Source organism: Bos mutus, chromosome 10, assembly GCF_027580195.1.
Source record: "Bos mutus isolate GX-2022 chromosome 10, NWIPB_WYAK_1.1, whole genome shotgun sequence".
In the NCBI taxonomy this organism is placed as follows: domain Eukaryota; kingdom Metazoa; phylum Chordata; class Mammalia; order Artiodactyla; family Bovidae; genus Bos; species Bos mutus.
The window spans coordinates 72,224,633-72,328,921 of NC_091626.1; the positions used below are offsets into that span (position 1 = coordinate 72,224,633).

The window sequence follows — 104,289 nt, forward strand, 5'->3', positions numbered from 1 at the left end:
CCTAACTTTGACACTGGCTTTTGCAGTTCAGGCATTTCCTTTTTTCTTCTGTTTACATCAGCCACAATCTCACAAACTCATTCCCCAGAAACAGACTCCTTTGTGGAGTTGGCTTCATGCCTCCCCAAGTTTTACCACCCGAAGGAGTAGCATGTCTGTATTTTCATATAATCAAGGTATGGGTAACTGGGGATCCCTGGAAGTGGAGGATCCCCAGCTATCTAAAAAGGTCCAAGTTTGGAAGGTTTGACCACCAATCAGTTCCAGCCCCAAATCCTAGCCTCAAGGACAGGAATAAAAGGAAAAGATGGCACTGGCCCCAGAAAAGAATAAGGGAAATGCCCCAAATCCCAATATGGCCATATCTTCTTAATTGGGGGATTAAGATAACTCCCGGGTAGGGAGTTCAAGGGAATAGGAGAAACGAAAGGCACCGCTTCACTTCTGCCTCTTGAGTCATTTATCAGTGTCCACAGACCCTACAAGCATCTTGTCCTGAGCGAGGGCTATCAGGGCTTATGCGGAAGAGCAGACACACGGTGACCACAGCCCCACAGGAGGTGGGGGGAGAATGGGAGGCTGGGGAAGGCAGTGAGAGAAGCTGCAGAAAGCACAGTCCGAGGCTGCTTTCTCTCAACGAGTCTGCCGGCCTGCGTCATGGCCTCTCATTAAACATCCACTTGACGCCAGCAAAGTGAAATAGCACAGACCTGGCACCAGAAGGAACAAATGTGGCACCCACTGCTCCTTTTAAGGACTGGCTCGAGGAGCAGCAGGCCCCAAGGCAGGAGGTCAGGCAAACACATCAGTATCTTTGTGGGACAGGGAGAGAGGACTCTTTCAGGCCTGCCTCCTTCTTAACAAGCTTTCCAGGGCAAGTTCTCCTGCAACCTTCAAAAAGAACCAACAATGAAGGCTTTTTCCCTTTTAAAACTCTAGGGACACAGTGCTTCCTCTTCCCCCAGCAGGGCAGCTGGCTTCAACCAAGAAGGAAGGTCAAAAGTCACCTTTGATAACCATCTGTCCAAACAGTAATACCCTAACCCCAACTTACTGAATCAGAGGGAGAGTGGGCTGGTGCTTCTCACATGTTAGTGTGCATCCGAATCACCTGGAAGCCTAGTTAACGCCCTGCCCAGCTCCATCTCCTGACTTTCTCATTCAGTAGTTGTGGGATGGGAGCTAAGCCATGGCATTTCTTATAAGTTCCCAGGTGATGCTGATGTTGATGATCTGGGCTCTGGTGTAATGTTTACTCCTTGCTCCTTCACATTTCTTTCTATGCAGCATTTTTGCCCAAAGGGACAGACACTCCCTTAAAAATATATTAATTACCCCATGTGGATATACTGTACTTTTATTCCCAAGATCTCCAAGCCCTGTCATATCTATTAGCTCCATCTGCCCTCATGAATTCCCATTTGGTGAGAAGGAAAGAGAGGGGTCAAGGGTGATAACTAATGCAATGTTGAGTCTGTAGGTTGTGTCTCTTCCAGTTCAGGGGTCCCTCCCCAGAGCCCGCTGCCGGGTCAGCCTGGGTCCTGGTGATATTGTGAGTTGCCTACAGCTCAGAGACTGGCTGTGACTCAACACTGCCCAGACACCCAGACTACTAGCAGGGAGCTTAAGGGGACAGGTGGCCTCCAGGACGAAGTGAGAGGAGGCCTCAATTCATCCTCTGAACACTGAGCTAGCAGAGAGGGATGGCTAAAAGGAAATCCTTGGTGACCAACAACCAATTTTTTGAACAAGTTGGTTTGGGGACTTCTGAGGCTCGCTTGGCACACTATAAGCGATAAATAAAGAGTTCTTGAAATAATGGTAGCAGTTTATGGAAAATGTTCTAAGAAAAATTAGCATCTTATTGCTGGCACTTTCTTGGTGGTCCAATGCATAAAACTCCATACTCCCAAGGCAGGGGGCCCAGGTTTGATCTCTGGTCAGGGAACTAGGTCCCACATGCCACAGTTAAAGATCCCTTATGCTGCAATGAAGACCAAAGATCCGGCAAGCTGCAACTAAAGACCCAGTGAAGCCAAATCAATATTTTTTTAAAAAAGAATCTTGTCATTGATTAACGGATAGGCTATTGCAAAAACAGATAAGTTAAGAAAACAGAGAAGTAACAAGACTAGATTCTTGTTGGAATGACTATACATCCCTTGTGGGCAAACACTGTATGGTAATTTTCTGGTCCCATAGTAGTCTATCAACTGTTTACAGAATGGCACTGGCACGGGAAGCTGGTTTGGTTCTGGTGGTTCACATGCTCGGTGTGCTGCTGGGAGCCATGGCTGTTTCTGCACTCAGGATAGAGGGCCTGGTAGAGTCAGGGTGTGTGGTTGAAAAAAAGAATTTTGTCTTTGTCTTTTAAAATTAGCTACTGGAGGGAAAAAAGAGCATAACACCGGTTTTCTGGTAGTAGAAACCCACAGGCTATGTCCTATGGGACATAATGTGACCAAAAAACTGTCTGTAGAGCAGATATTTTTATAACTCACGATTAGGCCACGGAGCCAGAACAAAGGGGACAATGGAGGGGTTACATAGTTCATGCTGCTCTGTTAACAGCACCACATGGAACCCAACTGTGGACTTCCTGCACCTGGCGAGAAGAGGCAGCCAAGCCCAAGCCCCTCAACTTGGCAGTGAAGAAACTCTGACCAGAGCGGCCAGTGAGGCTGTCATCTAGCAATTCACCCCTGAACCCAGGTTATCGACTGTGGATGCAGGTACACAAGCGGATCACGATGGTGACACCACAATGACACTAGGGCCGGCTCTAGCCAACACACATCAAGCAGATGATCGACAACCCTGAGTGCCTGTTCCTGTGTGCAGGCCCTGTGCTGGTCTTTGAAACGAACAAGGCCACTGTGGTCCCTCCCTCCGCCGAGGGAGACCAACAAAGAGTACCGTGGTGGCCCTTCTGTAAGTGCACTGCAATTCCAGAAATCCCTCCATTCTCTGCACACAGGAAGGGGGGGACAGTTACTACCTCTTTTAAATAGCTGTGGTAGCCCTAAAGCTTGGGACCTGACCTTTCAGTTCCCCTTAAAGAAACATGTAGAAACAAGTTGATGCTCTCCACTCAGCATTTCAAAACAGGATATAAATACTCAATGCAAGAACACACTATCTTAGGACTCCCTAGTGAAAAGCAAAAAACAAGGTAGACAGAAAAAATTCCAAAGCTGTGGTCTCATATGTGTGGAAATCTAGAGCTGTTAGGAAGAAAAATGTTTCTTATACTGGAAACTTCAGAGAAACCCTTCCTCAGCACAATGGGGGACAGAAATGATACCCACACAAGCCCAGTCTAAACGGCTCGGCAAACCCCTCAGCCCTCATTCTCCAAAATACACTTTCTTAAGAGGTGGTTATTTCATCAAATTCAGGCTGTCAGGAAATAAATCATACAGTCACTTGTAATATAAGCAAATACCTAGAAATGGTCCAGGTAGTCCTGGTTCAAAGCAGTTAAAAGTAAAGTAATCTTGCCCAGACTTCTTCCTGGCTCAAAACCTGATGGGCAATTTTGCAGCTAATTTCTTACCCTTGAAAATAAACCGATTCTGACCGCTGCTCTCACCACCAGGCCCTGCTCTGGTGGAGCAGTGCCCTTCACTTTGGTCAGCAGGTTCCCGCTGCACACACTGCTATATGTGCCCAATGTGTGAAGCCGTGTTCAACGGCAGAAGCCACATGTTCCTGGCTCCAGAAAGGAGGGGCTGGCTAAACCTTGGAAACTCTTTCACTCCCCTTCTGCTCTGCCTTACCAAGCCCTCTCACAGAAAGCCATTGTGTAGGTTCAAGAAAGAAAGAAAAGAAGGGCGGACTTTTCCTGGCTCCCCTGCGGACTACAAGGTGATATAAAAGCACAGCAGCCACCCCCAACAGCTCTGGAGAAGTGCAGGCCTCAGGGGGCTCCACCGACACTGGCTTCTCACTCTGGTTTGCGCAGGGCAGCATTGTCTAATAATGAGCTGAGCTCAATTGCTTGCTGTGTATTTTGCAGCACAACTAATCCCTCATATTTGTGCTTTTCACCCACAAGTCTTTTATTGTTTGCTCTAGGGAAGAAAAAGCCTCACCTTTGAAGCAACCCACACCTTCTCTCTGCCCTGTGGCTCTCTCGCCTCCTCCTCCTCCGTTGTAGACAACGCTCTGACCAACCACTGCAGATGCATCCATTTGTCTCCCCCAATATTAGCGCTTCTTGAGCTTTCTAGGGGCCAATGGTCTAAAGGTGAGAACAGCGATTCTATCAGGCAGCTGATCTTCTAGGTCTCAGCCAGCTCAGTGTTTATAATAATTCTTAAATGCACGCTTACTGGTCCCTTAGCTTCCTCAGTTAGGCATCTGCTCAGAGTCCTTTAAAAGAACTTTTTCCAACCAGTGTGAGGTTAGCCAAAGGTAGCTGAACTAGATATCACTGTTCTTCCCACCCCGAGATTGCTTCCGGACTAAGAGGATTCCTGCCACCCTTCACTGATCAATTTGGTCAAACCATCAGGCACAGAGAACATTAGAGCAATTTCTTTTCCCTCCTACACTTATTTATCATCACCCATCCACCACACCTTAGACCACTGCCTCTTTCAACCTCTAACTCCTTCCCCAAGAAGTATGAAAAGAGAAACGATCAACTTACACGGGCTGACGTAGAGTTCTTAGAATGTATTTTTGTTCACCTGAAAAATAAAACTTTTAAAAAATATACAGGACTTTTTGAGTACAGGTATATCTTAAATGGCTGAATTATAAATAATGTCTCTGGTCACGCTCACAGCTGGGGCTGGAGCTGATGTCCCAATTCCAGTGAAGGTGTTAAGAGTCTGGAGGCCAACAGCTGAACCCACAAGTGGTCTCTCTAGACGCCGATCCATCCCAAAGTGGATTCAACAGTCCAGAATGCAGGGGTCAGAATGGGGACAGGGGACTGGACTCCCAGATGTTCTCCTGCCAGTTCAAAGGATTCTTGGAATAAGAGATCGATTTACAAATTATTAAAATATAGGACTAAAAATTCACACAATAAATACAAATTACAGGTTATTATTGAAGTTATAAAGTGGCATTCTATGTTTCTTCCTCCAGGCCCTCACCAAAAATTTAAAAAGGTCTCAAAGGCTTCCTGATGACCAAAGTCAAGTGCTCGGAAATCTCCTTCAGCCAAGACACCTTGGGGGTGCTACCAGCCTGCCCCTAGGCAATGACAGCTCAGCTGCTTTTATCTTGCCCACAGCAGGACATGGCTGAAATCGAGGCTGTGGTCCTGTAAACCTGGATCAGAGCTAACTGGAGTATAGGCCAGAAAACTGGAGAGACAAATTGTTTCAGGACTCAGGTGGATAAGTTGTTGTCGTTGTTTTAAAGTGCCTCATTTCCCAAAAAGGAAACATGAAGGGGTTTGATATCTTGTCACTACCCACACTCAATTGCCTAAAAGCAAGTGGCTGAAGGAAATGGAATCCAAATTGAGGATGTAGAATTCTTGTGGCCCCAGAGCTAGCTTTACAAATCTGTCATTTCACCTACTGCTTCTCATCTCAATGAAAGTATAGGCTGTGTGTAAGTAGGGCTTATCAGGAGAGGTAAAGACTAGCCAGTTTAACTTTCCATGGGTGGTCTATTATCTGGCTATCAAAACACAATCCTGAGCTTGAAGCCCATCTTTCAGCCCTTCGAGTTCCATAGTACAACTCAAAACCAGAGGATGTGCTCAAAGCTCTGGATTTACAACAGATTTCATTCTAATCACAGGGCTACACTGTCACCACAGGCTCAGGGCAAGAGGGAAGGTGAAGGTGATTACAGAACAAGACCTAACCTTGAAGAACAGGGAAAAAAAAAAAAAGATAAAACATTTGTGATCCATTCTACTTACAAAAGCTTGCTCTTCCTAACCTCTGTGAGAAGGCCAAGGGTTGAAGCACAGAGACATTGCTCTTTCCCTTCCTTTCTTCCCTGGCGGGTATCCAGATACTTAGGGCTGGAATAGAAAGCCTCTTAGGTGGGGGCACTAGGGTGGGAAGAGGAGGGGACGGGTACATTCCTCACCCTCCCCAAACTGCTTCTACTTCTTCAAAGGTTTTCCATTGTCCTTTCAACAGGTTTGAGAACGATTATACTCTTTTGTGTCATAAACCTCTTTCTGAAATAGGAGGGGGAAAAGGTAAAAAAGTGGGTAATGAAAAAGTGTTTATGCCCTTCTGGCTAGCTGCACTTTGGGGGCCAGCAAATAGCCCTTGCTTAACCCCATCAGTCAGTAGCTACCCAGGGTGTGGGAGGATACATGTAGTTCTATGTAATTATAGCTTCTAGTGCATATGTCAACAACTATATACAGGGATCTATAAATTAAATGCATCTGTGGCCACTGCAACTAGGTTGACGTACCTGAGCTCCACTACTTTCCGTGCCTGCCTCCTTGCAAGAGCTTCGGCTTATTAAAGAAGAGCCCCTACAGCTCCCTCCTTTCTTTAAGTCTTGGGGGAAAGCCCAAGTCACCCCTCCACGTAGGATACATAAGAGCTAGCGGCGCAGAAGGGTTCAGTGCTGGGATCTCCCCACCCCTCCCCCACCCCCCTTATGGCTCAGGGCCCTGGCGCAGCACCGTCCGTAGGAAGACCAAACCCGGAGCCCCCGGGGAATAGTGGTCCCTTGGCTGAAGATGAGCTGCAGGGCCCTCACCCCTGGGGCGAGCCGGCGATCATCGGAGGAAGAGAGGCGTTCACTCCCGTGGGGGTCACTTCCGCGGGCTCCCCGCCCGGTCCTGCTGCAAAGTCCTGCCTCCGGGCTTGGGGAGGATGGTTTCCGGCCGCCCCTGCCACCGAGGGGTTCAACGACTCCCCGGCGCTGCCGCCGCTTCCTCCTCGTCCTCCTCGGCCCCCCGCGGCTGCTCCAGCGGCCCGGCCTGGGGGCTGTCGGCAGAGGGCTCCGGAGACACGGGCCGCGCCGCCTGCAGCGGGGGCGCGTCGCGCGGCGCCTCGCGGCGGGACAATCCCGTGCTGTTGGGCCCCGCCGCCGCCCCCGAAGTCCCGGACGGGCCGGTGGCGTTGGAGCCGCCGGGGGGCGGGCCGGCGGCTCCCCCCGAGGTCCCGGCGCCCACCGGCTGCCAGATGAGGCTGTAGTAGACGGCGAGCACGATGGCGGCCAGCGACACGGAGAGCACGTAGGCGAACACAGTGGCGAGCCGGACCCACTTCTTGTTGGTCTTGGCCGCCATCTTCGCCTTCTTGTCCCCGGTGTAGGTGGCCGGCTTGCCCCGCTCGGCCGGGGTCGCGTCGCGCTCCTTCATGGGGGGGCCCCGGCCTTTGCCCCGGTGCTCCACGGCCCCGGTTGGAGGGGGCCTGGCGGCCTGCAAGGACTGGGCAAGGGGCGGCCCGGCGCCCTCGGTTCCCGGCCGCTCGGCTCTCCGCAGCCGCTCCTCACGCCGCCAGCCCGCAGCCCGCCACTGCGTCGCTGCAGCCGCCGCCGGGGCCTGGACCAGTCACCGTCGCCAGCGCCGCCGCCGCCGCCGGCCCGTCAGTTGCTTCCTCGCTGCTGCCACAGCCACAGCCGCCACAGTCGCCCGACTCCAAGTCCCCATCCGCCGCCGCCGCCGCCTGCCCGGCCGCCGGCCGCCCGGTCTCCAGTGGCCGCGCGGACAGCGCTCTCCACTCCAGCCGGGCTCCCCCGCCTCGCGCGCCGGCAACAAGGGGCGGGGGAAAGCGCTGCTGGGGGCTGCCTCTTAAAAGGGCAACGGCGGGGGTCCGGAAGTGCCGCGCGGGGAGGAGGCTGGCTGCTGGCGGGCGCCGGGAGCCCCCCCCCCGCCGGGACGCCCTGTTAAGAGAGGGTTAACAGAGGCTGTCTCTTAAAAGGGCAACGTCGCCGCAGCCCCGCACGGGCTGACGCGGCGAGGGTGGGAGCCTCCGGCGCTTCTTTAAAAGGGGAACAGCGTCTTTTAGGGCGGAGTGGTGAACTGGGAGCCCGGCGGGGAGGGGCGGTCGGAGCGCGGAGCTGTCAACTCTGGCGCCTCCCCTCTGTGTTCAGACTGCCCGAAGTGACAGGTTATTTAGCAGCAGCGGCTTCCGCTCCCAGGCCTCAGTTTACCTCCAGAGGCGGGGGGTGATTTCACGTTGGTGCTCTCGACTCGCGCCCCGTCCCACGTACCCTCCGGGAGGGTCTTTCAGACCCCTTTACTCCTAGGCAGCCTGGCCCACGTCTGGCGTAGGCAGCCCAGGAACCTGGAGAATGCACTGAGGTTGCAGCTGGTCGGTTCCTTTCCTAGCCCTCACTCCCACTTGCAGCCGCATCCCGCCTGGGCTTCAGGCGCTCTCCCGATTCTCTGTCCTCTTAGATTCCGGAGTCGGGAGAGTACACGTGCTGAGCTGGTTCTCCAGACTCTCCTCCCACCTTAGTCCTGAAGTTTGCAACAGGTCCCAGATCCCGCTTTAGGGGGATTCTGGCTCCCGGGTTTAGGCTTGATCCATGGACTCAAGAGGTTCCACTGAACCGGTGGAGCGGCTTACAGGGCTTTCCCCTCCTCTGACCCAATTCAGGTCTCAGCCTGGGCGGTGTTCCCTTGCCACCCTTCCCATGTGGGGCTTGTCATCCCTCCTTTAGGTGCTGAGGACCCCTCTCTAAGCTCGGACTCTCGGTAGCCACTTCTCTTTTGTCTTCTCTCCGCCCCCGCCTGCATTGCCTGTTTGTGAGATTTTCTAAAATTTCTGGTTCTCTCCTCCTTGAGTTCTGCTTCCTTAGTTCCCAGAGCTGTGTCTATGGACCGCCTGGATATCTCAATGGGTATGGGGGAACTGCCTTGGAGTGGCGGGGGTCGGGTGGGGAGAAGACAGTTCTCATGCGGTTCTGTGGGTGAATCTTTCCTCCTGGCTTCTGGCTTCAGATTCTGTGGAGCTGAACCATCTTTATCTTTTCCATTTCTCCAGCTTCTTAGTTTCAAGACACCATGCCCCCTTACGAAGAAGTCCCACCTCAACGCTGCTTCCCTGCCTCCTCAGCAGCACAGAAGTCAAGTGGCTGCCAGAGTTGAGTGTGCTGTTGAGTGTCTGGAACTGCAGCACCATAGCCAGGTGATTCCTGAAGCTCAGGTGCGAGTCTGCCACTAGCAATGGCCAGCCGGACTTATTTTCTGAGAAATTTTAAGGACATTGAACATGTGGAGTGCTTATTGCCTTCTGCAGGCTGATGGGGAAAAGACAACCACTCCTTCCCCATTCTGCTCCCACGGTGGCCAGAGCCCATCATGCAGGATGACCTGTTAAGTCGAAACCCCTGGATTGTCTCTGGATGTTGAACTCTCTTCTCTCCCTTACTCTCTGACCTTCCTGGTAGGACTGTTCCTATCAGCTATACCAAGGTGAATTATTAGTAAAGATTCCACGTGAGTCCATCCAACCCAAAGCCTCCTTCCAACTGCTTCCTTGAATGCACTCAGTTTCTTCTGTTGCAAATTAAACTTCTTTCTTCTTGCTTGGCTCCCAGTGGAGTAGGAAAACAGCCTGTCACTTTTTTCCATACCGAAGAATAAATATACTTGCAGCCCCTATTCAAATCCTCTCACCCTATTCTTCTCCAAACTAAACAGTGCCAGCTTCTTTAACCTGTCATCAATAAGCTCTATTTATTATCTGGATTTACACAGTGTCTTTTACCCTAGGAACTCAAAATGCTTTCAGATATAATTGAGCCTGATCTCCGCGGTGCCTGAGCCATTAAGAAACCATTAGTGTATTCCTATTGCAGGCAACTAAATGGCCCCCTAGTGGCCTGAAAGTGAATATGCTTCTTTAAGAGCCTCTCTTGGACTAAGGGTAGGCAGAGTCAGAGCAGAGAATCAAAGCAGCTTGGGGACAGAATAGGCCCCAAAGGTCCTCTTTTGTAAATACCCTAGAACCTTGCCCACAGCATTCTATGGAGCACCCTCCAGCATCAACTAAAAGACCCTCCATGTTGGTGTACCTTATTGTCTGCTCCCTAAGGCAGCCCTTTTAGGGTTTGGAAAGTTCTGACCAATTGTAGCAGCAGCGACATGCACATCTTTATTATATGCTCAGCATTATGCTAGGGCTTCCCAGGTGGCTCAGTGGTAAAGAACCCACCTGCCAATGTAAGAGCTTCAGGAGACTAGGGTTCTATCCCTGGGTCAGGAAGATCCCTTGGAGGGGGAAATGGCAACCCACTCCAGTATTTTTGCCTGGAAAATCCTGTGGACAGAGGAGTCTGGTGGGCTACAGTCCATGGGGTCGCAAAGAGTTGGACACAACTGACATGCATGTAGCTGGCACTATGCTAAGCACTCACATTCCTTGTCTCATTTGTCTCACAATAATCTATCAGGTAGTTATTATTTATCTTCATTTTAGAGATGAATAAATTGCCTCCAAAAAAGTTCAACAACTTACCCAAAGTCTCATAACTAGAGAGAATTCAAACCTGAGTCTTTCTGACTCTAGGACCTTAGATCCTGATCTCTGCTCTCTGCCTCATAGGTAGAGCTGAAAGTTGTCTCTGTAATGGACATTGGGAGTACCACCCACATGACCCTCAGGATCAAGGCACTCATTCCTCCAGCTGCTAGGGATGTTGACCTCTGATGGCTCACAGCTGCCACTGTCTCTGGGCATTGCCCGTAGGCACTGAAGGAAGCTGCATCTTCATCTTGGCTCACAAGACCAACAAACAGAGCCAAGTTGCAACAAACCTGGGAAGAGAAGGAGGAGGGCTCCATCTCCAAAATGCTGCAGAAGTAGCCAGTATGTATTGACAGGAGCCAGGAGAGAATGTATAGGCTGAATCAAGGGGGAGCTGAATACTATTAATAAGTTGAATGAGGGGGAGTTTATTGATTTAGGAGCACTCTCCCGTGAAACAGATTTCATATCCTGACAAGGATCCTGGGAGACAGGCCACCAACTGAAATGGAAATGTCAGAAGTATCATGGCAGAAGGTGGAAGGAGGGGTCAAAAAACCCAGAGAAGTGGTCATGCTTTAGTAGATATTCTGTGTAAGGCCAGAAATCCACTTCAGTTCTGCAGGAGGGCCCAGAGGATACTCTTGTTATCAGAGCAGAGGAGTGCACTTACTGAGAAGCTGAGTTTTGGCTGTCCTCTGCAGGTCAGGGCCAACAGCAAGAGACCAAAACAGAACTGGCTCCCTAATAACAGTGGGGATGACAGGACCACAAAATGATGGAAACCGGAGATTGGCACACCATTGTAAGGAGCAGCAAGTTGGACTGGCAATGGGGGGGGGGTGGTCCTGATGGTAGAGCCATGCAGATGGTTAATAGGATGTAACATTACTGGGGCAAATTAGTGCAAAGAGTTCCCTTTTAACAATTTTGCAAGTCTCTTAAATGTGGTTTTATAGGCAACAGCTGGATTCTCATATCAGCTGTGGTTGGCTATATGTTATTTTGGTTAAAATATGTGAAGAAAATCTGGCCTCACAAAGATATGTAGTTGGAAAAGGAGCATTTTAATAGTCTTTTCAACTAATTGTGGGTATTTTTCTTTGATACTACACCAAAACTCAACAAGTGGTATTTTCTTAAATGGTAGTTATAATGTAGAATATGAAACTCTTTCAATGAACTTTTGTACTCAATCGCATTAAAGTATTGATCTATCTTGTATTCTTTTATTTTTTTTTTCAGCATTCACCAGCTTTATTTTTATTTTAGAAGGTAATATATACTCTTGGTAAAAAAATTATCTTGTATTCTGAATGACTTTTCTACCTGTGCAAGATTTTGTTACATCCTTTGGTCATTTGGAAAATATTAGGTCATTGAATTATACAGATCTTTCATGTATTGATACAATTCATTATATAATACTAAAAATCAAATTTGTTATTATCATCAGAAGTATTGGGAATCTGTCAACTTGATGATAGTGCATACAAGTTTCCTAAAATTCTAATTTTCATTTGAAAGCTCAAATTGTATCATTGACAACAGATATTATCAGTTGTTTTCCTCAGAGTTACAGGCTTACTTGGCTTGAATTTGAGAAAATATCTGCCAAATAAGCAAGTCCAATGACCACAGTTTATCTGTCAGTTATTTTTTCAAGTGAAAGTGATGTTTCATGAAAAAAAATGGCTAGTTTAGGTTATTCTTAATTGTGCAAGTACTTTTTTTGAGAGAACCATTCTATTTCTGTGTGCAATACTGTACTTCCTATTTAATTACAGAGAAAATTAAAAAGACATGTATTTAAAGGTTATGATTTAATAAAATTTAACAAATTTCATTGCTTCATTAAGGACATTCTTAACTAAAACTGACTGTTTCCTTCTCTTCCTTGCTTCCCTTTCCTCCCTTCCTGGCCACGACCAGATCAGTTTAGTTCCACTGCCTTGGTTTGATAAGGTGCCAGACATTTTATGCAACATTGCTTTTGTACAATCAGTGCAAATGTCAACACAGTTAAAAAGATAAATAATGTCTTATATGCAAATATTTTGACCTTGTGAAATACCTGAAATGGTTTCAGGAACTCCCAGGGATCTACAGACCACACACAGAATTGCTGAGTTGTACAATGAAAAGAAATCAAGAATGAAAGACCAGGAGACTGGTGATAGTTGCTCTAATAAAAAGTCACAATACCAGGTTTCCCTGGTCGCTCAGTGGTAAAGAATCCACCAGCCAAAGCAGGAGACACAGGTTGAATCCCTGATCCTGGAGGATCCCACATGCTGTGGAGCAACTAAACCCATGAACCGCAACTACTGAGCCTGTGCTCTAGAGCCTGGGAAACTGTGACTACTGAGCCCATGGGCCTCAACTACAGAAGCCCATGCCTGAGAGCCTGTGCTCCACACCAAGGGAAGTGCTGCAAAGAGAAGCCCACACATCACAATGAGAGAGTAGCCACTGCTCTACACAACTAGAGAAAAGCCTGCACAGCAACCAAGAGCCAGCACAGCCAAAATAAATAAATGCAACTTAAATAAATAAATCAAGAAAAGAATTAGAAATATCAACTTAAAAAAAAAAAAAAGGCACAATACCCTGTCTGGTTTCCAGACCTGACTCCATTTTCAGATCCAAAACCCTTTGACTGAAGGAGCGATTGGGTCCCAGGAGGAAGGCTTCTGTAATACTATGGCAATACAGTAATGATTATTCTACTCCTTCCCCAGAGGGACCTGTGGCCATTTACAGGGGGAAAGTGGAATAGCCAAACTTTTTAAGGTCAGTGTCTGAGTTGACACTGATATCTGGAGACCTGAATTATCTTCATGGCTGCCTGGTAGAGTAGCCCTACATAAAAATATGTGCAGGCCCACGGGCTGTAGCAAATGGCTTGATGAGTTGGTTAGAGGCCTAGAAAGAGAAACAATGGAAAACTGGGAAGGAGAAGAGGCACGTGGATGTATCTACAGGAGTGGACACAAGTGTGAAGACCCACACATTGTATGTTAATGGCCACCAGAGGGGACCCACCATGGAGGAGAGGCTAAATAGTCAAGTAGATATAATGGTTTGGCTAGTTGACATTAGTCAGTCTCTGTCACTGACCACTTGTGCTGATCCAATGGGTGCACGGATAAAGTGGCCATGTTGGCATAGGTGGAAGCTACACATATTGTATGGTGGCAGGGATAGGCCTAACAGAATGGGCTCTCATTCACCAAGGCTGACTTTTTATTGTTCCTGCCAAATCTCCAACCTGCCAACATTTGACGGCCAACCAGCTACTTGGTGATGAATTGACTACATTGTACCGGTTTTAATGTAGAAGCGTTGGTGATTTAACCCGACTTGAATCGGCATGTATTCTGGATCGTTTTCTCTTTCTTGCTAAAGGCCTCAAGTAGCACTGCTCTCTGAGAGCTTAAAGAGTGTTTGATTCATAGACATGGGATTTCACACAACATTACATCAGACCAAGAGTCCTACTTCACAGCAAAACAATGGGCACATAGTCACAGAATCTTCTGGTCTTATCACATTCTTTGCTACCTATCTACTGGTGAAAAGAGCTGACAGAGTGAAGGAACAGTCTTTCAAAGGTGCAGCTGAAGCACCATTTTAGAGATGGTGGGACATCATGCTCCAGGATGAAGTATGCACCCTGTTTACTAATTATAATATGGCCCAGCAGTAGGATACAGAAGCCTAATAAACATGGGGTTGAAGTTGGAGCAGCCCCACTCACCATCACTCCCAATGATACTTTGGGAGAATTTATGGTTCCTATTCCTACAGCTGGCACCCCACTCCAGCACTCTTGCCTGGAAAATCCCACGGACAGAGGAGCCTGGTGGGCCGCAGTCCATGGGGTCGCTAAGAGTCAGACACGACTGAGCAACTTCACTTTCACTTTTCACTTTCATGCATTGGAGAAGGAAATGGCAACCCACTCCAGTGTTCTTGCCTGGAGAATCCCAGGGACCGGGGAGCCTGGTGGGCTGCCGTCTATGGGGTCGCACAGAGTCGGACACGACTGAAGCGACTTAGCAGCAGCAGCATTCCTACAGTTCTAGGATCTCTGGGTTCAGAGAACCTAGTTCCTAGAGGTGGAACATTTCCATGAGGGCACAGGAGAAAAAACTCATGAACTTTAAGTGTGGCTGCTTCCTGCCTCTTAGTTTCCTTGTGTCAAGAGACCGGCAGGCAAGAAAAAGGTGTCACTTCCTGCTGGGGGTATTTGACCCTGATCCTTGGGAAGACAATGGCTGCTGCTCTATCATGGGGCCAGGGAAGGATATGTTTGGCACCCAGGCGATCCTCTAGGGTGTCTCTTGATACTCTTTTGCCCAATTTTGATAGGTTTGGCAGCATGGCTTGAAAAGGGCACGGTGATTAGGAGCTCAGACTCCTGAGCCAGGTGGGCCACTTAGATCATGAGAGATACCAACTGAAGGGAAAGAGAATCTAGATGGGGTAATGGAGGGATGCTGAATATCAGCCTGACACCAAGACAAGCTTCAGTAGTGAGGACTATAGTTCATCCTACTTGCCTCCCTGTAAGTTCCCCAGAGGAAACAATCACCAGAATTCTGGAGTGCCTCTTCCCAGGCAGAGGGTGCTTAACATATGATGCAAATATTTCTGAGCTGTGCAAAGGGGAATACTGTCCTAGTTGTTAGGGTGCACCACCCAGATCTTGCCTCTGGGACCAAGAAGCTTATCCCCAAGTTGGTAGGAGTGTTGCTGCTGATGGCTCACAGCTGAGTCTCTCCCTAGGCATTTCCTTCATCTGCAAAAATGAGCTGTCTTTCCTGACTTCATGAAGGATCATCTACCAGGTCAGTGTTGCAGGAGGGTGTTCAACCTCAGTCGGGAGCAACTCTGAAAGGTCCTCCCCACCTTCAAGCTCCCTGTGGAGGAGTCTTTGATTGTGACTGCATCCTTGATCATTTTCTTCCTCTGCTCAATCTTGATTCCTTCACTCCCTCAGATATGTTGTTTCTGAGAGCACTAAATAACTAAATAACTCCCAATAAACTTCCTACAAGCAAATCTTCATTTCATAATATTTCATGAGAAACCTGATCTAAGACACTCACCTAAACCACCTAAAATTCCAATCTTTGGGATCCAAAGGTGAACAGGTCTCATCCGTTTGAAGGTGGACCTCACCATCATTTTCTGTGCTATGGCTCCCTCCACCAGCCCTCACAGCGTCGGGTGCATCCTACATCCTGGCCACCTTCCACCAAATGTCCTCCAGCTTGCTTTCCCCCATGATAAAGCCACAGAGACTGAAGTTCTGGAGTACAGTCAATGTGGTCTGACATGCCAAGAATGAGGATGGGATTGAGTTTTCCTTGGTTCTAGAGCCCTGGCTACACTTTGGAACCAAGGCTGAAGCTCTTTAGAAATCCAAACTTCTCACTACCCCTTCCCCACCCACACATCCCAGGTCCTGATTCAGAAGGCCTGGGTACAGCAAGGAGGAATAGGCAGTGTTTCCAGAGCTTTCCAGGCAATTCTGATTGATATCAAAATGGAGAGTCACTGGGCTCAGTATTCCACTTTAATTCAGCAGCCTAAGAGTCTGTCCGCTTTTTTGGCAGCCTTTTCATTTGACTCATATGGAACTGGCTGTCAGCGAAAACCCTCAGTTTTATTCACACATGCTTCTGCTAAGCCGCTACTCCCCCGCCCCCCACCACTCCTTGTACAGTCGGTGCCTTGGAGCCAAGCCCAGATCTCTCAGTTAAGCCCTGTTCATTTTACCTTGTGAGGTTCAGGCTATTGCTCCAGCAGGTTAGGATGTTTGGGGATCCTGAGTGTGTATCTCAACACCTTCCCTGTCCTCACTGGCTTCCTGCTACTTGCAAAGTTGAAGGGCTGGTTCACTGTGGCTTTGCCCAGGTCCTGATAAAAAGATGGATCAGGACAGGAGTAAGGATGGAAGCAATCAATCAGTTCTGAGGGCATTCCTTATGCACAAGTCACTATGCCTGCCTGGAGAAGAATGTGTCTAACTTATCTCCATCACACTTAAGAAAACAGGTCCATTTCACAGACAGATAAACTGTGGCAGAGAAAACGAGAAATGTGTCCAAGAACAGCCTATAGGAGGAAGAGGCAATCCTTCTCCTGCTGTCTTCAGCTCTCATCTCTAGGTTTGTCATCTGTCAAAGAAAAGTGACAAGGTTGGCCCTTCTGAATGGAAAGATTTTTGGAGCTGGAATGAATCTTGGAAATGATCAAAAGCTTAAAGATCAGAGAGCTCAGGTAGCTTGCCACGATCTCATAGCAAACCTTTTCTCCAGTTGAGATTGAAATCAACGTTTCTTGAGGATGGATCCAGGCTTCCCCCAGCTATACCTCCATGTAAGTCTGATCCAAAATGACACTTCAAAGGGAAACACACATGAGACTGCTTCTTTTCCACTGTGAAGTCCCAGGTTTCTTCTGTGATTCCAGGAGGGATTGGCATGGGAGGACAGGCAATATCTTCCTCCTGGGTTTCTGCAGAGAACTCTCGATCACCTGCTTTCTTCCCTAAGGGATGAGAAGCTCAGCACCTGCTACCCAGCCTTGTCCCTGCCTCCATTCATACTCAGCTCTCAGCATGCCTTTGGTGGCTGGGTCTGGAGCCACAGCTGGATGTACAGCCAGACTAATGGACAGCCCCTGGTCCTTACTCTCATGCCTGCCTCATCAACTGTGGGTGCTGTGATGATGCTAAGGTGGTGGGAGGTTGCTGCTTGTCCATGATGTGAGCCCTTGTGCTTATGACGTCAGGAGCACAGGCTGCTTGGGGGACAGTCTGCTTCAGGTCTACAACCAGGAGCACCCCTAACTTAATCTGCCCTGGGAAGGGTAGGGTCATACCTTGGAATCAGCCCCTAATCCACACAAACTGCCGAAAAAGAATCCAAAGAGCAAGTCAGTGAAGATGCTTGTGGAAAGGATAGCAATATATACTGAGGAGAGACTAATGAGAAACTGATTTTCTCCTGTCTGTGTCTGCTAACAAGTCATAATATTAACAACAACAATGATAATACTATTGTGCTCATGTGCAGGCCCTGTATGAAGTACTTTACATCCACTATATAATTTAATTCTTATAGAGTCCTGTGAGGCATAGCGATCCCCATTTTACAGGTGAGACAGCTGAGGCACAGGAATAAAGATATCACAAGGCAAACCAGCTAGTAGGTGGCTGGGTTCATAGAGCAGCGATCCCAGCCTGGCTCCCCGTGCCTGACTAGGAAACCGATCTTCAAGGATGCAACATCTGAGCCATTTTCATTTCAAAAGTAAGCTGGCCACTGGCCCAAGACTCACCACAGGCCTCCGGGCTCCTGAACCCCACTGCTTCATCAGGTAAGTCATGGCAGCAGGTGAGAAATCCACCTAATCTGACTCATTTGTCTGGTAAGGGGGCCACCCAAAGATCTAAGTTCAACTTCCACCACTAAACTTCTCTGTTGAACAGGTTGAAAACCCAAAAAGCATGGGGTACTCACGCATAGCTGCCAGGTGAGCAAGTGACCTCAGGACCTGCCTATGGGGCTCCAGGCCACCTGGATCTCCCTGGGAGATAGCACTCTGTTGCAGCTAACTTCTCACAGCCTTCTACCACCCAAAGCCCGGCCATGCCAAACTCTCCAGCATACCCATCGCCACAACTGATATAGACCCTCCGGAGACTTCCCTGAGGATCTGCCCTGCTCAGATTCCCAGCCTTTCCCCAGGAGGCCCGTGCTTCCTAGTGCGCCCAGCAGGGGGCATCCTCACCCTTCCTACTTCTGCCCTGGGGGTGAGATTGGGAGCCGGGGTGAGGCACTCTCTACTCAGCTCAGCCCAGGAGTCAGTTTCCCAAACTGGGTATTCATGTGACCTCTCTGATTTTCTCTATATCCACTCTACCATTGTTTACACAATATTTTTTGTCATTCATATTTTAAAATACCTAAATGTATTTTTGAAGGAAAATAAGCCCTCTTTGGGCTTCCCTGGTGATGCAGACAATAAAGAATCTGCCTGCAATGCAGGATACCCAGGTTCAGTCCCTGGGTCAGGAAGATCCCCTGGAGAAGGAAATGGCAACTTGCTGCAATATTCTTGCCTGGAAAATTCCATGGACAGAAGGGCCTGGCGGGCTACAGTCCATGGGGTTGCAAAGAGTCAAATATGACTGAGCATCTAACACTTTCACTTTCAAACCCTCTATGATGAATGTCTTCCCCCCTCCCTTCGCTGCATGGGTCTCCTGCATTCTGGGGGCTTCCTATGCAGGATGTGGGCAGGAGAGGACAGTTGAAGCTATAGCTGGGGGTCTCAAGAACTGGGTATGTGTGGGGGAGGGAGGGTCAGGAGGGAGGGGAAATATATAATTATAACTGATTCAAGTTGATGTACAGCAGAGACCACCACAACATGGTAAAGCAATTATCCTACAATTAAAAAAAAAAGAACTGGGTCCAGGTAGTGAATGTCATCAATGGGTAAAGATGAGTGAAACTTTATTCTGTGGATTCAGAGCTTCAACATTCAGAGGCTGAGATAGAAAGGGTAAGAGAGTAAAGAGCCCTGAAATCCTTGCCCCAGTCCCATGAAATGAGGGGGTCTGTACAGGGTGGGGATTGTCGTCTTTCCAAATCCGGAGAGAAGGCTTCAGGGTGGACAGGAGGGAGGGACTTGGGTGCAAGAATGGGGTGGCTGCAGGTGACAGGTGCAGGGGCTTTGGGAAGGGACAAGGATTTCCCTTGCAAAATGCATTCAAACAGACAGAGAGGGAACCTGATCCCAGGGAGGGACTCATCGGAAGAACAGGAGACACCAGAGGGGCCCACAGATGGACCCGGGCTGGAGGCATGGGGGAGGAGAGGTGAGAGACAGCAGGACTTAGAGAGAGGGGAGCCTGACTGAGTGCTTCGGCAGAGGGCAGGTCAGCATGGAGGATTCCCAAGCCGATTCCATAGGCTGTCAGGCCTTACTCCACCCCAGTGGTCTTAGAATTGTTCTTCTGGGAGTTATTTTTGTGCTAGGAATCCCCTCAGCTCCAGCCCCCAAAGGGCCCCTCTCCTCCTGCCCTGGGCCAGACTGGCCATCGGAGGCAGTTTTAGGGCCTGGGCAAGGGTCCCGTGGTGGCCAGGGGGTGGCACCAGGGTCCATGATGGGACCTGGGGCAGAAAGTGGGGCCCTGAGAGGGGAAGGAAGTCCTGGTCAGAGCTCTGGCTCCCCCAGCTGGGTTAAGAAGGGTGATAAGAGCAGGTTGGGCAAGAGGAAGTGGGCTGGACTGCCCTGGGCTATGACTGAGCTCGAGGGGCCTGGGCCCTGGGCTGGAGCAGAGTTAGGGTCATGTGCCCTGAGCTGACCGAGCAGAGGCCTCTCTCTGAACAGCCCCCCTGCCCTAAGCGTTCTCCCCGACAGGCCCCAGCGCAGGGCAGAGGAGGGAGCCTGCAGGAGATCACAGTGGAGGGTGATGGCTGAGCTCAGGGCAGTTGTGTGCCGAGTGGCAGCTAGTCAGTGAGGGTCCAGGCCTCGGCCACTCTGGAGGGCTGAGAGGAGGGAGTCATGTGACAGATGAGGGGTGCAGTTGCCTCCCTTGCATCTCATTTTCATGGGGAGGAAGGGTTGAGAAAGAGGAGCTGGGTGTTCAGCAAACTTTGCTTATTCAAAGCACTCAATCCCAGCTGGACCCTGTCCCACCCTCAACTCCCATCTTCAGGGTGGTCCCAGCCTCCCCCTCAGCCTCTGAGAGAGACAGACTCTGGTGCTCAGGACCCCCCGTCTGTGGGGGCCCTTTCCCCCTCAGTGTCCACCAGGGGAACAGTACCCCTAGCTCATGCCCCTGCCGCATCTGACCTGGGACTGAGAGGCCCCTGCTCTGAGGCTACCAGACCTCATGACCTGCCTCTCTGTGCTGAGCAGCACAGAGAAGGAAGCCCTGAACAGGAAGTGCTGAGGCACTGGGTGAGGGCGGGGGCTTTGGGGAGGGAGCCCGGCCTCCATGGGCAGGAGCAGTGACCACAGCCCCCCACTGCAGGCTGGCGGGAGGAGGCTGATTTAAAAGGCAGATGGGCCTCTGGCCGAAGCACTCCGTCCTGCACCCTGTGGGCTGTAAGAGCACCCAGACTTCCGGACTAGCTGGGGCGGGTGCCATGTGAGCCCGGCTAGGCTCTCCTCCTGCCCGCCCTCTTTCCTCCCCTCCTCCCATGCGCTCTGCCTGCCCAGCCTCTCCAAAGAGGGACGCTTGGCACCATGTCTCTTCTCAACCCTGTCCTGCTGCCCCCCATGGTGAAGGCCTATCTGAGCCAAGGGGAGCGCTTCATCAAATGGGATGATGTGAGTGGGGCTGGAGAGGGCTGATGCGGTGATGGGGTGGCGGATGGGCTGCTGTGGGCTTTGCCAGGGGGACTGGGTTGGTTTATGTCTGCCAGGATTCAGGCACCCGTGTGGCTTGGCCAGGCGGCTGATACAGCTGCCCAGATAAACAAACCTGGGGGTGAGGGTGTGTGCCCAAGCCTGTGTCCCTTGGCAGCCAGGGGCTAAGGTTCTGTGTGTAGATGTGAGAGGAGGATGGCTGCTCAGGTGGTCGCAGGAGGAAGCCTCTTTGGGTCTGGGTCTTCCTTTCCCCCTAACTCGCAAGAAGAGCAGGGTGTGTTTCTCCTGGTTTCTCCTGAGGGAGAGAAGAAAGGTGCCCCAGAGCCAAGGCCGGAGCAGAAGCAGAGGTGAGCCAGGCCTCTGCTCCCAGCATAAGCACCTGCTCCTCCGCACCCACCCAGGCCTGTCCCAGGGATGTCCCGCTCCCTGCCAGCGGCTATGGGATGACCCTGAGCCTGAGCGAGTGAGACCTGGAGGCTCTGTTCCCCGGGGCCTGGGAGGGAACTTATAGACTTCTGCTTTTGCCGGCTGCTCTCTGCCTGGCTCCCTGACGCCTGCCTGTCTGCAGGGAATGGGGAAACCACGCTTTGTCCTGCACCTCTGTCTCCAGTGTGTCTGCTCCTTCTCAAACTGGGCCTGCTTCCTAGCTTCTGGTTCTCCTGGACCCTGAAAATGTGTGTGTTGCCACAGGCCAGGGGTTCTCTGGGGGGTGGGGAAGGGGAAGGATTTGGGGTCCTCCTCAGGGAGGGGAGGCTTCTGGGCTGGCCTGGTGTGAGAGTCAGAGCTGGCTGCTCCCAGGGAGGGAACCTGAAGGCTGGGTGGTGGGGCAGGAGGGGTGGGCCCTTAGGGCTGGTTCCTCCTCCTCACAGGCGGGATGAGGGGGCTCAGGGGCCACGAGTTACGGCTCTCAGACCTTTGGGACTGGGCTCGGCTGAGTAATCTGGTTGCCATGACTGTGGGGAGTGGCCTGTGGAAAGGGGCCTTCTGCTTTGACAGGAGTTGTATGGCCACCACGGCATGGTGGAGGTATGTCCCAGAGTCTGCAGGATGAGGGAAGTGGCTCAGAATGAGAAGTGAAGTGGCCTCTCTCAGTTCCTCTGGGAAATGTGTGTAACCTTAGCATCATTATGGATGGGGATGTGCCAGGTGCCCTGCTCTGCAAGCCAGCCTCCGGGTACCCAGCGGGCCCGCTGCCCTCCCTGAGGCAGGGCACTGCAGGTCCTGGAGCTTGCCTCCCACGAGCAGGAAGCACCGGGTCTCAGGGCACATCCCCCTTCCAGATGAGGCTCTGCTCGCAGACTGCCTTTGGTCCAGTTGGCAGATGACCTGGGTACTGGATAAGCACCGTGCATGGGATGTCATGAGCTCCCAACTTAATTTTGTGTCCCAGAGCTCCTTTACAATGTATTCTGTGGGAGAAGCTCCCCTATAACTCCCGGAAGTACACTCAGCCAGTCATGAGACATTCCATTTGCTCTTGGGGAATAGAGTCCATACAAGCCTATGGACTCTTTTCCTCACAAAGCCCAGTCTAACTTCAGAGACTGCTGCTGCTGCTGCTGCTGCTAAGTCGCTTCAGCCATATCCGACTCTGTGGGACCCCATAGACGGCAGCCCACCAGGCCTCCCCGTCCCTGGGATTCTCCAGGAAAGAACAATGGAGTGGGTTGCCATTTCCTTCTCCAATGTATGAAAGTAAAAAGTGAAAGTGAAGTCGCTCAGTTGTGTCCGACTCTTAGCGACCCCATGGACTGCAGCCTACCAGGCTCCTCCGTTCATGGAATTTTCCAGGCAAGAGTACTGGAGTGGGGTGCCACTGCCTTCTCCCTATGACCAACCTAGACAGCATATTAACTTCAGAGACTAGTTATCTCAAAACTCCAACCTGACTTAGAATGACATCTTCTACCTCACCTCCAAGAATAATTTCAGGTGAGCTACAGACGCTCTGCGAAGGCCTGTTGGGGGATCCCCTGCTCCTCCTCTCTGCCTACTAGGAGTGGGGTGCACGGAGGGATTGGTCAAAGAGGTACTGATGCTCTTAACTGAGCAGCTGCTATCATGGACTGGGCCTGGCAAAAGGGTAACTCTTCTTTTTTTTCTCATGCATATTTTTGAGGATTCTTAGGAGACCCACCAACCACCTTCTCTGAACTGGGAAATCTCTTTTTTTCTTTAATTAAAAAAAATTTTTTTGGCCCACACCACACAGCATGTGGGGGTCTTAATTCCTTGAGCAAGGATGGAACCTCTGCACCCCGACCTTGCAATGAAAGTGCAGAATATTAATCACCAGACCTTCCAGGGAAGCCCCTGGGGATCTCTTACTTAGGGTCCTCCTGGGTTTATGCTAAGTACTTCAGTCGTGAATGACTCTTTGCGACCCCATGGACTGTAGCCTACCAGGCTTCTTTGTCCATGGGATTCTCCAGGCAAGAATTCTGAAATGGGTTACCATACCCTCCTGTAGGGGATCTTCCCTACCCAGGAATTGAACCCATGTCTCCTGCAGCTCCTGCATTGCAGATGGATTCTTTACCCTTGAGCCACCAGGGAAGCCCAGGGTCCTCCTATCATTTCTATTTCAGGAGGTCACTTGAAATTACTTCTTCAGCCCCTCAGAATCCAGTTACCACTTTCGGTTTCTTGCAACTTTGGCTTTGCCCTCTCTCCCACAGGCCCATTTTGGACCCAGAAAATACTCACGGATTCATTGCCCTACAGACTCTGGGGGTTTGGGCTCACTGTCACACCACTATGACTCTCTCTCTCGAATAGTCAGCCCATCTGTCACCCATTCGTTTTCCCAGGCAGGTGTCAGACCCCACAACCTCAGGGGTGACAAAAGCTTTCCAAGTGCAGGAGGTTTAAGGTGAGGGGTCAGGCACCCCAACCCTCCCTTGGGGAGGCAAGGGAACGGAGTTCACAACACAGCTTTTTTCAGAATTAGCAGTGTTCTTTTCCCTCTCATATCCTAACCACCCTGGATTTGAGAACATTTTTCTGGACCATTTCCTTTGTAAGTTTTGCATTGGTTCTGGTTTGGTGTGTAGCAACCACCATGCCTTGTTGGAAACTTCAACTTTAGTATCTTGTTATTTGTGCATACAAAGACCGTTAAGATAAAAGGTAGCCTGTGTGCTCTGTGAGTGGAACAGGAGTTCAGAAGTGAGTTCATTCTTCATTCACTCGCTCCTTCAGCAAACATGGTGCACAGAGCTCACGGTCTAGTAGAGGCTTGTTTCCTGGGAGTCTGTGAGCCCCTGGGGATGTCTTAGATAGGCTTCTAGGTCTGAGAACCGGCTCTTACCCTGTTGTTGCAGCGTGTCTCAGGAAATGCTTTCTAGAAGCTAGTCTTTGGTGATATTTTAGGCAAGAAAGTTTGGGTGCTTATGCTGGGAGGTGGGAAGGCCTGTGGGACAGTTAAGTGGTTGGGATCCACGGATGGGAGGACTGGGCAGGCAGGAAGCTAGGCTGCTTTGCAGGGATTGGGTTCTCGGCTCTCACTGTGTTTAGTTCTCCTGGAGGTAGCATGGAGTCTTGGTGAGGAACATTCTACCCCCTTGGTTGAGTTGTGGGCCTTGAAAACAGGGTAAGGTGGGGGCCAAGACCCTTGCTTGGAGTCTAGAGGGAGAACTTCTATTTGGGATTTAGAGGGGAAACCCTCTTCTCTTCCAGAAATGTCATTTTCAACCCTCTACCCCTTCCCACCCCTGGTTCAGAGCTTTTAAGGCTTATACCCTGCCCTTAGCTCTGGAGAACAAAGAGAAATACCCACAAACCCCTGGGACAGCCACCTCCTAGGCAGACGGTGAGCTCTGAAAGCCCTGGCTGGGGCCAGGAGTGCTCAGCCTGAAGTTTCAGAGCAGGGGGCTGACTCCTTCTCTCTGCAGGAAACGACGATAGCCTCTCCGGTTATCCTCCGTGTGGATCCCAAGGGCTACTACTTGTACTGGACATATCAGAGTAAGGTGAGGCAGCCTCTGTCTACCACGGCCCCGAACTCCTGCCGATCCATCGAATGCAAGCAGCCTCTTGATGACACAGGGGTGAAGGTGTGGATGCCAGCAGTGTAGAGTGACCTGAAAGGGTAGCTCCACGGGACCTCCTGTTGGCAGGGTCTGGCTGCTTTGGGAGGGAGGACCCCAGTGAGGACCATGACTGCCTTGGGCCCCAATGCTCCACCCTTAGCATCCCTTGGAGAGAGAGAATGGAATTAGAATTGCTGCCAAAGGCAGATTCCCTGTCTATGGTTCTGGGTAACCTTGAGGGTCCAGAGAGATCAGAGAAGTCTCAGCACCTGGGCAGAAAGAAGGGTGGAGGAGTATGCAGAGAGTATATCTGGGATGGAGGTGGGGAGATGAGGTCACAGCTCCCCAGTAATTTGAGTGGCCAGGAGAGGCGTGGCTACAGAGGAAGGGAGGAGGGTCGCATGAGGAAGGCGAGCCACTTGCTGAGAAGGGAAGTTTGCAGTCTGGGAGACCCCACAGTCTTGGCATCTAGAAAAGGTAGTTGGCCAAGATGTGAAGGGGTGTAAAGCTTCCTGCCCTTCATCCTCGATCTGATGTCTTGGTCCACATCCCGTCTTTGCTGCTACCAGGAGATGGAGCTCCTGGATATCACCAGCATCCGGGACACCCGCTTTGGGAAGTTTGCCAAGATGCCCAAGGTAAGTGGGCCCAGAGGAGACCAGGCTCAGCACAGACACCAGCTCCATGGGGTAGGGGTCCCTGTGGGGGCGGGGAGCCTGATATCTGGAGCGAGCCGAGGGTCTCTCCCTAAGCCATGATGGGGTGTGGCTGCCCCCTGGCTTGCCGGGGCTTTGGTATCAGGACACAGTGAATGGACACGTTGCATGGTCAGCTCTTGCTCCTAGAGCATGCCAGGCTGGGAGGTATGGCTAGCCCCCTCTCCCCTCCTCTCCAAACACTTGGCCTGTTTTTGCCTAATGCTGGTAAGGAAGTTGGAGGAAGGGATTGGTGGGAAGCAAGATTCCCTGAAACTGGGGACTAAGAATCTGTCTTCAAATGAGAAATGGCAAACAAAATACACAGAACTTGCAAGCCCCACAGCCTTGGTTTGTCTCTTCCTGCGGACCTCTCCTTCCGTGGCTCCCACGATGGGCACAGATGAGATGCCCTCCAGTAGGCTAGACTTCATGTGGCTGAGAAGGAGAGACAGGGGAGCCATGGTGCAGAGGGCCAGGGGCGCACTGCTGATCCCCACCACGTCACCACCTGCTGCAGAGCCAGAAGCTCCGGGAAGTCTTCAACATGAACATCCCCGACAACTTCCTGCTGAAGACGCTCACAGTGGTATCCGGCCCTGACATGGTGGACCTCACCTTCCATAACTTCGTCTCCTATAAGGACAACGTGGGCAAGGTGTGTGGGGGGCACAGGTCTGGGCCCTGGGGACTGCCCAGAAATCCTGAGGGACAGGCCTGGGCTGTGGGGTGTGGTGGCACCTCTGGGGTGAGGGACCTGACCGCTGTGCTCTGGGGTCCTGCAGGACTGGGCTGAAGACGTACTGGCTCTGGCCAAGCACCCGCTGACAGCCAACGCCTCCCGCAGCACCTTCCTGGACAAGATGTAAGTGCCCACCTTCCTGGCCTTAGTGCACGCAGGGTTAAGTGTCTGGGACTGAGCCTTGACAGGCTGCTTTCTGCCCACCAGCCTTGTGAAGCTCAAGATGCAGCTTAACCCTGAGGGGAAGATTCCCGTGAAGAAGTGAGTCTCCCTATTCCCTCCCCACGTGTCCTCCCCTCCCCTCCCCCAAGCTCTTCAAGGCCTTCCTTCTCCAGGCCCGACACCCCTTCTTTGCCTGATGCCTTTCTCAGCTGGTAAAGAATCCGCCTGCAATGCAGGAGACCTGGGTTCGATCCCTGGGTTGGGAAGATCCCCCGGAGAAGGGAAAGGCTACCTACTCCAGTATTCTGGCCTGGAGAATTCCATGGACTATACAGTCCATGGGGTCGCCAAGAGTCGGATACAACTGAGCAACTTTCACTTTCTCTGCTCTCAGTTTCTTCCAGATGTTCCCTGCTGACCGCAAGCGGGTAGAAGCTGCCCTCAGTGCCTGCCACCTCCCCAAAGGCAAGGTGAGTGGTTCTCCTTCCCCAGCCCACTCCCAGCATTCTCATTCTCACCTGAGTTGCCTCTGGCTGGAGGGCAACTTAGGCAGGCCTCATGGGAGTGGGGAGAGCAGAAATGATGGTACAGTCCTGGCCAACAGCCTGAAAAGCCAGGTAACTCCAGAGCCACCGATTCCTGACATCAGGAGCAGTGACAGAACCAGGGCAGGGGGCTGAGATGCCTGAGTTTAGAGTAGGTTGGCCTCAGCTCAACACATGAAAACATCTTTCTTTCTACTGGCGTGCTTGCATGCTCAGTCATGTCTGACTCTTTGCGACCCCATGGACTATAGCCTATCACGTTCCTCTGTCCATGGGATTTTCCAGGCAAGAATACTAGAGTGAGTTGCCATTTCCTTCTCCAGGGGATCTTTCCAACCCAGTGATTGAACCCAGGTCTCTGTGTCTCCTGCATTGCAGGCAGATGCTTTACCACTTGAGCCATCGGGGAAACCCCTTCTTTTTACTTAAGTAATTAATTTTGAATTACAAGTTGTATGTGGGGTGACCTATGAGGTACCTTACGTGACTTACAGAAAGGAGCTGTCTGGGCAGACACAGCCCTGAGCCAGGGTTCCTGCCTGGCGGGGGTGGATCTCAGGCCCCCATCCTCCCTTGGCCAGTGCCTCAATATAGAGTACCACCCAGAATCCATGGAGTCTTTTCTCCTGATAAGAATTTGGAATGTTATAAATAAATAAAACTGAGGCCTCATTGATCACCTGTCTGCATGAATCCCGGGAGGAATCCTTCCCTGTGGTCAGCTCTACAGAGCTGGGGACCCCTTGGTGCCATGAGTCGCAGAGGATGCAAGCTGGGGGTTGGGGAGAAGGTGCGAGTGGGCTCCTGCCAGGGCACCATGGCTGCTGTCAGTAACATCCACGCTTCTGTGCTCCTACCTCCCGAGCTCCCACCTCGGCCATGTTCTCCTTATCGATCAGTTCTCCAGCACCGCAGTAGGAGCCCCTGAGCCATCTGTGCTTGTAATTGATGGGTCCAAGATTTAATCTAGCTCGTCTGCTCGGAGCCTCTGCTCCAAACTGAGACCGATATTGGCTTTTCAGAGTGAACCTAGAAAACAATTGATGGGTTTTTCTGGAGTGAAATGCAAAGGCACAGAATTCTTGAATGCCACCAAAGCTACTTTCCATTTCTGTTTCTGTAGATTTGTCTCTTCTGGACAATTCATGTAAATGGAATCATACAATATGTGATTTTTGATATCAAGCTTCATTCATTTAGCACAATGTTTTCAAGCTTCATCCATGTTGTAATATCTATCAGTACTTCATTCCTTTTTACTGTGGAATAATATTCCATGGTGTAGATATACCACATTTTACCCATCTGCTCAACAGTTGATGGACATTTGGGTCATTTTCACTTTTTGGCAATTCTGAATAATGCTTCTATGAACGATTTGGTTTGGACATATGTTTTCAAGTCACTTGGGTACATACCTAGGGGTGGAATTTTGGGGTCATATAGTAACTCTATACTTAATATTTTGAGGAAATGCCAGACTGTTTTCCAAAATGACCATACCATTTTACAATCCCACTTGCATTGTACAAGTGTCCCAATTTCTCCACGTCTTCACCAACACTTGTTACTCTCTTTTTTTATTTTTTACTTTAGTCATTCTGTGTATATAGTATCTCATTGTGGTTTTATGCTCTTTTTCCATTTGGCTACACCCTCTGGCTTGTGGGATCTTAGTTCCCTGACCAGGGATAGAACCTGTGCTCCCTGCAGTGGAAGGGTGGAGTCTCAACCACTGGACTTCCAGGGAATTCCCCTCACTGTGGTTTTGATTTGCAATTACCTAAGGCTAATGAGAAGGCATTAGCTTGGAGAAGGCAATGGCTACCCACTCCAGTATTCTTACCTGGAAAATCCCATGGACAGAGGAGCCTGGTGGGCTCCAGTCCATGGCGGTCGCAGAGAGTCAGGCATGACTGAATAACTAAGTTTATCCAGATTTTCTTCAGAATGTTTTTTAAAAGTGCAAAACCCTTTAAAATGTTTACTAGTTGTATTGGTTTCCCTGGGTGCTGTAATAAATTACTGCAAACTAGGTGACCTGACATATCAGAAATTTATTCTCTCATGGTTGTTGTGGCCAGATGTCCAAAATCAAGGGCCATGCTCCCTCCAGAGGCTCTAGAGGAAAATATTCCCTTGCCTCTTCCAGCTTTGGCTGGCTATTGGCATTCTTTGGATTATGGCCACATCTCTCTGTCTGCTCTGTCTTCACATTACCTTCTGCTCTGTGTACTTAATCTCCCTATGCCTCTCTCTTATAAGGACACTTTTGTTGTAATTTCACGTCCACTGAGATAATCCAGGATAATTTCATATGAAAAGCCAAAACTTAATTACATCTGTAAGACCCTTTTTCCAAATAAGGAGACATTCAAAGGTTCTGGGGATTAAGATATGGACATATCTTTTTTGGAGGTGACCTTTAGCCCCCTACAGTCTGCCTTCTGGATCCCCAAATTTATGTCTGTCCCCTGTACAAAATATATTCACCCTACCCTAGTATTCCCCAAAGTCTCAAACCTAAAGTTTAAACTCTCGTCCAAACATCATCAGTTCAAAAGTCCTAAATCTCATCTGTGTGTGTCGTTGCTCAGTCCTGTCTGACTCTTTCTGAACCCATGGACTGGAGCCTATGAGGCTCCTCTGTCCATGGGATTTTCCAGGCAAATCTCATCTAGATCATCTAAATCAGCAACAGGTCAAAATCCTGGGGCAAAATTCCATTACATCTGTGAAAGTTACATCGCTCAGGCATGTCTGACTCTCTGCGACCCCGTGGACTGTAGCCCACCAGGCTCCTCCGTCCCTGGGATTCTCCAGGCAAGAATACTGGGTTGCCATTTGCTTCTCCAGGGGATCTTCCTGACCCAGGGATCGAACCCAGGTCTCCCGCATTAAAGGCAGATGCTTTAACCTCTGAGCCACCAGGGAAGCCCTATTATATCTGTGAATCAGTGAAAAAGACAACAGGGCTCCTGCTTCCAAAATGCAGTGGTGTGATAGGCGTATGATAATAGTTATAGGCATTCCTATTCCAGAAGGAAGAAAATGGAACAGACATAGAAAGGAGTTCCTTGTCCTGATGAGTTTCAGAATTTGGCCCAGCAGAATCCCCTTCCCTGGTGGCTCAGATGGCAAATGCAGGAGACCTGAGTTTGATCCCTGGGTGGGGAAGATCCCCGGGAGGAGGAAACCAGCAACCCACTCCAGTGTTCTTGCCTGGAGAATCCCATGGACAGAGGAGCCTGCAGGGCTGCAGTCCATGGGGTCGCAAAGAGTTGGACACGACTGAGCAACTAAGCACAGCACACAAGGCTAATGATGTTGGGCATCTCTTCATATGCTTGTTGGTGACTAGCTGAGGTCAATTCAGGGGCAAAGCAAACCAGCTAAGATGCTCTCTGCTCAGCAACAAGGGCCTTGAAAAGTAGGGGCTCAAGGTGCCCTTGATGCTCTTCTGTCTGCCCTGAGCTGTCCCTCTCCCCAGGTCCCCTTGCACAGGGCTGGGCCTAGTCTGAGGTCCGTGGACCCAGGAGTCATCAGTGACTCTCTATCTCCCAGAACGATGCCATCAATCCTGAGGACTTCCCAGAGTCCGTGTACAAGAGCTTCCTCATGAGCCTCTGTCCTCGGCCAGAAATAGATGAGATCTTCACTTCCTAGTGAGCTTCTTGGGCTGGGCTGGGCTTGGGGAAGGGGTGGTGGCTGAAACTCCCACCTGCCATGCTGATAATTAGGTGATGTTGCTGGAGAAGGGGGTTGTCTGAGGCCCCTCTCACCCTAGCCCAGGGGATCTAGAGGGGGACCTAGATCTTCTCTCTGGCCTGCAGCCACTCCAAGGCCAAACCCTATATGACTAAGGAGCACCTGGCCAAATTCATCAACCAGAAACAGCGCGACTCCAGGCTCAATTCCCTGCTGTTCCCGCCGGCGCGTCCTGACCAGGTGCAGGGCCTCATCGACAAGTACGAGCCCAGCGGCATCAATGTGCAGCGGGGTGAGGACTGAGGGAAACTTGGGCCCTCCGTGGACCTTTCCCGGCCCTGCAGCTAGGCTGCAACCCTGACAACCACCCCGTCCCCCAGGCCAGCTGTCCCCCGAGGGCATGGTGTGGTTTCTCTGCGGGCCGGAGAACAGTGTGCTGGCCCAGGACAAGCTGCTGCTGCACCACGACATGACCCAGCCGCTCAACCATTACTTCATCAACTCCTCCCACAACACCTACCTGACAGGTGGGCCTTGGTGACCTCACAGCCAACCTCTCTTCTTCTGGGCCCTGTTCCTGTCCCCTGAATCCCCTGCAGGGGCTGCGCACAGGACAGTCCCACGATGGAGAGGGGCGGGGCAGAGCAGGACTGCCCTTGAGTGAAGCCCCTGCCCCTCGCCCCTCCTCCGGCTCAGCCGGCCAGTTCTCAGGCCTCTCCTCTGCTGAGATGTACCGCCAAGTGCTGCTGGCAGGCTGCCGCTGCGTGGAGCTGGACTGCTGGAAGGGGAAGCCCCCCGATGAAGAGCCCATCATCACCCACGGTTTCACCATGACCACAGACATCTATTTCAAGGTGAGACTCGGTATGCAGAGGCTGGTGACACTGGCACTATTGAAGGGCCCTGGGCCAAGAGCCTTTGGGGGTTGGGGGTGGTGAAGCAGGAGAGGAGGGATGGCTGGGAGGCCTTGGACCAGTGTGGGGACTAGAGGGGACCAGAAGGGACAGGGGCCAAGAGTTGCCCTCCAGTTCTATGTATGTGTTGAAACTGGAGAGTGGACAATGGTGCCTTTGGGGGAGTGGAAGCCTGTAGCATAGCACTGATCTCCTTCTTCCTCCTGGGGTCCCCTTCTCCTCCAGGAAGCAATCGAAGCCATTGCAGAAAGTGCCTTTAAGACCTCCCCTTATCCGGTCATCCTGTCATTTGAAAACCACGTGGACTCGTGTGTATCCAGGCCACCCAGCCTTGTTCTCTACCCTGGCCCCGTCTCCCACCTGCTGCTACCCTCCCCACAGTCATTCCCAGCCTCTTAGCCATGTCTTCAAGCTCCCTCCCAGGTCTCCTCACAATCTCCTTGGGACTGTGGGCTCTCCTGCCTGTGTCCCTGCCTCCCCAAATTCCTAAGCCTCTGATCTGGGTCATCAGGGGGCACAAAAAGATGGATAAGAGGGTAGAGAGGAGCAGCTGAACACCACCCACGTCTGCTCCCTGCAGACCCCGCCAACAGGCTAAGATGGCCGAGTACTGCCGGACGATGTTTGGGGATATGCTGCTCACAGAACCCCTGGAGAAGTTCCCGGTGAGAAGACTTCACTGTGGGGCATCTGGGGCTGAGGGCTGGGGACCCCGGGCAGGGTGCCAGGATGCTGGGGCTCACCTCGAGGATTGTTGGGCCCTATTGTCTACCACATGTCAGACACCATTCTGGGCTTGAGGGACATGTCAGTGGCAAAGGGGCCAGTCTCAGCGCTCAGACTGCTTACCCTCTAGTTGGGAGGCAGACAAGTAACCATGCCATTACAACCAGTGGCTGCTTTAGGAGTACTTGGGGCTCCAGATCTGGTCCTGGGGATTAGGGAAGGCTTCCTGGAGAAGGAGATTATTAAGCTGTAACCTAAGGGAGATAATGGATTTACCTTGATGACAGTGGGCAAGGGTGTTCCAGGCAGACTGAATAAGGTGAGGAAACATCACTGAGGAGCTGGGATAAGTTGGGTCAGACAGAGGGCTGGTGCACTATGTGGAGTAAGGAGACACGAGGCTGGAGAAGTAGGGAGGGGGCAAATGAAGGGCAGCCTGGCCTGAAGGAGTTTATGCTATACCCTGAAGGTGAGGAGATGGCTGAGGCCTCTCTCTCTTCTCCCACAGCTGAAACCTGGCATCCCCCTGCCCAGCCCTGAGGATCTCCGAGGCAAGATCCTAATCAAGAACAAGAAGAACCAGTTTTCTGGCTCTGCATCCCCCAGCAAAGAGCTGGATGGGGAGGCTGAGGGTAGCAGCCCACCCAATGCCCCTGTGGGTGAAGATACAGGTGAGTTGGCCTGGGAGGAGTTGGGGTGGGCGTGGGCATGGGGGAGTATCTGGAATGGGAGAGAGGGGCTGGGCCTGAAGGGGAGAGCCAGCCTGGTGTGGGGTCTCCCGGTGCCCCCAGTACTGACAGAGCTGTATGTGGCAGTGTGGGCTGGTGAGGAAGGGGCTGAGTTGGAGGAGGAGGAGGTAGAAGAGGAAGAGGAGGAGTCGGGAAACCTGGATGAAGAAGAGATAAAGAAGATGCAGTCAGATGAGGTGTGTGGGGAGTCCTCCGATGGGGCGGGTGTGGGGCCCAGCTCTGTTCTGGCCTCTTCTCTATCCTCCCCCTCCTCCCTAGGGCACAGCGGGCCTGGAGGTGACGGCCTACAAGGAGATGTCCAGCCTGGTCAATTACATCCAGCCCACCAAGTTCATCTCCTTCGAGTTCTCTGCCCGTGAGTTAGCACAGGGTGGTGGGAAGCTGGAAGTCAAGATTCGGTGCAGGAGAAGGCCCTTTGGAAGTGTGTCCTGACACCAGAGCAGTCTGATGGGTGGGGGTGAGAGCCAGGCAGGTCCTCCCTTCCCTTGGGCTGGGAGCCCTGTCTATAAATACCCGGCAGGGGAGCCAGGCAAAGGGCATGTTTAAGTGGCAGTGGCTCCCAGTATGCTGTCCCTGTACTGGGAACTTGGCAGCAAGCAGAATGCTCTGGAATGTGTTGGTGACAGGCAGGTCATTTACAACAGGCCACCTCAGCTGGGCGTCCGGGGGCTCCTGTGGTCTCTGGGGCATGAGAACTCCTGGGAGGGGGTAGATGGCAAAGACACCAGCCAGACACAAGCGAAGCCTGTCCCCTTCGCTTTCTGAGCGCACCCGTGCTGTTTACCTTTATCTTCTCCAGACATGCTCACAGTGAGTTCCTCTCACCCTCTATGCACGTCCCCATCACCAACACCTGTGTCTGTGTCCACTCTGCAATGCTTCTCATCCCTGAACCCCCAGCCTGTGCCCTTTCCTGTGCACCACTCTTGCTGCGGGCCCTTAACCTCTGTGCCCTGTACTTCATGGCATGTTCCTGACCTCTGGGGTCATCTCTGTGTGTTCCCCACACCCCCTGTGCATGCCCAGGGCATGCACCCCGCCTCCAGGACTCTGGCACTCACAGTCCACCCCGTGTGTATCCACTGTACATACCCTTTATCCCAGGACACACTGCTACCCACAGAGATCTGCACATTTCCTACCCCGGGGCTGGCCCCTCAACCCTCAAGCCTCACTGGAAGCCATACCAAAGGGGAGGACAGGTCTGTGGGAGGGGACAGCCTGATGTGGACTCTCTGTCATTCTCCATGCAGAAAAGAATCGAAGTTATGTTATCTCCTCCTTCACGGAGCTCAAGGCTTACGACCTGCTCTCCAAGTCCTCAGTGCAGTTTGTGGAGTATCCTTGAGACCTCTGTAGCCAGGGTCCCTGGTGGGGTGGAGGGGCGGGGGGCCTGGGACGAGGCTCGTAGGTCTGTGGTCCTCCCGGTTCCTATACTCCATGGCAGCTACAACAAGCGCCAGATGAGCCGCATCTACCCCAAGGGTACCCGCATGGACTCCTCCAACTACATGCCTCAGATGTTCTGGAATGCTGGTTGTCAGATGGTTGCCCTCAACTTCCAGACGATGGGTAAGGGCATGATCAGGCCCTTAAGAACCTTCCCCTGCCCCTCTCACCTTTACCCCTTCCCTGGGGAGGGGGAGGTCTTTGAAACAGACTTGGGGGAGCTGATGTTCAGTTAGGTGGGTGCACGTGCGGGTGTAGGAGCATTTAGTGCCTCAGCTCATACCTGTGTGACTGCAGGTACATGAGTGTGTGTGTGGTGATGCCAGAGTGCTGGCAAGGGTTCTGGCGTTCTGGCTGCTCAGCCTGAGTGGGGCTGTGGGAACCCCTGCTCCACTGGTCTCAGCTCCCACTCTGAGTGTGAGGTCCGGTCGTGGCTTTGCTCCTGCTGACTTCGGGTTGGGGGCCCTTCCTGAGAGATGAGACCCTCAGGAACCAATATGGGATATGAGAAACCCTCATCCTCACAGCCCTCCCAACCTCCCTGCTCACGAGACAGGAAAGGCGGGGAAATGTGGAAAGAGAGGCTGTGTGCAGACTCAGAGCTGGGGCTCCCTGCCTGACTGCCCCTGTCCCCCCAGACCTGCCCATGCAGCAGAACATGGCGCTTTTCGAGTTCAACGGGCAGAGTGGCTACCTCCTCAAGCATGAGTTCATGCGTCGGTCGGACAAGCAGTTCAATCCCTTCTCAGTGGACCGCATCGACGTGGTGGTAGCCACCACCCTTTCCATTACGGCAAGGCCCTGAGGTGGACAAGTAGCCGGGAGGGCTGGGGTCTTGAGGAGCCCCACCCCTCCGTTCCCAACCCCCTCCCCTGATATCCTGAAAACTTCAGCCCCAGCCAGTTTCGTGCAGTAGCAAGTTGCCTTGGAAACTGCCTCCTCCTCTGCACTGGAGGCTGCCTCTTGGTCCCCATGGAAACCAAGGGGAAGGGCTGAGGCTGGGTTGGGGGAGGGGAGAAGAGTGGGCAGAGTGGGGCAGCAGGAGCCCCAGGCCCTGGGGGAGGGACCTGTTCCTTCCTCACTGGGGAAGGAGGTGGGGAAGCCCACACCTCTTCCCTGAATGCTGGAAACACCCTGGATGCCAGAGCTTAGCTATAACCTTTGAGCCAGATAGCCTCTACTCTGTGGCCAGAATTGAATGGGGCTCTTCCCAGTACCCAAGAATGGATGTTTCAGCCAGGGCGCTGGAGGACTTAGAGCATGGCCTGAGTAGGAAACTGATACTGATCTCCCGTGCCACTCCCTGCCCCTCCAGGTGATTTCTGGGCAGTTCCTGTCAGAACGCAGCGTGCGCACCTATGTGGAAGTGGAGCTGTTTGGCCTTCCGGGAGATCCCAAGAGGCGCTATCGCACCAAGCTATCACCCAGTACCAACTCCATTAATCCGGTCTGGAAGGAGGAGCCCTTTGTCTTTGAGAAGGTGGGGGCGAGGCCCAGGGTAGGCAGGGGCTGGGACGTGCCCCTCCTCTTCGGTCTCTACTTGTAGAAGAGGAAATACATAAAGGGAGTTCTTTGAACTTCCTCCTCTCCCCACCCCTCACCTGTGCCCTCCTGAGTTTTAAGAGTTCAAAAACCAAGTTTTACAGAAATTTACTTGGTGGGCAGGTTTTGTGTGTGTGTATAGGTGTGTATGCACATGCTTGTTCATGTTAGGATTAGAGGCAGAAATGAACACTCCCAGACCAGGGTGCAGGGGCCCAAGGAATCATGGGGGTCTTTTGCCCCCACTGGATACTTGTTGACAAAGCTGCCAAGGGCTGTCTGCAGCAGGCCCCTGGAGCCCAGGCCACATATCCAGCTCTCTGCCCTGTGTGGACCAGTCATGACAGGAGCTGCTAGGATGGCTATGTACGTGGCTTCGAGTGGGCCTTTTGTTCTCAGCAAACCTGGTAACATGTTCTCACACTGACCCTAGATTTCTGGAGCCAGGAAGGGGAAAGCCTGGCCACCCCCTCCAACTCCAGCCTGTCCTGTCCTGAACTCTCCCCAGATCTTGATGCCTGAGCTGGCTTCCCTGAGAGTCGCTGTGATGGAGGAAGGCAACAAGTTTCTTGGACACCGCATCATTCCCATCAGTGCCCTGAATTCTGGTAAGGACAGGGGTACTTCTTTGCTGTTCCCAGTGGGTCTGAGACCAAGACCAGCATCAGGAACCTGTCCACAGGATGGGGCAGCTTCAGAAAGGTAGCCCTGTCATGTTATCAGCCCAAGAAAGTGGGGCAGGAATAGTACCTCTCCAGGAAACTGACAGAGGTTGAGGCCTCTGCCCACCCAACAGAATGTCTCTAATTTTCCGGAATTACTGGGGCAATTTCCCAAGCAGCTGACACTCACTGGGCACTTAAAATGCTTTAATGGCTTATAACACATTCACACTTTATTTTGAGAACAACTACATGAAGTGGGCTTCCCCAGTGGCTCAGTGGTAAAGAATCTGTTTGCAATGCAGGAGCTGGAGGGCATCCCAATCCACTCCAGTAGTCTTGCCTGGGAGTATCCCATGGACAGAGGAGCCTGATGGACTACTGTCCATAGGGTTGCAAAGTCAGACACGACTGACTCCACCTAGCATGCACACAACCACATGAGGTAGACACTGTTACCCCCATTTCACAGATGGGGAAAGTCTCAGAGATTTAAAGTAATCTACTCAAGATCACACAGCCAGGAACCAGACTAAAGGCAGGAGTGTTGAGTATTGGGCTGCTGGTGAGCAGCGCTGGAAGCAGTGGGCTCTGGCTCACTGGCCACCTGGTCATGTCCCACAGGATACCACCATCTCTGTCTGCACAACGAGAGCAACATGCCGCTCACCATGCCTGCGCTCTTCGTCTTCCTGGAGATGAAGGACTATGTGCCTGACACCTGGGCAGGTAGGAGGCCCATGGAATGCCGGGAGCCCCAGGCTGTCCATCCTCTCTCCTTTTTCCTCAAGCCAGCCTCCAGAGGAAGGCAGAACAGGGTATCCTGGGGCAGGCAAGGACGGGAGAGGCTCCGAGGCATATCTTACCAGGCCCCCTATATCCCTGTGCACCCAGATCTCACGGTGGCCCTCGCCAATCCTATCAAGTTCTTCAGTGCCCATGATAAGAAGGCTGTGAAGCTCAAGGAAGCCATGGGAGGCCAGTCCGAGGTCTGTGTTGCTAGGTCTCCTGCCAGAGCCCCCCACAGGCCTGCCCCATCTGCCGGATGATGAGGGTGGGGGCCGACTCCCGGGCTCAGGGTGAGAGGCACCTTCCCAATCCGCTCTCCCTACAGAGTCCCTTCCCTCTTGGGAATCACCCTGCCAGCCAGGTCAACGGGGCATCGGCTCCAACAAGCAACGGGTCAGCAGGTAGGCGCTGGGTGTCCTCCCACCCATCTGAAGGGTCTTGACCCCTCCGCTGCACGCATAGGCACATCCCAGCCTGGCGGCAGCTTTTCATAAAAAGTAAAAATAAAAAAGCGAAGACTTTCACCGGGGAAGGGAACAGCTGCGTGTGAAGCCTCGGGCTGGGCAGTGCTCAGCAGGCGGCCCACACTGTCAGGGGACTGGGCGGGGAGCAGCCGAACCCAGGGGCCCGCAGGACACCCCAAGAGCCTCGTCTTTGGTTCTTGCAGCAGCCGGGGCCAAGAGGGAGGAGGCCACGAAAGAAACTGCGGGTAAGGTCTGCTGAGTCCGAGGGAGACTTTGGGGTCGAGTTTGGGGAGGGTCGGGGACTCTGTGGCGCGGGGCGGTTCCCGGGGGCGCACGCCTCACCCTGGCCCCCACAGAACCGCAGACCGCCAGCCTGGAGGAGCTGCGGGAGCTGAAGGGCGTCGTGAAGCTGCAGCGGCGCCAGGAGAAGGAGCTTCGGGAACTGGGGCGGCGCGGCGTGCGGCGCTGGGAGGAGCTGCTGCAGAGGGGCGCGGCGCAGCTGGCCGGGCTCGGGCCGCCAGGCTCGGGGGCAGCGGCGGGTGCCGGGGCCGCAAGCTCGGCCCGGGCAAGGGATCTCGCAAAAAGAGGTAAGGGCGATGGCGGTGGCGACGGCGGCGGCATCCTGCCCTCGGCGGCGCGGGCGGCCTGGGACTCGCGGCCTGTTCCCACGTGGCCGTCTCAGGACCCTGCCGGGCGAGGACACCGCCGGGGCGGCGTCGGCCGAAGGCCCCGAGGGCGAGGACGTGCGCCTGCGAGAGCTGAGGGACAGGCTGGAGCTGGAGCTGCTGCAGCTGGGCGAGGAGCAATGCGAGTGTGTCATGAAGCTCAAGGAGCAGCACGCGGCCCAGGTGCCAGAGTCGGGGAGGGGAGAGGAGGGGAGGGCAGGGGAGGGGAGGGGAGGGGAAGGAGAGGAAGCCACGGCCAGACCCCACACCTTCCGTATATTGCACATCGAAGGGCTTCTCATCTGCTTGGCTTAGCCGGTTCTTCCTTTCCCTCAGCAAATGACCAAGATGATGGAGCTGGCTAGGGAGAAACAGGCTGCAGAACGGAAGACCCTCAAGGAGACCTTGGAGATGTAGGCCTGCCTCCCTTCTACTCCTGACTCTTACCTCCCAGGAAGGCCCAGGCAGCAGGAAATGTCTTCCTGATGCCTGTTTTTCTGCAGTGACACCAAAGAGATGAAGAAGAAGCTGGAGGCCAAGAGGCTGGAGCGGATCCAAGCCATGATGAAGGTCACCACAGACAAGATGGCTCAGGAGAGGTGAGCCCTGGAGGGGAGGCACAGGACTTAACTCCAGGCCTGGTGCTGAGCAGGAACCACTCCAGTGGGAAGGGGCCTCCCTGCAAGGGGATCCTGACTTGCTTCCCGGAGTCTGCTGGTTCCTGAAAGGTGATTCCACTTCTGTCACCTCTGAATCAGAGAATGTCCTCCTTAGGCAAAACACAGATGCCACTACTATTTGAGCAGAGAGGAGAATTTAAGGGAAAATTAAACATGCCAAGAGGGAAGCGAAACCTTGGGACATCTGATTTCCACCTACACTTGCCCATGCATGCCTTGAGGAACAGTGCATTTTAGTGAGGAGGCCCCTTCCCTCAGAAGGCCCGCAGGGCTCCCAAAGGCTCCTCAGGTCCTCCATGGGTCCATCTGCTTACCCCTCTGGCTGGTTCCCAGACCAGACATAGATGTGCCAGCCACAGATGATTCTACAATGAAGTTCTCATTTTGCCTACACCCTGTGGAGACTTTGTCCCACCCAGCTCTTCTCAGCGCCCTCTTACCCCATCTGAAACTCTGATCACCCCAACAGGTTGAAGAGAGAGATTAACAACTCCCACATCCAGGAGGTGGTACAGGTGATCAAGCAGGTGTGTGAGAGCTATGTTCTTCCCAAACACTCTCTCTCTGAGGGAAAAGGTGGTCCCAGGCCTTTACTCTGCCCTTAGGAGATGCACTGTCTCAGTTGGCCCAGGCAGCTAGGGATGGGGCAGGAGGCAGTGGGAGAGGGGCTGCCCCTTGGCCATCCGGGGTTCTAGTATTTGTGCAGAGGTTGGGACACCAGCCTAAAGGGGTCTGTATCTGCCACTTACTCCTGCCCAGATGACGGAGAACCTGGAGAGGCACCAGGAGAAGTTGGAGGAAAAGCAGGCAGCCTGCCTGGAACAGATCCAGGAGATGGAAAAACAGGTGGGGGTGGAGGGGCGTGGACCACTACCCAGGCCCACAGCAGAGCTGGCCTGGCTCCAGGGTGTAAAGGGACCGGGCTCGGGGGAGCTGCCAGTCAGGAGGTGGGAGGAGAGGGACTGGCCCCTCTCCTGGGGGTCAGATGCTCTGAGGCATCTCTGCAGATCTCTTCGCTTGGTTGGCAGACCCTCCCCTGAGAAACCCCCTGATGTGCTCCACCTCCCACCCTGATCTCCTGGGCAGTCTGAACAAACCAGGCATCTCTGGTTCAGTTTCACTGTCATGGGGAGGGAGAGGGGGGCAGGTGGCCCATCCTGAGCCAGGGGGTGCTCTTCACTGTCCCCACAGTTCCAGCAGGAGGCGATGGCAGAGTACGAGGCCAAGATGAAGGGCCTGGAGATGGAAGTGAAGGAGTCAGTGAGGACCTGCCTCCGGGCCTGCTTCCCCTCTGAGGAGGAGGACAAGCCTGAGAGACCCTGCGTAGTCTCCAGGGAGCTGTGTGAGCAGGACACACTCACAGAGCAGGCAGAGACCCAGGAGAGCCACCTCTGATGCCCCCATCCCATGGGGACATCCTGCAAGGACATCCACTCTTTTCTGGGACATGGCTCCAACCCCTGGAGGAGAGGGCCCCTTGCGTTCTGAGGTGCAGGAAGCTGGAGCTCCCTCGGACACTGGAGCCCCTCCCTCAGCTGTAGGCTAAGGTGGAGGCTGGAACCATGTGGGGCCTCTCTGGGGCCTTGAGGCCCTCTCCAAGCTAACATCCTGCTCCTCCTCCCCTCCTCTCTGAATAAGTGTCACATATTTGTGGAGGGAAAAAATATGACCTGGGAGGCAGGAAATGGGGTCCTGGCCCCCCACTCTTGCCTTTCCTAGTGAGCCACTCTGGACTCAGTTTCCTCTCCTGGAGGGTTAGACCTGGCTACCTGGAACCTCCACTCCTGCCCCTGCAGTTCAAGCAGGGCCAAACTCCAAAAGCTCCTGCCCTAAGGCGGGAGGCTCAGCCTGGCTCCTAGCCCCCATCTCCGGCTTGCCCTGAGTTGACCTCATTGTCAGTTCCCGGATACAGAGTCTGGCACTTCCTTCCAGTTCTTTGGGGACGGATGGCTGCTCCCAGAATCCCAGACTGAGATGTCTTTCCCGCCTCCTGCCTGTGGGGGATGGGAGGCTGATGTGGAAAAGTTGCCTCAGCTGTATGACCCTCAGGCCACTGAGACGGCTGGGGGAGAGGGGAGAAAGACGGTCTTTTGTGCTGTCTCCCACCCAAAGGCCCATCGCCCCTTTTCTGAGACCTGGGGGCATTTCCCAGCATGTGCCCCCGACTCAGACTGTCTGACAAGGTCAGCACCATTTTCTCTCCCGACTGTATGAAGTTTATTTATTTTTCTCTAACTCCTACTAAAGAACCCTGTCCCAAGATTTTCTGCCTAAGCCTGGCCTCTGTTCTCTGGCTGAGAAATGGGGGGCAGGCAGCAGAGTAGAGTGCCCCTCAACTGAAGTGTGCTGGGGGAAAAGCCCTTAAGAGTTGAACTGGGCGCGAGGTCCCTTCCAGAGCACAGTGGAAAAGCCCTGCCTCTGGGTTTGAAGGGGATTCACTTCCCCTTCTGCCAGCCCTGATGCCATAACCACTGGAAAATGACATCACCCTTCTGCTCCACTCCCCATCCAAATGTGGCCTCCTTGCCTCTGCCCTCAGGGTTGGGGCAAAAGAGCAAAGGTGTCCCCCACCCTCTTGGGGAATCAGAATATTTCAGGCCAACTGGGCCCCTTGAGACAGATTTAGAGTGGTCAGATTTTTATATGCCTGTGGCAGTTAGGGTTGACCCCACCATGTACCGTAGGAGGCTTTGTGCTTGCATCTGCCAAGTTGCTCAGTTGTCTCTGGCTCTTTGCGACCCTATGGACTGTAGCTCGCCAGGCTCCTCTGTCCGTGGGGATTCATGGGGATTCTCCACGCAAGAATACTGGAGTGAGTTGCCATGCCCTTCTCCAGGGGATCTTCCACACCCAGGGATTGAACCTGAGTCTGCGGCTCCTGAGGCTCTTGTATTGCAGGCAGATTCTTTACTGCTGAGCCACTGGGGAAGCCTAACACCTATGGACACAGTCTCAAATCCCACATGAAGACAGGCCCTGGCTTGGGAAAGGAAGGGGGGGTGGTGTAGATTCTGGGAAGAGGTTGTTTTCTTATTAGAGAATTATAGCAAATGCCATTAGCTATGAGCACCTGTGCCTTTGGTAAATAAACAGGAGCCCCCTCCCCCCATCCCTCTGGGGGCCGATCTCTGGGATGCTAGCAGTCTCTCGTGGCGCGATGAGGCTGGGACCCTGCTCATTCACAGAAGTAAGGCCTGTCATTGCTCAACCTGCATACACGCTGGAGGCAGCTAAGCCTGGGACATCTACATCCCAGGCCAGTGTCCCGTCTTCAGCCCTCCAGCTGAGCACTCAGCTGCCCCTTCTCCTCCTCAACCCAGGGGTAGAACTTCACAGGGATGAGCATCCAGGCCTAAAGGAACTCACTGACCTAGCCAGAGCCAGCACTGGGCAGTTCCCAGCTTTGGTCAATGGCCGCTCACTGGAAGTAGACTTCCTGCTCTCTGCCTCTTAGTCATTTCAGGGCAGCGTCCCTAGGCCTCCAGCCTGGGGCTAAGATGCCCAGGAATGGGGGAGAGGATGCAGTCCTGCTTCCTGGAGAGGCTGGGGGCTTCCCAGAAAGATGGGGCAAATATCCACCTTCCTGCTTTCTGTCCTCTGGAAAAACGGCAGGGTGCCCCTGGGAACATGCCACAGTCCTTGGACCCTGGGGGTGCATTAATCTCTGGCCCCCAGGGATGTGCAGAGGAAGAACTGATGCTCTCTCTCAGGGATCTGGGCCAGGGAAGGGCACCTGAGTTCCACTCCTGTTGCAGATCTAGGGGGCTGGGGCCAGATGCCCCAGCAGCAACATGCCTCAGTTTCACCTTTTTCACAAAGAGAAAGGTCCCTACCCCCTTCCCAGTCCCACTGCTGACTCACTGCCAGAGTCCCCTGCTGACTCACCCCGTCCCCTACACCCCCCTCCCCCCAGCTCTTTGGATCTCCCAGCCACGTGCCACCAGGCCCAACCCTGCTGAGCTGGTGCAACGTGACTGGATGAGGGGGCTGGTGACACTTGAGGAAGAAAGAAGGGAGCCTGCGAGGGGGGCAGCTGCAGACAGAGTGACAGACTGCAGACCCCAGCCGCCTCTGGGAGGAAGCCCTTTGCCAGCCTGGGGCCTGCAGTGGGGGAGGCTCAGCAGGTGGGAGGGGAGGGGAGTGTGGCGTGCCTGCCTGCCCCCTGCCTGCCTCAGCTCCATCGCCTGTCAGCCTTCAGCTCCCTAAGCGACAGCTTCTAATTCCGGCTGTTGGTGCCTCTGTGCTCCAAAGCAAAGTCTCGGCTTTTTTTCATCGTTGCTATTTCTTTTCTGCTCAGAACATACTGAGCCCACAGGGAAGTCAGAGCAAAAAGGCTTTAGGGCACGAGATCTGGCATTGCCCTCGCCACGCCATCCCACCCCCCTCCACCCCATCCTACCCCACCTCTACAGCATCCCACCATAGGCCTCGCTGGGCTGGTAGCACTGGCTGGAGCAATGGAACTGCTGCTCCTCCCTTAGTGTACACAGCACAGCACACCCTGACAGGCCAGACAGAGGTCTTGCCTCAACTCCCCTTCTTCCTTCGAACTCTCTTCATCTACCACAGAGAAAAAGGACATAAATGAGGTTGGGTGGCCCAGGGAGGAGGGGCATGGCTTTTTGGGACCAGTGCCCCTTCTGTGTTCTGGCTGCTTCTCTCCTCCACCTGGGGGTGTCAGGGCCTGGCTTGTCAGGCCGGCCTGCCACACAGACTTCTGGGATACCCCCTCCCTTAGTCCTGGAAACAGAGAAAGAAGAGAAGACAGCAATTTCCTTCATGCTGGGGAAAAGGGAAATTGAGTCCTGAAGAGAGGAATGCCTTTCTTCTAAAGCCTGAGAAAACAGGGAGATGATTCCTGCGTTCTTGCTAGGGTTAGAGAGTCTATTCCTACCCCAGGATGCCTCCTCCCCGCCCCGGTCTAGGGGTGGGATTGGACTTTCTGTCCTCTAACTGAGCAGCTCTTTCCTTGACACTCTAGCTTGCTGCTGTTGCTTGCAGCAGGCAGGGCTGGTGTTATTGGCTTTCTTTTGCAGATGAGAGTATTCCGGCCTGGAGCCACACTGCTAGTGAATGCCTTCAAGCTGGTATTTAACTCTACTGTCAAATACTGTGCCCTTTCTGTGACACCTTGAGAGAAAATCGGCAGATCCCAGAGTAGGGGGGATAAAAAATGCAAAAAGTAAAAGGGGAGGCTTCATGGTGTGCACAGGCATACATCACATGCTCCCCCCAGGCAAGAGGGGAGTTGGGAGCCCCTGCTCCATGCTGCCGTCTATGGGGTCGCATAGAGTCGGACACGACTGAAGCAATTTAGCAGCAGCAGCAGCTCCATGACTGGTCCTTATGCCAGGTGGACATCTTGGAAGCCTGGGAGCTGGAGAGAGGTGAGATGCTTAGGGTGCAGGGCCAGGCATCCACTTTGCTTCTCTGCCATCTGAGCCCACTGGCTTTTCCTAGAGACAAATCTCCCTGCCCATACCTTTCCCCAGGCAGATTCTGCTGCAAAGCTTCTGGTCACTGCTTTGCCCAGGCTGAGGACAGTGCAGTCCTCAGCCTGGACTTCATTCTTCCTTTATTTTCCTGTCTTTCATATAAAAGGACCCCGTAAAGCAGCCCTAAACATTGTCCCCTAAAGGTGTTTTTCCTGTCTCCATTCCCTGGCCTCAGCAACCCCATAGGGATGTCTACCTTGCTTCTTAGCAGCCAGATTCCATCTTGGAAGGCCTATCCTGGGAAGATCCTAGGGCCCGCCCTCCGCTCCACAATTCCCTTTTCTCCTTCAGGGACTGTCTCGGTTTTACAGACCTATTCAGCCCCCAGGCCATAAACTCGGCTTTTTATGTCCTGGTCTTGTCTTCCATCTTGAGAAGGGAGGTCTCTTCCATCCTGGACCAAATTTCTGCCTCTGTATTTCCCACACCTGGGAACACACCATGCCTGGCTCACTAAAAGCCTCAGTGAATTCTGTAGTGGATTCCTGACTCACTTCTTACTTCACAAATATTCATTCCACCCTACACACCGCCACCCCCAGCAGCTCTTGGGCGCTCGGACTCCCCTCCGCCAAGGCCTGCACAACCCTCCCTCGCTGCCCAGGGTGGAGCAGCGGGCCAGAAGGAGAGAGGAAGTGCTGTCTTCCTCTCAGAAGAGGTTGGCGAGTGGTAAAGGTCAGAGTCCTGTGGTCTGGGGGTGGATTTGTGCTCAAGAGGGAGAAGGGGACCCTGGGGCGAGGCTTGCATGTCCCTTGCTCTTTCCGGGGTAGCGACGGGTCCTGAAGCAGCGGGGAGGCAGTGCCGAGGAGTTGCTAACGCGGCTGCCGCACTCTCGGATCTTAAGACGCCCGCTCCGGTCGCCGCGTCTCTGCTCCACCAGCGTCTCAGCCGCCGGGAGCTGGCGGGCGGGCGCTTTGTCGGGGTTGAAACGTCTGAGATTGGAGAGCGCACTCCCCCTCCCACCCCCGCGCCGAATGAGCGTGTGCGGGAGGAACGATTGTGTGTGCGCGCGTGATTCGCTACACTTCCAGTGGCCGTTCCCAGCCAGACCGAGCGGCCCCAGCCCCGCGCAGCGCAGGTACCCCCTCCCCGGATTTGGGGAGTGATTTACTCCCAGTCCGCCTTTCGCCGCCACCCCTAGCTCGCTTATGGTCGGGTTCTGCATTCATGGGGTTCCATTTCCTTCCACCCACACCGCTGGGGGTAGCTCTCTTCTTCCCCGACGGGCTCGGGGTCCCGCCAGTTTCTAAGGAGCCCGGGGAACCAACTCCGGTGGGGGCGGAGGGTGGGGATTGGCCGGGTTGGGTGTACAGAGCCCTCGGCGAGCAGCCCCCGCCCCATCCCCGCTGCCGCAGTCCTAGGGAAGCGCGGAGGAGGAGCTGCTCCCGGACATCGTGGCCCACGAAGGGGTGGGCGGCGGTCAGAGGCGGTCTCCCCCGCCGGGTCCGTTTCGGCCCAGACAGCTCAGCCCGCTTCTAGGGCAGCCATTGTCATGGAGACCCCCGAGTCTATAAAACCAGGTATCCAGGCGGGTGGCAGCTCCCGCGCCGCCGAGCCCCCCAAGTAAGGAGCAAGCGCCCTGGCGTGGCCCGGCCCCCGCGAGAGGGGAGGAGGCGGAGGAGCGGCGCCAGCAGATGAGGAGCGGCGCGCCCCGCCAGGGCTAGAGGCAGGCGCGCACGGCGGGCGCCACCGTCTCATCTGGGGAGCGGGGCTGCCCCGGGTGCGGGTGAGTGGCGCGGCTCCCAGCCACAAGGGACTGAGAGGCGCCGGACATCGGGAAAGCAGCGCGAGTCAGGAGGGGCCTGAGTTTCGGTTCCCGTCGTCTCGTGGCGGGCCAGGCGCGGAGCCCCGAGTAGCAAGCAATCTACACCTTCAGGCGGGAAGCTCAAGAAAGGAGCAGAGAGACACCAGGGGTGCAGCCCAGGAGCGGCGGGGCAACTGGGGACCAAGCCGGAACCTCAGGACCCTCGGCTGCAGCCGCCCACGCAAGGAGGGGGCTATACCGGAGCACTCCCGAGCCCGGCGGGGCGCGGGAACAGGGGCGCCCCCGCGCGGAGCTGCCGGGCCGCCTGGGCGCGGCGGCCGAGGCCATGCTTAAGCCCAAGGACCTGTGCCCCCGAGCGGGTACGCGCACCTTCCTGGAGGCCATGCAAGCGGGCAAAGTGCACCTGGCTCGCTTTGTCCTGGATGCGCTGGACCGTAGCATCATCGACTGCCGGGCGGAGCAGGGCCGCACGCCGCTAATGGTGGCCGTGGGCTTACCAGACCCTGCGCTGCGCGCGCGCTTTGTGCGACTACTGCTGGAGCAGGGTGCGGCAGTGAACCTGCGGGACGAGCGCGGCCGCACAGCGCTCAGCTTGGCGTGCGAGCGCGGCCACCTGGACGCCGTGCAACTGCTGGTGCAGTTCAGCGGCGACCCCGAGGCGGCCGACTCAGCAGGCAACAGCCCGGTGATGTGGGCGGCCGCGTGCGGCCACGGGGCGGTGCTCGAGTTCCTGGTGCGCTCTTTCCGCCGCCTCGGCCTACGCCTCGACCGCACTAATCGGGCGGGCCTCACTGCCCTACAGCTGGCGGCCGCCCGCGGCCACGGGACCTGTGTGCAGGCCCTCACAGGGCCGTGGGGCCGCGCAGCCGCCGCCGCCGCGGCCCGGGGCTCCAACTCTGACAGCCCCCCTGGCCGTCCAGTCCCCGCGCCCAGCCCGGAGCGCCGACGACCCAGCCCCCGCCGCCTACCGCGGCCTCTCCTGGCGCGCTTTGCCCGAGCGGCGGGCGGTCATGGTCACGGCGGCGAGGCTGGCTCAGGGGGTAAGGGCTTCGGTCGGCACCGGGCACAGGGCTGCGAGCGGCCGGAGCTGGGCCGGAGCATGAGCCTGGCGCTGGGCGCCGTGACCGAGGAGGAGGCGGCGCGACTGCGAGCGGGAGCCCTGATGGCCCTACCGCATTCGCCCCAGTCCTCGGGGGCTGGGCGGTGGCGGTCGCAGGAGGTGCTGGAGGGAGCACCCCCAACCTTAGTGCAAGCCCCCATTGGTCTTAGCCCCCACCCCGAAGGCGATCCCGGCTCTGGCCGCTTGGGTTTGCGCCGACGCTCCACAGCTCCAGACATCCCCAGCCTGGTCGGGGAGGCATCTGGGCCCGAGAGCGGCCAGGAATTAGAGCCCAATGCTCTGCCACATTCGGTGCCCGGGCCTCAGCCTTGGCAGGGGGGCACGGAGGCCGTGGTGCTGCACGCTCAGCGGTAAATAGCCTCGAGGCTGAGTCCTGCTCTCCCCACCTTCCAATCTCTGCTCTACTGGGATTTCTTTTTCCCAGGCCCCTCACTTTCCTGGCAGTTTCTCACCCCCAGAGCCTAGAACTCGTCCCTACTGCTGAGATGAGACCTCACTCCCTCAGCCCTCTCTCTGAAAGGGACCCCTATCATTTCTTTTTTTGTGCTTGTTGATACTTCCTAAGTCTCACATTCTCTGAAGGCTTGCTGTTCCTGTTGTGAAAGCAAGGAGTAGAAGACTGGATCCATAGGCTACAACCTTCCAGCTGGACTTCCTTCCTTGCTAAGGTGCAGTCCGGCTCCCGCAGGGTTTCCTTCCCCTTGGAGGGTTTTCTCACACCCTCATCAGCCAGGCAGAGATGAGTTGACCTGCAGAACAAAGGCCTAGTCTCCCCCCTCCAACTCCAATGATGCTGACAATAACGCCCCACACCACCTAAATCTCCCTTCCCCTTAAGCGCTGGAGTATTGGAGAAGGGGAGCCCTTCTGGACAGGAGGGAAGGAATCTGGAAGTTTAGTTTTTCTGGGGAGAAACTCCTGCCTCAAGACACTGAAAGCAGCTTTTGGGGGTGGGAGGAATGCCAGTTGTCCCTTGAACCAGGAGCTGAGTAATTCTAGCTCCCTCTGCCTGATCCAAAGATTCAACTTCATTGACAATGTGGGGTCTTCTGCCCCACCCCTCTCCCCTTGCACAGCCCAGTTCTGGGCTCTTGAGTGATTTCCTCTCACTTTTCCTCTCACTTTCGGAGACCTGAAATGAAAAGAACACAGCCCTTCCCCCGTCCCCACTGCCTCCCAGCTCCCCCGTCCCGCACGTGGGTGCTCCCGCAGGGTGGAACGGTTGCGAAGGCTTTGCTTAATTGTATTTCTTCCAATCCTCAAAGAACTCATGTTTTGAGTCTTTGTATGTGAAGCAGAAAGCAGCGGGTCTGATCCGAGGCTTAAGAACCTGACAATGTCTCTTTAAATAGAAGCTCCGCGAGGGGGATAATTGACTGAAGTGTTTGCCACGGTAAACGGCTGCGGCGCGAGGGAGTCTGAAGCCCACACGAGCCTCAGGTCCGGGTTTAAATTATATCAAACTGGCGAGAGCTAGAAGGGGGCTGTTAAACGGTTCCTGCTTCTTGCTGGGCCGTTAATGGAGGGCAGGGCAGATGATGGATGCTAGAGGTCGAGACCAAGGACCCCTGCCTCTGCTCCAACGCGTGGGACGCAGGCTCGGCCCAGCTTCAATACTGGGCAGATTAGTGAGTCAGAGGCAACTGTGGAGAGGTGGTTAAAGGCCCTTTCCTGGCCTAGCCCTTGGTCCCCTCCTTCCTCGCCCCCGCCCTCTTCTTTGTGTCAGCCAAGCGGGAGGGGGCGGGAGGGGTCGGGAGGGTCCGGCGAATCGCGTGCCCTGCGGAAGCGCCAGCACACGCACCCGCGCGCCCAGCGGTCGTGGTAGCGGTGCGTGGGGGAGTTTTTTGTGAACCCCAGAGGTTGAGTTTGCAGCCCCTTCACCCGCTGGCAGTGGGGTCCTTTCAAGACGTCGATCTGTTCATCTTTGCAGAACGGAGGGGTTCTCGCCAGTAACTCTAAGGAAACTGCCCAGCGCGAGAGTAACCTGTGATGAGAAATCGGGCCTGCGGTGAGGGGTGGGTTATCAGAGGCCGGCCTCGTGTAGGTGTCAGACGCTTGCGCAGGCTTCCACCCCTCCAGGGTCTGCGAGGCCGCCAGGGCCCAGACTCTGGACTTGATCTCTGGTGCCCCCTGGTGGCAACACTGCGCTCTAGTTGCCCCTGGCTCGGAGTTCAGACTTCTGGTTTTGCTTGAAATCACCGCTGTGTACTTCTCCGTTCCTGTGCACTTACCCATGGAATCCTCTTCCTCTTGTAGTATGTTAAATCCGGATACTTGAAGTCATTTCACAGCAGTGAAGTGAGGGACAATGAACAAAAAACTCGCATGAGGAGTAGCAGGAGCCCAGACCCTTCACTTAGGACCCCAAGATCTTCCAAGGCTGCATGTGGAGAGCTCCTGCTGACTTCTGAGAGACTGGGAGCTTCCAACCAGTCCTTTGTGATTTCTGAACCGTGGGGCCTACTGATTCTGCACTGTTTTCTTCTGATGAGATTTGCTTTCGTTTCTGGGGTGTTTTGCCCTTTCCCCACTCTTCTCTCCCTAAATATCTGCCTCTCCTCAGTCCCACTGTCTGAGTGGCGGGTGAACTGAAAAGTTCTGAAAAAGCACCTGGAAAGCCAGAGGGAGAGGATCTGGGGTGGGATGCGGGTGGTAATTGGATGTGCCAAGTGCAAACTCCTTTTTTTCCTGATCCTTGCTTGCTCACTTATCCTTTTCCAACTGTGTTTAATTTTTATGACGTTTTTAATGGTGTAAGAATATAAGTATTTTGGCTTCTTCAAAATACCACATTGAAGACATGGGTCTGGGTTGCATGTTGTGTTGAAGGTGCTGTCATGTTTTACGTGTCACTGACATGGGGATTTCTGGTTGAAGGTCACCTTAGGCCCTCTTTATTGGGTAAACAACTTCAAGCGCTCCTCTCTGTGGAGTTGCCAAGGGTTTGATGGTTGAAAGTGCTGTTTCTAAAAAACCACAGCAGATCTTTCCTGTCTGAACTAAATTGTGTATTTTGACTGCCTTGCTGTTCTTGCAGACTTACCTGGCCCAGCTCTGTGCAAAACTTTGACATTTCACCACAATTCGCTCTCCTGAACTTCCTCTCATTGTCAGCCCCAGAACATTGAGGCTGGGGTCTTCTTGAGCTCACTCTGGTCTAGCAGAGACTTTTCGAAACATTTTGCTTTTCCAAATTCTTGTTGCTTTCATTGTTGTGAAGTCACCTGTGCCACTGGAGCTGATGTAAGCTCAGAACTGGTCTGTGTGTGAAGCTAATGACACAATGCACATGCTTTGGGAATGACACTGCAGTGGAAGGACTCTTAGAACTCAAAGGAAACAGTTAATAAATCCAGTGTTCTTCAGTTAAGAGGACTGGTGTCTTTTTGCCTTGCCAACCACTCCTGACTGTGGGCTCCCGTTGGGAGGGGGAAGGTCCTGCCTTCTCTCAGCCTCCTTCTCTGCCCAGCCCACTGCGGCTGCCTCCTGGAGGTAAGAATCAGGTGCTGCTGAGCTGGTGGGACTGGGACCCTCAGACCAGGGCAGCTGTCTAGGTGGGGTTGCGGTAAGGAGCTGTGGGGAGAAAGTCTGTGGGACTTGCTCCTCCTAGGTAAGAGGTTTCAGTGACCCTTACAGAGAGAGGGTAGGATGAGACCTCAGGAAGGAAGTGCTGGAATCAGTGTCAGAGCTAGAAGTTTAAAGACCCAAGTTTCTTGATTTCCAGTTGTGCTCTTCACAGCTCCTCATGGTCTCCTTCCTTTCTAAGAACCAAAACAGAGACCGCTTTCTCACTAGAGGCATTTCCAGGCCACTTCCTGTAGACATCTTGAGGAGAGCCGCAGCTGACTTTCCGGGGGTGGGAGAAGCAAACGGGGAACGGGAGACGCTGCTCCAGAAAGTGGTCACTATCCCTGGTGGCTGCCCCAGAGCCCCCGTGGTGGCAGCAAGCACGGCCCATGGCTCTGGCTTTCTGGGTTGAGTTCTTCTCCCCTGGGAAGGAGCTTTGTCTATTTTTCAGCTCATTCAGTCCCAAGGGCCTTTCACTTCCTGTTTCCCTCCTTCTCGGCCCTCATTGCCACCAGAGAGTTGGATTTTCTGTGACTCAGGATGGCCATTGGGGAACTCACGTCAGGGAGGAAGGGGGACCATCCTGGACACCCACTACAGTGTGTCTAGTTTGAAGACCGCCTGGCTATACTCCCAGAGACAACAGGGAGGCCAGAGGTTTTGAACACTCAGTTTAATTTAAAACAGGCACAAGTGCAAACAATTCACAAACGGGAAGATGCTTTTGTTTTTTAAAACTCTGACCCTTAAAAAAAAGTTCTTGCAATTTTTTTTTTTTTGCCCCAAAGCAGGGCTCTAGGGACAGAGGAATCTAAAAATATTATCTAGATAGGGTCCAGACACCTGGAGTTCTTCCCTGGGATTCCCTGTCTCACAACAGCCCTGAAGGCTGGGAGGACAAGGAGACAGGTGTATGAGGAGGAGTTAGGGGTGGGTGGTCTGCACAGGTGGGGTGCCCACTCCAGTGACATGATGGCCCCTGGGAGTTGGTTCACCTCCCCCAGACCAGGATTTTGAAATGAACCGGTCCCCCGCGCATACACAAAAAGGAGCGGGTCCCTGATGACCTGGTTGTTGAGATGAAGCTCACAAAGTCTGTTCTCTCACCATTCTGGTCCCTGGCTCTCAGACTCCACGGTACAGGAGAAAACTGCCAAGCACCTGGGATATGTTTGACAATAGAGACCTCTTCATGGTCAGGTAGAAACCTGGGAATTAAGTGATAGGAAGCCAGGCAGGTCACCTTCAGAGCAGAACTTAGTGGGAGAAAAGATGGAGAAGCCTCACCGAAGCCAGCCATGGGTGACCTTCCCCCCCGCCCCGCCACACACACACCCTGTAAAGTGAGACCACCTTTACTGCTAGTTGCCTCCTTCCTCTTTCACCCAGAAAATTCCCCTCCCTCACCCATATCCTCCGAGCAGGCTGTTCACACTCGGGTGCTGGCTGTGCTAGGGGCCTGTTGTCATCACAGGTGGGTCAGGAAGCCAGTGTAGGAGGAACTGCAACTTCAGGAAGTCAGACACAAAGGGAGGAAGATGGATTCGGGCAATAAACGCCTTCCCTGTGGCCCTCTCAGACCCCAGGGTTTGGAGCTGGAGCTGAGAACAGCAAGCATCCTAGTGAAGACAGGCAGTCTGCCTCTTGGGTGACCTGGGATGCTCGTTTACAACTACCATTATATATATATAAAAAAGAACCACAGCAGCCTTTTCTGCTGTGTTGGCCGCCGTGGCCAGAAGCGCTGGTCTCCATGTTTCATAGAAATATCCCTGTGCAAATAACAAAGGGTCATCCCGCAGAAGGGGTCTCCATCATCCCAAAGGCAACTGGGGACTCTTGGGAGGGAGACTGACCGAGGGGCAGGTCCGGCCTGGCCCAGTGGGCTAAGGGGCAGGAGGGTAGGTTGGGGGCTTCACATTCAATCTTTGGAGAGAATACTGAGAGAGTGAGGCAGACAGGCAGGCAGGCCTGTTGGCAAGCTGGCGGCCCAGTGTCCCCTGCCTGTGGGCACAGGTGGCAGGCGCACTCTGGGGTTGGGCTCAGCAGGTGGAGGTCTGCTTGCGGTAGAGCTGGATCAAGGGCACCAGGCACTCGGGCAGCCCGGTCTGTAGCAGGAAGGGGTGGTCCAGGAGCTCCTGGGCTGTGGCTCTCTCCTGGGGGTCCCGCACCAGCATCCGGTCCAGGAAGTCTCGCAGCACCGGGGAGACCTGTGGAGGCAGGGCAGTGAGAGGAAGCCATCGCTGGTAGCCACTTCGGGGTGACCCAATCTACCTGGCTCCACCGTCATATGAAAGCCTTATGTTCTCTTGTTTCTTACTTCCTGGTTCCTCCCAGGCTTAGCACTTTTTGGATTATCAGGTAGGTAAGCCTGGCAAGCTACAGTCCATGAGATCACAAAAGAGTGGGACATGACTTAGCGACTAAACAACAACCAAAGAAAATCAGCATCAGTCCAGGAAAAGTGGCCAGTTCACCTGTAGGAGTGCTGTTGAGCAATGGCATTAGGGTACCTGGAGAGCTGGGCTCCCAATACAGCCCACCTACTATGCTGCTTCTCAGGGCTCTCAGTGTTCAGACTGTGGAAAGGTGCCAGTGATCCAGTTCTGGGTCTATCCCTGATCCCTTGACAAGTTGCACTTTTCTCTACAGCTCAGTTTTCTCATCTGTAGAATAGGCTAATGATAATATCTGCTTGCCTTGTCTTTCACATAGAGCTTTAGTGAAGATTAAAAAAAAAAAAAGATCAGGGATGAAGAAGTGTTTTGAAAACTAGAAAAGAACAAAGTGAGACCTGAAAAGAAGATTCCTTTGTTGCTCGATGCTTGGAGTCTAAGTCAAGGTTCATTGACTTAGTTCATTGACAAGTCAAGGAGTCTTGCCTCGGTTCATTCTGAGAAATATTTTAGGATAAGGATGAGTCTTAGGCTGTTACAGAAAGCTGCATCCTCTGGGGAATTAGCCAATTAGAACTATCTGCTAGTCTAGGGGTCAGGAGTGCAGGCTCTAAGGACCATTTGTCTCAAAGTGTTTCCTGTCTGTCCTCTCATCCAGCTGGGCTGCTGCTGCTGCTGCTGCTAAGTCGCTTCAGTCTATTTTGCCATTTAGGCACCCGGCTTCAACCCTCTGGGACATTTCTTACTCTGGCCACCAGATGGCAGTGCCATTTTGCAGCTCTGTGCTGAGCTGGCCACCAGCAGGGGGTACCCACAGGTAAGGACTGGGGGTTTGGGTGGATTTGGCAGGAAAAGGTTCAACACACACACACACACACACACACACACACATTGGCTTTAAGGGGAAACTAGTTTAGATGTGGTTAGGATATACACTGCCGGGGAGGGCAAGCCAGTTCTCTGTGATGGATTGGGAACATGTGCTGTGGTATAGCTCCCCAACACATGGGGTAGAGGAGGGTCCTGCTCAGTTAGTTTCTCTAGATTCTTTTCCAGGACATCAGGGTTTGCCACACCTTGCTTCTGTTCTCTTCGGCTCCTGTCATTGCCTGCAGGTGGAAACTTGTCAGAGTGACCATAAGAGTTTGTGACTAGGCTCCACACCCAGGTGCAGCTGGGCCTGAGAGCCAGGCTCTGATCCTTAAAGCCTCAGGAAGAATGGGGCCTGCAGGCTCACACCTGTGTGCTGACTGACCTTGTGGGAGTTCTTCAGCTTGGGTGGGGGGCTGTCCCGAAGCCTCTTCATGGCTTGCACAGGGGAGTCACTGAAGTAAGGTGGTTCTCCATCCACCATCTCAATCACCATGATGCCCAGAGACCAGATATCTACCTGCAAGAGGAGAATGTCCCTGACTCCACTGGCCGGAGTCTGGCCCCTTGGTAGTGAGCAGCAGGCTACAAGCAGAGAGGAGCAGTGGGTCCCAGGTCTCCCTGGTGAGTTGGCTTCCTTCCTGGCCACCTGCCCAGTGCCCTGCTTAAGTGACCACTGGCTGCAAGGTCACAGCTGTCAGCCACTCTCTTAGAAAGGCCATCACACACAGGGAAGTCTGCCCTTGGGCTTGGGGGAGAGCATTTGGGGGGCCAGCTTGTGGCAGCAAAGTCATAGGCCAGAGAAGAACCATCCAAAAGGGGCCAGTGGAAAGGACTGACTAAGCGGGAACCTAAGAACTGGGGGCAATCTTTGGTGGGAAGCTCTGGGGAGGACCACAAGTAGAAGAACCATGTGTCTCCAAGCCCCTTCTGGGAGGACTGGGGGCTGGAGAGAGTGGTTACCTCAGTTGCATACAGAGACCTGGAGATCACTTCTGGAGCCATCCAGTATGGGGTTCCCACCAGGGACTTCCTCTTAGGGACATCTTTGCTGATCTGTGCACAGAACCCGAAGTCCGAGAGTTTCACCTGGAGTTAGGGCGAGGGGGAGGAAAGGGAATGAGAGGTGAGGGAGCCAGGAAGGGGATGGTGGGTGTGCCAGGGTGGGCAGGGCTTACCCTGCCATCGAGAGTCAGCAGGATGGAGTCACTCTTGATGTCCCGGTGGATGACACCCTGGGCATGCAGGTAAGCCAGGGCCTGCAGCACAGCCTCACACACAGTGGCGATCTGCTCCTCATTCAGCCTGGATGTAGAAGGCATGGCCACCAGCAAAAGAGAATGTTAGCTTTGGCAGGGCGGCCGGGCAGAGGGGCTGAGCAGAGTGGGTGCCCCAATACTGGGCCCCATAGCTCCTGGGCGATGTGTGGGGGAGCCGAGTCAGGTCAGAGCCCTGGTGGAAACAGGCCTGGGCCTAGGCTGGAGACCCAGTGTCTTCCTCACTCCCCTAAGACCCCCCAGGTTGGTTTACCCAAGCCGATGGGCGTGGGGAGGATGGCTCAGGACAATGTGACAGGTACCTCAATCATCTGGGACCCAGGCTATCTGAGCTCAGGGAGCAGTGGGGCAGCCAGTGCCGGGGCCCCGCCCTTCCAGCTGCCCACCTGACTTGGGAGACGATGTCTGTGAGGGCCCCGCCCTGCAGGAACTCCATAAGCACCCACAGCTCCTCGCCCACCAGGTAGCTCTTGTACATCTCCACCACGTTGAGGTGCTGGTAGTCCCGCATGATCACCACCTGGGGGCAGGAGGGGATGCCTGAGTGCCGGCACTTTCCCCCCGCGTCCGTGCTCCCGGAGGTCCATCACTGACCCGCCACATGCCTGCCACACCCTCTCCTCCCACCTCGTTAAAGAGCAGCTCCCTGCGCTGCTGCTTCCTGAGGTCCATCATCTTGACGGCCACCTGGCGGCCCGAGTGCTTCTCCCGGGCCAGGCAGACGATGCCCGTGGAGCCCTCGCCAATCTTCACGTAGCTGTCCAGCAGCAGCCGCGGATCACCCTGGTCCACCACCATTCTGAGCGCAGCCTTGAACTGCTCGTGCGTCACGACGCCCGTGTCCTCGCCAGCCAGGGCGCCCTTGGCCACCGCGGGGTCTTGGGGCAGGTACAGGTTGCTGGTGCTGATCTGGGCATGCCGGGTGCGGGGCGACCCCGCCGGGGAAGACCGGCCTGGAGGAGCGCCGGCGGCTGGGGCCGCGCGGAGGGACTTTTGGGGGCTGCTGGTATCCGAGGCGGTCAGAGGGCTGAAAGGCCCCACAGGCTGGTCTGAGGGCAAGGACTGGGCCTTTGCCACCAGGCTGGAGGGGCCGCCTTTCAGTGCCGGTCTGAAGGAGGAGCTGGGCTGTAGAAAGAAACAGAAGGAAGGTTGGCTGTGAGAGCACTTGGAGCACCCTTCCCAGAAGCAGGGGGTGGCCGCTGTGACCTCTGGACAAGTGTAGGGTCAGGCAGGGCATCAGATGAATGTGGGAGGTGCCTTAAGCAAAGATTTTCAAATGGAACTGAAGTCAAACCACAGTCCTGCTTGAGAAGCCAACCCCCAGTGTTCCCAGGTGAGCAGAAAAAATAACAGCTGTTTATATCCACTCTGCCCCTCCTGGGAAGACAAAGCCAGGTCCCTGGAGTGTTCTGCGCTAGGTATTTCTTCCCTGGGTGATGGACAGTCAGACCCCAGGGAGGCCACCAGGAGGCGATCCCCACTCTGTGCTGTGGGGCTGCACAGGGAATCTGGGTCAGAGGCATTCACAGCTGTGTCTCTCTCACCCAAGGGCTCAGGTGGGCAGAAGAGGCCCTGGGCATGGGGTGGAGGGCGGCAAATGCAGCAGCGCAGCTGTGACTGACTCCCAGGGCAGGGAAGGAAGGCCCCAGTCGAGGTCTGATAGTCCTGCTCATTCCTGACAATGGGGAGTCTGTGTGTCTGTGCTGTGAGCTACACAGCCATGTTACCTGGGGGCGGGGGGCAGTCCTTGGGTGTCCCCTGGACTGAGGATTTGGTACTAGAGAGATGTGGAGTCAGGAGGGTAGGTCTGGCCAAACACAAGCCTTGGGGCTGGGGTGAGAGGGTTTCCTAAGGGCTCCCTGGAGCAGCCCCTCTGGGTGATACATGCAACTCCCATGTATCCCCCAACAAGGAAGAGAGGGCAGCAGGCCCATGTTTCTGATCTCTGGCAGGGAGTGAGGGAGAGAAGGTGGAACTGAGTGCAGACTGGGCCCCCAGTGAGCCCTACACAGCTCCAGCCCTCCTGGCAGCCACAGCAAGAAAGGGTCCCATCCTTGGGTTTTCCTCAAGAAGCTGGTAAAGTACCACACAACATCACCCAAGGGCACCTGGAGAGGGCCATCCCCCAAAGTGACCTATTGGGGGGACACTTGAGGAGCTGCACAGGGACCTTCTGAGAACATCTCAGAGCCCATTTCATAGATGGTTTGTTTAGGTGCCTAGAGGGTGCTGGCCCTCCCTCACCCTCACAACTGAATCAGCTTCCAGAGAATCTGCTCAAGCACTCAGCTTGGGCTGGGCTGCATCAGTCTGGGCCTTGGGTCCTACCAGGCTCAGCCAGAGCCTTCTCAACCTCTTCAGCATCCCTTCCCCCTGGACTTCAGAGCCCCCACCCCAATCCCTGGCCTGGCCTGGCCTAGTTGAGCAAGTGCACGATGCCACTGCCGCGGCTGCTCTGCCAGCCCCAGTCCCATGTGCCCGCTGGGCGTGCTCCAGCCTCAGGCAGGCCGTGCCTGGCTTCAGCTCAGTCCTCGAGGTGAGAGAGCAGGAACGCCTCCTGGGACCGCTGAGACCACTCCACCCCTGCCTGGGGAGCACATCTGTGTAGTAGGTAGACTGTCCCATGTCCCCGCCAGTACCCAACCCTCACCTGCCTTTCCCTAGTCTGTTGTGGTGAAGCAGTGGGACCTCCAGCTGAGGGTCAGGAAAGGACCTGGATTCTGGTCTTGCCATGAATCCTATGCCAGTCCCCCTCTCTGAGCCCCAGTTTCCTCTGATCTGGGGAGCTGGATAAAATGCAGAGTCCTGGGCCTTGGGAATGGCCTCAGTAGGTTCTGAGAGCAGGGACTCTGCATTTTAACAAGGCCCTGGAGACCCGGGTTCGATCCCTGGGTAAGGAAGATCTCCTAGAGGAGGAAATGGCAACCCACGCCACTATTCTTGCCTGGAGAATTCCATGAACAGAGAAGCTTGGTCCCTGGGGTTGCATTGAGTCAGACATGACTGAGCAGCTAACACACTAGCACTGGGTTTTGAGGTGGGAGGAGCTTGAACCGTAATTTGAGCTGCTCTGTGATTTCATGGCTGCGGGGAGCCCATGGGAGGGCTGGGTCTAGGGGTAGAGGGAGCGTGGCCACCACTGAGGCTGTGCGGCCACAACCAGGAACACAAGTATCATGCCCTGTCACCCAGAAGCAGCGCCCAAGGCTCTGTAAAAAGGCTGCCTGCTGGCCAAGGCGGATTTAATACAGAAAATGTGCTCTCTGAGCAGCATTGGTGTGGGCGGAGCTTGAGGACGTGAAAAGCTCCTAAAGTTGCCCTCAACGTTATCCTCTTGGCCCTTGACCTCTCTCCACCCTGGATCTCTAAGGAAGGCAGACAATTTCCCATTCCTTCCGGCCTCTCAGCTTCTTGCATGAGCTCTCTGCTCTGAGGATGTGTGGACACGGGGAGGGTGGGGACAGGCCATGCAGAGGGGCTGAGGAGGGGGCTTCATTCCTCTCTGCCATCAAGGCCCCCACGGAGACCCTGAGCTCAGGGCCCGAGGTTACAGGGGGTGGACCCAGTGGAGAGGCCAGCACCCATGTGGTCTAGGACACGGGGGTGGTGGGCCAGGCTTGGTCTTCACCTCTGCAGGGTCTGGTCCCAAGTGTCCCTTTGTGGGCTTTGCTGCCTGTCTCCACAAGGAGGGAGCTTCTACCTCACAGAGCCACCAGAAAGGACCGGGTGAAGTTTGTTAAACCACTCCAAGAAAGCGAAAGGGCAACAAAACGTGGACTTAATTAAGGACTCTGGATTAATTCTGGAGTTACTTGTGTGACTGAGGCCTCTTGCAGGGCAGGAAGCCACTAGAAAGAAAAGTCGTTCGTGGAGTTACAACGCTGCCCCATGTTCCCTTCCTGGGCTGTGGTAACAGGGCCGAGCTCTCCAGCTGTGGGCTCAGGAGGCTGTTCTGTCAGGGCTGCACAGGCAGAGGCCATCTCATAATATTTAAGAAATAATAAAGCCATTTACAGAGGGCTTACCACTTTAACAAGGGCATTAAGTGCCTTATCTCATTTAATGCTCATGGCCCTGTGGATTGTTTTATTAAGCCATGGGTAATATTATTATCTACGTTTGTAGATGAGGAAATAGGCTCGGAGAGGTTAAGTAACTTGCTCAGAGTCACTCAGTAGGAAGCAGACTTCAGCCCCGGTCAGGTCAGCCTGACCTCTCACCTCTATGCAGTGGTCTGACTGGGAGTTCTTGGCATATTAATGGAGTACATGATACACAGCAGGTATTTAACCCAGGTTTGCAGATTGCTGAGGTCTTTCTGACTCAGCCTTTCTGCCACTAAGTGGGGCCATTTCTAAATCCCTCAAGCTCTGTCTTACCTCCTTGGCCTTCCTGTCCCTCCTTGGGTCCTCTTTTGCTCTTTGGTCAAAGTGAGTGACTGCAGACCAAGTGGCACAAGAGCCGAGGGCAGTAGTTCTCAACTGGGGATGATTTTTTCCCTTGAGGAACACTTGGCAATGTCTGGAGGAATTTGGGGTTGTCCCATCTGAGGGGTGCTACTAGCATCTAGAGGGTAGCAGTCAGAGATGCTTTTGAATATCCTTCAATACACAGGAGAGTCCTTACCGTAGAGGATTATCTACAGACGTCAGCGGTACAAGGTTGAGAAGCCTGGACCCAGAGTGGCTAAGGGGCAGTCTTGGCCCTGCCTTTTAGGAGCCTGGCTGAGAACATCTGTCCAGAAGGGTGTGCCCAGGGGGCCAGATTGCAAACTGTGGTGTCTCTGAGTGCCAGACAAGTGCCACCTGCCTCCACAGGTACAGGGGAGACGCTGCACCCCTTGCAGCAGCAGCCCACAGTAGGTGCCTGGTGAAGTGTGCAGAGATGGGGGATGGCCTGGCCCCCTGCTGTGGGGTGCAGGAGGAAGCTCTGGGCCATGCGTGCCAGTTTTGACACCCCCTTTTTTCCAAATCCCTGAAACCACCTCCCTGCTCCATCAAGACCCTCTAAGTGCACTTTCTGGTGGTATGCACTGTCCTGCTCCTTCCTTAGTTTTCTGGGGAATGTCTCCCCAGGGACACAGCCTTCCAAACCCCTCCACCCGCTCACAGGCACTCATGTTTTCACACATGACATATCAAGCCACGTCTCATCTATTCCTCCCCAAAACCGAGCCCTGTAGGGGATCCCAGCCCACTGTCCTTTGTCCCAGTGGGGGCTGGAGGGCACTGAAGCCCAGACCTCCTCTGGCTGGCAGCAACTTAGAAGGGGTTGAGGGTCCAGGTCACTCCCAACCCCGCTGTCCCCCACGCTCAGGCGGGACACAGAGGCACCATCTGGGAGGGGAGACTCTGTCACTCAGGCTGCTGTGCTGGTTATTTCTTAGATCTGACCTATAACCCTCGTGGGCTTCGCTAGTGGCTCAGTGCTAAAGAACATGCCTGCCAAGCAGGAGACACGTCGATCCCTGGGTCTGGAAGATTCTCTGGAGAAGAAAATGGCAACCCACTCCAGTATTCTTGCCTGGTTTGAAATCCCATGGACAGAGGAGCCTGGTGGGCTGCAGTCCACAGGGTCGCAAAGAGTCGGACACGATTTAGCAAGTAAACAGCAACAAGCTCATGCTGCGGCCTAAGCTCATTTCTGCCTGTCCCTTAGGAAGAAGCTAAAAGATGCCTTTGTGAAAAGGCCTTCATGAGCAGGAGGTGTGAGCCCAGAGGGCCCCCCACCCCTAGCTGACTCTTTGAGTCAGTCTTCTCATCTGCCAAATGGGAAAGGATGTTACTGTCACCATGGACGGCGTGTCATACGGTATGGAAGAAGCCAAAGCTTTCTCTGCCTGCCAAGAAATGTCACCATTAGGGCTCCATTCACTGTTTCCTTTTTAACAAGAAAAATGTGTGCATTTGATACTGTCACACATGCTGAACGCTGGTTCTCCTGATGCTCCCAGACCCAGGCAAATTCAATCCTCTAACTTTTCACAGGGCACACAATATGAGAAAAAAATAATTATAGAAATGTTAAACAGAGCAGCAACCACTAGAAAAAGGGTAGGCAGGAAGGAGGGGAGGAAGGGAGGGAGTGAGGAGGAAGAAGTCCTCACTAGAGAAGGGCATTTCTGAATGCCTATGGGAGAAGTAGTGCAGGGAGGCTGTGCCTGACCTCAGGAGAGCCCTGGGAGAAGCAGGGGTTGAGGCCAAAAGAAGATCTGAGAAGAGAGAGAGCCAGAGAGACCTTGCCCCCTAAGTCCTAGAGCACCTACTTCTTCTGGGGCCTGGGTAGGGGTTGCTGGTCACTGGAGGCAGGGGAGGGTCTGGGCTTGTGGTTAAAAGTGCTGCTTTTTCAGGGGGCATACCTGCCTCCCTGTGTGGTCTGCCTAGACACATTCCAGAAAGCAGGAGTATCAGCTGGGGCATACTGGAGCCCCTCAGAAGCCCCTGCAAAGTGACCTGGCTTGCAACCTCTGACGCACATGTGCTAAGCCTTTGGAGAAGGAGCACTCAGCTGGTTCAGGGTAGAATCCTCAGTTGATGATCTGTTGCCTTCCCCCAACCTGACCATGTAAGCAGGAAAGGCGGGCAGGGCCTGTGTCCCCAGTGGATGCAGTGGGCCCAGCTGCCTACCCTGGTGAGAGTAGGGGCCCCGGCCTGACCTACCTTGCTCTGTGCTGGAGGGCCTGGCTTGCTGCTGCTTGGAGGGGCCGTGGCAGGAGCAGACAGGAACATGCTTCGGAACAGCCTGCGCTTCAGGCTGCTCTCCTGGGTCTTAGGGCTGGGGCTGCCCTCCCCGCCAGGCCTGCCCGCGGCCGAGCCCACCAGGCAGGACTGTGGCCGGGCCTCCTCGGGGCCATGCCTGGCAGTCTTGGTCCCACGCCTGCCCGTGGCTGTAGGGGGTGAGGTCCCAGTTGGGGAACTCTGCAAACAGGTGCCCAGCTGCAGGCAGCGCTGTGTGGCACCCTGGAACTCGGCAGGGCCCAGGGACTGTGCTTTGGCGGCCAGTCCATTGGGAAGGACCCGTGGGCTTTGCAGCTCGGGCCACGGCACCTGCCTGCGTCCTGCTGGTGCGCCCCCGTTGCAGCTGAGGTAGAGTCCATGGGGGTCGCTGCGCTCAGACTGGGGGCTCTGAAGGTACATGTCCGGGTCAGCGGCCCACTGCTCATCCCCCAGCAGCCCCAGGGACTGTGCCCGCCGCCGGCTGGTGGGGCTGCGGCCGCGCAGGGTGTTGGAACTGATGACTGACAACTTCTGGATGTCGTTGAGCAGCCCGGAGATGTAGCCGTCCGTAGGCACTGAGCTGCCCCGCACCACCGTCTGCGGGAGGGGTGGAGGAAGAGTGTGGTGAGCCTCCTGTTCATGGTGGAGGGTGGGGGTCAGGTCAGAGAGGGGGGCCTGGAGGAGGAGGAACACCTGAGGACCTTGCTTGCTGCATCATCTACCTGTTCCTTAATTTTTCAGTCCCTTACCAGGGCTCACAGAGGGCCAGGTCTGTGCTGGGGTGGGCATAAAAGAAGAAGCTTCATTCTCATGGGCTCAAGAGCTCCACACTCTGGCAGGGCAGACAGGTGAGTAACCACAGTGTTTAATCCAGCATGCCTGATGGTGTGGGTGGCTGAGCCTGGGGAGCTGGTGGGACTTCAGACCCTGCCTGGAGCTCACTGCCATTCTCCAGCTCTATCTGTGGTCTTCTTAGGGGGCATGCAGAGTTCTCTGTGGGGAGAGGCTCCAGGCCAACGCTTTCCTCCACATACATGGGCTTTGTGCCCTCCAAACCCCGCCAGGGCCCTGACCCCAATCCCTGTGAGGATCTTCATCACACTGTGTCCTGACCTACACAACGTAATCCCCCTGGTCTGTGAGAGCCCCAGGTCCAAATATTGCTTTGGGACATACTTAAAGATTGTTCATTGTTATCTGAAACTCAAATTTTATTGGGCCTCCTGTATCTTTATTTGCTAAATCTGGCAACCCTCCCACCCTGTGGGTTGGGATACCCCTCCCCCTTCAAACCAGACTCCTTCTCCCTAGGGAGAAGAGAAGAGGCTGATTAGCAGGGAAAGAAAACAAGGTAACTGATAGCTGGTTGTCACGTTTCCTCAGGTGCCTGGGTGGTCCTGCCAGCTGCCCTCCCTGGAGAGGGATGGTCTGAACCCCACCCTCCGCCCTCCCGCCCGCCTCACCTTCATGGGCTGGAGCTGCACCCGGGTGATGCGTGAAGGGTCCACCACGGGCTTGGGTCGCCGCAGCGTGTCCAGGATGTTCTGCCATTGTGGGGGGAGGCCCACGAACTTGCCTTCTTTGGGGTCGAAGGAGGTGTGCACGCGGTGCTGGAAGTTCTGTGGGGCCGAGATCTCGGGGCGTTTCTTCTTTTTCTTGCGGAACATGGTGCCTGCATGGGGAGGCTCAGGCTGAGCTCTGGCTCCACAGGGGCCTGGCCCCAGGGAAGCACAGGGGGCTGCAGCGCGTGCTGGGGGCCCAGGCTCCCTTCCCGGGCACACCCCCACCCCTACCAGCCCAGGCTCCCTTCCTGGGCACACACCCCCCGCCCATACCAGCCCAGGCTCCCCCTACCCCACCTCGCAGGCCTCTTCCTTGGGGGAATGGGCTAGCTCCCCACAGAGAGGTCCCAGAAGTAGCAAGAGCCCCATAAATAAGCCAACACAGACTACAAACATGGAAAAGAGGTGTCTGTTTTCTTGTCTGCGCCAAGTCCCCTGCCGAGCACGCAGACTCTGGGGGTGTGTTTTTATAAGATCCAAAGACAGGACAAATATCATTCCACCGTCAAAGAGCTAAAAGGGGGGTGGGGGAAGAGGGAGGAAAGCCCACAAACGCATTTATGAAGTAAGCATGATCTTGATTCTTAAAGCAGATAAGACTAGTACAAGAAAAGGAAAATGTGAACCAACTTCATTTATGAACATAAAAGAAAATCCTAAATAAAATTAGCAAATTGAATCCAACTGTGCATTAAAGGTTTTTGTTTGTTTTTTCTTTTATATCACAGTCAACTCGGGTTTGTCCCAGGATGGTTCTAAAACAAACCTGTCAATGTGACATGCACCTTCACAGAAAGGCAAGCTGCTGATTCACAGGCACGCTGCCCAGTCAGGGACCAAGCTAAAAGGACCCTCGTGGTCCCCAGGTGCTTGGCCCTAATTCTGGAAAGGCCCTGAGCCAAGGGCACTGCTGGGGAGGGTGAGGGCCACTATCTTAGGGGGAAAAGACAGCCCAGCTCCGCCTGGGCTCCTTTCTCTCTGGTCTCAGAACTCTGACTATACAAAACATCCCCTGCAGTCAAACCTCCATCCCTTACTTTGCAGTTGGGGGTTTGCCTAAGGCCTTAAGGGGCTTCCCTCATAGCTCAGTCAGTAAAGAATCCGCCTGCAATGCAGGAGATCTGGGTTCGATTCCTGGGTTGGGAAGATGCTCTGGAGAAGGAAATGGCAACCCACTCCAGTATTCTCACCTGGTGAATCCCATAGACAGAGGAGCCTGGCAGGCTACAGTTCATGGGATCGCAAGAGTCAGACACAACTTAGCAACTAAACCACCACCACCTAAAGCCCTACTAAGCTCCATCAACAGCTCTGAGTGACATGGGCATGCAGATCTGAGTGAGAGAGACTGGAGACCCAAGAGGCAAAGCGCTGACCCTTCCAAGTGCTGCTCTGGCCTTGCCTTCAGGGAGCCCTAGGCTGGGACCACATGTGATGGAAGACACAGTTGGGGTACCCACTCAAATACTTTTATATCTGATGTGACTCAAAATAGCTCAATGGGTTTGTGTGTGTATGTGGGTGGGGGGTGTGTGTGCAAAAGACACTCAGTAGGCTCTTGTGTCAGCTATAAAGGTCACTTTCAACAAGACACGTTTTGTGTCTTGAATGCTTGGATCATTCATCTATCCACAGAACTGAATATGTTCATGGCATCAGAACATGGCATTCTCTTTTTTGCTTCTGCTCTGGAAGCAGAATTTTCCTGGTTACTTTCACAGGTTCTGGAGTAGGTCACAGATCTAGGAGGGAGCTGGTGCCCACTTGGAGGGAAGGGGGCTCAAACAGCCACAGCCTCTCCACATTCACCAAGAATGAATCAATCTGAATCCAGGTCATACCTCTTGGAATGGCCATCACTTTGGGGACCTTGAAATTCAGGAATCTATCAAACATTCCCATCAGGCAAAGCCACATGTGCAGAAGCTCCAAGAACCAAGGACTTTAGAATGAAATATACCTTTGAGTTATAGAAGAGAGGCAGGAAGTCTGCCACCAATTTGGGGAAATTCTGAGCAAGCTACATAAATTCTGTAACCCTCAGCACTCTTCATCTTTAAAGTGGGGTTAATAAAAGATAAAACACAGGTTTAGGGAGTGTTAAGTGAGCAGATTCCCATGAAACAGGGGCTTTTTCTCTTGCTCTGTTACCTCTCTGAGCATCCTCTCAGTTCAGGGCCCTGCAGACAGCAGAACTTGAGCAGATACAAGTCTGGAAGTGATGCCCAACCCCTATCCTTCGGAGTCACCTGGCAGGGGTTATGCGTGATTTCTGGTACTAGGGCCCTTGCTACTTCTCCACAATGTAGACTCTTCATGGTTTGGTAAAACTTGACCTCCTCCTGGTGGTCTTTGGCTACAGAAGAATCTCAGTTCTGCAATTCTGTTCTCAGAGCGTCTCAGACCCTCTGGATCTGTCCAGACATCTCTGGATTAGCTCAGCTGACAGTTTCACTCTCCTCCCTACTCTGTGAACTCTTCTAGAGGTGCAGGGAACAGCCAAGAGTTGAAAAAGAGCTGGCTAATACTCCCTCCTGCAAGGAGATCAAATCAGTCAATCCTAAAGGAAATTAACTGAATATTTATTGGAAGGATTGATGCTGAAGCTGAAGCTCCAATACTTTGGCCACCTGATAGGAAGAGCCAACTCTTTAGAAAAGGCCCTGATGCTGGGAAAGATTGAAGGCAGGAGGAGAAGGGGGCGACAGAGGATGAGATGGTTGGAGGGCATCACCGACTTGATGGACATGAGTTTGAGCAAGCTCTGGGAGATAGTGAAGGACAGGAAGCCTGGTGTGCTGCAGTCCATGGGGTCACAAAGAGTCGGACAACGACTTAACAACAATACTCCCCCAACCCCACCCAGAACACCCCACACCCTAACTTCTTGGCCCCACTCAAGGGCCCAGCATTTGCTGCAGGAATGTGCAGAGATGGCATCTTTAGTAAATGGTCTGTGTGACTCCGAAATCACCCTAACAACTACTCCAGAATAAAGTTCTTCCCACGGGTATCAGGAAGGGCCTGAGGAAAGGAAGACAGTGCAGGGTCCTAGGGCCCAGGAGTTGGGGTGGGAGGTCAGGAGCTGACAGAAGCAGTGAACTGAGCTCAGGCTTCAGGGGAGGGGAAGCAGAGATTTAGGAATTGGAGCCAGTCACTTAGTGAGTGGGAAATCCACACCTAAAGGGAGGCTTCCAGGACTCATCCAAAATGGTGGTAAGGCCAACACTGCTTGAGACAACATGATTTTGCACAGAGAAAAATCTACACATAATCTTTTGGGATTAAATGTGAATTTTAAAAGTCCCTAATTCAAGATTGGTATAAAAAAAATCAATTGTATTTTTGCATACCTGCAACAAACAAATAGAAAAGGAAATAAAAAAAAAAATTCTATGGTACAATGGGAAATAGACCTTTGTGCTTTGTCCCCCAACCCTACCCCCTACCCCCATACCTGGTACAGAGCTCTTAAAACTCCTGGAATCCCCAGAGTGATAAAACTGTTGTAACTTTCAGCCTCACCCTCTCCTACTTCTGCAAAGGGAAGAGGGGCCTGGAGACTGAGTTATTCATTAGGTCCAGTGGTAAAGAATCTGCCTTCCAATGTAGGGGATGAGGGTTTGATCCCTGGGAGGGAAAACAAGATCCCACATGCTACAGGGCAACTAGCCACAACTGGAAAGTGTGCATGCGGCAAGGAAGACCTAGCACAGCACCCCCCTCCAAAGTCATCAATAGCCAACGATTTAATCGATTGTGCCTACTTAATGAAACTGCCATTCAACCCCTCCGGGATAGGTTTCAGGGCTGATGAACCCAGGTGCTGAAAGGCTGATGTGCATGGAAGCTCTATGCCCTTCCCCTCTCCAGTCCAGAATCTCTTCTTCCCTTTGGCTGTTCCTGTCTCTTTTCTAGTGAACTAGTTATAGTAACGTGATTTCTTGACTTCCACCAGCCATCTCAGCAAATTATCAAATGTGAGAAGAGGGCTGTGGGAAACTTAATTTATAGCCAGCTGTTCAGAAGTACTGGCTTTGGAGCGGGAGTCCAAAATAGGGGGCAGTTTGTAGGGCTGAGCCTGAGGGGTCTGTGCTATTTCAGGAGTTAATGTCAGAATCAAACTGCATTATGGAACACCCAGTTGATCCCAGAGAGTTGGAGAAGTGATTTTAGGAAGAAAAAAAAAACTTCTCATTTGATGTCAGAGGTGTTGTTAGGTAAAACCCTTCAGACATCCTTTCCCATTTTACATTAAAAATATCAGATTTTTATGAATAAATCTAATTGAAGAGGTGCAAGGTCTCTACATGGAAAAATATCAAACATTAAAGATAATAAAGAATGTTCATAGGTTAGAAAACTCAATATTATAAAATTATCAATTATTCCCAAATTAACCTACAGAGTTATTGCAATATCAATCAAAATCACAGCATAATTCTGTTGATAGAAATTGACAAACTGTTCTATATTCTATCAATGAAAAATCAGAAAGAGAAATTAAGGAATCAATCCCATTCACCACTGCAACAAAAACAATTAAGTATCTAGGAATAAACTTACTTAAGGAGACAAAAGAACTGTACACAGAAAATTATAAGACACTAATGAAAGAAATCAAAGATAATATAAATAGATGGAGAGATATTCTATGTTCCTGGGTAGAAAGAATCAATATTGTGAAAATGACTATACTACCAAATGCAATCTACAGATTCAATGCGATCCCTATCAAATTAACAACAGTGTTTTTCACAGAACTAGAACAAAAAATTTCACAGTTCATATGGAAACGCAGAAGACCCCGAATAGCCAAAGCAGTCTTTTTTTTTTCAATTTTTTAATTTTATTTTATTTTTAAACTTTACAATATTGTATTAGTTTTGCCAAATATCGAAATGAATCCGCCACACACTAGGAAACCAAAGCAGTCTTGAGAAAGAACGATGGAGCTGGAGGAATCAACCTTCCTGACTTCAGATTATACTACAAAGCTACAGTCCTCAAGACACTATGGTACTGGCACAAAAATAGAAACATAAACCAATGGAAAAAGAAAGAAAGCCCAGAAATAAACCCATGCACCTATGGGTACCTTATATTTGACAAACGAGGCAAGAATATGCAATGGGGCAAACACAGCCTCTTCAATAGATGGTGCTGGGAAAACTGGACAGCTACATATAAAAGAATGAAATTAGAACACTTCCTAACACCATATCGGAGAAGGCAATGGCACCCCACTCCAGCACTCTTGCCTGGAAAATCCCATGGACGGAGGAGCACGGTAGGCTGCAGTCCATGGGGTCGCGAAGAGTCGGACACGACTGAGCGACTTCACTTTCACTTTTCACTTTCATGCACTGGAGAAGGAAATGGCAACCCACTCCAGTGTTCTTGCCTGGAGAATCTCAGGGACGGAGGAGACTGGTGGGCTGCCGTCTATGGGGTCACACAGAGTCGGACACGACTGAAGTGACTTAGCAGTAGCAGTAACACCATACACAAAGATAAACTCAAAATGGATTAAAGACCTAACTGTAAGACCAGAAACTATAAAACCCTTAGAGGAAAACATAGGCAGAACACTCAATGACATAAATCAAAGCAAGATCCTCTATGACCCACCTCCTAGAGCAATGGAAATAAAAACAAAAGTAAACAAGTGGGACCTGATTAAACTTAAAAGCTTTTGCACAGCAAAGGAAACTATAAGCAAGGTAAAAAGACAACTCTCAGAATGGGAGAAAATAATAGCAAATGAAACATCTGACAAAGGTTTAATTTCCAAAATACACAAGCAGCTCATACAACTCAATACCAGAAAAACAAACAACCCAATCAAAAAGTGGGGAAAAGGCCTAAACAGACATTTCTCCAAAGAAGACCTACAAATGGCTAACAAACACATGAAAAGATGCTCAACATCACTCATTATTAGCGAAATGCAAATCAAAATGACAATGAGATATCACCCCACTGGTCAGAATGGCCATCATCAAAAAGTCTACAAACAATAAATGCTGGAGAGGGTGTGGAGAAAAGGGAATGTTCTTGCGCTGTTGGTAGGAATGTAAATTGATACAACCACTATGGAAGATGGTATAGAGATTCCTTAAAAAAACTAGGAATAAAACCACCATATGACCCAGCAATCCCACTCCTAGGCATATACCCTGAGAAAACCAAAATTGAAAAAGACACACGTATCCCATTGTTCACTGCAGCACTATTTACAATAGCTAGAACATGGAAGCAACCTAGGTGTCCATCGACAGATGAATGGATAAAGAAGCTGTGGTACGTATACACAATGGAATATTACTCAGCCATAATAAGGAACACCTTTGAGTCAGTTCTAATGGGGTGGATGAACCTAGAACCTATTAAACAGTGAAGTAAGTCAGAAACAGAAAGATAAATATTGTATTCTAATGCATATATATGGAATCTAGAAAAATGGTACTGAAGAATTTACTTACAGTGCAGCAATGCAGAAATAGACACAGAGAATAGACTTATAGACATGGGGAGAGGGAGGTGGGGTGAGATGTATGGAAAGAATAACATGGAAACTTACATTACCACATGTAAAATAGATAGCCGATGGGAATTTGCTGTATGGCTAACAAACTCAAACAGGGGCTCTGTAGAGGGGTGGGATGGGGAGGGAGATGGGAGGGAAGTCCAAAGGGAGGGGATATATGTATACCTATGGCTGATTCAAAGAATAGCAAGAAGAGATAAGAAAGCCTTCTTCAGCGTTCAATGAAAAGAAATAGAGGAAAACAACAGAATGGGAAAGACTAGAGATTTCTTCAAGAAAATCAGAGATACCAAAGGAACATTTCATGCAAAGATGGGCTCGATAAAGGACAGAAATGGTATGGACCTAACAGAAGCAGAAGATATTAAGAAGAGATGGCAAGAATACACAGAAGAACTGTACAAAAAAGATCTTCATGACCCAGATAATCACGATGGTGTGATCACTGACCTAGAGCCAGACATCCTGGAATGTGAAGTCCAGTGGGCCTTAGAAAGCATCACTACGAACAAAGCTAGTGGAGGTGATGGAATTCCAGTTGAGCTCTTTCAAATCCTGAAAGATGATACTGTGAAAGTGCTGCACTCAATATGCCAGCAAATTTGGAAAACTCAGCAGTGGCCACAGGACTGGAAAAGGTCAGTTTTCATTCCAATCCCAAAGAAAGGCAATGCCAAAGAATGCTCAAACTACCACACAATTGCACTCATCTCACACACTAGTAAAGTAATGCTCAAAATTCTCCAAGCCAGGCTTCAGCAATATGTGAACCGTGAACTTCCTGATGTTCAAGCTGGTTTTAGAAAAGGAAGAGGAACCAGAGATCAAATTGCCAATATCCACTGGATCATGGAAAAAGCAAGAGAGTTCCAGAAAAACATCTGTTTCTGCTTTATTGACTATGCCAAAGCCTTTGACTGTGTGGATCACAATAAACTGGAAAATTCTGAAAGAGATGGGAATACCAGACCACCTGACCTGCCTCTTGAGAAATCTGTATGCAGGTCAGGAAGCAACAGTTAGAACTGGACATGGAACAACAGACTGGTTCCAAATAGGAAAAGGAGTACGTCAAGGCTGTATATTGTCACCCTGCTTATTTAACTTATATGCAGAGTACATCATGAGAAACGCTGGACTGGAAGAAACACAAGCTGGAATCAAGATTGCCGGGAGAAATATCAATAACCTCAGATATGCAGATGACACCACCCTTATGGCAGAAAGTGAAGAGGAACTCAGAAGCCTCTTGATGAAAGTGAAAGTGGAGAGTGAAAAAGTTGGCTTAAAGCTCAAGATTCAGAAAATGAAGATCATGGCATCCGGTCCCATCACTTCATGGGAAATGGATGGGGAAACAGTGGAAACAGTGTCAGACTTTATTTTTCTGGGCTCCAAAATCACTACAGATGGTGACTGCAGCCATGAAATTAAAAGACGCTTACTCCTTAGAAGGAAAGTTATGACCAACCTAGATAGCATATTCAAAGGCAGAGACATTACTTTGCCAACAAAGGTTCGTCTAGTCAAGGCTCTGGTTTTTCCTGTGGTCATGTATGGATGTGAGAGTTGGACTGTGAAGAAGGCTGAGCGCCGAAGAATTGATGCTTTTGAACTGTGGTGTTGGAGAAGACTCTTGAGAGTCCCTTGGACTGCAAGGAGATCCAACCAGTCCATTCTGAAGGAGACCAGCCCTGGGATTTCTTTGGAAAGAATGATGCTAAAGCTGAAACTCCAGTACTTTGGCCACGTCATGCGAAGAGTTGACTCATTGGAAAAGACTCTGATGCTGGGAGGGATTGGGGGCAAGAGGAGAAGGGGACGACAGAGGATGAGATGGCTGGATGGCATCAATGACTCGATGGACGTGAGTCTGAGTGAACTCTGGGAGTTGGTGATGGACAGGGAGGCCTGGCGTCCTGCGATTCATGGGGTTGCAAAGAGTCGGACACGACTGAGTGACTGATCTGATCTGATCTGATCTGATGGCTGATTCAGGTTGAGGTTTGACAGAAAACAACAAAATTCTGTAAAGCAACTATCCTTCAATTAAAAAAAAAGAAATTGACAAACTGATTCTAAAAGGTACAGAGAAACTAAGCATCAGGAATAGCCAAGACAGTCTTGAACAAGAACAAAGTTAGAGAGTTACGTTACTAGATATCAAGACTGATTATAAAGCTACCATAATTAATGCAGTGTGGAACTGGCACACAGATTGATGAGTCGACCAGTGGAACAGAAGAGAGCATCCAGAAATAGACTCACTCACATAAGGTCATTTAATTTACGACAGAGGTGACAGTGCAATATGGTGGGAACTGAAGGTCTTTTCCATAAATGTAGCTGAAGCAATTAGATATTCATATGAAAAAAAAGAATCCGGAAAAACGAATTCGTATCATATCCCCAAACTAACTGGCTCTAAATGTGAAAGGTAAAATAATAAAGTGATGGTAGGGGGTTGGAGGGGGAAACCTATAGTCTGGCCATCTCCTGCCCTAGGTCTGCTGTGAGTGACTATGGGGGCCTCTCCTGGAGGCCCTGACCTGCTGGGGCCCAAACCTATCCATACCCATGGGTCCCAAGGACAAATTAAACCTCCAAGGTTTTCTTTGTCCAAAGCAGGCCTAGGTTAGCAATAGTAATTTCTTTCTAAAGATTTCACAAGGATTTTTGTAAAGATTTTACAAAGATTAATTTGTAAATGCAGTATGAACACAATGACTGTCTGAAGGGAAATGTAGCAAAATATTCATTATCGTTGCGTTTGACTGGTGGGGTCCCAGGTGATTTCCTCCTACTCCATCTTTGTACTCTTCTGAATTTTCCGTAAAGACAATGGGCTGCATTTTAAGTCGCTTCAGTCATGTCCAACTCTGTGCGACCCCATAGATGGCAGCCCACCAGGCGCCCCCATCTCTGGGAATCTCCAGGCAAGAACACTGGAATGGGTTGCCATTTCCTTCTCCAATGCATGAAAGTGAAAAGTCAAAGTGATGTTGCTCAGTCGTGTCCGACTCTTAGCGACCTCATGGACTGCAGCCTACCGTGCTCCTCCGTCCATGGGATTTTCCAGGCAAGAGTACTGCAGTGGGGTGCCATTGCCTTCTCCAAAAGAAAACAACATATTTTTAAATAAAGAAGAGTGATCCCTAAGGACTGAGTTCCTAAGAGATAAGCACCCACTTAAGTCTCTGATGTGGCCAGGTCACTGGGTATCAATCACCTGAGTGCCTCTCTCCAGTTCTGTGTCCTAGACACACACACGAATGCCCAGACAGGGGCCCTCCCTTGCCATTCCTAGGTCTCCATCTTCCATGCAGTTTCCCACCTTCTGGCAAGCCCAGGAGTCTCTGGGCTGAGGGAGGGCGGGTGCTGAGTCAGCCTTGAGGTTAAATCAAACCAGGCCATGCCCACGTTTAAAACTGTCACCCAGCAGCTCCAGCGCTTTGAGTCCACACCCCAGTGGAAGAAGATACTCTGGAGGGGGACGCAGGAAGAACGGTGCTGTCCCCTCAGAGAGCCAGTCCCGGCCTTGCCTCCTGCCCAGCCTGACAGAAACTATGTGGGCTTCAGTGGCAGAAGAAAGTGGGCAGAGGCAGGGCGCCGCTCTGGTTCAGGGTGAACTCCGCTGCCCCGGCCCCTCCCTTCTGGTCTGACACCTCGCCAGACCAGGGGAGGGAGGGGTTAGGAGTCTTCCTTAGGCTGGGATGCGTTTCTAGCCCGAGGAATGCTTTGCACATTCCTCTTCTGAATGGCCAAGGAAGTCACCATCCAGCCAGCAGGCTGGCCCATGACTGGGTGGGAGAAGAATGACCATCGCCAGAGAGGGGAGGGAAGGGGAGGGGAAGGGAGAGGAGGGGAGAGCCCTGCCCCAACCAGTCTGAGAAGGAAGCTCTGGGCACAGCTCCTGAGGCGGCTGCTCCCTCCAGTGCGAGCGGAGCCTGGCACTTGGGGAGCCGGTCAGCTCCTGGCAGAGCCTTCTGGAGGAAGAGCTGCCACACCCAGTAACACTGAGGGTGGAGTTGGTGGGAGAGTTCAGGGAGCCACAGGCCCAGGGTCACTGAGGGGTGGGACTCTCATGTCAGAGGAGCAGGAGACTCCAGAGAGAAAGGGAAGTAACTTTTCTTGAACATCTACTATGTGTTAGGCACTTTTCAAGCACCAACTAATTGAATCCTCACAACAACCCTGGGAGGCAGGCATTATTATTATCATCTGCAAATCCAGATGGGGTTCAGGGAGGCTGAATAACTTGCCCAGGGTCCCAGAACCAGGAAATGACCGAGTTGGGGTTTGAACCCAGATCTGATTCCCAAGTCCTGCTCCATCCACCATGCCCACCCGGAAGGACTCGGGCTGTTGTTAGTCTCCTTCCCAGAGGTCTCTGTGAACAGGAAGGGGCCTGCACAGCCTGTGTAGAAGGGGGTGGGCCAGGGCCCGCTTCCTCAACCAAGATTGCTGGGTTCTTTCCTGTTCTGATCTGTGAGTCAGAGGCCAAGGGAGATGGATGCTGTCCTGACTTGTAAGCTGACCCTTACTTTGGAACCAGGATTTGTTTTTGTTTTGCTTTGCAATGGTGGCGGTGCGGGTGTTCTAAAGAGCTCGCCTTGGCAGCTGTGATGCAGGGCCTGGCACATGCGAAAAGACTGCAGAAATAGCAGGAGAGTATTTTCTCCAGCACAGGTCACGTCCCCTCAGTAGGGTCTCAGCCTAAAGTCAGGCAACTGGCAAGCCTGGCTCAAGGAGGGTGGGCAGAGCTTTGTGGCTGATACTAGGGTTCTATGGTGACGGGTGTGAGGGGAGGTCGGGTGGTGGAGCCCCCGGACTAGGGGCTGTGGCTCAGCTGGTCCGGGGTCCATAACAGGGACGGCAGACAGCTGCACTGGGTGGGTCACTCTCTCAAGCTGCTCTTCCTCTGAGTGAGGAGACATCTGTCTGCCAGGCCTGGGGTGCCAGCACCACCAACCCACCAACCCAAGGCAGAGCCACGAAGGCATGAGTCTGCGCTTAAACCACAAAGCAGAGCATAGGCTTCCCAGTGAGCACTGCCATTTGAGGCAGACCCTGGGGAGTGAAACTGCCCGCTCCAGATGTGCTCCAAGACTGCCTTCCTGCCAGAAGTCCTCTTGGGATGTAACTCTGGGGCCCGTCTAGAGCCAGTGTCAACTGTTTTCTTAACCCTTGGTCTCTGCTTTTCACCAGAAGAGCTGGTGTCCAATGTGGCTGCCTCACCCCCAGACCTGGCTTCCAGTGGGCTCTGGTTGTTCCCATATGTTGAATTCTTTTCAAGGAAAGGACACTACCCCCACCGAAGGGATTCACAAGAGCACACTACAGGCTGGGAAGGTGCTTTCCAGAAAGCGAGCCTGAAGGAGTTTGCAGCCACTCGTAGGGAACAGGATTTGGTTGGCTATATAAGCTTTGGGATGTTGTAAGCTCTCTGTTAGGATGAGGCTGGTGGGATTCCCCTCCACCTACAGACGACTGGGAAAAGAGATGGCAACTGCCCCCGGGGCCCCACTCCCTCCGAGGGCTAGGGAGTGAGAGTAGGGTGCACACTTAGACCCCGTGAGGGAGGCCTGGGGCTGGTTTGTCAGGGCTGTGTGCTGGCTCAGCGTGGACCGGGGTGTGCAGTCCCTAAGTTCGGCTTGTGATCCTGACCCCCTCTTCCATTCTAGGACTCAGCATTTCTGGAGGTGATAGGGGAATGGATTTATTCACCTCTGCCAGCTTCTCTAGGTACAGTGAGGCGAGAAACACCATCTGTCCCAGTTGGAGGGGCCGTTTGGGGTATTTTTAGTAATCATCCCTCAGGGAGTGCCTGGTGTAAGCACCAGGCTCTGGGCTGAGCATTTCACACACAGAATCCTCGCCACAAGCCCGTGAGATGGGCCTATTATTGTACCCATTCTGCAGATGAGGAAGCCCTTGCTCAGAGATTGATCTGCCCCAGTGAAGCAGCCAAGAAGGGAAAGATCTCTGTCAATTGGACCCAGACCCTGATGTGAATGCAGCTGCAGTCAGCTGTCACCTCCTACCACCCCACCCGTGTCATTCTCAGAGTCACGCAAGAGGCTCTGTGACCTGGAGGAGAGGTAAGGCCCTGAGTCCTAGAGCATGTACAAAGGTGCCCCACTGCTGCCTCCGTCCAGCCACAGAAGGGCCTACGGGGGACCTTGTTACCTCCAGAGCTGGGCCCTTCACCCTGAGGTCTGCTGCCCGGCCTCTTCATCATGCTCTGTGGGAACTGTCACCCCCCCCAACCCTTCCATGACAAGGAATGTGCCTCACCAGCCCCCTGGTTGAGAATACCCTGGACAGAAGCCAGTCTTTCACTGGAGTATTCTCATCTGTCAGCAAGATTATTCTCAAAATTTTATAAAATTGTATTATTCGTTCATTTATTCAATAAATTTCATTTGTTGGGCATCTGCTCTGCTCAAGGCTCTGGGGATCGTGGTGAACAAAACAGAATCCTTGCTCTTGTGCGTTTAGCTGGCTTTTCCAAATAGATGTTGCTAGTCCCCTGACCTGCACGGCCTGCCTGTAGGACTTGCTGGGGTCTGGCTTCCCCTGAGCCCCTGCCTCATTTTCCATCCCTTGCTGGCATTCTCTGTAGGAGCTTGCCCACACTCTGCTGGCCTGTGCCAATGCATTCAGTGATGGGGATGTCCCCCTTCCTAAGGCCCCTGCCCTCTGTCCCCTCAGAGCTCGTCGTCCTTCGTGTAGGGCTGAGCTCTGTCCCCCCTCAGCTTACCAGGAGTCTGGGCCTCAAACTTCCCTCTGCATGTGACAAGAGAGGTGGCACCCCAGCACCCTTTCTGGTCCCTAGAAATGCACCAGGCAAAGGGCCTGAAGACAATTTCATTTGCTCTTCTGCCCAATTGTCCCCTGCAGTGTAGGTGAGTCCTAGACGCAGGCTGTGCCCCTTACTGCCCCTGCTCACAGGCTCTGAAAGATCTGCCCAGGGCGCTGTGCAGAAATGTGGACAGAGCATCCCCAGGATACAAAGCAGTACTCTGAGGTTCTTCTGCCCCACCAGAGTGGCCCAGAGAGAAGCCCAGTGTGCAGGACAGACGGCCTGTGCACAGAATGCACCAGAATGTCTGGGTTCCCCACCCCTGGCATCCTACCCACACTACAGGTCTTAGTGAATCCCCAAGGGAAAGATAATGGGGCTGCTGTTGAAAAGAATATGATAATAAGTCTCATTCAATCACTTGTGTCAACACTCCAGCTAAATGAGAGGCCGAAGAGTCAGGCTGGTCAGCCAGGGAAGGTCAATATTGACTCAGGCCTGCCTCCTGGGCCCGGCTCCAGCCTGCAAGTGCCGTGTTGCGGTCCAGCCACAGCTCAAGCCAGAGCAGCCATCTGACCTCTGTTCACACACTTAGAATCTCAACCGCTTCCCCAGTCGGCAGTGCTGGGATTTCCTGGGCACAGGATTGTCTCCAAGGGCAGAGGGAAGCATGGCAGGGCTGCAGGCCTGGCCCCTCTTTGCTGTTCGATTTTCATCAGCTTCCACATAGACAGGCCCAAATTGTCATCACAAGCCTAGTGTGATGCCTCGCCCAAAGAACCTCCAGAGTCCCCTAGTCACAAAAAGACTGTTTTTACAGTTATTGTTTTAACTTTATCTCTATGTTGCTCCCTTCCTCACTCCAAGTTCACAAAACTGCAGTGAGATGGGCCAAACCTGTTGACTGAGTATATTTTTTAGGACGACCGGTGACCAAGGAGAGGAAGGCAGAGCCGAGAAAGGGAATCTACACATACACGTGTATTACATGCCCAGCATGTGTCAGACACTGTGATCATGACAGTGATGATTTTACAAGGTAGATTTTAAGAGCTAAGTCTACAGGTGGAGAAACTGAGGCTTAGAGGGAAGTCATTGTCTGAGATGGTGAGTGTGCAGCTAGGATTCAAGCCCAACTCCCAAGCTCTTCCACGATGCCTGATACACCCGGAAAAGCCAACTGACCTGCCCCAGATCACACAGCTCCTCTAGGCAGAGGTAGGACCAGAAGCCTCAAGCCAGAGTCTCTCTCTGGCCCAGTCTGCACTGGTGGTAACAGCATGTCCAGAGTCACCTATGAACAGGTGAAGCCCTGCAAGGCTTCACAGAGCATGCTGTTGTTTCTGCCTCCAAAGCCAATTCCCTTCCAGAAATGCCCCTGCCCAGGGGCGCCTCACTACCCACCCTACACAGACCCTCGGCCTTGACTCTATTCCCACTGCTTGGCTCTAACATCCTCCACAGTCTCTTGCCACACAGCCAGACCATTCTTCAAGTTCTCCAAGAGAGGGCTCAGGTGGCTTAACCTTTTCCAAAACTGGAGGCAAGGCAGGTAGGCTCCTGCTGGGGCTGTCCTCCTGTATCAATTATTATTGTCACTTCACCAGCTGCCTTGTGAGGAAGACATGATCACCCCCATGTTATAGATAACTACATTAAAGTTAGGAGAGAAACAAAGTAACTTGCCTAAGGAATCAAAGGCAAGTCAGACTTTGAACCCAGCTCTTTCTGAGTTCCAAATGCTGTGCCCGCCACTGCAGTCCTACATATGACCGGGAAGAGCTCACAGCAGAACTCACACCATGGGCTTCCCTGGTGGTCCAGTGGCTGGGAATCCACCTTGCACTGCAGGACACACAGGTTCAATCCCTGATCTGGGAAGACCCCGCATGTCACAGAGAAACTAAGCCCATGTGTCACAACTACTAAACCCATATTCTAGAGCCCCCAAGCCATAACTACTTAAGTCCACACCCCCTTGAGCCTGTGCTTCGACAAGAGAAGCCACCGCAGTGAGAAACCCGCACACCACGATGAAGGGTAGCCCCTGCTTTCTGTAAGTAGAAAAAGCCTGAGTGCAGCAACAAAGTCAACAAATAAATAAATATATCTTTAAAAAAAAAAAACCACACACACCAGAATGAGGCAAGGTAGAGAAAATGCAGCCTACACACTGGAAATCTTCATGTCTTGGCCCTTGGTGTCCTCAGCGGCATCTCCCTCCCAATTGGAATCCACTCACTGGGTGTGGGTGAAGTTGGAGAGATTTTAGCAGGTTGGAGAGCTGGGGAGTGATCTGGCAGGCTGGGATATGCGGACAAGCACCTCTGGCTGGGGCTCTTTCCTGACCTACTCAGCCCAAAGGCTGGGCCTGCTTCACTCCTCCTGTTTGGGAACCTCTTTCCCAAACAAGAATTCAGTGCACTGGCCTTGGTGACATTGCCTCTCCCCAGACAGGCATCAGACCTGGGCCAGGAACAAGGGCGGGCCATTTGAAGCCCTGTGCCTGCTGCGGGTGCAGGTGGTTGAAGTAACAATGCACGCCCACTAAGGACTGGGAGGGACCACTGCCTAACAGTACCGAAAACGAGCCAGCACAGGAGGGCCACCTGCCTGCCCACTGTCCCAGCCTCTGCCTCCCGCAGATCCCGAGAAGTCCCCTGGACACCCTTCCGGGGCTCACTCACCTCTGGGCCGCCTTCCCGGCCTCTTCTTTCTCCCAACTCCTCACTCTTTAGAGGGCAGAGCTTTCAGGCACCGAGGAAGGGGAAGGCCTGACACCTTCCAGGGCCAGTCCTCCGAGGCCTGGGTGTAAACAGATCAGAAATTCATTGTGACCGAGGTAGTAAGTATCCCCGCGGATTTTGCGACTGGCCGGAATTCAAAGGCTTCGGAACCGCCCCCCATCCCCCTCTGCCCGGCCTCAGACTGAGCCACCTTCTCAGGTGCGAGGGCAGGCGGCGGGCTCCCCGCGGAGCGCACGGGGACAGGGGGCGGTAGGCTCAGCGCTCCCTCTGGCCGCCTAGCTCCGACCCAGCGCGGCCGCCGGCCCCGCCTCGCCAGCACTAGCGAGGCGCTCTCTGGACGAAGCCCGCCCCCGCCAGCCTGGGCGCGAGCGCCGGGCGCACAAGCGGAGGGAGGTCGGCTCCCGGCGCAGCCGAGTCCCCTCTGCCCGCGCCGGCGGCCCCGCACTTCGGGGAAGGAAAACCCGGGGACCCGAAGCCTCGCGCGCGGGGAGGCCGGTCCCCGCCCCGGCGGGGCTCACAGCCCCTTGGCGGTCAGGACACCCACCTGCCGAGCGGGAAGCCCCCAGAGCCCTCCGAAAGGCCGCGGCAGTCCGGCCCACCCTCCGCCGGGAGGCGCCGGGAACGACGAGGAGAGGCCGGGCTTACATGTTTGTGCCGCGCCGGCTTCACCTGCCCGGAGTTTGATTTCGGGGTGTGGCCTCAGGTAGGACGCGGCGAACGCAGAGCCCGGGAGAAGTCGCCGAGGCGTGCAGGGGCAGCGGCCAGGGGGCCTCTTCTCCCGAGGAGCGCCCTTCTGCTCAACGCCAGCCCTTTGCCTTCCTGTACTGGTCCCGGCCGCTGCCTACCGTGACCTATACATTTCCCTTCGGACCCTGGGCTGCCGCGTAGAGGACCGACCTGGACTGTCCACCGAGCGCCTCTCTGTAATTAACTCCTGATTTGCATTGAAGACGCACGCCCAGGCGGCGTGTACCCACCCCCCACCCGCACACCGTGGAGCGCCCTGAAACCTGCCACCTTGGCCTGTCCTGTCCCATCGGGACAAGGTTCCACGACTGCCTTGGGGTAGCCCCCTTGTGTGGGCAGGAAAGCGGAAATTATAGAGATCCCAATGCCTTTGTCAGATCTTGCTCAGTTTTGAGAACCCTCTGGTTTCAGGATTGTAGGGAACCTCTGTGGAAAGAAAGCTTCCGGGAGCCCTGGATCCCCACCCCACCCCCAGCCCCACCCCCGCCAAACAGAGGAGAAGATATGGTTCTAGAGCCAGTATCTCCTAGTTGTCCCCAGCAGTGCCCTGGCGGAGGGTTAGGATGGCTATCCCAAGTGGCTCACTCTGGGCTGCCCTTTGCCCTGCCCCTGGATTGGAGGATGGTTTGTCCTGTGTTTATATGTGTGGGAGAAGGGCAGGGGCCATCTGTCTCTTCCCTAAACAAGGAAGTGAGAAGACTCCTGCTGTCCTTGGGTCCAGAGAGAGGGCTGTGTCCAACTGAATATCCAGGGGATTCTAGCTTAGAAATTCAGTATATCTGGACCCCAGATGGCTGCCCCCCAAAGCAGTGGCAGGCACTGGGGACAATGCAGGGATTTTCATCACTTTGAGCACCTCAAAATTTATCATTGAGGTCACTGTTGCCATGTACAGTTTTGCTCACTGATTCTTCAGACATCGTGCAATTTATGAATAAAGAATCTGCATTTTAGGCTCAGTTGCTATGCACAGTTTACTGTAGGCTCCCACCAAACACAGCTGAGATGGCCAGTGGGAATTCATCACTCCAAACAGGCCTGCACCCTGTCTGGCTGCATGTCCGTCCTTAGCCTCCCTGGGGAAGGCATGGTGATGCCAGGTGGACAGGCTGGCTATGGGAAGCTGGTTGTGCTGGGTGGGAGAAGGAGGGAGAGGGGAAAATGGTTGTTGAGGATTTGAAATGAAGCAGGAACCAAAGCTAGAATGAAATGCATTACACCATTGAACCTAGAATCAACACCCTAAATTATTTTTTTAATTGACACACATGAATTATTTTCTTTTAATTAAAATACCTTATATACCAAAACCACAGTTCTAAGCAGGACTTTTGAACTGTTAAGCTACACTAAAGTGTGAACATTATAGTATTATCAGAAATGAACTGGTATTTAATTTGGTTGGATCCAGGCTTGGGTATCCCAGAAAGGCTACAAGCCAAGTCCCATCCTTACCCCATAGGGAGAAAGTCTAGGGAAACTTGGGGGGCCTCTCATCTTTGAGATCTTTGGGGCCTTAAGAGAGACAGGACTCCTACTTAAGTAAGACTGACTGAGAAAGTAATGAATCCCCCATCTCTGGGGGTATTCAAGAAGCAGATAAAATCTGTCAGATGTGCTAGAGTAAAGGTTCCCATAGTGAATACCAGACTAGACTAGGGGGCCTCTTGGGCCCATCATAGCTCCACATTTCTGCGCTTCCAGGTGGGGTACAGATGGGTCTTCTGCGGTGGGTTGGATGACCCTCTGCTTATCTGGATGGCTGGGAGGTACAGAATGGATCCTGAGTGAGTAACTTCTGTGTGCGACTCTCTCCACTTCCCCATCTTCCTCTCATCCACTCCCAACTCAGCCCTGCCCAGGAGGAGGAGGCAGAATAACAGTGCCGGAAGTGGCGGGGACAGTCTAGGGACAGCTTCTTCTCCAGCATCTACAAGCCTCCTTCTGGCCTATTGCCAGGTTGCCACCCCAAGCACAGGGAGAGGGCCCAGGCACACCCTCCTTTGAAGAGCCTTGGCAGCTGGCATAGGCCTTCTGGTCGAGGGAGTTGTCCATGTACTGCCATTCCACAGATTGGGCAGGAGTGCTGGACTAGGGCACTGAAAGCTGGCATTTCCCCATGGGCTGTGGTTCTCAGAGCCCTACCAGCTCTGGGGCACTGGTCAACCAGCCTGGTCTGGGAGGGTGTCAGGGAGGGCACATGGGCAGGGCAGGCACTCCCTGGCTCTCAGCCTGTGGCTGTCAGGGCCTGTTGAAACATCTGAGCTGAGAGCCCGGGTTAGGGCCAAGGAGGAGAGATACAGATCAACTTGTGGTTTGGAAACACAAACACATTATCTTTCCCGGGCACCTTTCTGCTCCGTGACTTGAAAAGCTTCCTCAGGGTCCTTTCTCTGGGTGACTGCCCTTCTCTAATAATAATGCCTACCGATTATTGAATGCTTCTGATGGGCCAGGCCCCATGCTAAGCTATTTACATATATCATCACTCAAGTCTTCACAACAACCCTGAGACAGAAGGACTGTACTGTTGTTATTCTCATTTTATGGATGAGGAAACAGATGAGGCCCAGACTGGTTAAGCAGCCGGCTCAGGGTCTTGTAGTTACTGAGTGGTGGAGCCAGAATTTCAACCCAAGAGTATCTGTCCCCAGTCCATTCTTATAACTCAGTACTGCTCAGAGTTCTCTGGTTGCAGACTGTCAGATATGATTGACCATGCGGGGTCAGGTCCATGGCAGCAGTCGGTTGGAGAGGCACTGGTAATTTGCCTCTTGGTGCTGGCCCTGACTACCACCCAGGAAGGGCAAGTCATGTGACACAGAGAAGTGTGTGGGGTAATCTCTCCTCCATTTCTGGTGAGGGGATGAGGAACCCCACATGGCCCTGGGTACGAGGGGCAGAGAGGGCCTCAGTTTCTGCCATCTCTTACTGAGTCATGAGCCAGCACTCTGCTTGAAATCCCTGCATCAAGCCATCTGTCCTTCACAGACCCAGAATGTGCCAGGTACCCTCAGGCCACATGGGGAGGTGGGGCCTTGCACCTGCTTGCTACCTGGCTGGAGAAACCCCTTGGGGCCGGCCTCTAGGAGGAGTAGCAGCCCATTCACCCTGAGCCCCTAGTCTGAGGAGAGGAGGCATTCTTTGGAGAAGATCTCTTCCTCCCCTTCTCTTGTAGGCTGCCTACGCCTGTCCCTTCCTGCTCTTGGGGTGGTCTGGATCAGTGCCCCTCACCCTGATAAAACTATCCATCTCTCTCCTGATGGACCTGGGAGGCAACCTCTGAGGGTTTGGGAGAATGAATTGAGAAAGCTGAGGTTGCCAAACCCTTGGGGTCTTCAGGCAGGAGGGAGGTTGAATCTAGCCACAGAGACCATGAGTTCCGACAGGATTGGAGCCCTTCTGCCTTTCTAGACTTCCAGCTTGTCTCAGCATTAGTTTCTTGATGTGTATAAGGGGGGAGAGGGTTCCCTTCTTAGGGGGATTCCCTGATGGCTCAGTGGGTAAAGAATATGCTTGCAATGCAGGAGACACAGGAGACGTGGGTTTGATCCCTAGGTCCGGAAGACCCCCTGAAGTAGGAAATGGCCACCCACTCCAGTATTCTTGCCTGGGAAATGCCATGGACAGAGAACTCTGGAGGCCTACAGTCCATAGGGGAGCAAAGAGTCTGACATAGCTGAGCAACTGAGCATGCATACATGTACCCTTCTTCCTCGGGAAGATGGTAGAATAATGAGGTCTAGAGCATTGGGGTACAGGGGCCTCAAAGGACCAGCACCCCCAAACAGGGTGAGAGTTCTTGGCTCTTGGCCCTCACAGCTGCTGAAGGGTCCAAGGAGAAAACACCCCTCCCACACATCATGTATGCACAAGCTGCCACTGGGAGCAATGGAGCCCAGTTTAGTGTACCACCAGGGCAGAATCCCAGGGTTCTTCCAGGAGACCTAGATACTAAATCACTCCAAATCCCAGAGAGAGAACCCCAGCCCCATCTGGCAGCACCACCGGGGCCCAGTTAGGTTTGGGGAAAGTCCATAGGACTCCCCTGCCTGGTCACTGCCACTCTGCACCTCAGCTGAAGGAAATGACCACACCCTGCCTTTCCTCAAGCATGCATCTGTACTGGGCTTCCTTTGCCAACTAGAATACATAGGCCCATCTTCTCTAAATGAAAGTTGACACTGAGGCTGAGCTTCCTGAAAGTCCCAAAGGGACCTGGTGACCTGGACGAATCACCCAGATGCAGGGGCCACTGTCCACCCACCTCAAGGGGCTGGAGCAGGGTCAGGGTAGACTGCAGCACCCTTCCTGGGTACATGGGGGCATGAGCTACCCTGGAGCGGGTGGCACCAGAAAGAGCCACCTCTGTGCTAAGGACACTCATTTTAGAGACATGATGAATTCCTTTAATATCTTCTCACTATGATCACTTTGCAGCCCCTGCTCTTAATGGGCTCCAAAGTTCCATCCAAATGTCTGTTGTTGGCAGTTTAGTTCTCTAGCTGGCATTTTTGCTGGCAGCACTAACAGCTGGAAGCTTCCTGAATGGAAACCCTTCATTGTCATTGCCTCTCTCCCAGGAACCTCCAGGAGCTGCCCCCAGTCTAAGGTCAGGGCAGGGTTCTGATGGGCACCCATGTCCTGGAGCCAAGGGCCTGACTTTCAGGAAGGACAAGTGAGTTGGAGCAGCAGAAGGCTTGTGCTCCAAGTAGGTACGAACTCCGGCCAGATCCAGGGAAGGAAAGAGTGAGGAAGCATGATGTTGGCTGCCTAAGCCACATCTACAACCTTCTGGGGGACACCTTAGCTCTAAATGCACGAAGGTCACAGACTCTGGCCCATGTGGCCTCTTGGGAGCATTAACCATCTTGCTATAAAGCTTGGGGCACTCCACCTTCTGCATCCGCCTTGGGTCAGTGTGAGAACATGACTTGCCACTTGGCTGGGCTGGGCTATGCTTAGAGGGTGCTAGGATGGGGTGTGGGCAGACAGCTACCATCATCAGTTCTCAGGGTGTTTCATTCTTTAGTCTCCGGACCACACCTCAACCGCCCTGGGAGGGCCTGTGGGACCTTTATGTGAACACTGACATGAAGGGTCCTGGTGTGCACTGCCCTACCCGCCTCTCCTCCCAGCGGTTCTTGCTAAGAGACAGCTCCACCTCCTGTCTGACCAACCTCTCCTCTATAGGAGGCCTGCATGCTTGTTAACTCCTGGCCTTGCATTCATGTCCCTGGGTCTGAGATCTCCACCTTTCCTGATCCCTGACATACCATCTCCCAGAAAAACCCACTATCGTGGGATATAAAAGCCAGCTTGGGCCTGGTGTCAGGGAGACAAATGACAGATGACAGGCCGCCTGCTCCTGGAATCTGACCTTTGATGGTGGACGCTTAAATTCCTGCCCAGGATCATGGCATATAACCGGGGAAAAGACCACCTGAAGCAGAGGATCTCCTGTGTGCCTCCCGGTCACAGAGTCAGCTCCAGAATCTCTTTCCTTCCTAGATGCTATCACCATTACCCTGTCCTTTGGCTTCAGACATTAACAGGCTTATGTTCAAAATAGAAAATGCTTCCTGGGACAAGTAGAGCTGAGTCTATCTATTTACAAATTAGCTGAATCTGTTTATCAGAGAGTGGCTTGGTCCAAGGAGGGGGTCAAGCCTGTCTCCTTGTGGGGAGCTGGCGAAAGAGCACGGGCTGAGCTGGGGCTCCAGGTCAAGTAAGAAGTAGGGGCTGGGGAAGGGCAGGGCCCAACCCTGTTAGGGCAGGATGCACAGAGGAGCAAGGGAACCTGTCTGGCCTCCTACTGTGTCAGGCTGGCTGCCTCTCCCAACCATTGAGTTACCTGGCAGCTCTCATCTGGCCCTGCTTGGGGGCGCCTTTACCGATGCTCCTAATGGAAAGGCTGGGACCCCCAGGCCCGAAACTGACTCTGCTGCCAGTCAGTTCTGTGATCTCAGGACCCCGCTTTCCTTCTCTGGGTTCTGTTTCACTCTGTGAAATGATAAGGGCTACGTTACACAGTTTTGGGGCTTCCCTTTGGCTTGATGCTCTACAGCGATCCATCCAGGGTGGCCAGCTCCTATCTGGGGCAGCCCTTCCCTCCTCTGCACTCCTGCCCACTGGCCTGGGATTGTGCTCTGCATGCACAGCTGGTCCCTGTCTCTCTGCACCCTCTGGGTCTTCTTGCACAACTCCCTAGGGAACCTCATTCGAAGCCGAAAGGAAATGGAGGTTGGAGGCGCCGGGCCAGGACTGAACCAGACAACTAGTCCTCCCGGTTTTAAGGTTTTAACCCTGCCACAGCAGCAGCACTCAGGGGCGGGGTGGCGAGCAGGCAGTGGGGGCCTTGAGCAAGGTGACTGGTTCCTTGCTATTTGCCCTGCAGTGGGTGAGCGGGCTGGGCTCCTGCCGCATGGGATTCAGAGACCAGAATTGGGAACCAGCAGACCTGAGCTTCCTGGTCAGGCTTCTCTGAGCACGTGGAGCCCCTCCCCGTCCCCAGTCCTGGGCAGCCTGAGTGTGCAAGAGAACACAGCCTTGCCTCCCTCCCCCCTGCCCATTAGCCAGAGGCCTGAGGCCCCCCAAGTCTTGGTGAACTTGGGAAAACCAGAGCCAAGCAGAAAGGTGTCAGCATCGCTGACCAAGCACTTCAAGGGTGAAAGGTCACCACAGAGAGCCCATGGGTGTACAAAAAGCCATCATTGTCCCTCTGTAAAGTCTCTGCCCTGCGTGGTGAGTCGTGATGAGGTTTTATAGAAAATGCTGGCCAGCGTGAGTGTCCCTTTGTTGGGGTGGGTATGTTGTCATGGAGTTGTAAGGGAACCTGTCCCCTGCCCCACCCCTTCCTGTGCTAACTACCCCCAGGGTATGAAAATCCATCCTGTTCAGCTTTCCTCTCCCCTGTCTGTTGAAGGGCTGTAAGCTCCCCAGGGCAAGGGTTCTGTCCTGCTCACTCTTCAGCACTCCCATCCCTCACCCTGTCCTGCCACCAGAGTTGGCTCCCTGCAGTCAGGCCATCTCTCCTCACTGCCTGCGAGCCAGTGAGCCAGCACAAGGGGCCAGTGGCCATCCTCCAGTGCCGCCTACAGCCCACACCTCACCCAGAAAAGACAAGTCCCCTCCTTTATCCCACCCCTCACACCTCTCACCTTAGCTCCTCATGGGCCCTCGGACTGAGCTTGGAAAGGGCAGCTTCCAGGACCAGTGGGCCTGTTAATCCCAGACAGGAGGGCCAGCCCGCCTTGAGGAAGTCAGAGCTCTTCCGGATTCCGAAGCTTCCATTTTCCATGATCTAGTCCAACCTGTCGGCTAGTTCTTTTAGGGACAGGCTGCAGAGGGCCCGTTATGAGGTTTGCTAGCAAGCTTCGCACCGACTGAGTCTCCTTCCCACTCAGGTGTGGGGGGCATCCAGCAGGAAGGACTCTGCTTCTGGCCACAGGTCATCTTCCCCCAAGTCCTTCTGGCCTTCTGAACCCAGGACAGAGTGCACAGAGGACCTCTGGGGCCATTTGGGTGAGCAGTGTGGTCTCTCAGGGTCTGTGCCTCCTCCCTGTCCGGGCCTCCCACCCAGCCCAGCCAGCTACCACCCTGCTGGCCTGCTGTTTGTCTGGTGCTCCCCAGCTGCTGCCTCTCTGCCCCTAGCCAGACACCAGATGCTGCTCAGCTCTGCATACATAGGGCACTGCCAGGCGTGGAGTGGCCTTTTCCCAGGCAGTGGGAATACCCCTCAGATGGTAATGCCACAGCTAGTAAAGACTCCCTTTTTCCTTGCCCTGGAACCAGGTATGGGGATTAAATGAGTGGGAGACACTTGTGTTCATCCTGACTCTGGTCCCTTGAGCTCCTCCAGGATAGGAGCATTCCTGGTCATTTTGGGGGATTCTGTGCAGAGTGGGTTTGCCCTGGCTGGAGGCCGCTGACCTGACTGCACCTCTCCCTGTGCCTGGCATGTTCCAGATTGCTCAGCTCACCAAGAATGTCTGTCCTTGGGGGACTGAAAGGTCCATGCAGCCCCCATCTTCCTCCCTTGTAGCCACTGCAGGGTGCACGGAGCTTTCCACCCAAATCAGGGGCTCCCAGGCCTGCTCCTGGGGCCAACTCCTCTTCACAAGGCACCCTGGTCACCAGGGCTCCCAGGTTTGTCACTCCTGAGCTGCAAAGAGGACCCCTTGCTTAGCCCAGAGGCCTTATTCTTGGCTAGGTGAGCTTCTGTGAGGCTGAGTCCCAGGCCCACCAGGCCTGGGGACCATGCAGTCCAGAGCTCATCCTCAACTTCAGAAACCTGGTTCCCACCAAAATCACTTAAGGAGAGACCCGAAGCAGGACCCTCCGACCTTGGTGTGTGATATCAGGGAAAAAGCAAACTACACCATATGAGCCTTGCTTCTTGCGGGGTGGGGTGGGGGCGGGATGTAGGGGGTCCCTAGTGCTTTATAAACTGGAGCTCAATGGGCCTGGTGTCCCTAAAGCTCTGACTAGGTCATTAACCCTGGGGCCTGCTCTCAGCCCAGCAGTCCCCTGAACTGGGCTGATGCCAAGTTTCAGAGTCAGAATCTGTGCCAAGTCAAGCTCAGCATGAGGGTGTGACTTGGATCCCAGGCCCCAGTGGATGCTCCATAAATATTTGTGGGATGAACACATGAGGGGAGTGTCCCAGAGGTGGTGGGGCCTCCCGGAGGGGCGTCCTGATGGCAGTGCGTGCACCACCCAGCAGGAAGGGGAGGTGAAGGCAGGAGCAGTGGAAACAAGCATTTCTCTCTCTGGCTGGGGAGCCAGAGGCCAGCTTGGACAGGGTTGCTTCCAAATCCATCTTGGAAGGGGGGCAGATGGGGTGGGGTGTGGGCGTGGGGCTCCTGAGCCCAGAAACCCACAACTGCCGCTCCTGTTCCAGATGGTGGGCAACCTGAACACCTCGGTACCCCCACCCTGCCTGGGAGCCGCAGGGACCTTACCTGAGCTGTCCTTGGCAGCTGGGCCCCGAGCTCCCCACTGCAGGCCTCCGCTTGTCTCTAGCTCAGGAAGCGGCACTCCCTTCAGGAAAAGAAAAAGAAAACCTCAGTGCTTTTCTCACTCATCTGCTTCTCCCGAAGGCTCCTGGTTGGTGTCGTCCTGCCTCTGTGGGCACACAGCCTCCTCCCTCCCGGCGGCTTACTCACCGGTGTGCTTGTGAGGCTGCCAGCTGTGTGGGGGAGGCGGGGGCCCACGCCCCTTGGCCTGACATATACCGGAGCATGCCGTGTGGGGTCGAGGGCCCGAGGGGCTGGCCCTCTGGGTCCTGAGTATGGGGGACCGGAGCCCTGGGCAACATCTTCCCCAGGGGTGTCCCCAAACGAGCTCGGTGGGAGACACACTGGAGAGGGATGAATTCCTGTAGGAAGCTGAGTGCCCAGGGCTGCCAGAAGACGGGGCAGCCCAAGCGCTGTCCGGCACTCTGGGGGGTTGGTTTCCAACCTTGGCCCACTCCCTACCCTGGCATCCTGTGTGTCTCTGTCCCGTGGACTCAGTGGGTCCTGGGCCCATCTGAGCTGGAACTGCGCCTCACCTGCTCAGGCCGGGTGCCTGGCATCCTTTTCAACAGCACCCATCTTGGGCAGGCCCAGTATCGGTCAGGGTGAATGGATGCTGGATCCCCCGCCCCCAACTCTCACTGGCTCCCCGTGGTCTGCTCTCACACATTTGCTCCTCTCTCTCGCGCGCTCTCTCTCTCTCTCTCTCTCACACACACACACACACACACACACACACACACACACACACGTGGAGCCACACCCAGCAGAGCCACCTACCTTCCCCAGGCCAGCCTAAGCCAATCCAGCCTTGATCTCCAAGTGCCACTCTGACCCTAGGAGCCACTCATTTATAGAAATATCTTGTAGGAGGTGTGTTCAAAGCCAGGCAGGAGGACTCCGGTCGGCTGGACCAGACTCCCCTTCTCTCCCGACACCTCCAGAGGATAGGCCGCCTCATCACCTTATCTGCTATTGCACTTTGGCGACGGACATCTCTCCCGGGCACCTCGGGCCCCCACGGCATCTTCCATATCCTTAGGGGGTGGCGGCAGGCTTGTGGCAGGTCCCATCTTCCGTGGAGCCCCAGGTAGGGAGGGGAGAGCAGGAAGGGGCGGGACCCAGGTGCAGCTCCAAGTTTCCAGCTCCCAAAATAATCAGATGCAAAAGGGAAGGAAGAAATCTCCAGGCCAGTGGGTGACTCAGTGTCCGTGGGCCGGCTTAGTCACCTGGATAGCTGCTCCTGGCTCCCAGCACCTCAGGCTGGGAGCGATGCCCTGCCCCCTGCAGCCGGCAGCAGCAGGCTGTCAAAGGGAGTGCGGCCACGGAGCCCCAGCTGGCCCAGGGCTCCCGGCAGGCGGGCTCCGGTTTCCTCCCCAGCCGCCTGTCCCTCCTCCACCGAGCACCCCGGCTCACTTTGGGATTTCTCCATTAAATCCTCAGGCAGCGACCTGCTCGTTTGGGGCTCCGAGCTGCTCCAATGTTGCTTGGCAATTTTGATATCGTCGGGGGTTGCCATGGGGAGGAGGGTGATGTCATCGACACAAAAACCCACTGAATTTACAAATCAGCTGGGGCTGGAGCTATTTATAAAAACACGTTTTTCCCTGCCTTCCTTTACTGAGGGGGAGGCGGGGGGAAGGGCTGCCTGTGCTCTCAGGGCGAGCCTCCCCCCTGCAGCCCTGGACCTCCTGGGCTCCCCGCCCCCAGGGCTGCAAGACCTGGCTGCCGGGCCACAGCTGGCTGAGCCCCGCTTTTGGGGTCTCGGTTGGTTTTGCTGTGAAGAGTGAGAAAGCGGCACATAGAGGGTGCTGGGCAGCATGGGCATCAGCTTCAGGGCTTGGCAGGGACCCTTTGTTTCCCAGCCCCTGATCTGAAGTATCGGCCTTTGCAAGTGGGTGCTTGAGCTCCCCTGGGGCCAGGGAGAGCTCAGCCTTGCACAGTGCCCTCCGGGTCCCCGAATCCATCCATCCCCTCACTGGTTCTTTATCTTCTCCCAGTGCCCAAGCCCAATCTCGGCCCCCTGCTCCTCTCTCCCATACTCGCCCACGGTCCTGTTGGAAAACCATCCTATCCGTGGTTTTGACCATCAACCTGGAAATGCTCACTCCAGAGCCCAAGTCACAGCTGCCAACACGGGCACCACCTTCACCAGCCAGTTCCCACCCCAGTGCCCACTGCTGCTGATGGCCAGATGGAAACCCACCATTCCCCTCGATGCTTCCCCACCCCCGCCCCTTACATCCAAGGTGGCACTAGGCTGCTCGTGTTATTTTTGAAAACTCCTTCATAAATTTTCTTCCATAAATAAACAGCGTGGTGTTTGGTTAAAAGCCCAGGTTCCGAGCTTTCTGTCCCGAGTTCACATCCCAGCTTTACCGTTCATCAGCTGAGTGAATTTTGGCATGTTATGTAACCACCTGGACCTTGATTTCCTCGTCTGTAAAATGGGGATGATTTCACCTGCCTACAGGGTTGTGGGAAATAAGTGAACAAAGCTCCTGGCCCAGGAACTGCTCACCCTGAGAGCTCAGAAAACATGAATCTTCTCAGCTTTCCGCTTCATGACTGGGCTGTTTGGGGCTCACTCTTATCCACCCACCAAACAGCGGCAGATTAATCTATAGAACGATGACCTCAGTCACCTCCCGAGTGACGGTCTCAGGCTGCTCACATAGACATTTTGATTGAGCTGTGCAGTATGGGACCACGTGGCCTGTTTAGTCATAAAAACTCAATTAGGGTTTCTAACTACTAGTCATCTTGAGCAGAAAAGGGATTTTTTTGGACAGCCATCAGGTAACTAGCTCCCAGCACTGATGAGAAATCTGGAGAATCAAGTCCGGGACAGAAGCCAGCCAGTACAGAGGTCTCTAGGCATCAGACCTGACTCTGCAGATTCCATGCCTCCCCCACCTGGATGGAAGGTGCTCCCACCACGTGCTCCACCTGGTGTGCCTCTGGTCTGGTGGAGCAGAGGGTAGCCTTGTCAAGGGTTCCCATTACCCACATGAGGCGGGAAAGAAGATTAGGGTGGAGGCGCTGAAGGAAACGGTATGTGCATGAGTGCTCAGCTACTCAGTTGTGTCTGACTTTCTGCAACCCCATGGACTGTAGCCCACCAGGCTCCTCTGGGATTCTCCAGGAAAGAATACTGGAGCGGGCTGGCATTTTCTCCTCCAGGGAGTCTTCCTGACCCAGGGATCAAACCCACATCTCCTGTGGCTCCTGCATTGGCAGGTGGATTCTTTACCACTGAGCTACCTGGGAAGCCCCAAAGGAAAGGGTGCTGGAGTTCAGAAACCAGTCAAGGGTCACCATGGGTCTTGGCCACTTTCGCTCATCCTTCCAAATTCCTGAGAGTGATAATCAGACATTGTTGATTCTGTCTTCAGGGACTTCGGGAAGCTGACGCCTGCACAAAGTAGAACTCATTCATTCCTCTACATAATGTTGCATGGATTCTTTTTATTTTTTTTTGACAGGGATTCTTGATTTGGTGAGAATTGCTGCCAACTGAGACCCCTTTCCTCACAGGTTGTAGAAAAGGGGAAATCTGTCAGCCATTGGAAGAAACCCTTCAAAGGCTTGGCTGCCTCTTGTAGGGGGCAGCCGGACAGATGCCTGCATTCTTGGGCCATTGCTTGGGTGCTCTGCACTCTTCGTCACCCCAGCGGGTCACCTCTGCTGATCCCAGCAGGCTGAGCTCTCGGGAGCAGGAACCCCAGCATGGTGCCCGTCACAGTAGATGCTCATACATACTTGGTTGAGTGAATGAAAGCATGAGGAGGTTCTGTGCTCTGCTACTGCTAAGTCGCTTCAGTCGTGTCCGACTCTGTGTGACTCCATAGATGGCAGCCCACAAAGGCTCCCCCGTCCCTGGGATTCTCCAGGCAAGAAAACTGGAGTGGGTTGCCATTTCCTTCTCCAGTGCATGAAAGTGGAAAGTGAAAGTGAAGTCGCTCAGTTGTGTCCGACTCTTGTGGACTGCAACCCACCAGGCTCCTCCGTCCATGGGATTTTCCAGGAGAGAGTACTGGAGTGGGGTGCCATTGCCTTCTCTGTGCTCTGGCCCCCCGTATACTTGGAACACAGTGAGTCATGGAGTTGCAGGGGACTCTAAAATCATCAGCCCCGCCCCGCCTTCTGCAGGTGAGGAAACTGCAGCCCCCAGAGATGAAGTGACTCAGCAAAGCCACACAGGAAATTAGAGGCAGTCAGGATTGGAACTCAGCCTTCCTTCTCACAGGCCGGTGATGCTCCCTTTGCTGCCCACGCAGGCCCGTTCTGCTGAAGCCCCAAGAGTGAAGTATCTGTCATTTAGTCCAAGGCAGCAGCAGTGCTGTCACTGTGGGTTTTTCTGCCTTTTACTCTTGGCTCCCAGGGAGTGGCAGCGTGTGAATCGGCCTAGATGGTGTCCTTACAACTAATTAATACAGTCTTTCACTTTTCTCAATTTTACTGTTGAAAATGGTGATGTTCTTAAAGCCTCAAAAGCAACTTGTCTGGTCGGCACCATTTTGGTGAGTCAGGTTCCACTGGATTGAAAGCTGACACCGAAATATCCCACCGAATGGCTTTAAACAAATCATCTGGGGATTGGTTTGGAAAGGCACTGTAATAGCGAAGTCCTCACATTTTCATAGACGAATGCTTCCCAGGCTTTCCTTAAGAATAACAAGTTTCAGAAACAAAGTCTAGGGTTCTAACGTGTGGGAAAAATGCCCTTTTACTGCCAGCTTTTTCTAGATCTTTAGCTTCTTTCCTACACTTCCCGCCTCCTTTGTGCTGTGTGTATAGAGGGTGCTTCACGTAGGCCTTTCTGACGGCCGTGCGGGCCTGTCTCCACCTGCCTACACTTGTCAGCACCTCTTGCCAAAGGGCCAGGAAGGAGGAACAGATCTGCCTGCCCCGACTGCCGTCCCAAGCCGGGGCAGGCTCCGGAAAGGAAGGGCTGAGACTAACGAGCAGCTGTCGTCACTGGAGGTCCGTGTCCTGCATTCCAGGGCTGGTGTTGCCTCAGAGGTGGCCCTCAGCCCACAAGCCTCCAGGTCAGAGGTAGGGGCCCCACCTTCAAGAGATTTTCCCAAATGGCTTCCCACAGGGGAGGTGGGGTTCCCATAGCAGATGCCTCCAGAGCCCCCACTCACCCTCCAAGGTGCTGGTAGCAAAAGGGAGAAGGGCCAGCCAAGTCCTGGGGGTCCTGTGTGGAATGGAGCCTAGAAGGCCTTGTCATATAAGGGTGCTTGGGCCCCTTCTGTGCCTCTCCTCCCGCTCCGCCCTGTTTCCCTCCTGTGGGGGTGGAGTGGGGTGAGAACCCCAGGGTAATGGGCACGCCCTGGTGGTGCAGCAAGATGTGTAGAGAATCCCTGACCGAGGGCTGTGAGTGTGACTGGTGGGACTCTCCACCGTGCTCCTGGAGTAGGAGTGCCTGCTGGGCTGCTGTTAGGGATTTTCTCTAGGAATGCTTCTTCAACAAAAGCAAATTGGAAAAACTCAATTTGACTCCAATAGGAATTACTATCCGGAGAAGGCAATGGCACCCCACTCCAGTACTCTTGCCTGGAAAATCCCATGGATGGAGGAGCCTGGTGGGCTGCAGTCCATGGGGTCGCGAAGAGTTGGACACAACTGAGCGACTTCACTTTCACTTTTCACTTTCATGCATTCAAAAAGGAAATGACAACCCACTCCAGTGTTCTTGCCTGGAGAATCCCAGGGACGGGGGAGCCTGGTGGGCTGCCGTCTATGAGGTCGCACAGAGTCAGACATGACTGAAGCGACTTAGCAGCAGCAGCAGCAGGAATTACTATCGCTGCTGGCCGACGGCCTTGCTGCCTGGCCACTCCCCTTCTGGCCTTGACAGAAGGCCCTGCACTGGCCCTCCGACTAGAAGTAAAGAAGGGATGATGAGGCCTTCTGGAAGCCCAGTTTGGGCTGCAGAACCTGCCTGGACACCGATGGGCAGGGCAGATGGGGAGGAGGCTGAGGGGCCACGGTGCAGACTGAGGGAGACAGGTATCATTCCCTGAGAAGCTGTAGCTACAGTCCGTGGGGTCGCAGAGTCAGACACGACTGAGTGACCAAGCACACATGCCTCTGCCACCGCCCCACCCCTCCCAGCCCCTCTGCTTCTGGGGAAAGCAAGAAGAAAGGGAGACAGGATCGTGGCCAGTCGGGATACAGGCCCAGAGCAGACGGCAGTGTTAGCAGATGGCCTGGGAAAGCAGAAGGCGGACGTCACTGTGTATGGCCTTGCCTTCTGGCCCCGCCTGTCACAGTGCTGCTGGGGTCACAAGGGAGGATTTGGAGCGAGTCTGGCGAGGGTGCCTGATCTTGACCTCCAGGAGAGGTTTCCAGGAGAAATAGGATTTTTCAAGTAAGTGAATAGGGAATGGAATTCTTTTTCCAGAATCAAGTTTGTGAAAATTCCTGGTTTCGTGAGATGGAGGTGGCCACAGAAGAAAACATGTTAATCAAGTATACACCATGTTCCAGGATAGGAAGGCTCAGCTCTAACCTGCTTGTTCGATCACTGAATCCTTAAAACACCAAGGGGGAGGTATTATTATCCCAGTTCATACAGATGAGGAGTCTGCAGCTCAGAGTGTTTCAATAACTTTCCCTGAATCAGCTAGGAGGTGGCAAAGCCAGGGTCGGCGTGCAAGCCCTGGCTCCTGCTGTAACGCCCTGTGCCGAGGCAGGAAGCTTTGGCGTGACTGTTTCTGGGGGACACTGCACCCTTTGGCTGAAGGGAGCCACTCAGTCAAGGTCTGGCCACAACCTGCTCTGACTGGGCTGAGTGCTGCCTCTGGCTGACTTTCACTGCTATGTGACAAGGACACAGCCTTTAACTTAGAAGTCAGGAGAGGGTCAGCCCCAGTCCCCAGTTTAGTGGCTGGCAGCAGGTCCAGCAGTGGTATTTCCCAGAAATGAGACTTCCTGGGAGCAGCTTCGATGGGAGGGGCTGGACGCCCTCTGTCAGAGCAGGGAAAAGGAGGGACTAGAAGAAACTTCACTTGAGACACAGCTAAAAAGAAAAGTCTTCTGTTGGTGACATGGGCACCCCTTCTCCACTCTGGCACATACAGCTTTAGAGGTGAGTAAGGCTGGGCTCCGGAAGCTTTAGGGGATTAACCCTGAGGCGTTAATGGTAACATGGGGGCTGGCTCAGAAACTGGTCAGAGCAAAGTTGCAAACTGCCGAGTCCCAAGTGCACAGTGATGGCCTCTGCCATCCCAGGCCCATTGCCCCAGGACAGCCTTCCAGACACACCTGAGCTTCTGCTCAATGAGCAAGGGCTAGTGATAAGCCTGGCAGCACAGGAGAAAGCACAGCAGCAGAAGCACATACATGGAGGGTTCCTACTGCATCAATGACTGCCAAAAAACTCATTTTCTTGAGCACACGTTAGAGACTATGCACAGTGCTAAGCCCTTATCACACATTAACTCATTAAATCCTAACAATCCAATTAATGAGTCCATTCAATAAATAGCTATTGAGTACTTGCTAGGTGCTAAGCTCTGTGCTAGGCGCTAGGGATAACTTTGTGGAGAAGTCCCTGTCCTCATGAAATTCACAATCTAGGTGGGAACTATTATCTACCTCATTTTAGAGGTGATAAATCAGGCCTCCTGAAGTTCTTGCTCAGGTCACTAAGTGACAGGGCAGGGGTTTGAACCCAGGCAACGTTTCAGAGTCCAGGGTGGTGTTTTCCTACCAAATTCTGCTTTTTTTTCCTTCCCAACACCACCCATGCGCAAGACACTACTGGTCGCCTCTCTAAATCTGTCTCATATCCCCCTTCTGACTTGCTGGAAGAAGCCCAGCTTATTTGCATGTATCCTCTTCCCCTTCCTGTGTGCTCAGGGAAGGGCTCCTCCCTGGCACCAGCTCTGGGGGTAATCTCAATTAGTTTGAACCAATCTTGGTAATTCCCTTCTTTTTGCCAGGGACTTTTTGCCAGGTTTAGACCCTAGGCATGTGACAATCCAGACAGGAGTACAAGTTTGCCGAAGAGTTTTTGGGAAGAATTTCCTTGTGCTGCTCCAAGCTGTTTGGCTTGCTGCGGGAGCCAACTTGGTTCCAAAAGGGGACCAGCCTGAGGACAAAAGCCAACATGCTGAGAATGGAGAAATAGGAAGAAGCGTGGGTCTTCTGTGAATTGCTGGGCTTCAGGCTGGTTATGTGAGATAACAGATATTCTTACCCCGTATGCTAGTTTAGATTTTCTGATTTTCGCAGCTGCAAACTACCTGATACAGACAAGCTCCGATCCCTGCCATGCCTTGATGACCCCCAGGACACCATAACCCATGTTGGCCCTCACTTCTTCAAAGTGTCCCAACACATCTGCACAACTCCTTAGCTCTTGGTCAAGCCTTACCTTCAGATGTCCTTTGACATATTCCCCTCTATATTCCTTAGCCTTTAACCTATAATATCCTGTTCCACTAACTAAATTATAAACTCTCTGAAGGGAGAGAGCATGCCTCATATTTCTTTATATCCTTCATGGTGCCTGACATTAAAAGTGTATCCTCAGTAGAGTTTATATTTATTGGCTAATCATTTTTGCCACATTCCGAGAGAGTATTTGCTGTCCTGAAGGGGGTAAATGAACATGTTCCAACAAAGAGTAGAACAGGAGTCAACAGGTTGCAGCTAGAAGCCTGAGTGAATAGGAATGTCAGGTATCTCCACTGTGCTGTAGATTCCACGATGGGTTACACTGGCTCTGGCTGCCTCCCGTACCCAGCTCTGGGCTGACTGCTGGGCAGACAGAGATGAATCCACTGCTTGCCAGGAACCATGGGACTTTCAAGTTTAGCAACCATATTGTGTTAATTCTCACAACAGCCCTTAGCACTAGTTTATAGATGGCAGATTGACCTGCCCTGATCAAGCAGCCAGTGTGGAGCAGACCTGGGGATGCAGCCCAGGTTTTCCAGTTCATGAATCGAACTCATAGGACTTCTTGCATTCTATCTTTCCTTTTTCCTATCAAGCAAGTGGTCACTTTTCATCCACTGGCTCATGGGAGGGATGCAGCAGAAGGTAATATAGAAATGGTTCTGAAAGCCTAAGCTCTAGCAGCAAAAGTCTCAGGAAGAGACTAAATATCTTGGCCTTAAATGGGGTGAGCAGGCCCTGTGCCTAAGCTAGAGGGGTTTCCCCTGGTGAAGGAGCGAAGAGACGGCAGAAGAGCGAGATACATCTACAGATGGCCAGAGGAGAGGGAATCTCATCATGCTTCCCACCAGTGTGGGCAGCAAGACCCTGCCTGATATGTATCATCAGGGCAAACAGGACCCGAGGCAACTTTTAAGATTCCTGTGCTCTGAACATGGCTGAGGAGCAGCAGAGAGCTGCAAGCCAGAACTGAAACAGCCCTGTGGGGTGAAGATGGGACTAGATGGACCTTCCTGATAGCTTAGAACTTGGCTGATCTTGAGACTGTTTTCTTTAAGTACAATTATTTGTTGTATTTGGTTTCCTGAAGGTCACTCCCAATAGAAATAACTATTTCCCCTTTAGAATACAGAATATCATGTTTCTTTCAACTGCCTTTATTATATTACAGATTTAGCTGTACTCTGTACAGTAAATTATAGTAAGGTCCTAATCTAGCTGAGGTTCCAATTTACTCGAGAAGTTTCCAGAGGACTTTAGACCATGTTAGAACTAAACCAATATAAACATCTACAAGCAACTGTACTAAAAGCTTTATTTAGTTCTAAATACTCCGTAAAGTAGGCATTCAGGCATCTTTACTTTATAGAGGACAACACTGGCTCAGAGAGGGTAAGTAACTTGTTCATTGCCACACAGCCAGGATTTAAACCCAGGCATTCTGGCCATAGAGGCAGCATCTCTAACCTCCAAGCAGTGGCACCACAGGCAGGGGACCACCTCAATATTGAGGAGATTCTGGTAGGCCTTATGCCTGTGAAGCTGACCCCTATAACGTGAGCACCACATATAAGCTGTAACTCTACTATAAAAAGACACATGTACAAGCACGTATGCAAGGCAACCAATGGTGTGATGCAGCCGGGAGCTAAGGGGCCACCCCAGGGGCCTACCCCACTTGTCCACATGCTAGGTCGGGTACTGCATGTGCCTGCTTGGGTGAGTTCTGATCGAGTGGCTTTCTTATCTGTTCAGTGACAGGGTAGGTGATCTGGAAGGTCTCTCCTAGCAATGCCAGTTAACTTGTCTGTTCTGCCTAGCTCATATTTCTGCCTGCCTGATTCTTTCAATTCTCTGGGACTCCCTGACTTGCTGTACCACACACTCACTCACCTTTAGCTGTCTCATTTCCTGGAATGAGCCAGTCTCATTGAAGCTTCATGTGTCACCCTTTTCAGTATTTTTATCACTTCATTCTAGAATTACCACGTTTTTTTCAATTCTGTTTTAAAAATGCAAAGGCAAATGTATATTCATCTTTCTGTTCACAGATTTTAATGGGTATTTGTTTTTATGAAATGCCATCCTCACTTTGCTAATTGTAGGACTGAAGCAATTAAATGTATCACATGACCAGGACGGTAAGATTAAAGAAACATACACAAAATGAGACACTAGAAATGAAAGTGAGATGATTCCAGACACATCTGCAGCCTAGGAGAGATTTTTCCTCTTCACCAAGACTCTGATATAACTAGTTTTTGAACTTGTGGCCACATTTTTCACATTTAAATTCACTATTTTTTTTAACTCACTACATATTTAATTCACTCCTAATTTCTAGGACTATATAAAATTAATAGACAGTCCTTTGCTCACAAGGGGTTTGAGAACTAGCAGTGTGATTGGGCAACCACTACTTCCCATGGAGTACATCATGAGAAATGCTGGACTGGAAGAAACGCAAGCTGGAATCAAGATTGCCGGGAGAAATATCAATAATCTCAGATATGCAGATGACACCATCCTTATGGCAGAAAGTGAAGAGGAACTAAAAAGCCTCTTGATGAAAGTGAAAGAGGAGAGTGAAAAAGTTGGCTTAAAGCTCAACATTCAGAAAACGAAGATCATGGCATCCGATCCCATCACTTCATGGGAAATAGATGGGGAAACAGTGGAAACAGTGTCAGACTTTATTTTTTTGGGCTCCAAAATCACTACAGATGGTGACTGCAGCCATGAAATTAAAAGACGCTTACTCCTTGGAAGGAAAGTTGTGACCAACCTAGATAGCATATTCAAAAGCAGAGACATTACTTTGCCAACAAAGGTTCGTCTAGTCAAGGCTATGGTTTTTCCTGTGGTCATGAATGGATGTGAGAGTTGGACTGTGAAGAAAGCTGAGCGCCGAAGAATTGATGCTTTTGAACTGTGGTGTTGGAGAAGACTGTTGAGAGTCCCTTGGACTGCAAGGAGATCCAACCAGTCCTTTCTGAAGGAGATCAGCCCTGGGATTTCTTTGGAAGGAATGATGCTAAAGCTGAAACTCCAGTACTTTGGCCACGTCATGCGAAGAGTTGACTCATTGGAAAAGATTCTGATACTGGGAGGGATTGGGGGCAGAAGAAGGGACGACAGAGGATGAGATGGCTGGATGGCATCACTGATTCGATGGACGTGAGTCTGAGTGAACTCCGGGAGTTGGTGATGGACAGGGAGGCCTGGCGTCCTGCGATTCATGGGGTTGCAAAGAGTCGGACACGACTGAGCGACTGAACTGACTGAACTTAAGTCATGGAGAAGTCAATTTGAATTAGGGGACAACACTGCTAGGGAGACGAGACTTTGCTGTAGGAACCTCTAAAGAGCAAGACTATTGGAAGTAGTATGCTTTGATGGAAAAAAGTATGTTTACAGACATTTAGCCTGAATTTATTAGTTTGTTCTTTTCTTAATCATACTATGTCAGTTTGTGGAAACTCAATGAGCTTTTATACAAAACCTATAAAATGATTTTTGTTTTGAAAAGTCAAATTTTGTCATTCAAACCCCAGTTCAGACATAGGAAGTTGCAATAGTAGGAAGATGATAATTTTAGAAAGAGTATTTTGAATAGAAACATTATAAAATATTTGAACATGTATGGATTTTTAACATACCAAAGATGAAAATTTAGATATATTATCTTCAGTAATGTAAAATTGCTTTTACTCTCTTTTTAATTCCAAATTAATCTTGTTTTTATATATGGATGATGCAGTCTCCTAAATTTCCAGCTTAAAAAACAGAAACCCAACATTTATTAGGGCTTTTTGTTTTTTTAATGTACAGAAGGGAAAAGATGACAAAACCATAGCCCATAATTTCTTAGCCTAGATTATCCCACAGACATAAAAGAAGTGATGAGAATGTTCAAAGTGCTCAGAAGTAAAAGCCTTTATTCATTCCTCTCACTGCCCCTCTCCTCAAAGACAACCACTTTTTCCCCCTCAGTTGTTTTTTTTTTTAACATAAGCTGAAATGTGTGGAATTATACTTTCAAAGTCTAACTCAGGTTCTGCCATCTCTACAGGCTCGTGCCAAATTGGAAGATTTGGGCTTCGGCACCAATGCCCAAGCACCACCGCCATCTACAGAAATGGTCTGGTTTTACCTCTGCATTGGTTTCGGGCGCCTCTTCTGCCAGGCTTGGCTGCACTATTACCCCAGTGGGACTCATGAGATTTGGAGGCAGAAGGACAGCTATCACATGCAGTGCTTCATCTTTGAGCATCTGTGCCAATGCTTAAAGTAAAATCTTAGGGAAAATTTCTCAGATTTAAATTAAATAAATATTGCCAAATCACCTCCTAGTAGTGTACCAATCTGCACTCCCACTAATAACATCTGAGTGTTTATTTCCACTCATCCTCACAAATACAACATTCAACCATTTACTATGTGAATGATGGACATTTCACATTTATTTTGCATTTTATTTAATTAGGAATGAGAGTGAACAACTCACATGTTGGTCATTGAAATGTTTTTAGTGAATTGTTCATGCCCTTTGTCTATTTCAACTGGTTTTCATTTTTAAAAAAATTATTTGTACCTTAGGTATAAAATAGTGCTTTGACTGTGCTCTAAGCACTGGGGTTAAAACAAAGTAAATCCCTGCCCTTAAGGAGCTTAAATTCTAGTAGTGGGATACAGGGGGAAAGGATAAAATATATTTCTATATATGCTATGGAAAAAATAAAGCAGGGTAAAGAAAGACAGAGAGTGACAGCAGAACAGCAGTGTGTATAAGGGCGGGTGTGGTGTTTTGTATAGAACAGCCAGGGAAGGCCTCTGATAAGGTGGCAATCTGAGAAGACACCTGAAGGGGAGTAGAGGAGTAATGCATGTGAAGTTATGGGAGAGAATATTCCAGGCAGAAGAAATGGAAAGCTAAACGTTCATAAAGAAGGAAACTAGTTGGCATGTTTAAGGAAGAGTAAGGAGGTGGGCATGCCACAGTGGAGTGAGGAAGGAAAAGGAGTCAGGGAAGAGGTGAGGGAATGGCCAGGTTAGACCTGGTAGGGTCTTGCAGGCTGTGAGAAGTCTTCCCATTTTGAGCTGTGTGAGACTAGAAGCCACTGGAGGGTTCTGCTTTGACTGGAGGTGGGTGGGGGGAGCAGAGAGACTAGTTATAAGACCTTGAGATAATGCAAGTGAAAAATGATGCAAACATGTGGCCAGTGATTATTCCTAGTTTGAGCTTAGAGTTTCTTTTTTTCGCGGGGGCAAGGGGAGATCGGTGACTACATTAGGTTTTGTTTTTTATCTATTATAGTAATAAATAGCAATCTTCTTGGTTTATTCTTGGTTTTATGTCACAGACAAAAAATTACAAAGTCATCTAGTATATTTTCAGCTTCTTACATTAATGCTTTTGATCTTTTTTTTTTGTAGGTAGCTGTGAAACAGGAAAGACTACCGCATATAGCAGTGCAATGTATTCATTGCACAAGGGTACCAGGTTGAGAGGGTAAGTGGGGACTGAAATCCAGCCAAGCTATGGTGCATAGGAAGGGACTGAATGCAACAGGAGGAGGAGCCTTTTTCTAATGTGCACAAGCATGCTGTATGAGTTAGGGATTCCCAGGTGACTCAGTGGTAAAGAATCCACCTGCGAAGGAGATCTGGGTTCTATCCCAGGGTCAGGAAGATTTCCTGGAGGAGGAAATGGCAACCCACTCTGGTATTCTTATTTGGGAAATACCAGGGACAGAGAAGCCTGCGGGCTACAGTCCGTGGAGTCGCAAAGAGTAGGACACAGCTGAGCTTGCATGCATGCTTTATGAACTAGTGCTGGTACTGGTTCATCCTCTAAGTTCAAACTCTAATCCATGCTTCAATACCAGTTACCTGGACTGC

General features: G+C 52.7%; 4 protein-coding genes across 6 annotated transcripts; 2 read left to right on the forward strand and 2 right to left on the reverse strand.

The window, feature by feature from the left end:
• Positions 1-4,665: 4,665 nt before the first annotated feature.
• On the reverse strand, positions 4,666-7,859 carry INAFM2 (InaF motif containing 2). The gene has a single exon (XM_070378240.1). The coding sequence runs from the start codon at positions 7,301-7,303 to the stop codon at positions 6,845-6,847; it is 459 nt and encodes a 152-aa protein (XP_070234341.1). The 5' UTR covers positions 7,304-7,859; the 3' UTR covers positions 4,666-6,844.
• A 12,634-nt stretch (positions 7,860-20,493) lies between these two features.
• PLCB2 (phospholipase C beta 2) lies at positions 20,494-45,278 on the forward strand. The gene is given in 33 exon segments (XM_070378241.1): positions 20,494-20,777; positions 24,710-24,787; positions 25,417-25,485; positions 26,063-26,200; positions 26,328-26,407; positions 26,492-26,545; positions 26,841-26,916; positions 30,556-30,656; positions 30,825-30,991; positions 31,080-31,226; positions 31,396-31,553; positions 31,839-31,921; positions 32,194-32,278; positions 32,848-33,010; positions 33,155-33,264; positions 33,347-33,443; positions 34,342-34,426; positions 34,536-34,660; positions 35,176-35,330; positions 35,853-36,017; positions 36,588-36,687; positions 37,366-37,470; positions 37,636-37,730; positions 37,856-37,931; positions 38,198-38,239; positions 38,351-38,515; positions 38,518-38,581; positions 38,677-38,842; positions 38,996-39,072; positions 39,163-39,258; positions 39,809-39,866; positions 40,099-40,185; positions 40,531-45,278. Coding segments are annotated over 33 exon segments (3,555 nt in total). The 5' UTR covers positions 20,494-20,693; the 3' UTR covers positions 40,735-45,278.
• Positions 45,279-46,219: 941 nt separating this feature from the next.
• On the forward strand, positions 46,220-51,066 carry ANKRD63 (ankyrin repeat domain 63). Its single transcript, XM_070378532.1, has one exon. The coding sequence runs from the start codon at positions 46,925-46,927 to the stop codon at positions 48,071-48,073; it is 1,149 nt and encodes a 382-aa protein (XP_070234633.1). The 5' UTR covers positions 46,220-46,924; the 3' UTR covers positions 48,074-51,066.
• Positions 51,067-51,978: 912 nt separating this feature from the next.
• Positions 51,979-90,001, reverse strand: PAK6 (p21 (RAC1) activated kinase 6). 3 transcript variants are annotated; one of them, XM_070378533.1, is made up of 10 exons: positions 89,920-90,001; positions 80,150-80,267; positions 64,009-64,217; positions 62,489-63,142; positions 56,457-56,954; positions 56,216-56,349; positions 55,731-55,857; positions 55,516-55,641; positions 54,938-55,072; positions 51,979-53,496 (listed from the first exon to the last, which is right to left on the reverse strand). In XM_070378533.1, the coding sequence occupies exons 3-10, from the start codon at positions 64,210-64,212 to the stop codon at positions 53,329-53,331; spliced, it is 2,046 nt and encodes a 681-aa protein (XP_070234634.1). In that variant the 5' UTR covers positions 64,213-64,217; positions 80,150-80,267; positions 89,920-90,001; the 3' UTR covers positions 51,979-53,328. The 3 variants fall into 3 exon arrangements, with proteins under 3 accessions (XP_070234634.1, XP_005889000.1, XP_070234635.1); XM_005888938.2 differs by lacking the exon at positions 89,920-90,001 and adding an exon at positions 80,754-81,485; XM_070378534.1 differs by lacking the exon at positions 89,920-90,001 and adding an exon at positions 80,400-80,519.
• Positions 90,002-104,289: the final 14,288 nt, after the last annotated feature.

What these genes read in the sequence shown, in the direction of transcription:
- INAFM2 (XM_070378240.1), bottom strand. Translation starts at nt 7,303, where the DNA reads ATGAAGGAGCGCGACGCGACCCCGGCCGAGCGGGGCAAGCCGGCCACC.
- ANKRD63 (XM_070378532.1), top strand. Translation starts at nt 46,925, where the DNA reads ATGCTTAAGCCCAAGGACCTGTGCCCCCGAGCGGGTACGCGCACCTTC.
- PAK6 (XM_070378533.1), bottom strand. Translation starts at nt 64,212, where the DNA reads ATGTTCCGCAAGAAAAAGAAGAAACGCCCCGAGATCTCGGCCCCACAG. An exon ending in GCCCTCCAGCACAGAGCAAG is followed by an intron (nt 56,955 to 62,488) that starts GTAGGTCAGGCC and finishes TTCTTTCTACAG; the next exon opens with CCCAGCTCCTCCTTCAGACC. An exon ending in GGTCTCTGTATGCAACTGAG is followed by an intron (nt 55,073 to 55,515) that starts GTAACCACTCTC and finishes CTCCTCTTGCAG; the next exon opens with GTAGATATCTGGTCTCTGGG.